The sequence below is a fragment of the Taudactylus pleione genome, unplaced genomic scaffold (assembly GCF_031769625.1).
Source record: "Taudactylus pleione unplaced genomic scaffold, aTauple2 ptg000375l, whole genome shotgun sequence".
NCBI classification, from domain to species: domain Eukaryota; kingdom Metazoa; phylum Chordata; class Amphibia; order Anura; family Myobatrachidae; genus Taudactylus; species Taudactylus pleione.
The window spans coordinates 1469051-1613229 of NW_028284776.1; the positions used below are offsets into that span (position 1 = coordinate 1469051).

A 144179-nucleotide genomic window follows, 5' to 3' on the forward strand; every position below is an offset into this window, starting at 1 on the left:
ACAGAGACGCCGCCAGGCCTCACCAGCGCAGAGTGACAACAGGGCCGCACAACAACGCGCGCAGCCAAAGCCCCCCGCCAGACACCAGTTCCGCCACCAGACAGCCCGCGCCACAACGACCTCACAGGTAACACCCGCCTAGCGCCATGCTGAAATACCCTGGCCGTGACAGTTACATATTCATGGTCATACACTGATTTATCAAGCACAGTCTGTTAGCAAACATAACTCATGCAAAGAATGTGGGCAATTTTGAGGATTGTTTATATTCCTAAAAAAAAAAAAGTTGTGGTAAAAACTTACCTTCGTTAGAAGAAAGAGAGGAGTCCACAGGGAGATACTGCGGTGTAGGTGGGACCTGGAGGACCAGACACCAACAGCAAAGCTTTTCAGTCCCAGGATACTCCGGTCCTTCCCCCCCTATACTCCGCCATGAGCCTGAGGGCAACTCAGTTTTGTTAACAAGCCCAAGGCAGGAACAGTACAGGAGAAGGAGAGAAGGAAGACTGGTACACTGAGGAATCACACTCTTACGCAGAGAAGGGAACAAGTGACCAAGAGGAGAAGCTAGGAGCGTCATGCTCCTGACGAACGTGTGCTATACACAGAAATATGTTGAGACACTGCACTACAGCTGATGGATCCAATATCCCGTTTCACTCCTAGGAGTCAGAGCTACCATATGTGCAGACCCATCCAGACATTTCACCTTCTAACAGCACCGATGCTTGAGTGCACTATACTATATACAGTGCATAGCACAGTTTTCAAATGAGGTCTGCTGAGCCCGCACAGGAGCATTCACTCCATCCACCGGCTGTCACCTTCACACAGATGGACACCCAGGATGAGCAGCGCCTGGAGCAAATACATTGTGCACAGTGTGCGAGCTCCGATGTCCAGCGCTATAGAGACCAACAGGCTCCAGTCCCCTTTACATGGATAGACAAAGCAGCAGCTCTCTGCACTTGGGAACTTTCACCCCGACATTCTCTTTCCACAAGCGTTCTATCATCGATCTGCATGCAGACCTTTATTTAATATCGACCAAACAAGGGGACATCTCACAGGTACTGTTCTACTATCATCAAGTGGGTGAGCCCGTTTCAAATGAACAATATCTTTTTCTTGCTGGCATGATACATAATCATATCAGCTGATATACATTCATTTTATTTTTCTCAATTATTACTAAAACACTGATCTGATCTCTGGATTTAAATTGATTTTTCATATAAACCATCAATCTGGAATGTGCAGGATCACCTTTAAATATTGAAACATAACTTTTTGACCAATTTTAGACTTTTTAATTCAATTTACTGTTTGTTTTAACTGTATTGCATATGTATTTACTAATATGTTTTATGGTACTAAATGTACTTAATATTGAACTCTAGAACAGACAGTGGTGTTGAATTAGCGCAGCCAATATTCTATTTACTTTTTGTGTCAGGGCAGGTGCTCTGTGGGCCCTATGGACTTCAGAGAAAGTTAACGAAGGTACTTTTTACCATAACTCTCCTTTTCTTCAGGGTCCATAGGGCTCCACAGGGAGACATTGGGGATGTCCCAAAGCAGTTGTTCAAGGGCAGGAACGCTCCTGAGCTGAGAATCCTATGCCCAAAGGAAGCATCCGGAGAGGCAAACGTATCAGAGGCATAAAACCTAAGAATGGTGTGGACAGAAGCCCAGGTGGCCGCCTTGCATAGCTGTTCAGCTGAGGCGCCACACCGGGCTTGCCCCCAGGGACCCACAGAGCAAGTAGAAGGAGCAGAGACTAGTTGGCCAGTCTGCGTCTAAACCTGTTAGATAGTCATGCGAATCCATCTGGCCAGAGTCTGTTAGTTGGCCATCCCTTCTTATGACAACCCTATAGGACAAAGAGGGAGTCAGATTTCCTGATGGAAGTAGTACGGTCTATATATATCTTCAGAGCATGGACCACATCCTAAGAAGCATCACCTGCTGAGAGGTCTGGTGAATTAAAGTCCGGAACCACAATTTGAATGGAGGTTTCTGAAGTGCTTTCACACCACTGACAAATCCCATGGAGCCACAGGAGGGACAAAGGGAGGTTGCATACGTAGAACATCTTGCAAATTCTGTGGTAAATCCTGGCTGAGTCCGGTTTACGTGCTCTGAGCATGGTCTGGACTACAGCCCTGGAGAAACTCTTAGCCGTTAGGAGGGATGTCTCGAGCCAAACCGTAAGACAGACGGGCTAGGTCCAGATGTAGACATGGACCCTAAGACAACAGGTCTACTCATAAAGGAAGCTGACGAGGAACGTCTACGGAGAGCCTGTGAAGATCGGAGTACCAATGACGTCTGGGCCTAGCTGAAGCTATTAACCTGACTGTTTGAACTTCTGAAGCACTTGAGGAAGCAGGGATATTGGAGGGAAGAGATATGTCAAATGGAAGTTCCATTTCACGGACAAGGCATCGATGAAGGCCGCGTCTGGGTCCTTTGTTCTGGCTCCATAATTGGAAGTTTGTTGTTGTCGTCGTCTTGAGGCCACGAGATCCACTTCTGGAAGACCCCATTTGTCCACTAGAGGCTGAAAGACTTCAGGATGTAGAGACCATTCTCCTGCGTGCATGTTGTGATGGCTGAGGAAATCTGCTTCCCAATTGAGAATCCCCAGGATGAACACTGCGGAGATGGCTGGGAGATTGTGTACGGCCCATGTGAGAAGGCGGAACACTTCTGTTATTGCTGACTGACTGAGTGCCCCCTTGGTGATTAAGGTAGGCCACAGCCGTGGCGTTGTCGACTGTACTTGTACTGGCCTGTTTTTCAGAATATGCTTAGCCAGAATGAGAGCTCTGTAGATGGTTCGAAGTTCCAAAATATTGATTGGCATCACTGCGTCCACTGGGGACCATCAGCCCTGGTAGGAGTGCTGGTGGGTTACTGCGCCCCACTCTCGGGGGCTTGCGTCCGTGGTGAGGAAAACCCAGTCCAGGACCCAAAAGGGATGACCGTTCAAATGGGAAGGCTGTAGCCACCAGGCTAGGGACAGGCAAACCTCTGGGGGAGGCTCATCGGAGATCTGAGCAGATGGGGTAGCCCGTTCCAGCTGGAGAGGATCAGGTGTTGTAGTGGCCTGGAGTGAAATTGGGCGAATTCCACCATGTCTAAGGTGGACACCATTGATCCCAAGGCGTACATTGCAGAGTGAATCGACACTCGGCGATTGTGAAGCAGTCTGCGTTGTGCTGAAATCTTGTCCGTCATAGGTAGATTCTCTGAACTCGAGAATCCTGGAGATCTCCCAAATGTACCATCCTCTTTGAAGGTGTCAGGGAGGACTTTTTCCAGTTGATCAGCCAATTGTGCTGTTGTAGAAAAGTAAAAGTTATCTGCAGATGGCGGTGAAGAGACTCTGGGGAGCTGGCCAACAGCAAGAGATCGTCCAGGTATGGGAGCAGTCTGACCCCTTGACGACTAAGAGGATGCCATTACTTCCATGATCTTGGTAAAGACTCCAGGGGTCGTTGAGAGGCCAAATGGCAGAGCCTGAAATTGGTAATGCTGCTGCAGTGTAGCAAACTGGAGATATTGTTGATGAGAAAGCGCCTTAGGTACATGTAGGTAAGCGTCCTGAATGTCTAGGATTACCATAAAATCTCCAGGCTCCATAGCTAGGCTAAAAGAACAGAGGGTTTCCATATGAAACCTGGGCACCCTGATAACCCATTGGGCTTCTGAACTAAGAAAAGGGTAGAATAATAATCCTTGCCCTGTTATGAAGAGGGGACTGAATTATCACCCCTGAATTCAGTAAGGACTGAATGGCTTTTTGGAGAAGCAAGGCCTTGGTCGAATCTAATGGAGGCCCTGTGCAAAAGAACAGTTGGAGGGGTCGCCTCAGGAAGGAGAGGGCGTTCTGTAGGAGACTGCCTCCCACCCTAGGAGCCCCCAGGGAGAGGTCCACCCCATCAGGCTTGTCTTCAGACTTGGCAGGTGGATGTCTAGTAGCCCAGGCTTGTTTCGCCCTAGGCTTGAAAGCCTTGGCTGATATCTGTTGCTGTGGAAAGGGCTGACCCTTGCCTTGTGGACTAAAGGATGACGTCCTAGGTTTAGCATTATATGTAGAGGGCAGGAATGCCGTCTTGGAAGCTGCCAAAGTAGTCACAATTTTATCTAATTCTGGACCAAAGATGTCTCCCGAATAAGATGGAGACTCCAGAGCAAACTTTGAGTCCAAATCTGCTTTCCAGGAACGGAGCCAATCAATACGGCGGGCCGCTACTGCAGTGGCGGATATCCTGGAGGCCAGGAGAGCCGTATCCATAGGAGAAGCAACTATGTAGGAGGCTGCATCCCTAATGTGAAATATGTAGGATAGTTGTTCCCTTGAAGCATCAGGGGAAATGGTCTCTTCTAGGGGCTCTGCCCAACTCTCAATGGTTTTCGCCACCCAGGCCGGAGCCTTAGCAGGATGAGTAATAGTTTCTGTAAGAAAGTAAGTAGATTTGACAAGCTTCTAGTCAGCTGTATGTAGTCTCCATTAAGGAGGTTGCAGTATGAATGGGTGATGTGGCATTTTTAACCAGACGTGTTACATGAAACTGGGGGAACTTCCCATTTAGTGCAATTAGCAGCTGGAAGCAGGTAAAAAGAACTGAATCGCTTTGGAATTTGAAACCTTTTACCAGGCATAGTCCATGCTTCAATCATGTGATCAGATAGCTGATTTGATTGAGAGAGTTCTGATAAGACCACCTTTTGTCTTTTAAAAAGCGCATTTTTTTCTTAGGAGCAGGTTCATCCACTTCTATTTGTAAAATAGATTTTTACCGCTCTCACAAAAGCAGGTATATTTAGTTTAGAGGGTCACTCCTCTTCTCCTGAGACGGAGTCAGAGTGAGAGAGGTCTGTATCTTCTGCTTCCCCAGATGATACGTATGAGCCAGATAACTGAGTGGACTGGAAAAATAGGGCACGTTTGCTAGTTTTAGTAGGTAAACACTTTTTCTTTTGCAGCATTTGCTGAAAAACCATAGATGTATTAGCAAAGCTCTCTACTGCAGTGGATAGTACGTCTACCCTTGGGGGAGGCACAGTATTTGCAGGGAGTACCTGCTCTTTCCATACCACAGGGGGAGCCACTACGGGGACTGCTATGTGGGCCGTAACTTTTGTCAGCATTTGTGAAAAAGCCGCGCAGGGTGAGGCCTGGAGCTGTGTAGCAATTCATACAGAGTCTTAGAGGACCTCATTCAGGATGGTAAACCTGCAGAACAGGACTTACATGACAACAGAGTAGGGGCAGTAGTCTCAGGCTGCTTGTTATTCTTTCCCCTGCAGCTATAATCAAAGCAATAATAGAATACACAGTAGTATACAGTGCAATGTACAACCTGCATTATATGTATTATGGCAGTGTAGTATGCAATAGTCCTCACACTTATATAGAAAAAGTGAGGTACAATGAACCCCCTATACCTTAGTATGTTAGGATATATCAAACAAAGGGACAGTTATAAACTGACAGTATAGATAATAGTGCTAGCACAAGTCCCATACAAATGCAGAAAAAAACATTAGGCACTAACAGTGGCTGGAAGGATATAGGGCTGTATGCCTGGCCCGTGGGAGAGGTATACAGGGAGACTGGACCCAGTGTTTCCCAGAGACCTGCTTGCAGAAAACGGCTGCCGTGCGTCTCTGAAGGGGCGGCGGGTGAGGGAGAAGCTCAGGGATCACCAAGACCGCAGTGGAAAGGCGCCCTGAGCTGGGGGAGGGGCTGCAGGGAGCCCGCTTTTTCCCCTAGCCATAACAACTGCCTCTACGCCAGTATATTGTGGCAGAGTGGAGTAGTGGGCGAGCCAGTGTCCATATCAGCGCCTCTGGTCTATCTCCTGAGAGAGGAGGCAAGACTACACTAAACCGGTCCCCGCAAATGGGGTTCCGCCTTACCTGTCTCCTGGATTCGGGGCTGCAGTCTGGATAGCCTGCTACCTAGTCCCCCTGGGAGCCCCGCCGGGAGTACCTAGCACAGGTTTGGTGCCACGGAGAGGTGATGGGAGGGCAGCACAGACATCTGGAGGACAGTCTGGTGCTGCTCGCCTGTTACTAAAAATAAATTGAATCATTAAACGAAAGCTTAGGCTGCTTAATGCAGCCCACCGTTATAATGGTGGTCTAGCTCCTTCTGGACACCAATGAAACTGATGTGGCCTCAGCCTGTGGGCGGGGTATAGGGGGAAGGACCGAAGCATCCTGGGATTGAAAAGCTTTGCTGTTGGTGTCTCTCTGTGGTGCCCTACGGACCCTGAAGAAGAAAATTAGTTCATTCATAAGACATTTATCCGTAATCTGAATTAAAATAAATGTAAAAACTAGAAGATATGGTGCTTAACATTGAAGATGCATTACCACCTCAATTGGTAAATATTTTCGTTCACCATTTTAAAAACTGCAAAGTACAGGAGAGAGAAGTCTGAGCAGAAGCCACAATGCTCCTCTCCCCCACAAACCCCTGCAGTTTCACACTCCCCCGTCTGTCAGCCAGGAAGACTGATGCCTGGGTGATCATGGAAAAGAGTTGTCCATTTAGCTTCCCCCAGATTTTATGCATTTATTTGTTTTCGGTTTTTCATAACTATTCCAATGAGGTGTGTTGTACATATAATGGACTCTTTGGTATACAGGGAATAATCACCCATGTCTCTCACCCAACAAACAAAACACATCCATATGTGCATTTAACACAAATTAGCTGTTAAGTGGCTGAGCATCGTGGTTGGTTGTTTTCCTGTAAAATCAAATAGGAACAATGTAGCAAATTTATCCAGTTTGTCTAGTGTAAAAAGACACCTACTGCTGGCATTGCAGGTCCAAAGATGCAGCATTTGATCTACATCACGACCATCTGTTGCAGCATCGTCATCTGAGTTAACCTAAGGGTACTCAAAATGGCCACTGCAAAAACTGAGGAGACACCTCCATCTTGGGAAACGTACCCTGGAGTCTCCCTGGAATACCTGGAGCCTGTCCAGCAGCAAGAAAAGAAAAGAAAAAGAAAAAAAAACCACCTCCACAATATTTCCGGATCACAATCACCATTTATAAAGATTACTTCCGATGAAGGAGAAATAACAAAGTTCTGGGTTATATAAATAGATCAAGTCCTTCTTAATATACATACATTCACATAGGGTGCAATTTATAAATGTTGGTACAGTATATAGCAGCAGGATGATAGATCAAAGCAACCTCTTGTATAAACTATCAGCACCACAAAAGCTGTTTATAAACCAGCTATGGAAAAACAATCAATCAATCACTCTTTACTAATGCTGGCCATACACGCTACCATTGTCGGGGCGATCCACCTGATATCGGCGGATCGCCCCGATAATTGTAGCGTGTGTGTGGGTGACCGAGGGTTAAATATTGCTCGGTTGGGCATGCAGGATTGTCCAGCATTCCCCTCCGATGCGATATTTACCCGGTAACTGTCGGTCGCATCGGGCAGTGTATGCCCAGCGGGGCCGACAGACAGACATTTCCTGTGTTCCTTCCTACGGAAGGAACAGGGAAATGTCTCCCCCGGGGGCGGAGCACGGATGTCGGGCTATACACTGTGAGATTTCTCTCACAGTGTATGCCGGCGACATCTGTGGCTGGCAGCCGGCCAGATAAAATGTCTGTCGGTCTGACATATTTAATATATACCGTAAATTATAATAAACAATTAAAATTCAGTGATAAAATTATATCATCAGTGCTCAGGACCCCAAACCGTTCACATTTTCCATGTCACCCAGCAGGTGCACAGGTGTATTCATTACTCATTAAAGCATTTTAAAAGATCCACAGGTGGTGCTAATGATTTTCACTTATGATTCTGTGAGGAGAGCTGGAAAACATGCACTGTTTGGGGTCCTGAGGACAGAGTTTGAGAACCTATACAGTTCACATTTTCCAGGTCTCTTGTCAGGTGTATTCATTACTCACTGACACATTTTAAAAGATCCACAGATGGAGCTAATTATTCCCCTTGTGATTCTGTAAAGAGACCTGGAAAACATGCACTGTTTGGGGTCCTGAGGACAGAGTTTGAGAACCTGTATATTAGAAGCAACTATCTGCCCTGGGTTTGAATGCATTAATGCACCATAAATAGAATCATCTAGAAAAAAAAAAGTTCAGAAATTTAGAACAAGCCCTTTAATTCAGTCTGAACAGCACTTTAATTTATTATTGTCACAGTCCAGGATCATTCTAAAGTCTTGTAAATTTACAGGAAACTTTAGAACTCTAAACTAGAATACATGTGATTAACAGTCCCTCCAGACAGAACAGTTCCAATGTCAAGGTAATGTACAGTCATCGCCAAAAGTTTTGAGAATTACACAAATATTGGTTTTCACAAAGTTTGCTGATTCGGGGGTCTATTTACTAAGCAGTGTTAGGAGACAGAGTGAAAAGTGATAAGGTACCAGCCAATCAGCTCCCAACTGTCATTTTTCAAACACAATCTGTGAGATGGCAGTTAGGAGCTGATTGGCTGGCACCTTATCACTTTCCATTCTGTCTCCTAACACTGCTTAGTAAATAGAACCCTCAGTGTTTTTATACCTTTTTGTCAGATGTTACTATGGTATACTGAAGTAAAATTACAAGCATTTCATAAGTGTGAGTGATCCCACTCCCTTGGCTGAGAAGCAACCCCACACATGAATGGTCTCAGGATGCTTTACTGTTGGCATGACACAGGACGAAGACTTTTGGAGGATGGCCTGATGTCAAGAAGGGCAGCAAAGGTGCCACTTTTTTCCATGAAAAATATCAGGGACAGACTGATAAATTGTTTTCTACCTGAAAAAGGTTTTTGATTGAAAAATTGATTGATTGTACCTGCAAAAGGTACAGGGGTTGGACTGCTGAGGACTGGGATAAAGTTATTTTGTCTGATAAATCCCCTTTCAGATTGTTTGGGGCATCTGGAAAAACGCTTGTCCGGAGAAGGAAAGGTGAGCGCTACCATCAGTCCTATGTCATGCCAACAGTAAAGCATCCTGCGACCATTCATGTGTGGGGTTGCTCACAATTTTGCCTAAGAACACAACCATGAATAAAGAATCGTACCAAAACATCCTCCAAGAGCAACTTCTCCCAATAATCCAAGAACAGTTTTGGTGAGGAACAATGTATTTTCCAGCATGATGGAGCACCTTGCCACATGCTGAACCTGACGAGATAGTCAGGTTGACTGCATGTACGGGCGATGTCGGAAGTGACCTGCGGGCACGCGCATCGGGGGTCGCTTCCGTCCAAAACATGCACGATGCAAGCGATTGCACGATATCGTTATCGTGCAGTCGCTTGTTTAAATCGCTAAATGGATACCCCCCATCAATCTTTTGGTATAATGTGTGGGCTATTGTCGATCAGCAGTATTTTCCCTCTCCTTACAGAAAGCACCAATCATTAAGAGATGAATCAGACACATAGCATCTGTTTAGCTAATTTAATGTACGTAAACAAGAATAACTTTATTTGCACTCACGTGACATGTTTGGGTTGGCCTCCTAAAACATTTGTGCTGAGTAATTCACAAATTAGACCACACCCTGAATACATCCAAACACTTTATGATCCACAAATGTCACACCCATTTCCCAGCAGCCCATGCTCGCAATGACCTCTGACCATCAATATTGGTTTGAAGATAAGCTGCAATTCCTATCTATGATAGGTGTTCGCTGAGCCTCCAATGAAGGCATTAATGTTCTTTCAAAGCACAAATATTGCAGTCACAACAGGTGCTGGATGACAGCCTGTGGCCAGGGAGAGGAATATCAACAGCTATAGAGCCAGCGCTCCATTCGCTTATCACCAGCAATAGAAACACAGACATCTAGTTCTTATTTTGTCCATGTTATTGAGGACTATAAAATTGGTAGCGTAAACTATTTTTTCTGTATTGTTTGGTAACATGGTATTTTTCTGTTTCTGCTTTTGTTGAGTCATGTAGCTCTATAGAATTGTATGTATATAATACACTAGAAAAGGTCTATATCCATCCTTTACACTACGCCTCCAACAACACTATCCAAACCAACGGCTGTCCATATGCTGCACTACTTGTACACAAAAATGATCCAGTTAGCTGTGTAGAGCCCTGTGATGAACAACTATTCCATCATTTCACATTTACTTGCATCAAATAATGAGACAATATGAGTTCGCTTAGAGGTCAGACAGTCCTACTTAATGGTAATGTGGGAGATGTATCAAGCCTTGGAGAAAGAAGCAGATTGGTTGGTACTTTCCATCTCATTTTTCTAGCACAGTCTGTAAAATGACAGTTACAAGCTGATTAGTTGGTACTTTCTCTCTCTCCAAGGCTTGATACATCTCCCCCAAAGTGAGCCAGGAGCCTATAAAACAGCACTAAAGTTTTAACTGGACAAGGCAAATATTTTATGAAAGTCTGTTTTGCACTACTAGACATAGGCCAGTATTCAATTTGAGGCAAAAAGTCCAGACTTCGCCTGTTGGACTTTTTGTCTCCTTCGCCTGTTTTCCTGGCGGAAAAGTATCGTATACGTACCCGATATTCCCTGTATTCAATTTCAAAGGACACGAAAACGGGACCCGGTGAAACTTGTAGTGGCGAAAAAAAAAAAGGGAATTTTCGGGAAATAATCCTTGGACCCCCCCCCAAAGATGTCCAGACATGGGGGATCACTATGGGTAGCCCCGTTTTGCATGCAGAAGGAAGTCAGGTTTTTAAATAGCCACGGCAGGTGCACAAATGCTGCTTTGAAGAAGAGTATTTAGCTATTTTTTGGGGGTAAAATAACTATGCCCATCAAATTTGGGATACTTGAAAATGGGTGCAAGCATATTTTTAAGTCCCTAAAATTATTTTTAAAAATTCTTTAAAAAAAAAAAAAAATGCTACTACCGGCAATGAAGAAAACACCTGCCGCATACTTTGGAACCCCTCTGTATTTATTTAAGCTATTTTATAAGTGGGTTCCTTATTTATTTTTTTTAACCCCAAAATTTTACTTTGTTTTGGGGTGTCCCGATTTATTTATTTTTTTTAAACTTTTTTTTGACATACATTTATTTTAGGTGGCATTCCCAAGGGTGCAGGCTATTTTTTTTTTTTTTAAGCCTGCACACCTAAACCCCAATTCTGCACTGGCTGGAGAAAACGTATCCCCGTTCTTTTACATTGACTTTTCGTACCGGGGAAAAAAAAATATTTGTAATTGAATACGGGGATAATGACAATAGGCGAAAATTACATCATCGGCGATAAATTATTGCCGATAATGGGTTTTCGCCTCAAATTTAATATGGCCCATAGTTGGAGACTGTTGGACTCCCCTCGGGGAACCCCTAGAGAAGGTCCCAGGGGTAATTGCAGGGGCTGTGAATCACATTGTAACAGCTCCACCCTTGCTACAAAGTGGCGCAATTGCAGTTCAGTGGGGGTTGAAAAGGTGCAATTTGCTAAAATGTGAGTCATGTCCCTAGCCCAAAGGTTCTCAAACTCAGTCCTCAGAACCCCACAGTGCATGTTTTCCAAGTTTTCTCATAGAATCACATGTGAGATATTAGCTCCACCTGTGGATCTTTTAAAATGTGTCAGTGAGTAATTAATACACCTGTGCTCCTGCTAGGTGACCTGCATAACGTGAACTGGGTGGGGTCCTGAGGACAGAGTTTGAGAACCACTGCCCTAGCCTATCCACTTCAGAAGTGGGCAGGATGCAGGAAGGTTGTCAACATTCTTTGTTGACTAGATTAATAAACCTATTTTCAGATCATTGATGATAAGAAACCAGACCCGCCATGCTTTTGACATTTGCCAGTTCTGCTGTGCGTTACAGTATCAATGGGCTGGTCTGGATTACCATTTCTTTGAAAAATGACAGTTGGGAGCGGATTGGCTTGAACATCATTTATCATATGCAACAAGGTTTATCACTCGTTGCATATGATAAAACTCATTGCCCATACATCAGCAATCACAAACAAATGATTCACAGATTCTGCAATTTTTTCCCAATTTAGAGATTCACCAATCCCATTACAGATTTTTTCAGTGATAGGCAGATGTCTTTCCTGAAAATGATCTGCACATCTTGAAAGGTTTATAATTTTTCCTTCATCCACTGGGGGACACTGGAGCATTACACTGGGGTATAGGTAGTGGTGGAGGAGCCTGGCACTTTAAAAATTAAACAAGTCTAAACTGGCTCCTCCCCCTCCATACCCCAGGTAACAGTCTGCAAATCTGCTGATTGCTAGTGTATTGTAACAATCTACAGCCCCAATTGGTCTGTGAAATCCAACGTGTTTGCCAATCTTATTCACCAACTCCAATCACTTTTTTGGTCAGAATCTACGATCTGTGAACCACATACATTGCAGATTTCTTTACACAATCATCTGCAAAATGCAGATTTGACACCAATTGATGGCTGATGCATGGGGGCTTTTGGTTTCAAGATGGCTGCTCCCAGACAGGTTTTTAATAAAACAGCCAGACTGTAGTCCTCTACTGGAATGTGCGAAAGCAGTAGTAATAAGAGACTATAGTGAGATGCATGTGCATGATGGCATTAGGTTGGACACACAGGTGTGGATGCTTGTGCTTTGTATCCTAAAGTAAAGAGGGGTCTACTGTTTGTGGTAGTTTTCAAATCCTTTATTTAATTTTTCAATTACTGAAAAAAAACAACTAGTTCAATGTGAATTTGTGAAATACTTTGTCCTTCCATGATTTGCAGAAAGCCATATAAACCCATCATCTACACACTGGAGGCATCCATTTATATTCTGAAGAATGTAGTTTATCAATTCAATAGAAGCTAGTACCTTATGTGTATTATGCCGGGTACACATTGAGCGATGTGTACCAGTACCATATGTCTGCCTGACAGGCAGACATATCGTTACCTCGAGTACACATTAGAACGATGTAATGAAGGTTCATTACATGCAACGGGACCGCATGCGCAATAGTCTGGTCGGCCGTGCAGCACAACCAACCGTACGATATCACATTCAGCCCCTATGCAGGTAGAGAGACTGCGCATTTTGGCTGTACACACTGAGCGATGCGGCCGATATGAAGTCTCAGTGTGTACCCAGCTTTAGGAAGTACGTCATGGATGCCACTGGTCCTTAGCTTCATAAGCAGCGTACTGGTCTAGTGCACAAAATGCCTGCATGCTCTGGATGTAGCTGAGCTCATCTCACAGAGTCAGTCTGAAACTTAATCACAGTTTTTAAAAACGTTGCATCTCTGCGACCTATCACAGTCAGTCGTGTTTGCAAAACTCAAGCTGCAACTCCCGCCCCTTGTCGTATCTGGCAGAGATGAGACTACATTGTGACTGGTGGCATGGCTTCAGACAGTACAGAAAATGCTAGAGATCGCAGCACACAGTGTAAGTATATTTATATTAATGGCCAGAATGTGCAGCTACTAAGTAGCCAAGTGGCTCAGAGCATCTGTAGTGCTCCATGAAGTAGAAACAAACATAACATTTTATTTTCATTTCAACATTTCTAAATAAATGTGCAGGGTTTCCCAATTGTGCATGAATCAGTCTTTATTTCTTAAAAATGAGGGTTGGATGCAGTATAAAGTGACTTACTAAAAACTCTTGCTGCTGTTATTATATGTTTGAATACAAAAAAAAAGTGAGTTTTTCCCATTTGCAACCAAGCGGATGCTGTCGTAATTAGCAGCTCCGCAGTCATCACTATCAACAGTACACTTTGAGGAGGCTGCGTTTCAGACTTCGCAGCAATAATGTTAGCCTCAATTTGCCAATACGTGCCCACACTTACGGACTGTAGTTACCACTGCACGCCCACTTCCCAGGATTCCACGCTCATTCCAACCTCTAACTGCATAGTGTCTCAAGTCAGACTTGAGACAAAGATCTAAAAATCACATTCCAAACAAACAATTATACATGTCAATGAAAATAATCACAATTTGAGATTGAAAACAAAAGTCTCAACTTGTGGTTAAGACACATTGCTCAGGGACTGCTAGCAGTGCATGTTTTCCAGGCCTCCTCCTAGAATCAAATGAAACCGAAGCACTTGTAGATCTTTTACACTATCAGTAATTAACCACTTACCTGGCACAGCTGTCTGTTATGGATGTCTGTGATCGCCAGCATCACTCCCGAAAAGCCTCCAGAATGCTGTGCAAACGGCTCTCTGGGGATCATGCACCATAAACTATAAGCGAGTAGTTGCCCCCGGAGCATAAATATGCTGCTCTCTGAATGTGGAGAGACCAGCTGTAGCAGGGGTACCATGATCAGTCCTCCCTGCTCCACAATAAAGTGAGGGGTATCGTTTTGGCACTGGGAGCAGGGAAAGGTGTCTGTTATGCCACACAAAGGATTTTTGGCCCAGGGAATACTTTGATTTCAATTACATATAGTTTTAAAAATACATTCTAACATTTCTGCCTGGTTTCTGGGAACAAAATTTGTCAGTTAAGTAGTTAATACACCTGTGCTAAAGATAGGAATTATGATAAACATGCACTGCCATTAGTCCCTGAGGAATGAATTTGAGAAATGTTAGCCCACTTTTAAAAGTACTACAGAAACTAGATTTCCTATAGGTGCGTACACACTGTACGATAAAAATGCCTGATATGAACAATAACCATATCGTTCATTTTTAAGTACCAACCAACTTACCAACGACCTTAGATGCACGTTCCCGCATGGACGATAATGATATCGTCCATCAGCCATGCATGCATGGCAAACCCCTTTACGATATTGTTCTCTCCCTATAGGGGTCCGCGATCGTCGATCGTGGGTCGCTTATGGCTTTTTGGTGTGTGGATGAATATAGCGTTCATCCAGCACACCAGGATTTTTAAGGGGACGATCGTTCAGCGATATCGTTATCGCTGACGATCGTCCCGTGTGTACGCACATTAACTCTTCAATGCAGCCTATGAATACACTATGAACATCACAGAGGCACTGGTTCCTAGGTAACACACAAGCTGAATTTACATGAATGTTTGTTCAGATTGTGTATAGGAGGCTACAATGTAATTTCCGGTCCTAAAAAGTTAGATACATTTAAATTTATTATTACTAATAATAAAAATTCATGTGGTTTAAAACCCAATACATTTAGTATCATCCTCTGCAGTTTTCCCTATTTGTTGTTTCACATATATGCTACTGATCCATGTCTCCGGCTGAAAACAATTAGCACTCTATGCTGATTCTGATCATTGCTCCTGACAACCTCTCCTTTTTAATAGCATTCAGCCCACAAATGCATGGTTGCAGAGCCCTGTTCTTAAACACTTTGACAACACTTACCACGTGCAAGCCAGCCCAGTTGGGAAAATAAACACTCTGTATAGGCAATTGATTACATTCCACACAAAGAACTGTTTAGCTTAACTTGGCATTGGCCAGAAGGTCAAATCTGCTCACTGAACCCTATACATCTAACTTACAGTAACCTCCACCAACATTTCACTGTATCAACATAAAGCAGTGTAGATCGAGACTGTACTTAAACATCTGCTCACAACCCCAGTGCCGATACATAAAGCCAACCTATACTGGAAATAAGAGGCCAGATTCAAAGAACAAGCTAGCAAAACGGGAACTGTGAACGTCACATTCCCGTTATCCAGTGCGGATCAATATCATGCCAAGTGTGTCAAAGGCAGCTGTTTTTCCTAAAGTTTATAACAAACCAAAAATTATAATTGAATTGAGCAAATGATAGTTACACTGCTTTTCTTAAATGTGTTTACCAAGAAGAAGTTTTATGTTAGTTTTGCAAAGACCCCATTATATAACGGAACATTGCATTTTAATTAAACATTATAACTTAATTACAAAACAAATAAGATTACTAAACAAAAAATGTAAACATTAAAAATTAAATAAACTGATTATAACTTTACATTAAATACATTTTCAAGCTGTGTCAAAAATTATTTTGTAGGTCAGTTCCTCTTAGAGAGAGTAACACAGTTTATCTTCAGAAAACAAATGCCAACATCCTGTAAATAAACATTCAGAGAACTATACATGTATGTCCATAGCATAGCCAGCAGAAAATGTCACTGAGCAGAACGGACTCCACGGACAATAGTCTCTTAATAATTAACCTGTTGCCAGGTAGAAATCACCTTAAAACTAATCAGGAACAAAACAAGATTACAAGGCACATATCTGGTCAGAAATTAAAAAGGCCAACAGCAAGCTTGGGCAACCTGTGGCTCTGCAAGCTATTGTAAAACTACAAGTCCCAGCATGCCCTGCCAGTTCTGCCATTCAGGAATGCTAAAACTGGCAAGGCATGCTGGGACTTAAAGTTTCACAACAGCTGGAGAGCCACAGGTTGGCCAGGTCTGGCCTCCAGTATATACAGCATTATTCATGGTTACAAATATTAATCCATGAAACTTAAACATCTAGTTACCAGGTTACTAAAATATCAGTTTGGAGGAACAACAGTGGAAGACTTAAAGTACCCATACACCCCACAGCAGATCTGGTCGGTGCTACCAGAGTACAGAGATACCAGCTCTGTCCAATTTTGCCACTCACAAAGCTGGCTTATTCTGACAGATCCTGTCTCTGATTAAATGGCTATCACTAGCTTGGCTACTATTTATTTTATTGCCCATTATTTGGCACAGCAATTAGGAGCCAACTTGGTTAAACATTATCAAAATTGATGATCCAAATCATTGTGTGTTAGGGCAAAGTGAAATTTCACTTGTAAATATATGAAGCAAGGCTATCCCTGGTAGTAAGATCATTCGTTCTCTGGTTCCATTTACAGAATATGAATGAAAAGGTTATTGAATGAGTGGTAGCAACTTCCTAAAGTCAGCAGCTGCTGTCTGCCGGTAGCTATGCTTCATAAACCATAATGGCAACACTTATGGAAGACCAGTGACATTATAACAAATATATTGACAGAATTTTTCCTAATTAAATAAGTTGAGTGCAGTTTGTTTTACACAACCTGTAAATAAAATGGTTATTTAACTCCAGTTCCTGCTGAAATCCTGTCAGTTCTTATCGGATTCATCTCTTGGACACCTTCTCCTCATCACTGTTGTCTCCTCTGTTCTCGGCCACCTCACACAGTTGACTTTCGTCCACGTGTTCAAGGGACTCTGCTCGCTGCAGTGAGAGCTCATTAAGGGATATACGAGGTAGCGTGTTCTGTTCTGGATTTAGCCATGGCTTAAACTCGGGCTTGTTCTTCTTTTTCCAGGCTGGGTATTGTAAGCACGCCTTGTGGAGTTTCCGCAGAATCTGCATTAGAAGGAATCAACAGAAGGTACTAAGGAGCGAAAATGAATAGATATGTAAAGGCTAAAACAGTACAATATAGTTGAAGTGTGAATGGTTAAGTGACATAAATTTGTCATCTGACCTACTGTGAAAGAACAGATAATATATACATTATTTATAGACTTTGTACCTTTGGTGCCAAATACTGTGAAGATTTATTCACCACCCATTTTGGTAAGGAACCTTAAAAAGAGAAAAATACATTTATATACGAGGTGTATAATACATCAACTCTAAATTTCAGACTCCAGTACCTTCTATTTTCTTGGGAAGTTATTTTTATCGTATTATAATCTAGATGTAATATTTTTTTGAAGAGGGCTACATTTAGAGGCCTATTCATTAACACCCAATGGTACCATGAAGTGCAGAGGCAGACACCAATGCACCAGATCAATTCATCATTCATTGCTCTGGTTCCGGTACAAGAAGCTGCACCAAAGCCCTTCCACTACTACTTTTGCCACTAACTAGTAGCAGCACAAGTTTACACTGCTGGGCAGTGTTCCTGTGCATGCGTATACTTCGTTCATGCATATGGACAGCTAGGGCTGGCGGAGGCGAATGGATCTCTAGTCCCACTCTGGGTGTCCTTCCAGTAGGAAGAGGAGCTCAACAGACTAATGCCATCTAAAGATGGGGTCAGTTCCTGTAGTCAATCTCCTAAAACTGAAAATTTGATGAATGGATGGTTTCCACATCGGGACTGCAATGGTGAATGGGTCCTTTCCAAAAGTGGACAACCCTGAACAGGACTGTTATACATGTGGAAGCTGTAAAATCTGTCCATATACCAAAAGGGTGGGAGTGTCTCTCTGGTATTATATGAAGCTGGGAAGTTCGTATCCTTCCTGTTACCTGAATCCAAGAACAGACTTGCATTGTGAGCGCACACTACATGAGACTGAAATATGTGAGGTCCCACTCACTGCTTCTTACACGTTTTCACGGTGTATTGTAAGATACTAATGTTCTGCAGCTTGTGATTGGTTCAGTAGAGGACTTCCAGTCCAGTGGTCAGGGAAACCATAAGAGCAGAGAAGTAAGAAATGGTGATCATGCAATGAAGCAAGTGTTTACACAGTTTCACTAGGAAGACGACATACGTGTGCTGATTGAAAAGTAATGAGACTGCCTCTGTTTTTCTGTCCCTGACATGGCAACGCTATGCTGGTTATTGTGAAGCTCATACATCGATGTGTCTGAACCTGTGGTTGGACTGCCATAGTCTCCTTTGTTTGGTTACAGTGAGTGGAAGATCCTCGTATGTTTCGTCATGGTGGATGAGGAAGACGTGTCTGGGATTACGTCAGAGATGTGCGATTGAACTTTGTGTTAAACTTTTTAAACAATTAGCCGTGCTGCAGTTTTTTGGCGGTGGAAGCACTTCAAAGAGGGTAATACGCGAGTGACTTACAAAGCGCGTTTTGGGAGACCATCCACAGCGGTTACAGATGTCAGCATTGCCAAAGCTATGGAAATGTTGCAAAATGACAGAAGGTTAATATGAGAACTTTCTGCACCACTTAGCATCTCATTCGAACAGGCTCAGCATATTGTGACAAAGAAACTAAAAATGCATCGACGACGAGTTGAATCGTGCAAGAACATCGTTCGAATATCAGAGAGGATACCCAATTTCCTGATATCGATTGTGATGTGTGACAAATCGTGGATTCGTCATTATGATCCTGAATCTAAACTACAGTCCAGTGTATGGAAACAATCTGTGTGATTTGGCGTGTAAAGTCATGCTTCTGCTGTCCTTGGATGCGTACGGTATGATCCTACAGCACTGGGCTCCCCGTGGACAGACTATGACTACTATGCAAACGTCCTGAAAACCCATTTGTGTGGAGCCATGAGGAAGAAAAAAAAAACAAAACAAAAAACAAAAACACATTTGCTGAAGAAACAGTGTTTTTGCTCCAAGACAATGCCCGACAACATGTTGCTGCTGTTGCATTGGTATCACTGACTGAAAATGAATGAGACAGCATTGGAACACCCTCCATATAGCCCGGACTTAGCGCCCTATGATTTCTCTGCATTCCCAACCCTGAAAAAAAACAACTTTGCGCGGAAAGAAGTTCTCAACAGATGATATAAATACTTTTTCTCTAAGTCTGCGCTATAGAATTGACAAATTAGAAAAAATAATGTCTGATAACCCATGAGCTAAAATAAAGGATTATTTATTTGTACCAAATAACATTCTAAATATTTCTGACTGCAGTCAACTAAAAACTAACAAGTGGTTACCATCCAATATCACAAATGTTTTTACAGTAAAAAAAAAAACTATTGGTAATAAATAAAAAAAAAAAAAAAAAAAAAAAAAAAAAGGAGATACTCCTTAGTTGATAAAATGAATACAGTACTTGATTGCTCTATGTCAGTATAGGTGTATATATCAGAGTGTGAATCAACACTCTATTACCTAGTAAGGTTAACTTTATAGCCAGTGTTGTGCAAAGGCTCATGTATGGTTACATGTCCCACCAGAATGATGTATATGCTGGTTGATGAATGCTATTATGTCTTGGGAGAGGATTCGTGAGTGTCCTATGGACTTTGGCTCTCACAATGTAAAGGGATTCATTGTTGAAACACCGCCACTGTATGCTCTCACTTGCCGGAGCCGCAAAGTCACGGAAAATGAGGGAGACCTGCTTCCAAGCGGTCCACACTCCCGATTGGTGGATGTCATGGCATATGGCATGCGTTTGTGGCTAATTATGTGAATGCCCGCTCGATGATTACCACCACCAGTGGTAATTATCAAGCGAGCATTCACATAATATCCATGTGAATGCAATAAAAAATAAATAAAATAAAATGCACGTGGGGTTTTCAGCTTGCGGTGCGAGAAAAAAAAAAAAAAATACTATGGTATGGTCGTCTCCACAGCTTCTGGTCATCTCCCCTCCAACTTTGCATTGGGGTGGGGGCTGCTGGGAGATGTAGTTCTCCCAGCTGCTGCCTCCAGGGGGAGGGCACACACACACCGCTGCAGAAGACCAAGTACCAACAGCCTGGAGGAAAAAGACTGCGCTTTGGAAGGTGATTAATTACTGACTAATTAAGGTAATTGGAAACTTCCAATTGCTTAATTAGTAATTAGGGGGGTGCCGCAGGGGTCCCAGAGCATTCCTCATGCCGCTCAAAAAATGAAAAACCAAGCACCTATTTGAATATTAAAAATCCCACACCTGCGGGAAAAACCTTGCAGGTGTGTGATTTTTGCTATTCTCGCACCTAATTGAAATACCCCCCAAAGACTCCAGCAATGTGCACCTACACAATAATCTGGCACCATATTTCAAAAAATAATGCCATAATAGTGGCAAGGGCAGCAGCCGGGCTGGCAGGAGGTAACTGACTGAAGTGGTTGCAGGTGTGCTGTGTGGTCCCTTCTGGAACAAGGGGCACCTATTATAGATAAATCACTGCTAGTCAGTCTACTTTAATAGCCTGGAGTTTGCATGTTACAATGCTTATCTAGATTAAAAATTACAATGGTTCTTCTAATTTATACATTATGATCTGATTTCTGACCTCCACTCACCTCTGGGATCTACCTGTGCCAGATATATGAGTGTACAACTTTTAGGGTCATTGATCTTGATAAAGTATCCTGCTAGGAGGGAGACAGCTCGCACCAGGTCTCTCCGGGGTGGATACATCTGCAAACCAGGAAAGAGATGCTCTTTAGGCAGGTTACATACAGTAGATATTTTCCTAGTACTTACCCATAATCTCTACCCAACAAAAACAACCTGCTTCATAAAAGACCTGCAATAATTAAATACAGTAGCAATACCTTTTGTCGAAGCCGGATAATTGGCTGAGACAGAATCTGTTGCAATTAAAATCTGCATGACGCCATTTTGCGAATGGCCGCCCAGCGCCATTTTAGCGAATCTCGCACAATCAGTACATAATATTATTTAGCATTGTGCGATTCCCACGTAATAGAACAATGTTAATTGTCCTCATTATATAAATACATACATTTACTAAAACATATAATATGAACAATCCTGCAAAACACGTACCACGGTGTACTCCACAAACACGTAGACGCACAACGCTAACTAACGTCTTTTCTTAATATCCTTACACATTGCACACTTACATATTACATAGGAAGGTTCTCTAGCATTAAGGTCAATATCCAAGGTTTTATTCATTATTATGTAATAAAGCGACTGTATTTAAGATCTCAGGTTTAGTTCATGATAAGCAGACCGTGTTTGGTGCCATTCTGAACAGTTTATTTGCAGATTTCCGGTTCCATCGGCAAGGAAATCGCAACATGCGTCTGCAAATTATGGATCATAGAGAGTTAGGCATTGAAATGTACTCTGTAATGTAGCCAGTTTAGACTTGTTGTTAGGCGGGAAAACGGACACAAAGAACTGTTGAACTGTAACAATACAAACTGACCTATGAACTGTATCGTAACAGAAGAACCACCAATTAACACGGTAACACACAGTTATCGATCTCTCAGCAAAGGGTGGAGGCGCCATACGCAGGAAAGAACGCATTGTGCCTTCGAAAACCTGCTTACACGTGATGCCGAGAGACCGTTATCAGTTATTGTGTGAATTCAAGGCGCGCTGATTAGAATCCAGGGACAAGGAAGGAAAAAGTTTGTTTACCTTCGTTGATAAAGGTTAGTGTTAAAAAGGGGAAGTCGCACAATAGCGTACGCATATTTCCTGTATTGCTGCCACGTGTTCAACGGTCATTGTATGTATAGCGTGATTGCTTGTTAAAACCTCTGAATTATACTGCTCTATTAAGGGAAAAAGGTTTTATTTTCTGTACAGAAAAGGAGTGTATAATTGAAACGTGTGATTGCAAGGTGGAGGCTACTGTCTATTAAGCCTAAGTGTAAGTGGAGGTTACGGTCTGTTAAACCTCGGTATAAACTCGGTAGGTGCCCGATGGGGCAGCACAAACTACTGGGCCAGTGTACAAAGCAGGTACATTGTGGTTTAGGTTATCGAGAAACTAAGGGGTTTCTTGGTCCGAACATCCATTAATTGCAAAGTCCATTGATCAGTTAGGTTCATTGGGCAATGTGATTGGACCGCATGATTATATATATATATATATATATATATATATATATATATATATATATATATTGTGATTGTGAAGTGGGTGTCGTGGGAGTGAAACTGCTGGCAAGGGTATGGGTTATTGGAACTTCTAGATGCTACCAGTGGGAGTAAACTCAAAGTAGGAAGCTAGTGGTGAAGCTTGGGTTAAATTTACCACAAGTAAAATAATTCACTAGGCGGTTACTTTACTCCTCGTGTATACACACGGATCACAATGTAGAGGTGAAATGGGGTATAGCGAGAATGAGCGAGCGGCTGAAGCTTGGTTTAATATGGCCGCAAGTAGAATAATTTACAATAGGTGGTTAGTCTGCTCCTCGTTGTGCAGGCCGACTCACGCCAGGCGGGTATTACGGGAGGGAGTCAGTGAACGTTACTCGCTGAAAATCGTTCACCAGTCGAAACCCTCTAGAAATTGCTAAGCGTTTTCCCAGATGGGTGCAAAGCCATCTCTAGTAATGGTCGATGATGTGCTGCAGATGGAAGGGCAGTTAGGATCGGCCAGGTATGTTATGTTTAAAACGTATGGTGCATACGCTACAGCGTATTGCGACATATGGGTCAAAATGACCAAGAAATGTAGAACACCTTTTCCTAAGATTGGTAGTTTTGATTTGGAGGTTCTGAACAATCTCAGAGACAGTATATGTTTAGTGAAGTCTCTGAAGAAAAGAGTAAAGTTTAATGATTGCTTGAAGTTGTGGCAGCACGAGGGGGATATGTGGCTTAGTGGTGTGCACGCGATGCAAACTAGCGCCTCGTGCACAACACAAGGGAACGCGCACGCAAATAGCATTGTGTGCGCAACACAAAGTAGCGCGCACGCACAGCAAGGTAGCATTGTGGAAGGTAATGTCAGTAGTGCACGTGCACCACCACCGCCCTATGCGGATGGGGGTGTAGGTACAGTCGATCTAAAAACTCAAAAATGTAACAAGTAATTTGTACCCTCTACTAAGTAACTATAAGGAACATGTTGATGATGTAGATAATGAACCTGTTGTGATGTCCGCTCTCTCCCACGTTGAACAAATGTTAAATGTACCACCACAGCAAGCACAGGTAGCTGCCCCGCTAGTACCAGAAATGGAGGTAGCCCCACCCATACAGGAAGTATTAACCCCAGCTTTAACAGTAGCGGAGATTACGAATACAATACGTAGTAGCAGTAGGCTGAACCCTCAACTAGGTAATCAGGCCAAGTGTAGCATTATGGCAGGCATCCATCCCGTCCGGACAATAACGGTTCCCAATGGGAATCCGGATGCGCATGGTGTAGTAGCCACAAGGGATGTAGCGATGCATTGTCCATGGACAAGAGCAGAACTACGTTCCATAATAACAGATTTCCCTGACCCTAGGAAAGAACTAGCAAAGTGCCAGAGATTAGTAAAGGATTTAGGTAATGCTCATGAGCCAACCAATAAAGATTGGCGAGTAGTATTACGGGCATGTCTTCCACACAATACAGACGTGAAAAAGTTTATCACGGCCTGTGTATTGGATGGAGATAGTCCCATAACTGATGCAGGTAATCAGGACAATATAACCCACATCGTTAACCAATTGGCTGTATTTTTCCGATTAATTGTTAACTGGAGTAAAATCTTCACGATTAAGCAGAAAGAGTGAGTCTGCAGTAGATTATTTTACCAGAGCGCTGCAGACTATTACCCAATATACAGGTATAGAGGACATAAAAGACAACACCCATCACAGGGAAATGACAATCACAGTGCTTATGGATACTTTAAAAGCCAGGGTTCAGACCTCACTTCCTGGGTGGAGGGGAGTCACAGTAGACACACTCAAGGAATCTACAATTGAACATGATAAAAACATCTTGAGGAAGAGATAAACTAATGGCTGTTAGTATCCAAGCTCTGGAAGGAATGCAAATAACACAGCAGCATTCTTATCACAAACCCTTATCCCTATACATAACCACAATCTTTCCTCATTCCCCCACCCACACAACAACCTTTCATAACACGTCAACTATGAAGGTGTTATATCTGTAACCAGGAGGGCCAAGTTCTGTAAGGCTAAGAAATGGGAACCACCAAACCACGGAACACAGACATACCTACTGAAGGGCCTCCCACAACAGACAGGACAATTCCAGCCATCACTTGCTCACATCGCAGCAGTGAATGCTTTGCTGGAAGAAGATAGTCAGCTCTAGGGGTCAGGTCACACCTGTAGTTTACAGTCAGTCAGGTTAACTGGGGATGTTAGAGAAGAACCTGTAATGTTAATGTAGCTGGTACTAAACATTCTTTTCTTGTAGACACAGGGGCGACCAGATCAGGGATAAAATCTCCATCTAAATTTACAGGTGACCAGCGAAACAGTACCAGCAATGGGTGTAACGGGTAAAGTGCAATATTATCCTTTAACCAAATCTGCAGAGGTTACCATCGGTCCACTGCATACCAGGCATTCCTTTCTCCTGGCAGCAGCGGCCCCTACTAACCTACTGGGAAGGTATTTGTTATGTATAATGGGATGTGTCATTTATTGTACCCCTGATGGTATATTTCTAGATATCCCAGAGAGAGTTGCGCACGAGGTGAGGGATATACTGGACACTCCCCAAAAGGTTAATGTTTCACTCTACTGTTTGATAAAAATCCATCTCAAGTAGAACAAATGTTATCTCAGATACCGGGGTCCCTCAGGACCAAAGATGGACAGGACACTGGATTGATGGCAAACGTAGCTCCTGTAATAGTAAATCTAAAAAAGCGGTAGGCAAGCTCCAAAAATTCCCCAGTACCAGTTAAAACAGGAGGTAGAGATAGGGGTTTATCCCATAATCGAGCGATTACTACAACAGGGAATTTTAGTCCGTACAGCGAGTGTAGCCAACAGTCCCATCTTTCCTGTGAAAGAGAGTGGTGGAAGGGGTTATAGGCTGGTACAAGACCTTAGAGGGGTTAATAAGGTAGTAGAAAGCAAATTCCCTGTAGTGCTGAATCCAGCTCTCATCCTCATGCAGATCCCACCAAATGCAACCCATTTTACTGTCATTGACCTATGTTCTGCTTTCTTCTCTGTCCCTCTTCATCCTGACTGTCTACCTATTTGCATTTACATACAGGGGGTTACAATACACATGGACACGATTGCCCCAGGGCTTCATAGACAGCCCCAGTATTTTCTCCCAGGCCTTACACGACTGTTTACAATCTTTTCAACCTGCCAATGGATCTGTTCTAATACAATATGTGGACGATTTATTGTTGTGTTCTGATTCATTTATGTCATGTTTAAATGATACTAAACTTTTATTGCTTCATCTCTCGCAAACAGGACATCTCTCTTGCTAAGGACAAACTACAGCCATTCCAGTCCAGGGTTAAATACTTGGGACATTGCCTAACCCAGGGGTTATGACATCTGACCACTGACAGAATCCAGGCCATACAGACCATGACACTGCCACGTAACCAACAGCAAATCCGTACCTTCTTGGGAATATGTGGATACTGCAGAATGTGGATCCCAGGTTTTTCTATTTTGGCCTTGCCATTACAGGACTTAGTCTCTTCCTCAAAGCCCGATCGTGTCGTACACCGAGAGTAAACAGAGCAGGTTTTCCTTAACCTTAAGAATAGTCTGCAAGAGCACCTGCATTGGGAATACCCGATTATGAAAAACCTTTTGATTTGTACTGTTCGGAAGCTAATCGTTGCGCAGCAGGTGTCCTCACACAAAAACATGGTGATGCCAGTAGGCCCGTAGCATACTACAGTGCACAATTGGACACTGTGACAAGATCACTCCCAACGTGTTTAAGAAGTGCAGCAGTAACTACTCTATTGGTCAGTAAGAGTGAGGATGTCGTATTAGGCCATGATATGATTGTTTATACACCCCATGCTGTATCTGCTTTACTGAATTCTGCCCAAACCAGACATGTTTCCTCAGCTAGGTTCACGAAATGGGAACTAGCCCTAATAGCACCTGCAAACATCACCATTAAGCGGTGCAGTACATTAAATCCAGCAACGTATTTACCATATGTGCCTCAGGATGCACAAAGGGTGGAGAGAGGTGAATCGCTGGCGGAAGGTGAGTTCTGCAGGTATGTTGATGCAAATGATTGTATGTAATATCTGAATCAGACCTTTACTGCAAGACCTGACATACGGGATACACCTTTAGAAAATGCAGATGTGACATTTTACACGGATGGGAGTTGTCATAGACAGACTGACACTGGAGAGTTATGTACAGGTTATGCTGTGGTAAATGACAAAGACATCATAGAAGCCGAACCTCTTGGTCCACCTCACTCGGCCCAAGTGGCGGAGCTGGTGGCACTAAGAAGAGCATGCGAATTAGCAAAAGACAAATCTGCTAATATCTACACTGACTCTAGGTACGCCTTTGGGGTAGTACATGATTTTGGTGCTCTATGGCGTCTGAGAAATTTTATGACAGCAGCAGGCACACCAGTCGCACATTCCAGACACATAAAAGGACTACTGTCAGCGAGGCCATACATAAGTGTAAAGCCCATACATGTGAGGACGATCCGGTGTCATTGGGCAACATGGCAGACGAAGCTGCCAAATGGGCAGCAGGTTTTGAAAATGAACATGCCAATTAACCAAATGATGTTTCAAACAACTGATACGCAGAAATTAATTGAGATGCAAAATTTGTGTTCCATTCAGGAAAGGGCAGTCTGGAGGTCCAGGGGATGTGGGCAACAGTCCTCTGGACTCTGGAGAGATGGACAAGGTAAGCCAATGGCTCCCAAGGCGTACTACCCAAGCCTGGCTGAGGCAGCACACGGTCTGACTCACTTGGGAAAGCAAGGTATGTGCAAGTTGGTGAGAGCACACTGGTGTGCACCGGGTTTTTCTTCCCAAGCGGAAACGAGAGCAATGTCCTGTTTGACCTGCTTGAGGAAAAACATTGGGAAAACCATCCCTACCGAGCCATCCCACATTCCTCCGACCGACGGACCTTTTCAGGCAATCCAAATTGATTTCATCCAATTACCACCCTGCAGGAATCTCCAGTATGTTTTAGTGTGCACTGATGTGTTTTCTAATTGGGTTGAGACATACCCAGCTGCCACTAATACTGCTGTGTTTACTGCTAAGAAAATTGTTCAGGAGTTTGTATGCAGATACGGTATCCCTAGAATTATTGAAAGTGATAGGGGTACTCATTTCACAGGTGATGTCTTCCAAAACATGTGTAAATTGATAGGTATTAATAGTAGACTTCACACCCCTTACCGACCGCAAACCAGCGCCAAGGTGGAGAGGATGAACGGGACTATTAAAAATAAATTAAGATCATGGCAGAAACTGAACTGGGGTGGCCAGAAGCACTACCATTTGTCCTTCATAGTATCAGGACAACTCCTAGACCCCCTCTCAATCTGTCCTCCTTTGAAATACTGTTTGGTAGACAACCTCATTTGATTATAAGTCCGCAGGAAGATTTGAAAAGTAACAACGAGGTTACTGTAAGGTATCTTATAACAATGAGTAAACAGTTGCAACAGCAGAAACTGAAATTGCTGCCACATGATATGCCTGAAACAAACTGTCATGATGTTGAACCTGGAGAATTTGTTATGATCAGAAAATATGAGATATGGTAAGAACTTACCCTTGTTATCTCTATTTCTACGAAGTCCATAGGGTTCCACAGGATACCTTGGGGTATAGGTGTGACGTCAGTCATCGGGCACCAAAGAGTTAAGCTTTCAGCCTCCCAGGATGCACTAGGTCCCCCTCCTATACCCCGCCCCCGAGCCAAGGCATCTCAGTTAGTTACCAAGCCATAGGCCGGCGGAGGAGAAGGAAGAGAGAGAACAAAGATCTGGACACATACAAGAATCACATTCTCACCAGAGGGAGACGGAAAACCAGTGACCAGAGCAAAGCCCATCTGCAGCACAGGCGCGACAGGGCGGGAGTCCTGTGGAACCCTATGGACTTCATAGAAATAGAGATAACAAGGGTAAGTTCTTACCATATCTCATATTTTCTACTTCAGGGTCCATAGGGTATCCACAGGATACCTTGGGGATGTCCCAAAGCAGTATCCTTTAATGGTGGGGACGCTCCTGTGCAGAAAGGAGAATCCGCCGCCCGAAGGAAGCATCCTGAGAGGCGAAGGTGTCAAACCTGTAATACCTCATGAAGGTATGGACAGAGGACCACGTAGCAGCCTTGCAGATCTGGACTGCAGAGGCACCACGTCGAGCTGCCAACGAAGGACCCACAGACCTAGTGGAATGAGCCTTCACAGAAGGAGGAACCGGCAGGCCTTCATGAAGATAAGCTTCAGAAATAGCCATACGGATCCAGGCTGCCAAAGTTTGCTTTGAAGCAGGCCAACCCTTTTTACGGAAGCCATAGAGGACAAACAAAGCGTCCGACTTCCTAAACGAAGAAGTGCGGTCAACATAAGTCCTTAAGGCCCGCACAACATCCAAAGAGGCCTCACCCACGGAAAGACCCGGTGAGTTAAAGGCCGGAACAACGATTTCCTCGTTAACATGAAACTGGGAAACAACTTTGGGAAGAAACTCGGGCCGAGTGCGGAGCACTGCCCTGTTCCCATGAAAAACCAAGAAAGGGGGTCTACAAGAAAGTGCCCCTAACTCAGAAACACGTCTGGCCGAAGCAATAGCCAGAAGGAAAACAGTCTTAGCTGTTAGCCATTTAAGATCCACTGAGCCCAGTGGTACAAACGGCTGTCCCTGGAGAGCCCTCAGGACCACAGCCAAATCCCAAGGCGCCACAGGTGGAACAAAGGGCGGCTGAATGCAGACAACACCTTGCATAAAGGTGCGCACATCCGGGATTGTAGCAATCCTACGGTGAAACCAGACAGACAGGGCCGAAACCTGTACCTTCAAAGAAGCAAGGCGAAGCCCATGATCTAGTCCCGCTTGTAGGAAGGCGAGAATCCGAGACAGACGAAACTCCCGCGGTGCATAACCTCTCGGTCGACACCACTGGAAGAACGTATGCCACACGCGATGGTATATCCTCGCGGAAGACGGTTTCCGAGCTCGCAACATGGTACGCACCACAGAGCTGGAAAACCCCCGGGACCTCAGCATGGCCGTCTCAACAGCCACGCCGTCAAAGACAGCTGAGTCAGGTCCGGGTGAAGACAAGGACCATGAGACAGAAGGTCCGGTCGTAGCAGCAACCGCAGAGGACTGACCACGGACAGACCCTGAAGGTCTGAGAACCAGTGCCGTCTGGGCCACGCGGGAGCTATCAACAGGAGCGTCCCTCCTTCCTGTTTGAATTTCCGGATTACCCGTGGAAGAAGGGAGACCGGAGGGAACAGGTATGCGAACCGGAATGTCCACCGGACGGACAGAGCATCCACCAGAGACGCCCCTTCGTCTCTTGTGCGAGACCCGTACACCGGTAACTTGTTGTTGAGCCGGGACGCCATGAGGTCGATCTCTGGAAGACCCCATCTGTCCACCAGTAGTTGAAAAACGTCCGGGTGCAGGGACCATTCCCCCGGATGAACATCCTGGCGACAGAAAGTCGGCCTCCCAATTTAGCACTCCCGGGATGAAGACCGCTGATATGGCCGGAAGATTGCGCTCCGCCCAAACCAGGATCCGAGAGACCTCTACGAGAGCCGCCCGACTGCGGGTTCCTCCTTGCTTGTTTATGTAGGCCACGGTGGTAGCGTTGTCCGACTGGACCTGTACCGGGTGACCCTGGAGAAACCGATGTGCCTGCTGGAGAGCATTGAAGACCGCACGGATTTCCAAGATATTTATGGGAAGCTCAGCTTCTGTCGGCGTCCACCTGCCCTGGAACAAGTGTGGACACAAAACCGCTCCCCAGCCCCGAAGACTGGCGTCCGTTGTCAACAGGACCCAATTTGGAACCCAGAACGGACGTCCCTTGTTGAGGTGGGTCGTCTGTAACCACCAAGCAAGGGACAGGCGAACCTCTGGGGTGAGCACAATCGTCTGGGACTTCAGAGACTGAGGCAGCCCGTTCCACTTGGACAGGATCAGGTGCTGCAGAGGTCTGGAGTGAAACTGGGCGTATTCCACCATGTTGAACACCGACACCATGGAGCCCAGTAACCTCATCGCCGAGTGTAGGGACACCCGGCGGCTGTGCAGACAACTGCGCACCCTTAACTGTAAAGCAGAGATCTTGTCCTCCGTCACGAAGATCCTTTGCTGTCCCGAGTCCAATAAGGCTCCAAGATGCAGAATCCTCCGAGACGGGATTAGAGCGGACTTCTGCCAGTTGATTAGCCAGCCGTGCCGTTGCAGCAGTGCAATGGTCAGGTCCAAGTGGCGTAACAGGAGCTCTGGAGATCCTGCCACCAATAACAGGTCGTCCAAATACGGCAACATGCGGACTCCCTGCAGCCGCAGAGAAGCCGCCATGACCGCCATCACCTTGGTGAAAACCCGTGGTGCTGTCGCCAGGCCAAAAGGTAACGCCCGAAACTGGAAGTGGTCGCTTCGGATTGCAAACCTGAGGAACTGTTGATGGCGCAAAAGAATAGGGACATGCAGGTAAGCGTCCTGTATGTCCAATGACACCATGTAGTCCCCAGGTTCCAGCGCCAGAATGATGGACCGTAGGGTTTCCATCCGAAACTTCGGTACCCGCAAAGACCTGTTGAGTGCTTTGAGGTTGAGAATCGGACGATACGACCCATTGGGTTTCTGTACCAAAAAAAGATTTGAATAGAAACCAGGGCCCCTCTGGGAGAATGGAACAGGCACTATAACTCCAGCCTGGATCATAGTGTGCAATACCTTCCGCAGCTCCGTAGCCTTGTTCCGGTCTGATGGTAGACCCGTGGTGAAGAATCGAGCCGGGGGTCTGTGCCGGAAGGAGAGGGCGTACCCGTGGGAGACCACCTCCAGAACCCAAGTGTCTGTCGTAGTGGTCGACCAACACTGGGCGAACTGCAGCAGGCAGCCTCCCACCCTGGGATCCCCCAAAGGGAGGCCCGGACCGTCAGGCCGCAGGCTTGTCATCTGGCTTGGGGGCCGGACGTCTGGTACTCCATGTCTGTTTCCGGGGCTTGACCGATTTCCTAGGGCCAGCCTGACGAGGAAACGACTGTGGTTTGGGCCTGCCCTGGGCCCTAGATGACCGAAAGGACGATGGTCCAGAACCAGAAGGAGCAGCGGCCGACGGGAGACAAGCCGATTTGGCTGCCGCCAGCGTGGCCACAATCTTATCCAGATCCGGACCGAAGAGAACTTCTCCGGAAAACGGCAACGCCTCCAGACCCTTTTTGGAATCTGCGTCCGCCTTCCAGGATCGCAGCCACAAGGTGCGACGAGCAGCTACCGCTGCTGAAGAAATCCTAGACACCAGAGTACTAATGTCTAGGGCCGCCTCGTTGATGTAGGTGGCCGAATCACGGAGATTGCCAATCAACTCTGCCTGTTCGGTCGGACAGTCGGAATCAAAAGAAGCCTCTAATGAATCCGCCCAGCGCTCCATCGCTCTGGCAACCCAGCAAATGGCCATAGCCGGCCGTGCTGCCCCCCCCCCCGCAAGGGAATAAGCGGACTTCAGGCAGATCTCCACCTTGCGGTCCGTAGCATCCTTAAGGGAGGACATGGATGGCATCGGCAATGTGGCACTACGGACAAGACGGGTCACGTGAGAATCCACCTGTGGAGGGGATTTCCACTTTGCAAAATAATTATCCGCGAACGGATAAGCCACCGCCAGGCGTCTCTGCGGCTGGTATCTTTTGCCAGGCTGTTTCCACGCCTCCTCTAAATGGTCCACCAAATGACCCGAAAGAGGAAAGACTGTGGCATCGCCCTTCACATCTTTGAAAAAGGCATACTTAGATTTAGCCGCTGGGGGAACTTCGTCCTCAATCACCAAGGCCGTGCGGACCGCCCGAATAAGTCCAGGAATATATACTTTGGACTTAGCATCAGCGTCCTTAGCATGGAGAGGTTCCTGATCGTAAGGATCCAGAATCTCCCCATCATCAGACGTCCCCTCGTCATCCTCATAAGGAGCCGACAGACGCCACCGGCCATTTATGCGGCCGCATCACAGACTCCCCTTGCAACACATCCGACAAGTGCTGTACAGAACTCGTCAGGGAGTTAACCCACGCTGGCTCCTGAGAAACCGGGAGCGGGGAAATAGGGAGACTGTGGGGTACCACCAATTGTCGTGGGAAACCCTGCATGGGTGACGACACCACTGACTGCTGGGACAAACCCATCGGTGTAAACACGGGCTGCGGAGCTAACTGGCCCACTAAGGCTGTAAGCGCTTGAGCGAAACAAGCCCAGGGCGGCTCCTGTACCGGTGCAGTAACCGTAAGAGGCCGCGCCATAGACAAACACTGCCGGCAGAGGCCCTCCGCGCTACCCTCCCCCTCCGCTAACGGTACTTTACACGTAGTACACTGTAGCCGGAGGGGAAAATCACTTTCAGACATGATGGCACCACATATGTGACCCCTCTCACCAATTATATATTTAAGAGGCGAGAGACCACCCTGCAGCACCGCACCGCAAGGGCTTAGCAGAAAAAACAGGGACAGTATAAAGCTGACAGTTTAGAAAAAAAGTTACAGGCAGCAGCGCTAGCACAGTCACATACAATGCAGAGAAATAACAATTCCTGCACTAACAGCGCTGATCACTCAACTACACAGACACAGGGCCTGGTAGGACACAGCGCTGCATACACAGACCTGACCACAGCGGAGGAGAGGTATGCGGGGGGACCCAGACCACGATGCTTCCAATGCAGGCTTCCAGCAGCGATCACCATGCTTCAGAAAAGATGGCCACCGAGGAGCAGAGTGAAGGCTGGCCTGGGGGAGGAGCGCTGACACAGGGCCAGTCAGCACAGTGCAGAGAGGGCTGTGTGCAGCGGGGGAGGCGCCGGCTGTGAGACAGGGAAGGCGCGCTCCCCTGGCATGCATTTAACCCCTGGGACGCCGCAGCGCTACCGCTCTGCTGCGGTCCGCTGTCCCAGGGAGTAGTGGAAGCGCAGGTTGGTCGCCTGGCTACACGCTGCAGCCAGTCCCCAGGGAGCCCCCTGACTGGGGACTTAGGACCATGTGATCAGCGGGGACCCCCCGCGGGACCCCGCTGCTTACCTCTGTCCCCCTTGAATCCGGCCATGGTCCGGAACATCTGGGGTCACCGCTGTGACCCCAGATGTCCACCAGCATCCCCAGATCAGTACCGGCGTTCTGGTACCGGCGGGGTGTAGGGAAGACAGCATGGACGTCAGGACTGACTGTCCATGCTGTTCATCCAGATGTGCAGCCACAGCTGCATGAAGAAAAAGCTTCAGGGGCTCTTCTAAGCCCCCCTCTAGCAGGTGCCTCTGACTACGGCCGGGCACCAAACGAAACTGAGATGCCTTGGCTCGGGGAGGGGTATAGGAGGGGGACCTAGTGCATCCTGGGAGGCTGAAAGCTTAACTCTTTGGTGCCCGATGACTGACGTCACACCTATACCCCAAGGTATCCTGTGGATACCCTATGGACCCTGAAGTAGAAATTTCTTGCGTTCAGGTTGTTTGACAGATCGGTGGGAAGGTCCGTATCAGGTGTTGCTGACAAGTACAACATCCTTGAAAGTGGCAGAGAGAGATACCTGGGTCCATTCCACTCACTGTAAGAAGGTCAACCAACCCGTGGAGAGACAATGCGAAATCGAGACAGATAACGTAGACCTGTCAATTGCGAGTCTGTTCCGGGAGGGTTAATGGTTACAGTGAGATACCGGAACTACAGAAATTTGTAAATCATTGTTTTCAGCAATGGAGTGGTCCTGCTGTGGTTATCTTTGTGTTTTCTCCCTGAGTTTTCATCATCCTGGGTTGTTTCGGGATCTCTGCTTTCTGTGACGGAGGACAGCTGATGGTGATATTGATGGAGCGGTGTTGGGAGAAGGAGCAATACAGTCACAAGGGCGGTATCTGACCAAACCCAGTACAGTAATTGTTAAGAGATCTGTTATTTTGGAAACTCAGAGACAGTGTGAAGGTCTATCGTCTGATATGTATTTGTGAGTTTTGTGGGTCCCAAATTGATGAGAATTGCATCCAACGGTGTCAACCTAAGTATAACCAGTATTGGGGTGGGTATCCTTTTGAGGATCATCATACCATGGTGGACAAAGTTTTAAACCAAACTGGCTGTTGGGTGTGCTCTCACGTGCCTCAAGGACAGCATAATGTAGGGTTAGTGCCATTTCCATTAAATGTCTCTGAGGTTTTAGAATTACAAAGAGGGAATGCACTGGATGGAAAATTTCTTAAGTCCAAACCACCTAATTTTAAACTCCACCAGTACCAAGTAGATAAATCACTTTTATGTTTAAACATCACCAACTCCAATAAACCAGGAAGTTGGGAGGTGACTGGGAATAACCAGACGATGACCTTCTCACTAACAGCTGATTATGAGCCTATAAATCTTGAACTTTTATGCACAATTAGACTAGGTGGAAGACACTTCCGGTATAAATATACACTAAGTTCCACCAAGGAAATGATTGGTAGTGTACCAGAAGAATATTGTGCCAGGATATTACAACCAGAAACTTGCATGAGTCAAATGGGAGAACCTGAAATAGGATCACTTGCTAGAGAAATGTGTTGGACGATAATAAGGTTTACTATCCATTATGTTCTCCCCGATGATGTATATTTTATATGTGGTAGAAAAGCGTATAAATGGCTCTCTCCGAGTTCCGAAGGTTTGTGTTATCTGGGAAGAGTACTACCAGAGGTTATGACCCTTACACATGGTGAAATGCTTGGTATTCATAAAAACACACCATCACCATATCTTCACACACAGTGTGAACATAGACAAAAGAAATAGGATACCTGGTGATGTACATAAAGCCACACAATTGATTAGTGAAACAACTGGCTTTCAAGTTTTAGTCGCATTGGATCCCACCAGGATCGCTCGGGGTACACTAAATTTCAGATATATTCAAGATCTTGCTAAATTAATAGATAACATCAAAGAGATGTACGAGGACACGTTTAGGTACACAGGTTTATAAGAAAGAACTTGTGCAACATAGGCTAGTGTTAAATTATTTAACAGCTGTCACTGGAGGGTATTGTGCAACTTTGGCCACCCAATTTGGTGTAAAGTGTTGCACATATATTACAAATAATACTAGTGACCCCAAGGAGGTGATAGTCCGGAAGATGGATGAAATTCTGCAGTTAAAATGGGAATTTCGGAAGAACCATAATGCTTCAGTGGCTGAAGTAGAGGAAAAGGTAGAAGAATGGGTTTCTTGGTTAAACCCAGTGAAATGGTTCTCCGCCCTAGAAGAGTGGATCCAGGAAATAGTTGCTAGCATAGGTAAACTCCTGATCCTCATATTGGTTGTCATCATAGTAATTGGCTTATGTGTCAAATGTGTTCCTACTGTGTTGAGGTGTGGAAAATGTAAAGATAAAGTGGTGGTCAGTAGTAACAATATGAATACTGAGGTAAATGAAGGACTGCGCTACAACCCTGAGCTAGAATGTACTATTAGATGATGTATAGATTTAGACATGCATGAAATGTATTATGAAATGTTATTTTAAACATCTTAAATAATCTAAGTCCCTATCCCCTTCAAGACTTCCTTTATAGGTTAGATGCATCACCAGATCTTTCCCATGATCTCCCAAGATCCGCGGTGTGCGTATAAGGGTAGTTTTATGTCCCTCCCAGAGACACATTATTGATGGTTTAAGAACCACCTAGTGTAAGCCTAAATGTATTTTTTTTAAATCAGAGTGTAATAGCATGTTGTTGGCTATCAAAGGGTGGACTGTCGAAGCCGGATAATTGGCTGAGACAATCTGTTAAAATTAAAATCTGCACAAAGCCATTTTGTGAATGGCAACAAGACGCCATTTTGCGAATGGCCGCCCAGCGCCATTTTAGCGAATTTCGCAAGATATCAGTACATACGGCGATATTATTTAGCGTTGTGCGATTCCCACGCAATAGAACAATGTTAAAAGTCCTCATTATATAAATACATACATTTACTAAAACATAATATGAACAATCCTGCAAAACACGTACCACGGTGTACTCCAGAAACACGTAGACGCACAACGCTAACTAGCGTCTTTTCTTAATAGCCTTACACTTAAACACTTACATAGGAAGGTTCTCTAGCATTAAGGTTAATATCCAAGGTTTTATTCATTATTAATTATGTACTAAATCAACTGTATTTAAAATCTCAGGTTTAGTACAAGATAAGCAGACTGTGTTTGGTGCCATTCTGAACCACTGTTTATTTGCAGATTTCCGGTTCCATCGGCGAGGAAATCGCAACATGCATCTGCAAATTATGGATCATAGAGAGTTAGGCAGTGAAATGTACTCTGTAATATAGCCAGTTTAGACTTGTTCTTAGGCGGGAAAACGGACACAAAGAACTGTTAGAGGCTGAACTGTAACAGTACAAACTGACCTATGAACTGTATCGTAACAGAAGAAGCAGGAAGAACAACCAATGGGATTATGCCATCTTGTTCTATTGTATTACCTATCTCTGCAAGGGTTTATATGCAAGCACCCTAAGATCTGTTAGTCATCTTTCTTTGCTGTTGACGGAGGTTTCATAGTTGATGCCGGGAATCTGGATTCAGAGCGCATGCATATGTATTCGACTGTACCTTGTGATTGTATACTTTATTTGCCCTAAATTGTATTTAGATCACAGTGTGTAACTATCTGCTTTTTGGTGAATAATATCTGTTTGTGCTTTGGAACCACAATCCAAGTCTGGAAAGCAATTATTTCTTGTGCGACTTATAAAGCTAAATACCTGCTGATCTCTACACCCTAAATGTCGCTATTCATAGTTGGTGGCTCGTAGAGTGAAATCACGCTGCCAATTAACACAGCAGGTATTCATACTTTCATAGCACAAAACATAAAAATTTCAATCAGGTACATAGGAAAATAAAATTAAGCTTTGCATGTATAAAGCAGGGGTGTCCAGACTTACATTATGCTTCACAGAGAAATTGATGATCATATAACAATCCGGCATCACAAGCCATGAGCGCAGAGTGACCACATCACGATTCTTCAGAGGTTTAGGGCACTTCCCTGGAAACAATAAATAACTAAGCATGAGTAAGAAAGAGTGAGTTACACACATGACAATGAAGCATATGTACTGTGTCACTTTTGTCCTCACATGAAACTCCTAAGATAATCATCTTGGTATGCTAACCTTTGAACACAGTACTTAATATATGCCTATCACTTACAGGAATAATACCCGACATCTGCGTTCACAGAGAGCTGAGCAATGTCCTTAGTCTCTATCATGTTTACGTCCCACTTCCTGCGATACTCTGTGTCATGCAGAACATCGTACACAGTGTCGGCTGCCACATCTGGTAATGTCATGTGACCCTGAGGAGGAAAGGTAAAGAATAGACTATCCTTTCTGAGAAAAACACTTACAGATCGATTGCAGCCACAATATATCAATGGAGCTTTTATGAGAAACACAGTATGAACTGATAAAGTGGATTGCAATATAAGGGAAGCAACGGTGCTGTTAAAAGTTTTGGGATGCTGTGTACATATAAAGCATGGGACCAATAGGTATAGGAATATGTATATTTGAACTGGGCAAACAATGTATTCTGCCAGGGCCGTAACTAGGGTGGTGCGACATTTGCAATGCCACAGGGCAGGGGATGCTGTTCAGGCCTGTCAATTTTTTGTGTATAATCACTCTCACTTGTAGCTTCCTCTTCTTTTATCCCCAGCATCTCCTGGCCGCCTCCATCTCCTCCCTGGCTGATTTCCCCTCCCATGTGGCCACCTCCCCAAGCTCCTTCAATCACGATGCCTGGTATCCATTTTTCCTAATTGGTGCACAGGTGTATTCATTACTGGCTGACACATTTGAAAAGCTCCACAGGTGGAGCTAATTATATCACTTGTGGTAGTGGCGTAACCAGAGGTATGAAGGCCCCATACAAAAATGTACTCAGGGCCCCCATAGGTCTACTTATACAGTGCCCCTGTAGTTGTGCTCATTATGAAATACCCCCTGTAGTTGTGCCCATTATACAATGCCCCCTGTAGCTGTGCCCATTATGCAGTACTCCCTGTAGTTGTGCCCATTACGCAATGCCCTCTGTATTAAAGTCCCTTATGCAGTGCCCCCAGTAGTGCCCTCAGTAATACCCCTTATGCTGTGGCGCCCCCTCCCCAGTGCAGTACTTACCTCTCTTCAAGCTCCAGTCCACGCCGTCAGCTCCCCACATAGATGCTGCCGCTGACTAGATCTGACCAGATCCAGCAGCAGGTGCAGGCTCCTCTCATCGTCACCCGTGCACTGCATCACTGTGAACGCTGGCCTCTGAAGAGACTTAAAGACACCTCTAATCGCTTCAGAGGCCAGTGTTCCCAGTTGCACCAGCAACTTGGCCGGCAGGGCTACAGAGGGTGCAGGGGGGACGCTTGCTGGGCTGGCGGGCCCCATAGCAACCGCACCCCCTGCACCATCTATAGCTACGCCATTGACTTGCGGAAAACATGCACTGCTAGTACTCCCTGAGGAATGAGTTTGGAAAACACTGCTGTATGTTGATCAAAAAAAGATCTAATAAACAAAAAAGGTTCCACTTTAGTTAAGAGTCAAAAGGCCGCAAGTGTTGAGTAACTTTCCCTGCTCTGCCCCTAAAAGTACCCAGAGGGGAGAGAGGAGAGGTATACATCATTTTACATATACTCAGTGTGGAGCAAATAATGAAAACGCACTGGTCTATACATTATACACACACACACACACACATTTGTTTTCAGATTCATTGTAAAACAGAACATTACTAATTATGGGCCTTATTTATCAACAAGTTTTATCATTCACAACGAGTGATAAAACTCATTGAGGGCTCCATTTATTAATGAGTTTTGTGTGTTTAAACTCGTTGTGTATGTAAAATTGAAGCTCCTGGTATTTATTATTGATGTGAGCATGGTGTTGTCTGCCATGAAATAGCAGCACTATTTCCCTTCATAGAACCATTGAAAATGACTGCTGTGTATATTTATCAACAAGCGGAATTTTGAATTTACCGCTCGTTGGTATAATTGAAACTCTCCAGGGTGCAGTAGCTGACTGCACCCTGAAGTAGCAGACCCCCCTTCTTTCTCCCCCCCCCTACAGTGCACAGAAGCCACTTCTACCCGTCTGCATCGGCCGGTAGTCTCTCTCTCCCTCCCTTCCTCCCACAGCAGCATATGGCGGCCAGCCCGAAACAGCCGGCAATCTCCTCTCCCTTTCCCCCTCCCGTTGCAGCAGCAGCTGGCGACAGCCCCTCACACATCTGCTGGCAGTCTCTCTTCCCCTTTCCTCCTACCGCTGCAGCAGCTGGCGCGCCCCCCTTCCTCACGCATAAGCTGGCAGTCTCCCCCCTTTACTCCACACACTGCAGTAGTCGGTGCGCCCCCCTTCCTCATGCATCAGCTGGCAATCTCTCCAGATGCTGTAGCAGGCACTCCCCCATTTCTCCCGCATTTGCTGGCAGTCCCCCCTACCTCCCAGCCATTCCTTCTCTGTGAGGCTGCGGAAGCAGCCTCCCTCCGCAGCCCTTCACACGCTACCAGGCAGGGATCCTAGAGGGGAGCTAGCGGGCAGCAAGGAAGATACACAGCGCATGCGCAGATTTCAGAAAAAAAAAAAAAAATTCATTCGCCGTCGCTGCTTGTAAGTAAAACAGCGCTGCAGAGTTTATTTACACTAGAACTCGCAGGTGACAGCATAACTCTCAGTTAAACAATAAAAAAAAAAAACTGCAGCGAGCAGAAACGTAATATCACTACATTTAAAACTCGTTAATAAATGGAGCCCTGAGTATGATAAATGGTGCTCAGGAGGGCTGGAGCACCATTTATCATACGCAATGAGTTTTATCACTTGTGAGTGATAAAACTCATTGATAAATAAGGCCCAGAGTATTTCTACCAGGCAGCAGTATGCACCACAAACCTCATGGCACAATATTCACAGGCCACAATTCTGCCAGAATATTGGTTTAGCAACCAGTATTCATCTTTATCTAAAGACAATTCCCTAATCAGCCATCTGCTTTAGTGAAAGGATGGAGCCATTTATGTGATGCCCATTGGTGTTTAAAACATTAAGGGTTCTTTATAATGATTAGACTAGACCAGACGTTCCCAAACTCGGTCCTCAAGACACACTAAAGCCAACCATACACCAGACCAACTTTCCTCCAACCATCCAACTAATTGGCTGGTTGGAATGAAAATCCGGTAACGCATGGGAGCGCACGACAATCAGTCATTTACTTCCACACACCGGAAAATGGACAAAAGCTGTTGTTCAGAGAAGTTTTATATATCAAACAGATTTACCCAACTTACCTGAACAACTTTTTTCGTGTTTTCTGGTGTTTGGGCGCAAATTGCTGATTGTCATTTTCTCCCATGCATTACCAGATTTTCATTCCAACCAACTAGTTGGATGGTTGGAGTAAAGTTGGTTTGGTGTATGGCCAGCTTAAAGGGGGGTATCCACTAGACGATAAAGTTGAACGATAATGATAAAATCGTTCGACAATCGTTCAAACATCGTGCAGTAATTGTTTCTAACGATGTGCGCTCCCGTTTGATCGTCTCCTCCGTCGACTGAACATGCAGGTCAATTTCACTTGATTGCTTACAAATCGATTACACATCGTTCACGCTGAACGATCAAACGATGAACCACTGTCTGCCCACTATAGCTGAAAGCTCTCAATCACAGATTAAAACATAGTTTATTGTTAGATCTTTTGCAAATTGTTCAGAGTGGAAGATCATATTTCAAGGGAAACTTCAAGGGAAAATCGTTAAGAGGTTGGACAGGGATAAAATCGTCTAGTGGGTGCCCCCCATTACAGTCCAAGTTTTAAAGGATATCTGTGCTTGACCACAGGTGACTAATTAGTACCTCAGTCAAATAAATGAAACCACCTGTGCTCAACCATGGATATCTCAAAAACCTGAGCTATTGGGGTGCCTTGAGGACCGCGTTTTGAACCTCTGGACTAGACCCAAGCAGGAGGTGCACTGTCACCTCAGCATTGACAACAGCCTGCATCCGTGGTGATCCACATATGATCCTCACAGACAGCGGAGCCAGGGAATCATAGAAAATTAAAGTGGAAACTTCCTAGTAAGAAATGCTTATATATACTTCTCATACTATCCATTTTAACCGGGACACTCATGAATCACACAGGTTCTGTGGCTGACTGATTTCAAGCCTGCATCATTTCACCTGGTTTTAATCAGCCACAGAACCTGTGTAATTCAGGAGTGTCCCAGATAGATATCTATCTCCCCCTTGGCTCAGTTCCACCATCATACTTATTGCGTAGTCTGCAGTGTGTCCCTCCTCAGAGACCTGTATTATGAAAAAAGAGCCCGTTTAATACGTTTCAGGTCTAACACACACACACAAATATACTTGTTCCTAATCAGTTGCCAATCAGAGGAAACACACTGTTCTCTAAACCAGCACTGTTCATTGCCTGTTTGTGTTGAGTTGTACAATTGATCTCACTTTCCTACTTCTACTACGGTTTCTGAGTACCAGTTTAGCTTGTTTACCTATGATCCGCTGCATCCTGCACTGACCTTACCTTGTTTCGAACTCCTTAAGCAGGGTACACACTGGAGCGATGTCAGCGCGATGTGTAGTTTCCGACTGAACCAGAACATCATATCAGCCACACCGCTCAGTGTGTACAACCAATATACGTGCTCCTGTGGATGCTTGAGACATTGTCCAGTCGGCCGTGCTGCACGATATCGCAAGCGCCCCTGTTGCATGTAATAAAGGGCGGAACGAGGCATCGTTCCATCATTCATTACCTCGTTCTAATGTGTACCCTTGATCCGATATGTCGGCCCGACATATAGTCTGGGTACACATCGCTCAGTGTGTACCCAGCTTTGCACTTCTTACACAAGGCACAAAATAAGCTTTATAGAAAAGAGACTAAGTATTTGGTTTGTATTTATTTAGGAACTAAAAGGGACATTATGGAAATGCTTAAGTAATCAGGTAAGTCTGGAGTCCTTTTTGAAGGATTCTAGAGTGGAAGCCTCTTGAACTGTGCGAGGAAGCGCGGTCAGAGCCACAAAGCTAAAAGCTTGTGGGTGACACCTGATATTTAAGTGTCAAGTCACAAATCAGGACAACACAAAGATCCCGCACATTTGGTGTTTTGTAATTCTGAACCCCCAAGTGCAAGTCCACTTGGCTGACTAAGCTGCAGTCTTGTCCTTTGATTGTGAGCTCCTATCATGAAGGACCCATTTTATCAGGATGTTGCAGCATTCGGGCATTCATCCACTCCTGGAGTTCATCTAGATAGCCATTTAGGGTTGTTATTGCGTTTTCATTCCCTAGAGCAAGGGACAGGTACAGTTGTGTATCATCTACATAGCAGTGTAGACCTGGTCAGGATGTCTGATTTCACCTAGTTGTAACATAGGATAGAACCTTGAGGAGTGTACTGCAGAGGAAACTCTCTGAATAACCAGCGAGAAATTATTTGAACCAGCTAAGCCATCCAGTTCACAGAAGTTTTTCAGGCTCAATTAGAATCCCATGGTATCAAATGCTGCCAAGAGATCCCGAATTGATTAATGAGTCTATTTATCAAGCAATGAAAAGTGTGGAGAAGTGAACCAACGGAGAAGTTGCCCATAGCAACCAATCAGCTCCTACCTATTTTAAAGACTGTACTTTATAAATGATACTTGTAAGATGATTGGTTGCTATGGGCAACTTCTCCACTGGTTCACTGCTTGATAAAAGCTGGGTACACACAAAGATGTTCTGTCCATCTAACTAGTTGATTGGTTGGAATTAAAATCTGGTAAGGTATGAAAGCAAATGACAATCAGCAATTTGCTCCCAAACGCCTGAAAATGGCCAAAAACTTGTTTGTTAAATGTTTGCTCTAAACAATTTGTTCAAACTTGTCTGAACGACCATTTTCATCTCTTCTCTGGCATTTAGGAGCAAATTGCTGATCATCATTTACTTCCATACGTTACCAGAATTTCATTCCAACCAATCAACTAGTTGGATGGTTGGACAGAAAATCTTTAGGTGTGTACCCAGCTTAAGTTTGAACAGTCACTTCTGTCTCTTTCCATCAGAAGATCATTAAGCACACATACAACGGCTGATCCAGTGCTAGGTCTTCTCCTGAATATTAACTGGAATGGATCATAAATATCATGGTTTGACAGATGGGTTGAGTTGCATCCACATTCCCAATAACACTTACTAGAAAAGGAAGGTTTCTCATTGGTCTGTAGATGGTTATGCTGTCTGGATCTATATTAGTTTAAGAAAAGAGGTCTAAGAATTGCTTTCTTTAATAGTTCTGGAAAAATGTCTGGCTGCAATTATGCTCATACACCCTATTGTCAGGGCGTATCTATAATGGGTGCAGGGTGTGCATGCGGTGTCCATGGGGGGCCCACAGCGCAGACCCTGCAACCATATTATCTAAAACTTATCTCTCCGAGGTCCCGCGTCGGGTGTCTCAGATGCACACGCGCAGTGAAGAAATTGCCGGGAAAATAGAGTCTGCGCCATTTTCCCATCGATCTGCACATGTGCAGCAGACTCTGGCCACTCTCTAGTGCCCAGAGTCTACGGATGTTGCGGTGACGGGCCAGTCGCATCAGTCGGCTGCCGGGAAGAGAGTAAGGGGCCCTGCACGGAGAATGCACACGGGCCCCCTCCTCTCTTAAGACGCCCCTGCCTATTGTTGTGTTACAACCAGATGCAACTAACACTTAGGAGACAGGGTGAAAATTATAAGGTGCCAGCCATCAGCTCCCAAGTGTCATTTTTCAAACACAGCCTGTGAGATGGCAGTTAGGAGCCGATTGGCTGGCACCTTATCACTTTTCACCCTGTCTCCTAACACTGCTTAAGCAAATAGACCCCTTAGTTCTTTCATTAAAGCATAAAACAATTTAACATCCTACAATAATAATCAAAAGCTTTTTATTTTAAATGGAAAAATAAAACATACAAGGCCAGAGTTGGGAGTAAAGCCAAAAAGAGCAAGTAAGTTTGCACCCTGGCTACACCATGTTGCACTGCAGGTGGGGCAGATTTAAGACGTGCAGAGAGATTTATATTTTTGAGGGGTGTGTCCAAACTCAAATCTAAATTGCCACATGGTTTGTCCAGGTGCACAGATACTTGTCTTTTTTGCTTTGCTCCCAACTCAGAATCAGGCCCACAGTAATTACACATTTTATATGAAATAGCCTAGACTTCCCAGTGAAGTCCCATATTAGAATGTGGTGCCCATTAGCTTAAATAGTTGTTTTTCATTAACTGTTAAGCCTCATTTTACCTGCATGGTTCACGATGTTATGGAGGTACTATCCGTATGTAATACAAAATTATCACAGTTCAGTTAACATGGTTTTTGCTTTCTGGGACATCATTGTTTTTTTCTGTTATAGTCTACTATTTTCTAGCATATTGTCATGCATGCTCCATTATTATCGGTTATAATTTGCATTTACATTAATTATGTCTGACTGTCTAGGAGTTTAGTAACTCATTTTTAGACATTTGCATTTCATCTTCTTGAAGTCTATGCATGCATGATAATTTTGTATTACATACGGATAGTACCTCCATAACATCGTTATGTATTAGCTCTATGCTGCTTTCTAATATAATCGTATTGTGATTCAGTCACATGATCTGTCTATAGTAGAACGTTCCCTTTTATTATTGTTTTTAACAGTCACTATGGTGATGGCACACGTCACAATAGCCACACCCCCTAGAGACGCCGGCACCACACGTGACGTCATCGGGTCTCCGCCGGGATTTGCGGCAGCAGGAAGATACGACACGAGGTGAGCACTATTAAAGGTATGACTTTTTCATTGTACATCTGTCTTGATAAAAGGGTTTGCACCCTGAAACGTTGACCTACACTCCAGCCTATATATATATATATATATATATATATATATATATGTGTGTGATACAAGCACTGGGTAAGTCTGGGATAGCATATATGTGTGTCCCAGATTCCTATACGTGTTTTAAAAACCCCAGGAACAGTCTGTTATGGCAAACAGACCAAAAGTGTTGGCTTTCGGTAAAAGCCGGATAATGGGTCCTAGGGGTGTGGTTACACCTGGAAGTGGCTCAGATAAACTGTGTTAGGTTTTGTTTCAGTGTCTCACACACCCTGGGGAGAAACAGACACTGAGGTTTGTTCAGATACATTGATATTTGAAAGTGCTGCGTTTGTGGTAAGGCAGTAGGCCCTGCCACTTGTAGAGAGGGAATAACCTGTCTAGTTAGTGCCCAGACGGGCTAGGATTTATTGTTTTGTTTATTTTGTTGTGTGTATTGCACAATAAAACTGGTTCCGGCCAGCTTGCACGAAAACCCTGGACTGGTGTGCTGTTTCCTGGCTGCTGTGTGTAAGGAGGTGTCCATCTACCCCAGAATATATATATTTTAATTATAGGAAATAAAAATAAAACCTATATGTCTATACACATTTCCATTCATTATGATTGCTATACCTGGAGGCAGAAACAAGCAGGCAGTTCTGAGATACCCCCTTTCCAGGAAGGGAAATGCTGCGGACTTGCTGTGGTCATTGTTTACAGATAGGCAGCAGGTGTTGAACCATTGTTATAAACTTAAACAGACAGCCAATAATGGGAATCTAAGCCTAAAGGACGTATAAAAACAAGAGATCTGGTAAGAACTTACCTTTGTGATCTCTGTTTCTACGAAGTCCATAGGGTCCACAGGGTGACCTTGGGGTATAGCTGGATCCTGGATCCTCGGGCACCACGGAGTTAAAGCTTTTAGCTGCTCCCAGGATGCACTTGGGTCCATCCTCCCCTATACCCCGCCCCCGAGCCACAGGCACCTCAGTTGGTAAGCAGCCCAGGCCGGAGGAGGAGACGAAACAGAGAGAAGACTGTAACACACAAGAACCATACTCACAGAAATGGGAGACGGAAAACCGGTGACCAGTCACAGAGCCCATATGAAGCCAGGTGCGTCAGGGCGGGTGCCCTGTGGACCCTATGGACTTCGTAGAAACAGAGATAAAGGTAAGTTCTTACCATATCTCTTGTTTTCTACTTCAGGGTCCATAGGGGTCCACAGGGTGACCTTGGGGATATCACAAAGCAGTCCAACTAAGGGCGGGGACGCTCCTGTGCTGATAGGAGAACCCGGCATCCTGAGAGGCAAAGGTGTCAAACGCATAGAACCTCAAAAAGGTCTGAATGGAAGACCAGGTGACCGCCTTACATAGCTGAACAGCAGAGGCGCCACGGCTAGCAGCCCAAGAAGGGCCCACAGACCGAGTGGAATGAGCCTTAACAGAGGCTGGAACAGGTAAATCCTCCTGCATATAAGCCTCAATAATAACAGAACGAAGCCAACGGGCTAGAGTCTGTTTGTTGGCAGGCCAACCCCTCTTGTGAAAACCAAAGAGGATAAACAAAGAATCAGACTTCATCACAGAACTAGTCCGGCCCACATAAACCTGGAGTGCACGGACAACGTCTAAGGAAGTCTCCCCAGCCGAAAGATCAGGCGACTGAAAGGCTGGTACAACAATTTCCTGATTAATGTGGAACCTGGAAACCACCTTAGGCAGGAAATCAGGACGAGTGCGAAGCACCGCTCTGTCCTGATGAAAAATCAGAAAAGGGGGACGACAAGAAAGCGCCCCCAAATCTGAAACCCTCCTGGCAGAAGCAATCGCCAAGAGGAAAACAGTCTTAAAAGTTAGCCACTTGAGCTCCACTGACTCCAAGGGCTCAAAAGGCGGACCCTGTAAGGCCCGAAGAACCACCGCCAAATCCCACGGGGCCACAGGTGGCACAAAGGGAGGCTGGATTCTTAAAACACCCTGGAAAAAGGTGTGTACATCCGGCATAGCAGCAATCCTGCGCTGGAACCACACCGACAGAGCAGACACGTGCACCTTCAGTGAGGAAAGACGTAATCCTAAGTCCAAACCTGACTGAAGGAAAGCCAGAATACGCGAAACCCGGAACACCTGGGGATCATATTTTCTGGCCTCGCACCACTGAAAGTAAGTGTGCCACAGTCTGTGATAGATCCTCGCGGAAGCAGGCTTGCGCGCCCTCGGCATGGTGGTAATAACGGAGCTAGAAAAGCCCAGAGACCTCAGGACGGCTGTCTCAAGAGCCACGCCGTCAAAGATAGAAGACAGGGCCCCTGAGACAACAGGTCCCACCGTTGAGGTAGGAGGTACGGAGCGTCGATGGACAGGCTCCGCAGATTGGAGTACCACGGCCTTCTGGGCCACGCTGGGGCCACCAGGATCAGTGTGCCTCCGTCCTGCTTGAACTTGCGCAGGACCCGAGGCAGCAGAGATATCGGAGGGAATAAGTACGCCAGTTGAAACAGCCATCTCACCGACAGTGCGTCTATCAGACTTGCGCCTGCGTCCCTTGTCCTTGACCCGTACACGGGCAGCTTGTGATTGTGACGGGCCGCCATCAGGTCCAGCTCTGGCAGCCCCCACTTGTCCACGAGTAGTTGGAATACCTCTGGATGAAGCGACCATTCCCCGGGATGCACGTCGTAACGGCTGAGGAAGTCTGCCTCCCAATTGAGGACTCCCGGGATGAAGACTGCCGAGAGAGCTGGAAGATAGCGCTCCGCCCAAGCCAGGACGCGGGACACCTCCGCATCGCAGCTCGACTGAGAGTCCCTCCCTGGTGATTGATGTACGCCACCGTGGTGGCGTTGTCTGACTGCACCTGAACGCTTCCTCCGCCGACCAACGACCCTGAAGTGACAAGGAGCCTGTCACCGCCCCCTAACCCCGGAGACTGGCATCTTTCATGAGCAGAACCCATTCCGGGATCCAAAAGGGGCGCCCCTCGAGGAGATGAGCCGTCTGCAGCCACCAGGCTAGGGACAGACGCACCTCCGAGGACAATACCAGCATCTGAGAGTGGATCCTGTGTGGCAATCCGTTCCATTCTGAAAGAATCAGCCCCTGCAGGGGCCTGGAATGGAACTGGGCAAACTCCACCATGTCGAATGCCGACACCATGGACCCCAAAACTCTCATCGCTTAGTGCACCGACACTCTGCCACTGCTCAGACAACTGTGAATCCGCAGCTGTAAGGAGGAGACCTTCTCTGGAGTCAGAAAAATCCGTTGCTGACGAGAGTCCAGCAGGGCCCCCAAATGAACCATCCGCTGTGATGGGATGAGGGAGGACTTCTTCCAGTTGATCAACCAGCCGTGCGCCTGTAGACAAGCGACCGTCAGGTGGAGATGCTGGATCAGTACCTCCGGGGAGCTCGCCAGCAAGAGGAGGTCATCTAGATACGGTAGCAACCGTATCCCCTGGCTCCGAAGGTGAGCCGCCATGACCGCCATCACCTTGGTAAATACCCTTGGTGCCGTGGAGAGGCCAAAGGGTAGAGCCCTGAATTGGTAGTGGTTGTGGAGAAAAGCAAACCGCAGAAACCGTTGGTGCGATGTTGCTATAGGCACATGGAGGTAGGCGTCCTGGATATCCAGGGAGACCATATAATCCCCCGGTTCCATCGCCAGAATGATGGAACGCAAAGTTTCCATCCTGAATTTGGGAACCCTGAGAAACCTGTTCAGGGACTTCAAATTGAGGATGGGGTGATGAGAGCCATTGGGTTTCTGCACCAGAAACAGCGTAGAGTAATACCCCATCCCACGTTGAGACTGTGGTACGGGTATAATGACCCCCGCCGTCAGCAAGGCCTCTACGGCTTCCTGAACCTGCAAGGCCTTGGTTTTGTCCTGAGAAGGACTTGTGCAAAAAAACTGGCGAGGAGGCCTGTGCGACCACTTCTCGCACCCAGGCATCCGTGGTGGTATTGTGCCAGCACTGGGCGAATTGAAGAAGTCGGCCTCCCACTCTGGGGTCCCCCAGAGGGAGGCCCGTCCCATCACGCAGAAGGCTTATCTTCTTGCTTGGAAGAAGGGCGCCTAGCACTCCAGGCTTGCTTCTTTGGCTTTGAGGCGGTCTTGGGTGCGGACTGCCTCGGGAAGGACTGACTCTTTGCCTTGCCCTGAACCCGAAAGGAACGAAAGGCCGAGCTCCGGACCTTAGCAGGTGTAGCAGCTGAAGGGAGGAAGGCTGACTTGGATTTTGCCAGGGTATCTACTATTTTGTCCAGGTCCGGACCAAATAGTAACTCTCCATTAAAAGGTAAGGCCTCCAAGCCTTTCTTTGGATCCGCGTCTGCTCTCCAAGACCTCAACCACAAGGATCTGCGAGCAGACACTGCTGCCGCCGAAACCCTAGAGGTCAGCAGGCTAGCATCCAAAGATGCTTTTCCAATGTAGGAGGCGGCATCTCTCATCTGTCCTAACAACGCCCTCTGGACATCCGGAGCTTCATCCGTAAACGTTTCCTCCAAGGCGTTGGCCCACCCCTCAATGGCCTTGGCCACCCAGGAGATGGCCATGGACGGCCGGGCTACAGCCCCTGAGAGAGAATAAATAGACTTTAGACAAGTCTCCACCTTCCTGTCCGTAGGATCCTTCAGCGAGGATATAGATGGCAATGGCAAAGTAGCACTCCTGATGAGGCGTGTTACATGGGAATCGACCGCAGGCGGCGTTTCCCATTTCTTACAATGCGCTTCCGTAAATGGATAATTGGACGCCAAGCGTTTCTGTGGCAGGAATCGCTTACTGGGCGTCTGCCAGGCCACCGCCATGTGATCAGTCAACTGATCAGACAAGGGGAACGCTGCAGAAGGAACCTTAGCTTTTTTAAAACTAGGATACCTCGACTTGGGAGCGGGTGCCTCATCCTCAATCAGAAGAATGGCCCGCACTGCCCTAACCAGAGCCCGCACATTGATGGAAGACTTAGTGTCTACCTCCTGGACTGAGGCATCTGAGGCTGAGTCATCCTGCACCTCACCATCATCCGAGGACCCCTCAGAGTCCGAAAAGTGCGCAGCCTGCGCCATAACTGTGCGTTTAGACGCCCTGGAAGGCACGTCACTGCGCAACATCGACTGAAAAGCCGAAGATGCTGCCGCCAAATCTTGGACAGTGTGGGAAAGCGCATCCACCCAGGGTGGAGGAGCTGCCCCAGGAGCCTGAAACGGCACCACAGCCTGCTGCGCCACAGGGGTGGACTGTATATACATTGGCAACCCCGCATAGGGACCAACAGGCTGAGACCCCGGGGGAGTCTGCAATAATTGTGGGACACCCGGGGAATGGGGGATGGCAGGCTGGGGCAACGCCCTAGTAGGGGCAGCAGTCGGGACCGACAGACGGGACCTACAGACGGCCCGCGATGGACACCAGCACCTGGGAAAACATCGCCCATGGTGGCTCCTGCGACATAGTAGGTTTAGACATACCAGGGAGCACCTGGCACCGTCCGCACAGGCCGTCCTGTGACAAATCCTCCCTATCCACTCCTGCAGAACAGCGCCTGCAGGAGAACAATACCGGAGCCCCGGAGTGCTCAATCTCCTCCTCAGACATGACTTAGGAAGAAAACGTGCGCACTCACCCGTGTGCTGGACAACAGCCCACAATATGGCACTGTGTAGCACACAACTGTACGTGATGGACCTCACAAATACGTGATCTATATAAGTGAGGTCAGTAGAAACACCCTTCCCCCGCACACTTGTAGGGCTTATAGGAGAAGGAAAGGGATAGGTATAGGCTGACAGTAAGTAGAAAAAAGACACAGACAGGCAGCACTAGCAAAAGTCATACCATGCAGGAAGATATACTCACTGCACCTTTCCACTACAATCAACCTCCCAGATTCAGTGTCTGGGAGGGCTATAGTGCTGTGTACACTGTCCTTTTGCAGGGGAGAGGTACACAGGGGGACCGGTCCGCGTGCTCCCTGAGAGTATCTGCGCTGCCACTTGGAGAAAATGGCTGCTGGAGACCTCAGAGGAGGAGTGGCCGAGTATCTGCAGCTCAGCGACGCCAGACTACGTGCTGAAAGGCGCGCTGAGCTGAGGGGAGGAGCCGCTATACAGGGAAGGCTTCCTCCCCTGGCTAGCAAATTTAACCCCCGGGTTGCCGGCATCCCGCTTGCCGTTTATTTACCCTGGTGGTCTAGTGGGGTATTCCTCCAATGGAGGGGGAGCCCGCCGCCACCGCTAGCGCCCCCGGTCTGTCCCCTATTCCGGGGGAATGGGGCTGCATTTAAAAGGAAAAGGAATTAGCGGCGGTGCGCGGCCTACCTTGATCTCCCTGGCATCTCCAGCAGCAGTCCAGAGTCCGGCTTCCCCCACCGCGATCCCCAGTTCAGTGCTGGCGTCGCGGCGCCAGCAGGGAAAAGGAGCGGCAGCGTGGGCGTCTGTACAGACAGCCCATCGCTGCCGCTCTGGAGAAAAAAACTGAAGTAAAAATAAAATAAATTTAACTTAGTTAAAAAAAAAATAAAAAGCTTTAAGGGGCTGCTCCTGCAGACCCCCCCGCAGGGTGACCCGACTCCGGCCGGGCACCATCTTAAACTGAGGTGCCTGTGGCTCGGGGGCGGGGTATAGGGGAGGATGGACCCAAGTGCATCCTGGGAGCAGCTAAAAGCTTTAACTCCGTGGTGCCCGAGGATCCAGCTATACCCCAAGGTCACCCTGTGGACCCCTATGGACCCTGAAGTAGAAATTATTGTTATAGGATGTTAACATTTAAGACCATGCTAATTATACAGCTTGCAGAGCTCATCATTCAGGAGAGGTGCCATTAGTTTGCTTCTCTTCACAATAATCCCTTTATCTTCTCCCAGAACTCTAATGTCAGTCTTACCAAGGCGTGATAAACTTCCGAAAAAAAAAAAACTATAGTTTGGCGCAGCAGCACGGGATGTGTGTAACATACTAAGGAACAGAGTAGGATATCGTTTGGGGCATGGTAATGTACAGAAAAGATGGAAAATACGAAACTGGGAGGCAGAGAGGTGTCAGATATATCCCTATGATAATATGCATTGCCTGCACAATGGCAAAAAAGCTAGATGTAGTATATACACGTTACACAGTGCTATTCACAATTAGATTTTTTTTCTTTAACCCAAATACTCCCCCATTCCAAATGCAGATACATTACACAGTTCAAAAGTTCCAGTCACTCAGGAATTAATCTGCATTTTAAAGTGGAAAACACACTGACCGTGTAAAGCATAAAAGTGACTTTGGGTCATTATGGTCACCATACCACCTCTGTTCAAACATTAGTGCATGACAAAGGTCACCCCACTGGAAATGCTTCACAAAAGTCCACCCTAAATGTGCACTACAGTGTGAAAAGGTGAGGTATACTGCCCAAGTTAACAATAGTCTGTAGGCCACCATACACTTTACAAGTGGTAGACACATAGGGGCTTAGGCATAGCTGAAAGCATGTCAGCCATAATGGTGCCCTCATTGCGGTCACTGAACAAAATGTGGATATTCGCCTGTATGCACAGTCGAAAACATTTCTGTGGTTGGACCACTCCTATCTGTGCAATTGGGTTCATGGCCGACATAATCAGTGCACACTTACGCCAGCACTCATCTGCACAACTTGCCTATGTGCACGCCATGTTACACCCCTTCACCCACAAGTGGTGATGCAACTGAGAAGGTAAGACTGTACAATGTCTCAGTTCTGTCCGCTTCCATCTAGCAATATATATATATATATATATATATATATATATATATACACACATACACACACACACGCACATATATATATATATATATACACACACACATACATGTAGAGGGGCACTCGCATTATCTGATTCAAATGCCGGGGTGCCATCCATAAAATTCAAGTATACAAGTAAAGACCCCTGTATCCCAGGGACCAGGCGGCACTCGGCGGACTTCAAAAAAATATCAAATAAGTTTTAATCCATAAATCGACGTTTCAAGACCTGTGCGGTCTTTTCATCAGGATATACATACACATATATATATGTATATATATATATATATGTATGTATGTATGTAGACAATATTCCGGAGGGGGGGGGGAGGAGCATGGTGTGTTTAAGGGGCTACACCTGTTGGAGGTATAGAGATGAAATTTGGCACAGCCGGGTAGAAGTGTCGCTCGGTGCTGCATGCCAAATGTCAGGGCATAAAATATAAAAAATAAATAAAAATGGAGGACTGGGGCGTAATCTAAAGCTCCAACTGTCACTTTTTGTGACATTCTCAATTAGGACCACTTTTCTGCTGTTCTCTATGGGAGATTTTTGGGCATAGGGGGAGAGTTTAGACTTGGGGTTTGTTTTATTAGGTAGTTATTGTTCCAGGGTACGTGCTTTTGGGGTTCAGGTAAATTAGAAAGTTACAGTTTTTAAACTATTACCTCAAGAACGCGCCATTGTAGAGATAGGACTTTTCAACTTGTTGCGCAGCCGCAGTAGGAGCCTCCAGCAAGTATTCTCACTGTGGCTTCACCGTGGTGTACAAAGATGGCTGCCTTTTGCAGGCTTTAGCGGTGGTCCAACCCGGCAATGGAAATCGGTCGTAAGCGGGGACACGGCGGCGGCCAAGCAGGTGGTGGCGGTGGAACGGGCAACGAAGGCATCTGTGCGGACTACAGCGGCGGCGGTGATGGTGCATCCTGCGGGACCTGGCAGCAGCGGATGGCGGGACCTGGCAGTGTCATTGGCGGGTGTCAGCAGCGGCCGAGTACGGCAGAGGCGCCCATTTAAAAAAGGTCGCCTTATAGATGGCTGCCGCGAGCCAATTACGGCTCGCAGTGTCATCGGGACCCGGCAGTGAAAGCACCGGGACTCGGCACCAGTAGCGCCGTGTCCTGGCATCTGTGCAGGCGTCGGGCCTGGATCTGAGAGGATGCAGTCCCTGCCAGCCATTCTGCCGAGTACGGCAGCAGTGCCTCAACGTCATTTTTGAAATTCAAGGATGGCTCGCGGCGGCCATGTTTGAAAAATGGCGCTGAGTCGTCGCCTCGGCTAGCTTATACAAGCCAGCGCAAGGAGGCAGCATGGCAGTCCGACGGCCGGGAGGGAGCAGAGAAGAGCTTGTGAAGGAAGACGACGCCGGAAGTCCTAGTGGACGGCGGCCATGCAAAAAAGCTGACAGGCTGCCGCCCACTAAGTGAACAGGACAACAGAAAGCCTGGGGAGGTGGCAGCCGTGCAAAAAAGCTAATTGGCTGCCACCCTCCAGGCGAAGACGTCAGATGCCCTGGAGGGTTGGCGCCTGCCAGATGAAGACGCCGAAAGTCCTAGTGGGTGGCAGCCATGAAAAAGAGCCGACACAAGCTGCCGCCCACTAGGTGAAGATGCAGAAGCCCTGGCGAAAACGCAAAAGCCCTTGCGGGTTGGTGCCCGCCAGGCGAAGACGCCAAAGTCCTGTGGTGACGGCCACCGTGAAAAAGAGCTTAAAGCCACCGCCCCCCCCGCCCCCCCAGGTGAAGGTGCAGATAAAATAAATTTTTATTTAAAAAAAACAGTGTCTGTTCAATTTTAATTTTTCTTTTACAGGTGTACTACGGGTACCAGTGGGCCCAAAATTCCCCAGTTGCTGGTACTTGTGGTTTTCCAAGTACCAGCATGCGTGGGAGGCTTGCTGGAACCTATAGTTCACCTGCAAAAGAAAATACACAGTCTTTAAAATGCAACGCACATTACACAATCAACCTGGCACCCACCGCCCAGGGGGTGCTGGGGATAGCCCCGGGCTATCAGCCCGGGGGCTATCAGCCCGGGGTGCCCTGGAGAGGGGGACCCCTTTATTGGAGGGGGGGACCCCAACTCCCCAGGAATCCCTGGCCTGGGCTGACTAGTGGTCAGGTTTAAATGCTGCGGCTGAGGGGCATGGTGAAAGGGCTCCCCTGGCTGTGGCAATAGCCCCCCGCTAGAAAAAGTCCGATGCTGGTTCTGGAAAATACAGGGGAACCCTACTCGTCTTTTCCCCCTGTATTTCCAAAACCAGGATTGTATCAGAGCCCAGTGCTGGTTGCACAAAGTACAGGGGACCGCTACATCGTTTGTCCCCCGTATTTTGGCAACCAGGCCTGGTTCTCACTAGCCCAGTGCTGGTTGTGCTCAAGTACAGGGGACCCCCTACATCGTTTGTCCCCTGTATTTATGCACAACCAGGGCTGGCAGTTATAAGCCCAGGGCTGGTTGTGGTTTTTTTTTGGGGGGGGGGGGCACTTTTTTATTTTTATTTTACACATTCAATTTTTAACATGCATAGACAGGCCCGCTGGGGAGGGGGGTGCTCTGGGCCCCCTCAGCCCTGCCAAAGCCAGGGGGGCGCATTCAGTGTGATCGCTTCCCCCACAGGCATAGGAGACTGCTGTGGTTGCTGCTCAGCAGCCACGAGCAGTCTACACTGCAGCTCAGCACACGCAGGGAGGGGGAGCGGCGCTGGACCGTATGTATTTTAACCCCTTAACACTTAGTAATTACTTGCACACTTCTATACTTTACACTGCACTGTCACTCTTTTTCCATTTTTCGTGTGATGCCCTGCGGGGGTCCTGGGCTGGACTTAATTTGGGGTGCTCTGCGCCCTGGACGTGAACCGTTTAGTGTAGGGACTGCTAATGACAGAGAAGCCTTGACGAGGCCTAGCAGCATCCCATGTATTTGCAAATGCATGCAACTAATATCTCTGAAATTCTATTACCATATAGTGTTCATATATTGTTGTTGGTATGGTTCAGTGTGCTGAGGAACAATAGGGGGTTAAACCCCCCTCTCTTTTCTACTTGGTATGACCCCTCCCTTTCATGCACCTGAAAAAAGTACTACCAGATTGATTGAGCAGCTGCCATTTTTTTGTTTGTGGTTTCACATGTCCCATTAAGGCTTCTTAGACATGATCTGAAATTTCACCAAACCGTCTGATTTTGTGCCAAACTAAAAAAAAGCAATGAAATTACGATCATTAAGGCTGATGCCTTAATGGACATGTTCCTTGCGCAATGCAGATATGGTATGCCATCACACCCTGTGGTTAAATGCAGATTCAGCACTCTCAGAGTGAGATTGCTATCACTCACAAAATGGTGGAGCTGCTAATTCACAGAATTGTGTGCTCATTGGAATACACACATGCAGTCTATGCAACTGAGGTCCGAGCAGAAGATAGAGCTGCACAGATGGGATAAGAGTGGAGTGGATGGGGACAAGAGATCGGTGTGCATGGGGACATAAGCGTGGAGGGGGAGGAGCTTAAGCAGCACTGATGGGAAGGAGCCAAAGTGATGCAGATGGGTGGAAAACAGTGGTGCGGATGGGGGGGGCAAAGTGATGCAGATGTGTGGAAAACACAGTGGTGCAAATGCAGGGGAGAGGCACAGTTTGGGAGAACAGAGACATGTATAGGGGTACACAGTGGAATGGATGGGGGGGGCGGGGAAGACAGCAGTGCAGATGGATAAAGACAGATTGGTACGGATGACTGCAGACTACCACAATGGGAAAACATACATCAGTAGAGATTGGGAAAGACAGATTGGTGCAGATAAGGGGGGGGGGGGGGGGTGCAGATGGAGGAAGAAAGAGCGGCACAGATGAGGGGGAAAACAAAGTGGTGTGACTAGGGGGAAGGTGGTGATGTAGATGGAGACAGTAGAACGGATGCAGGAAGACAGGGCGGCGCGGATGGGGAAAGATAGGTTAGTGCGGATGACAGAATAAAGAACTAGCACAGTTAGGAGACAACACAGCTGTAGATATTGGGGAAGTTATACCAGCATAGAGGTGAAAATAGTGTACATGCATAGACAGAGTATGATAGTTTTAGAAATAAAGTAGCTGAATGTGTATTCTAAATGAGATGCATGTGGGATTGTTGTGGTAAACGAATGGGAAGATTGTGGGCACTGAATGGGATGTGTGTGCCACATAACTGCTCAGACCTCAGTTGCATAGACTGCATGTGTGTATTCCAAAACAGAAGTTGATTGGTTGCTATGGACAACTTCTCCATTTTCTCTCTCTCAAAAGTTGTATACATTTCCCCTTGAGCCTTCCCAGCACACTGCTTCTAATCTAAGATTTGATGTACTTCCCCCAACAATTCATTTAAAAATAATGAAGTTTCAATTCTGACTGAATTAATGTTTTGTGACCAACCACGAGGGGGAAAACTTTATGCAGTTTGGTCAGTTTACCATAAATTGTACTATATATATGCAACGAACATTCCCTAGATTAAATAGTGCATATTAATGCAGTTATACTAGGCATCCATATATACCAAATTGGCTGCTGATATAAATTAGGTCACCGGGTAGGCATGCACATTGGACAAAGAGCGCATTGCAAAAATTTTAAATAAAAGCCAAACCATGAGTGACTGTGCTATTACCGAGCTCCAGAACTTTGCCGGAGAATCTTCCAACAACTGATGTATCCCCCACGCAAAAGTGCCTGACTGAACACTAGCCTGTTTAAGAATTGGAAATGGCGGCCTATACTTCCAATATTGTCAGCAGAACATGCTACTGCAGCTCTGATCCATAGTCCCGACTAGGCCTTACAACCTACAACTTCCAGCCCAATCCCCCATACAAAGCTTAGCCCTGACGCTCTTTGCTACCAAAATTACATTGTTGTGGGTCCTGGACAGCTAGATGCAACATAGCAGACACCAGCCCCTCAAAGCTCTCATGACCACTGCTCCCCTGGCACGAGACCTATTAAGCTACAGGTGTTCTCCACAGTCCTGTAGTATTTTACTCCTGGAGAGGACCCCACTCCGCCCATACAGTCAGCAGGTCTCCACTGTCAGCTGCTCCCATATCAAAGCATTCATCAAAAACCAAGAAAGGGAGGTCTCCTCTCCCCAGGCGAACTGGGGATCCTGTCCAACTCTCCCCGCTCTCTATATCTTTATTTGGTCTTCTATTACCATGCCTTTCACTATTGCTTCCATGAATGTTCGAGGTCTTAATACCCCCAGAAACTGTTGCATCTGTTCCGTACCATTCGTAGTCTAAAGGCTGACATTATCCTACTGCAAGAGACCCACTTTTGTACCCCTGACCATCCATCCCTGCTTTCTAAACATTTCTCCAATGTATTTTACTCCTCCAACACAACCAAGCACAATGGGGTTGCGATCCTAATTAACAATAAATTGCCCTTCATCCAAAACTCTTTCCATACTGACTTGGACGGTCGTTACATTATTTTAACTGGCAGACTGGGTCATTTAAACGTCACAATTGCTAATATTTACACCCCTGTCGTCTTTTTTTGGCACACTGCATAAGCAACGTGTTGGCTGTTTCTTGGCGGCGATTTTAATTGTGTTCTGGACCCGGTTCTGGATAAATCCTCCCCCCAGGCCCGTCCCTGCTCTAAGTCTCTCACTAAACATGTAACAGAAGCTGGTATTTCAGATACATGCCGCTCTCTCAATCCCTCTTTCAGAGACTACACCATTTTTTCTGCTCCTCACTGCTCATACTCGAGAATCAATCTCATCGTCTGCAGTCACCTAGTCACTAAGAACCTCATTGACTCTGCGATTGTCTCTAATCCTTGGTCCGATCTCTCTATTGTCACTTCTTTTGACTTTCTGGACACCCCTGTCGCTCAGCCCTCTTGGAGACTTAATGAGATGCTTTTGAAAATCCCTCAATTTTGGAATAACATCACAGATGTTTTGAAGGACTATTTTTCCCTTAATGTCTCTGACTATGGATGCTCCCCACTTCTTTGGGAGGCTCATAAATGCATCCTCCAGGGCCATATCATCAGTTACGCCTCACACAGGAATAGGGAACAAACAACTCCTCAGGTTCCTTACAGATCAGATCCATCAGTTGGAGTCTCTTCATCCCTACTGATGCCTTATATAGGCAATTGGTTGTAGCGAAATCTGCTCTTAATACTCTCGGAGAAGATAGAGAAATCTCTTAGATGGCTAAATCAGTGCTTCTACGAAAAAAATCTACCAAACAGACACTCTTCTAGCCAATCACCTGAATGCCCATAAGTCTCTTAGCAATACCGGCACTTAAGGATCTCACTGGCTCTCTCCAATACAACCTCCTTAAAATTAACTATTTTTAGGGACCATTATACTCACGGCTACAACCTCAAGAATCACAACTCCCCAGCCCCCCCTATCCCCACTTCTGAATATCCTTCTTCCTGTGCCTTACCTCCGACTGATTCCATTACTGCTGCAGATCTTAGTCTTCCCATAACCAAAGAAGAGGTAATTAATGTTATTAAAGCCCAGAAACCCTCAAAAGCACCAGGCCCTCACGGACACCCCTTTTCTTACTACAAGACTTTTAAAAGGTTCTCTCATTTTTCACCTTACGACCTCCGTCAACCATATCCTTGATGGCAGCTTTTTTTCCTCCAGACACCACTAGGGCCAAGATTACGGTCATCCCGAAGCCAAGTAAGGACCCCCAACTTGTAACCAATTATCGCCAAATTTCTCTCTTAAAATACCGATCTTAAACTATTCGCTAAAATTTTAGCAAATAGATTAAACCCCATTCTCCCTTCTCTTATTCACCCTGATCTCTCCTTCTTGCCGAAAAGGCCTTCGATAGGGTATAGTGGCCTTTTACGACCAACACTCTACTTGGCTTTGGGGGAAAATTTCTCCAGGACATTAGGGCTCTCTATTTCAATCCTTCCACCTCTGTCTTAGCAGGGGGCCTTCTCTCAGACGGCACTAGACAGGGGTGCCCACTCACCCCACTTAATTTTGGCTTTATTATCGAGCCCTTAGTCTGCAGAATTCAAGCCAACACAGACATCTCTGGCATCTCAATTGGCAACTCTTCGTACAAACTCTCTCTTTTCGCCAATGACGTTCTCCTCACCCTCACCAACCCTCTGATCTCCCTTCCAAACCTTTTTCAGGAACTGTCTCTGTATGGCCGCCTCTCTGGTTACAAGGTTAATCACAATAAATCTGAAGCTTTGCCCCTCCACATCCCAAGTTCATCCCTGAACCTCCTTCGTCTCAATTTTACCTTTGCCTGGAGGACAGACTCCATTAAATATCTTGGAATTCATCTCACAAAATGTTATCATAGTCTGTACAAAGCAAGCTATCCTCCCCTATTTCGTGTCATCGAAAAAGATATTTCTCGCTGGCGTATGCTTTACATTTCTTGGATAGGTCGCATAAACGCAGTAAAAATTAATGTCCTTCCCAAATGATTGTATCTTTTCAGACCCTTCCTGTGGCTGTACCTCCCCGTGTCCCCTCTTCTCTTCAATCGCTCTACTGTAACTATCTGGAATAACAGGAGATCTAGTCTTCGTAGGAAGGTCCTTTTCAAGAGTTCAGTAACATCACTATCTAAATACCATCAAGCCTCCAGACTGAGCCAATTGGCAGCTTGGCACTCCTCTAAAGGCACCAAACGATGGGTTGACTTGGAATCTGAACTCTGTAAAGTCACATCTGTCTCAGATCTCCCTTGGTTCCTACTCAAACATAGACCTCTTTCAGCCCTTTCACTTTATCTGTTTGGGATTCTCTCTCTCTATTCACCTCAATATATCAAAATGTTCTATTAGTGTTTCCATTCAAGAAAATTCATACAGTGTATAGCAGATGTTTTTTTTTGTCCCAGAACGTCTTGACCAAATATATCCAGATACTTCCAATATGTGCTGGCGGAATTGTGGTCAAGTGGGATCTTTTTTCCATACATGATGAACGTGCCCCAATATAGTTCCTTATTGGTCGCTTGTCCAATCGCTTATGTCCTCTGTAGTCCCACTGTGCCCTCCCCTCTCCCCGGCCTTGTTGTTCCTATGTGCCCCGGTATGCCAGCTATCCAAGTCTGACAAACTGATTATGCATATCTCTTGTGCGGCTCAAAACCAGATTGCCAGGGCCTGGAAACACCCTTCCCCTCCGACTCAGCAGGAGCTCCTTAATCATGTTTGGTTTGTGTCCAAACTGGAATATATCATTAACCTTCAAAACACAGTGGACAAGTTTCACAATATTTGGTCTCCATGGTATAGGATCCACAATGTGACTAATTTTCAACCGTGTTGTTAGCCTAATAATTTTTCTTACTGCTGCCACCCCCCCATTTTCTCTTATTTCCATTTTTTCTCTTCCCGGCTCGCTCCCACTTGTGACCCAACTCCGTCCCCCACCCCGCTCTTCTGAATTTTCTTTTCCCCTCTTTATTCCGCTACAATGTTTCTCACCGTGTATGATGTTTACTGTATATTTATGCTCTGTCCACTGTGACCACTAATTTTTGTTCGTTATTTCTCTGACAGCTTTTGTAGCTCTAGATTTTTTTAATAAGTTTATATGATTCAAAATAATAATTTGATGCAACTCTTACTATATCTGGAGTTTTTGGTTCCCCTATTTCCACAACCAATATCCTGGTATTTTTTGGTACCATTGGCTGCTTCTACTGCAGGAACTGAGCGCTTTGCACCTCACCCATTTTCATATGCTCTGTTTATTGCTATTTTGTTTATGCGATTGTCTGTTTTTTTTTCTTTCCTCTCTATCTTTTTTATCCCCCTCCCCTGTCCTCAACTTTTCTCTTCATGTTGCATCACTGTGGTTTACTCTAGAAAACGCGACTGCAAAAAGTTAAAATATAACAAAACAAAAAGTGGTTTGAAAAAATGTCTATGTACAGTACTGTTACTTTGTAATCTGTAACAATTGACTTTTTATATTTTTGTTAATTCATGCTGTGTACGCTTGTTTTTGTTTTATACTTTTGTCTTGCACTTTTCTAAATAAAAAGATCTAAAAAAAATAAATAAACAAACCAAGAGGGAGGGATAACAGCAAGACACAAAGGAGGCAGGAGAGCTAGAGGGGAAAAAGAGCAAGATAGGAGGGGTGAAGAGAGAGGCGGCAAGAGTAGTGGGAGAGAAAGGAAGAGTAATAGAAAAAAAAAATAAATAAAAAATAAAAAATGGTGAGCGAGGGAAAAAGAAAATTAGACATTATAGAGAAGAAAGATGAAGAGGATTAGTGCAAAGAGGGGAAAAAGGGGGTGAAGTGCTGATAAGAGGGGATGACAGGAGTAGAGAGAAAAGTTATAGTTGAAAACCCTAGTTTGCATGCACTAGCCAAGGACAATATATGCCTGTTTAAGCCCATATAGTAACTAAAACCCAACCTGAGCTGTGCTACTAACCGACCGTGCTCCATATTGCTTCCAGTTGGGTTACAATAACTAATATAGCAGCCACTTCATATAATTTGGTTAAAGAATCCCTTTAATAGACCAAATCATGCAAACAGATGGGGATGGAACTCTGTACATATTTAGTAAAGTACAGTATGACAATATGATAATTCACTGCACAAATATACCAGGACAAGAAAGTTAATGTGTTTTTGACCTTCAAAAAAAAAGAAAAAAATTAAATAAATGCTGCGCTTCTGTATTGGGAAATTACTGAAATAGTTACTCCACATTTATAGAAGTACAAGTTTTAAAGTAAATATTTAATCCTTTTCTACAGGGTATTCGTATCCAGTATGCACTTATTCAGCTTGGATCCTCTCCTTCTACTCAATATTAAAAAGAGGTAACCCAATAGAATAGGTATATTCGCTTATCTGAAAATAGTTCTGGAGCAAGGTCCCGGACAACTTCCTGCTCATCTCAATTGTTTCTCATCCAAATAAGATAGCGAGAAATCCTCCCACCACCACTGCGTTTCAAAACATCTGAGGAAGACAGGTGTGTTGAAAAGCGTTGATGGGGGGAGGATTTCTAGCTACCTTATTTGGATCAATAAACCTTATTTTAGATTGGAAACAATTGTGTAATTCATGTGGCCCAAATTAAAGGGATGATATGGCAAGCCCAAGTATGCATATCAGTTAATTGAGGTACACTACTAAATAATACACATATTGCTGTTTTACATTAACATCCAATGAATGGCTTTCAGGTTTTAATGGTCCTTTTTAAAAGTTGGGGATGACCTAGCAGCAATCAGGGACAATATAGTGACATGACAGATTCTTCATTTTTAGATAAAATGGTGATAGTGTTTCCCGATTAGAAGACCTACCCCGAAAATAAGCCCTACCCTTACTTTTGGAAAATGGTCCAAAATAAGCCCTACCCGAATATAAGACCTAACAAAATCCCCATTTTGTCCGGTCCCTGCCTGCGCTACACTAAAATTCCCCCAGTTCCGCCCCCGCATGAAATGGATGCCGCTGTTAAAGATTTAACAGTGGCATCCAATCACAGCTGCAGCGTCTCACTCTCTCACAGTGAGCGCGCGGCAGAGTCATTTACAGCAGCGCCACGGAGGAGAGGAGAGGAAAAAAAAATAAAGGTAAGTAAATTGTATTGAATTATTGAAATTGCTGTCAATGTTAATTAAAATAAGCCCTACCCTGAAAACAAGCCCTATGGAGTTTTCTTGACCAAAAAAATAAAAATAAAAAAATAAGACAGTGTCTTATTATCGGGGAAACACGATATAGAAATTTAAGGAGCCCATACACCTGAGCCGCAGGTTCCCCGTTCTGCCGACACTGAGCCAGTATCTATATATGAAAAGAAGTAAGCATTAGCTTTGTTAGTGGTATCCAGAGTAATCACTTTGAAACACAGGGCCTGATTCAGAGATGGACAGAATTTCACAGCCGCACAAGCGGCTGTGCGATTCCATCCATTTCAAATGCAACACACCTCCTTGCTGGATTTGCCTGATCCCAGGCTGCGACCGAGGTCGCCGCCTGGGGTCACCATCGGAACAATCACGACCATTAAAGCTTCCCGCAGCCTGGTCCTGGCAGCTTGCGAGGCCAGTAAGTCTGCGTGCACCTACGCCCTCCCGGAAAACAGGAGCGTGTCGCCCCCCGTTTCCGGGAACTCTGCCAGGGAACGCTCCAGCTCCGCCTCCCAAACGCTGCAGCCTGTCAATCAGGCTGCGGCTGTGAGACACTAGGGGCGGACTCGCAGATGGAGGACTGCACATGCGCAGTACACCTCCTGCACAGTCCTCCCACCATCAGAGATGTGCGCTAACCATCAGGTTAGCGTGCATCTCTGAATAAAGCCCACAGTGAAGAGTAAAGGGGGCCCATACATCTGTGACCACCGCAATTCACCCATCCCCTGGCGCCCTGGGATGGGGCATCGGGGAAATCCAGCATGTTGGATTTTCCGATCCAGACAAAGAAAAGGGGAAGGATCAGGATCAACGGGTCGGGAATTTTAACATGCAGAATTTCCCCGATTCGCCAACGGATCGCAAAGCAGCGGTTTTGGTCTCCGATCCACGGACAGTGATGATCGCTGACGGATCAGGGAAATTCTACATGGTAAAAATTCCCAGGTCGGAATCAGCAAAACTGGGAGATCCAACATGTCGCAGGGGCCCATAAATCAGCACCGCAATTTCCAGATCCCTCACGGCCCATACCACTAACAAAGCTGAAATTCGCTTCCTTTTATATATAGATACAAACACCAAGCACAAAAAAATTAGTTTGTGCCTTTCTTGTTTTAAATCTGTCAAATCATGATTTAGTTCCTCAATTCATGAACAGTTTCCTGTGTGTAAGAGAGAACTATAAAGGCTTGTAGAAGCATGAATCATTTATAATGTAACTTGCTTTAGTGCAGAGTACTAACTTCCCCTTTAAAGAAAGATACTCAGTACAGAGCAACCCCAATTTCAGGGCAGCCCTGCAGGATGCTTCATGCAGGGTTAATCTATTCTCACCTTTGGGACATTTATAAAGTGACACTCACACAAGTCAACATGTTCAAACATACTTTAAAAAAATGTGCACTAAAGATGGTAACAATACGCCCTGTGGAGCCATTCCATCACTGGACCCCTGCTATTAATTTTAGGTTGGGGGTTTAATTTTGGGACCAGACAGTGTTCTTGACCCCACCATTTTTACAAACACTAAACCTAGATGCTATGTACTTCTAACGTAGACTACACAGCACTAATTAGGAAGTTAAAACCTGTTTTATCGGTAGAGCTTATTTCCCCTTCGTGCTAGGGACCTGAAAATGTTGTGATGAGCTGTCTGCTCGCAACAAGATTATATTCCCCCTCTATGCCCACATGGATGGTAGGGAATGACGTTGGATAGTAGCTGATGACGTCAGGTCCTCTCTGCGAAGGGAATCTAGACACTACCCTGTTTTATCAGGACATATCCTCAGCGTAAGACAGACAACGAATACTCCCTTCATGCCTAGTTAAAGTTTTAGTTCTCTTTAAACATTAAAAAAATAATAATAATTGTGAATACATGGCTTCGTTTACAAATATGTCAAATACTTTTAAAGTATAGATATTTGGCACTCTAACCTTCAAAGTTAAATAACATCTGAAGTAGATTTATGAGTTTCCCAATATAACCCTAAAGAGTCGAAGTATGACCCTTAGGGTCTCTAAACTTTGCATACATGTTCCTCTCCTGAGATTGATTATATATATAAATAAATGTATTCCAAATAAACTCCAAAACTACATACATCAGTCTTTATGAAGCAGACAGATTTGAAGAGAGAATGGGTCTGGTCGGTGAGGTAGAACAGGCAGCAAGGTAACCAGTGTCCGTGTACAGTATTTGCTGAAGGTACAATAGAGCGGAAAGGTACAAAGGACAAACAGAACGTGTTCCTGTACTGAGCCCTTCATCATCCACTCTCCCCATGTGTTCTCCCTTCATCATCCACTCTCCCCATGTGTTCTCCCTTCATCATCCACTCTCCCCATGTGTTCTCCCTTCATCATCCACTCTCCCCATGTGTTCTCCCTTCATCATCCACTCTCCCCATGTGTTCTCCCTTCATCATCCACTCTCCCCATGTGTTCTCCCTTCATCATCCACTCTCCCCATGTGTTCTCCCTTTATCATCCACTCTCCCCATGTGTTCTCCCTTTATCATCCACTCTCCCCATGTGTTCTCCCTTTATCATCCACTCTCCCCATGTGTTCTCCCTTTATAATACACTTTCCCCAATGCATCCAGCTGACCTTGACCGTGTGCACAAGACAGGTCTTTCCAATCGGGGGCTTCATCCACACCCCAATGCCCGGCTTGCTGTAGGAACACGTCCAGCCCTCATTAGACTCGCACTGCCTTTGGAATGACAGGAAGACAGAATCATCAGGAATATCCAGCACCTCCCGGGCCATGGGCGAGAGCAGCAGCTCTAATGATGGATGGTCCCTGGGGGCAAAATGACAGACGGGTGTTCTACACGGAGGGAAACTTTATGGTACACTTGTGCTGTCAGCAGCGCGCCCAATGTGTCCCTTTAAAAAGAATAAATGATTAGTAGATCAGCAAATGCAGTCGCTAAGAAGTCAGAGACACTCCGATGTATCTACAATGACTGCGTTATTCGGCGTTAATGAATTAGTTGCCGTTGACATGCAATAAATGTAATATCCTAGGAGTGTACATACAGCACTATGCACAGGTAGCCGCACACGTCTATTCCATATCTCACAGTCGCAGGTGCAGGTAACAGGCGTCTGGCCGTGATCCAGCCCCACAGCTTCTAACACACGCCCAGCAAAAGTGATCTTTCACCTGATTTGTTTGTTGCCCGCTGGTTTCCTTGTCAGTCAGGAGTGGTGGCCCTGATCTTAAAGCACAGCAGCAGAAATAGCCATCTTTCATGTGGGCAGAAAGGAGGATTCCACCCCCATGATCGACACAATCAAGCATTATATAGAGAAATCTAGAACATATCTGGCTGGTGCATCAGAGCAATGTATGACGTAGCGTCTCCTGCTGGCCTGTATAGGTGCAGAGGGTGTATAACAACCAGCAGGTGTCAGGGATCGATAATATCCGTGTCGTGACATGCTGGAGGCGTGTCTTTACATGACTGTTAGAAGGATATAGCTTATTTTAATACTGAACCTTTTTGTATGTTCAGTTGTGTGTGATATATAATTTGTGAAGATACTGCCAATGTTTATGTGAGTACAAACACAAAATCTGTAAGGAGAGTATGTATTCATCCTAAATGGGAAGGTGAGAGTTGACTATGGCTGTGATATTATAATACAAACATAGAAAACCCTTTTAAGAATTATTACACATTTAGAACAAAATGTAGAATAGTAATTTTCCACTCCTTAAATGATGGGCATACCTCACCCAAAACCCTTTTTTTGACCCGTTGCAGTTAAAACTGCTTTTCAAGTTAAGTGCATCAAAGAATGGGTGTATGTGCAGTCCATTAGGTTGGGGTGGGGGAGGGGTTGGCCGATCGCCCCCCTCTTTGTAACACTTCCCTCTTGCCCACTATAGCTGGCCTATATATAGCAGAGCGCCGGTATCACGGTCACTGGGGATTTGCAGGTTCTGATTGTGACACCTGGAGTCAGCTTGAGTAGCAGGAGAATGCTGGAATCCTTAATTATGCTGCTTGTCATAGAGTCTAAAGTCACGGTATGGATGGCTGAGACCGGACAGGTACTGATATAATACCATGAGCAGGGAATAGACTTATATACAGTCTGTAGTACCTGTGATTGCCTGCAGAGGGCTCAGAACTGGTAAAGATGCAAAGTGCAGAACAGCCCAGATAGAGAAAGGCTGGAATAGATGCAGACTGTGACAGATGCAAAATGTGTAGTAACACAGGCACTTGGCAATGCAGGTAACCAGAGTCTGGCACAGCAGCTGAATGCACAAGGCAATGCTGGTAACCGGAGACTGGAACAATAGCTGAATGCACAAGGCAATGCAAGTAACAGAAGTCTGAAACAGAAGCCACTGTAGCCAGGATACTGATCTCTAGGGAGAGAAGAGTGTTGTCCTGGCAATGAGCAGTCAGCAGTTCCTGGCTTAGTTAGGGCATACTGTGCACTGATGGGCTGATTGTGTTATATGACTGGAGTTGCTGGAGACTGGTTTGTGCGGGTCATGTGATATAGTCCAAGATTTTCACGCCCATGAATCAGAACTGTGTGTTTGTAGATGAGTGACACAGGTCTCAGGGATGCACAGGTGGCCAACGAGGACACCGCCAGACCCGGTAATGGGGGTTAAGACCCAGATGTGTGACAGTGCTACGGTACCTCCCTTTGCTGGGAAATTCAGATTACAATTTCAGATCGGACCTGGAGCGTGTACATCTGAAGCCTTGATACAGGCTCTCTCTTCTTGGCCATATCCCTTCCTATCGATGATATATTTGAGGTTGCCATGTCTGAAACTGTCTAAGATGGTTTTGACTTCGTATTCCTCAGTGTGCTAACTCTGGATTTTTTGAGAACCTTGGTTATGAGACTAAAACTGAATCAGTATAAGAGGTTTCAGCAGAGATATGTGAAATTAACTTGGTACCCGTAGATATTGCGGTTACTGCAACTTGTAGGATATCGGGTTTATCATTTGAGTGACGCCGAATGCCTCGATGAAGCAGTGAGTACATTTTTGGATGGTACTCTAAATTATAAATTACAGGTACAGGTAGACACCCAGATTTGTCTTCAGGGTGCAGGTTGTCTGCTTGACTCTTATAGCGTTGGGATGCTTTGAGAAGAGAGGCTCGTACTTTTTTCCAGTTCTTGGTAACGTCTTAAAGGGCTATCTCGCAAACTGGAACAGAAGTTGCCGGTAGTGGAGTGAATGCTGGTATGCTAGAATGCAGACCATACATGGTGAGGAAAGGAGTGGAAGACAATGACTCATGGAAGTGATTGTTGTGGACAAACTTTGCCCATTGAAGCAGGTCTGAACAATCATCATGCAAGAATGAGATGTATATCTATAAGAAAGTTGAACTTGTTCTGGAGAGCCTTGCATAAAGATCACCAGAATTTAGCTATGAACTGGACGCCAAAATCTGATATGGTCTCTCCTTGGCACCCATGGTGTCAGAATATCTCTTTGACAAATAATCAGTACTGGAGCTGAAGGGAGACAACGAGGAGGAACAAAGTGGACTGTTTTAGAGAACCAATCTACTATGACCCCTATAGTGGTAATTTAATTGGAAGCAGGTAGATCGGTCACAAAATCCATAGATATGAGTCCAGGGAAGCGGCAGAGGCAGAAGTTGACCTGCAGGAGCTTGCCTGCAGTTTTTGTGTTGATCACATTTTGAGCAGGCCGTCCCAATATATTTCACATCATGTGAAAGAGTTGGCCACCAGAATCTCCGGAGAATAAATTATTTTGTTTTACAAACTCCCACATGCCAGGAAATCTTGAGCAATGTGTTTATTGTAGCAGTTTTTTACACAGAGTCTCATGGATAAAAGTTTTCCCCTGAGGAAGGGTGATGCCAGATTGATGATGGTGTGTCTCTTGGTGGTAACAGAAATTTCACCCTCTATCATGGAATGTAATTGCTGCAACTCTCGGGTGGATAATGGATGCAACCCGTATTTGAGATTGACGAGACCTACTACTGAGGCACGGAGTGTAACGTGCCGGAGGTGTTACCAGGGACCCCCGCAAGGAGGTATAGACTAAACTGCGTCTGACACGCAGGTCGCAGCCCTCAGATTAGGTTCCCCTATACAGGTGCTGGTGAGGAGAAGGACGAACATACACTTCTCAAGTTTGCAGTATAACTGGTTGCCTCTGAACCGTCCAAGAATCTCTTTAACATATTGAGGTGTGTTTGGATGTCAGTAGCAAAGTGTCACGATCACCGTGGAGAAATCCCCTTTGGAGGGAGTGAAAGCTGAGGTCCCCGGTTGAGGGAGGAATCGGAGGCGTGGCACCTGAATATATGATCTCCTAATCCACGGACATCAGATGTTGAAGAGACCAGTCCAAAGGCGTGGAGTCTAACCAGCTGGGAGGTTTCTGCAGTGACCCCACCAATTGGGATAAGGGTTTAAGCTGCACCCAACTGGCAGGTCACAGCCCTTTGGACTGGTGTCTGATACCATGGGAATAGAGACAGATATAAGTGGCCCAGGAGATATACTTCTAAAAGAAGCACCTGTACTGGAGATGGATACTTGTACTAGAATGCTGGTATCACTAGGTGTCCCGTGATGACAGGGAGAGCACTTGAGAGTTGTACACTAGAGAGGAACCTTCACGCAATACTGCGTCAATAGATGCAATAACTTGTACACCAGTAGGGGGTCCTTGACGCAATGCTGCATCGAGCTAGGCACAGATAACTGGTACACCAGAAGGGGTCCTTGATGCAACCCTGCGTCGGAATCTGGTATTTGTAGCACACACAAGCAAGATGATAGAGCACTGTTGCACGGGGAGTTGGTATAGCTGGCACACAGGCTAGATGTTCAGGATGCACTGTTGCACAGGGAGTTGGTATAGCTTGCACACAGGCTAGATGTTCTGGATGCACTGTTATACAGGGACTTGATATAGTTAGAACACAGGCTAGATGTTCTGAATGCATTGTTGCTCAAAGATCTGATACTGGAATCACAGAGGAACCTGGAATGAGGTAACAGCAAGAATACACTCAGTAGCGACAACGTTGCACAGGCAACTTCCTGCTGTCTGGAGGCCGGCTTTATACCCTGCAGTAGCAGATCATTGGCGGACAGTGTCAGCTGACCACCACCATGCTACCATTGGGTACAGGTTAGTCAGGTGATGCAAACTGTCATGGCTGTGTTTATGACGGCAACTGCAGTAACCCTGCACAGCTCACGGCAGTCTACATGGCTCTAAGAATAATCAGCACGTCTTTCTCCACTGCACCTGGCGTCTGACCACACGGTGACCAGGGGAGCCGGCGCTGGGGTGAGTAACGGATGAACCTGACAGTACCTCCCCCTTTCAGGGCGGACTCTGGACACCCACAAGGCTTCTCAGGAAATCTTCTGTAAAAAGCTTGCACAAGTTGAGGAGCATGGACTTCAGTTCACGTCCGTTCTTCAGGTCCACGTCCACACGTCTGTTCACGTCAGTTCTTCAGGTCCACGTTGATCCACGTCCGTTCTTCAGGTCCATTGCCTTTCCAGTCAATAAGGTACTGAAGACCACTGAAACGATGACAAGAATCCAGGATCTTCTCTACCTCAAACTCAACCCCCCGATGAGTCTGAACTTGAGGAGTTTTAGGAGGAGACTGTTGAAACTAAGTACCAATGGGCGTAATAAGGACATATGGAAAGTGTTGGAAATCCTTAACTGAGGAGGAAGCTCCAACCTGCATACCACAGGGTTTATTACCTTAAGGATGCGGTACAGTCCGATGAAACAAGGTGCTAGTTTCATACTAAGAACTCTCAGGCGGATGTTTTTAGAAGACAGCCATACCCTGTTCCCAACTCTCAGGAGTGGAATGACAAGACGTTTCCTGTCTGCAAATTTCTTGTAGTTACAGAAGGTTTGTCTCAAGGAACAGTGAACCTCCATCCAGAGATCAGAAAATTAGCTCCCCAATTTGGGAACGGCAGGAACTTCCATAGGTGGTAGGTCTTGGAAATTTGGCACTCGAGGGTGCCTACCATACACTGTAAAGAATGGGGTAGAATTCGAAGAGGAGTGATACCTGAAATTATGGGCAAACTCTGCCCAAGGTAACAAGTCGACTCAATCATACTGAGAGGAGGGCATGAAGATTCTAATAAATGTTTCTAGCTCTTGGTTTACCCTCTCCATCTGGCCGTTAGTCTGAGGATGATAGGCCGAAGAGAACTTCAATCTTATCCTGCCAGAAGTACAGAGCACCCTCCAGAATCTTGCCACAAATTGTACTCCCAGGTCAGACATGATCTCTCTCAGTAAGCCATGGAGCCTGAAGATCTCTCGGATGAACACTTTAGCCAACTGTGGAGCCGAAGGAAGGCCAGTTAAAGGAATGAAGTGGGCCATTTTAGAGAAGCGACCACGACCCAAATAGTATTATGGCCCTTGGAAGATGGTAGTTTGGAAATAAAATCCATAGAAACATGGGTCCAAGGAGTATTCGGCACAGGCAATGGTCATAGAGGGCCTACAACTTTACTTTGACTGGATTTATGCTGGGCATATTTAGCACAGGAAACAATGAAATTACGGACGTCCTATCGCATGGAAGGCCACCAGTAGGACCGTTGCAATAATTTTAATGTTTTGTGGATGCCAGAGTGACCGGCAAAGAGAGAAGCATGGGCCCAAGTCAGTAATTTTTTCCGAATTTGAAACTCTACGAAAATTTTGCCCAGAGCAGTCAGAATTTGTGACGAGCCAGGACAAGAGGATTTCAGTATAGTTTCAGTCTGTGGCAGATCTTCCTCCAGAGGAGACAAAAACGATCGAGATAGCACATCCGCTTTTTTATTTAGGACCCCAGGACGGAATTGTAGTTTAAAGTCGAAGCGTGCGAAGAAGAGTGACCAACGAGCTTGTCTGGCATTTAGGCGATGAGCCATCTGGAGGTAACAAGATTCTTGTGATCAGTGATGATGGTGAATGGAAACTTTGCCAAGTCCAACAGATGTCTCCATTCCTCCAATGCCAAACGCATGGCCAACAATTCTTGGTCTCCAATCATATAATTCTTTTCTGCTGGAGAGAATTTCCTGGAGAAATAACTGCAAGGATGATTCTTCTCATCGTCTCCCAGTTTCTGAGAGCACCGCTACTACACCTACAGAAGAAGCATCCACCTCGAGGATAAAGGGCTTTTCAAGATGTTGCTGATGTAGAATTGGAGCTGTGGAAAAGGCAGACTTTAACTTTTGAAAAGCGGCAATGGCTGTGGGCGACCAGTGGGAAGGATTAGAGCCCTTCTTAGTGAGGGCCGTGATAGGCGCTACTACTGTGAGAAATCCAAGATGAACAGTCTTTAGTAATTTGAGAAGCCTAAGAAGTGTTGTATGGACATCAGAGAAGTTGGCTGAGGCCACTCTTGAATAGCTCTCAAATTATCCGGATCCATCTTTAACGAGCTGCCAGAGATGATGTGCCCCAGAAATGTCACGGAGGACTGCTCAAAGAGACACTTGGATATCTTCCCATACAGACTGTGTTCTTGAAGGCGAGAGAGGACTTCCTTGACATGACATCAGTGGGTCTGTAAACTCTCAGAGAAGATCAATATATTGTTGAGGTATACCACCACGTATTTGTAAAGAACATCCCTGAAGACCTTGTTGATATACCCCTGAAAAATTGCTGGAGCATTACATAAGCCAAATGGCATTCCCAAATATTTGAAGTGTCAGTCAGGTGTATTGAACACAGTCTTCCATTCATCGCCAGATTTAATGCGAATCAAATTGTATGCTCCCCGAAGATCCAATTTAGTAAAGAAGCAAGCACCCTGCACCTTGTCGAAAAGTTCCAAAATGAGGGGCAAAGCACACCGTTTTTTGACCGTGATTGCGTTGATGCCCCTGTAATCAATACATGGCCTGAGCCTCCCATCTTTTTTCTCCACAAAGAAGAACCCTGCTCCCGCAGGAGAAGAAGGTCTTATAAATCCCTTAGAGAGATTCTACTTTATATATTCCGTTATTGCCGTAGTTTCTGGCACAGAGAGAGGGTAAACTCGACACCTAGGGGGCACTTTCCCCGGTATCAGATCGATGTTATAATCCCAAAGGCAATAAGGCGGTAACTTCTCTGCCGACTACTCATTGAAGACATCAGCAAATTCCTTGTATGCACTTGGCCAGCGTGGATCAGGAAGACCTTCCTTTTGCTTGGACACTAGGGAGGACTGCATAGAGAGGGAGTGAGTACATTCGGGGACAACTCAAGACAGACACCGGTGGAAACCATTTGGACTCCAGGCAAGGACTTGCATCGTAGACCAATTCAACATGGGGTTGTGTTTTCTGAGCCAGGGTAGTCCCAAAACTATTTCATAGAAAGATCTGGAGAGCATGAGAAGCTCCAAAGTTTCCTGATGAAGGCAGCCCACCTGAAGAGATACTGAGTGGGTAATGAAGGAAATCGGATTACCCAAGATTATGCTGCCAGCTACCCCGGTAAGATCCAACTTAGTTGATGGGATTGATGTGTATACCCAAGGAAATAAAATTTCCTGCTGCCCCTGAATCTAGTAAAGCCTTCAATTCCTTTGGTTTCTCCGTATAGGAAAGCATGACAGGTAAAAAACTATCCATGACGTGGGTAGGCTTAATCAGTACCCCTAACTGGATGCTCCCAAAACCAGTTAGGGTCTTGCGTTTCCCACAAGGAGAGGACAATTCTTTAACACATGATCTGGAGCAGCACAGTAAAGGCAGAGTTTATTTTGAAACCGGCGGGTTCTTTCCGCGAACAACAGATGAGATCGGTTAACCTGCATTGGTTCTTTTCCGCTAGAACTGGAGGAAAGGAAGGAACAACCAGTTTGAGACTGCAGATACTGTAGGCGATCCCATCGGCCTCTACTAGCAGTACGCTCCGGATGGTGTAAAAGAGATACTACTTCGACTCAGGAAGATCACCGGAAGCCAGCTCATCCTTCATCTTCTCTGAAAATCCATGGAGGAAGGCTGCCTTTAGAGCCTCCACGTTCCACTTTAATTCTGAAGAAATAGTTTGGAACTTAACCACGTACTGTCCAACAGTACGGGTCCCTTGACGAACTTGTAACAGGCCAGAAGATGCAGAAGCCGTGTGAACGGGCTCATCGAAGATTCGCTTGAAAGAAGAAATGAACAGGTCATAGTTAGAGACTATCGAGTCAGCCCGTTCCCACAAAGGAGAAGCCCAGTCTAAAGCTGTCCCGGACAGTAGAGAGATAACATATGCCACTTTAGATCTCAGGGTGGGAAAATTTTGCAGCAAACATTCGAATTGTATCTCACACTGGTTGCTAAACCCACAACACCGTGGAGGATTCCCATCAAAACGTTCCGATGATGCTAGTTGAAGGTGGGTTTTAGGATTTCTGGAGCCTGAAGGCGGAACTGGAGGAGTAGATGGGGATACCGCTGCAGAGGAAGGAACAGTGTAGCCAAAGAGGCCTGCATCATCATTAGTTGTACAGAAAGCTCTTGCAGATACTGGCCCACCTGGTGTTGAGCCGCCTCCTGATTTTTCATGCGAGTGGCAAGGTCCTGTAATGCGCTCGCCACCGAGGAACAAGTAGCTTCCATTTGGCCTGTGCAAACTGTCATGATTCCCTTGGAGAAATCCCTTTGGAGGGAGTGACAGCTGAGGTCCCTGGTTGAGGGAGGAATCGGAGGCGTGGCGCCTGTATATATGATCTCATCCACGGATGTCAGACATTGAGACATCAAGACCAGTCCAAAGGCGTGGAGTCTAACTAGCTGGGAGGTGTTCTCCAGTGACCCCACCAATCGGGATATGGGTTTAAGCTGCACCCAACTGGCAGGTCGCGGCCCTTTGGACTGGTGTCTGATACCGTGGGAATAGGGACAGATATAAGTGGCCCAGGAGATATACTTCTAAAAGAAGCACCTGTACTGGAGATGGATACTTGTACTAGAATGCTGGAAGCACTAGGTGTCCTGTGATGACAAGGAGAGCACTTGAGAGTTGTACACTAGAGAGGAACCTTGACGCAATACTGCGTCAACAGACGCAAAAACTTGTGCACCAGTAGGGGGTCCTTGACGCAATGCTGCATCAAGCTAGGCACAGATAACAGGTACACTAGAAGGGGTCCTTGATGCAACCCTGCGTCGGAATCCGGTATTTGTAGCACACACAGGCAAGATGATAAAGCACTGTTGCACGGGGAGTTGGTATAGCTGGCACACAGGCTAGATGTTCAGGATGCACTGTTGCACGGGTAGTTGGTATAGCTGGCACACAGGCTAGATGTTCTGGATGCACTGTTGCACAGGCAGTTGTTATAGTTGGCACACAGGCTAGATGTTCTGGACGCAATGTTGCTCAAAGATCTGCAACTGGAATCACAGAGGAACCTTGAACGAGGTAACAGCGAGAATACACTCAGTAGCGACAACTTTGCACAGCAACTTCCTGCTGTCTGGAGGCCGGCTGTATACCCTGCAGTAGCAGATCATTAGTGGACAGCGTCAGCTCTAAGAATAATACTCACCGTGTCACTCTCTGCCGCACCTGGTGTCTGACCACACGGGTGACCAGGGGAAGCCGGAGCTGGTGTGTTTAATGGCCGATCCTGACACAAAGATTAGGATGTAATCTGTTAACGTAGTGTAGGTCCCGGAAGATTTCATTGACACAGTTCTAGAGTATGCCTGGGGCATTGCACAGACCAAATTACATAACCAATTATAATGCCCATCTTAAGTATTGAAGGCTGTTTTCTCTTCTCACCATCGCATATTATGATTATGATGTTTAGACTATTTACATTAGAACAATCCCGCACCAGTATTTAGATGACCTGTAATATTTATTATCCAATAACTATTGGTTCTATGGGCCTGATTCAGAGCCGGACGCTAATCTGTGTTCACCCGCAGTGCGTGCGAGCATAAATATGGTAAATGCCCTCGCACGTGTGCTCGCTTGTAACTAGGCAGCCGCCCCATATTCTCCCTACTCCTCTAAATAGCGAGCGACAGAATTAGCGAGCGGGCCACTCGTTTTTCTCTTTGTTTTATTGTGGTTGCGCTCGCAGAGTATTTTCCTGCAGTAACCCTGTCATGTTTTGATTGGCTTCTGATTTCATTCCCAAAGCATCCATCAATCGATTGATGTCAATCATTTAATTAATTTGCTGAAGTGATGTCCAAATGTTGGTTCTCTTACTTTTTTTTTCAATTGTCAATAAACTTTATTTTTTTCTTGTTTGTTTCTTTTTTCAATGTTGCAAAGGTTTAACCCTACGTGTTTTTTTTTGTCCTGGATATTGTTTTGTTTATGTCCAAAGATTGTTTTCTTGTTACTAATGCTGTCCATCGACTAGGCGATTATACCTAGCGATGGAGCGATAACGACGGTTGTTATCGCTCCATCGCTTGGTAATCGCCCGCAAATCGGGCAGTAAAAGGTTAAAAACGACCAGCGATGCGCGTGCCCGCTGGTTGTTTTTAACATCAATCATTGCCCGAACATAACGGTCAACCTGACGACCGCCGTCAGGTTGCCATGTTCGGGGATGATTGATCTGCATACACTGTATGTGTGTATGCAGTTCACCCCGCGGGAGACGACGGCGTCGTAATCGTGCCGTCGTCCCCCGCATCGTTAAATAGATGGGCAGCATAAGTGAACTTTGCAAATAACTGTATTTGAATGTATGGGTATTTGTTTGCCCTTAACTTTGCTTACGCACCTAAACGCATGAAGCCAATCATAACTCGCAATATTATGAATTATTATTGTCACATGACTCATGCATTAACCAATCGAAGTTAGCATTGGTGTTTGATGAAAGTTAATTAGCCAATCATATTTGTTTTTAACCTGTACTAATTGTGGTTTATGAAAAAATCTTCATTGCCATCATGAGAGCGGCTGCCTTTACACGGCATGAGCTGGCCATTTTGACTGAAACAATGGACCGCTGCTTGGGCACTCTAGCCCCCCCATACCAAACAGCATCAAACGGCATGCGTACGCGGAGGTGCGTCGACGCCTACGTGTGTTGAGGTTCCGCCCACCATTGGGCAACTCGAAAGGCGGTGGTCCGACTTACGCCGTCGTTCACTTGCCCTGCTGGCATCTCTGCGGCTGCGTAAGTTTATTTCTATTAATAGTTTAATGTGTCTTCTAAATGTAACTTCATATTGGACTTTCTAAATCTAAATATGCCTTAATGTGTGTGCATTTAGTCTACAGTATGGGCCTACTGTACTTTGCTCTTTTTTTAAAATTCATTGTCCTTTTTTTTTTTGTTATTGTTTTTAAAAGCACAATTTAATTAAAATCCGTATATTCTAATATATTTTAGTTAATCAAATATGATATGGATATGTTTTTGCTGCTAAAAGTACAAAATATTTTTAAAAGCTAAATCTAATTATAAATATGCTTCATTTAGGTCAACAGCGGATACAGAGAGCGAGGAGAAGGGCTGGAGATCCACAGCCAGAGGCACCCATTCCTCAAAGCCCCTCCCTGCCCACTCCCAAATTATCCCTGACCAACCCTTCCAATTTTCCGCTCCCTCCCCTGCCCACTCCTCCCAAATTACCCCTCCCACCTCTGCCCAACCCTCCCAAATTACCCCTCCCTCCCCTGCCCACTCAATCCAAATTACTCCGCCCTCCCCTGGCCAACAGTCCCAATTGTCCCCTCTCTCCCCTTTGTACTCCTCCCAAATTACCCCTTCCTCCCTCCATCAATCACCAATTTTTGGCCGACACCTCCATTTGATGAGGATTTGGGGCGGATTGCCCCTTTGGCAGATTTTGGAGGTATGTTTGTTTTTTTTTGTTACTAATATATATATATTTTTTTTTTGATTTGTTTTTTCCATTGGACTGTATGCCTACACTCTTTGAAACTGTAAACAAATGGAATCCAAACATAGAAGTACCCCTTTTTTTGTGGTGCTATGCCCATACTTGATTTGTTTGCATTTTTTATTTTAAAGTAAATATGTTTCAAATTGGTAACATGGAGCTACTCTCACTAATTTTAACATTATTTTGTGTTGCCTAAACCCAAGTCATTTGTCTATTCTTCATAATGCTTCCAATATCAGCATCCTCATTATTTGGTCCACATTTATTTTACATTTCAAAATGACTTGGAAATTATATTTTGCGTAACACATTATCAGGGAAAATGACAAATATCAAATTTATGTTGGAGGTGTGAGTTTACATTTCCAATATTTTTTTTATGTGGACGTATTTGGTTTTTTTTTCTGCCCTTTACAAAATTGGCCCTTAAACATTTTTGTACGGACATACTATATTACTTCCGTGTCCAAAATAGACTACTTTGAGTTGGCCCATGCCACACGCCAACACATGGCTTGTGTGTTTGAGCCTGTTTGTGTCATTTTCCCATATTGACACTTGAATTACTCTTCATTCATAACCTTGAGTGGCCTACCCACTCTTACATGGTCCTTTGTCATGAGGACATGCCTTTTTAGTTAGGCTAATGGCTTAATATCATGTAATATAATGTTTGAAAGGGATTCACCAAATGCAGAATAGTAGCCTCACTTGCAAAATTATTACACGATTGCCTAAATACTGTATGTTAACATCTATGTACTGTTTTTTTCAGTGATGTTTTTAGCCACAAAACTATTTGCAAAACTACATGTTTGATATTTCATTTTGTTTTTTAATCTACTGTTAATCTAAGTATATTATATTGATTGTCAACATGTTTTTTGCTTTTCACTCTATCAACAGATTCCTGGATGTTACCTGCCCAGATTGTGCAGGAGCTACAATCTGGCCGGGCCCATTTAAGCCACATGGACGCCTGTTTGGTGAATATTGTAGCATTATTGCAGCCAAAATAGTTTTTTTTTATTTTGAATATTTAATCATTTGTGACATTTTGCTAATAAACATTTTTGGTTTACAATTGACTCCTTCTTCACATATTACTACATTACATTGTGTTGCATGGGTTTAGGATACTTTTGAAAATGTTATGTGTTCAAATAGGCAAAAGTGTCATTTCGATGGGTATCATGGCCAACACATTTCTACTGGCGTAAGAATAAAGCAAGATCTTTTAGTTTAAGCAGGTTTTTTTTAGGGATGTGCAGGCTCGGTTCTACTCGGTTCCGTTCGTTTTTTTTTACCGAATCTTATTGGCTATCCAAAACTCGTGACAGCTGAAACCCAATAAGATTCGGCAAAAAAAAACGAACGGAACCGAGTAGAACCGAGCCTGCACATCCCTAGTTTTTTTATTGACAAATAGCGACATCTTTACACTACATATCAGTTTAGTTTAAAAAAACATAATCAACAGGTTAGCCCTTCTACCCCTATGTAGTATATGTACATAACGCATTTGTCAAACATTGTGTGTTTTAGAACATGCTTAAAATGGGGCAACCAGATTACCTTCAAAAAACACACACACACACACACACACACACACACACACGTCTGTTTGTTTTTTTTCAAAGTTTTAGGTGAAAATAACCAGGAATGTTCCTTGGCTTTAGCTTGCAAACAAAAACAAACACAATGTAGAATAATACAATTTATTGGGCACGCCAAAAAACACATTTTCAAATATAAAAAAAAAAAAAATAAGAAACTGGTAGAAGATGGAGCATGACAACATGTTGGGGAAATCCATTCCAAGATTTTTTCCATGTCCAAAACACAAAGTTTGAGATAATGTGTGTTTGTTTGTGATTTTTGGGTTGAAGACAAGTTGTTGATATGTAATAAAATCTAAAAAAATGGTAAACATCACCGCAAAAAAACAATTAAACAAGGGATAGCTACTCAACATAAATGGACTAAAACTGACAAACAAATTTAAACATATACTGCAGACCAATACGAAATTACCTGAAATAACACACAAGCACAGCATTCGGCAAGGCATCCTTTTTCTGCATTTGGACTCAACTCCTTATGGCGATGTTATGAAAGATCCCACACAGGACCACTATTTTAGAAACCATGGCCGGCGAATACATTAGTTCGCCAGCAGTGTGGTGTAGGCATCATACAGTGCTCCACCACCTGCCTGGTGGCAGTAAATGCGGCATTATATTGATTTGTGGCACTGGTGTGGGGGCCAAATAAGGAGTCAGCAGCCAGGGCATGTAAGAATAACCATTGTCTCCTACCAAAAAAAAAGGAAAATAAAAATGAATAAACCAAACATTGTAACAAAGACGGACTGAGCTACACCAAAATTTAAAAAACTTAACTAAAAGCCACACATCACAAGCTTGAAGATTGTCGAATTTTGGCCAAGGCCCTGATTGCCAAATGACAAAGGCATCATGTGCACTCCCCGGAAACTTGGCATTCAGGGACAGGATCTGGAGGGAGGCATCACATACCAGCATTACATTCAAAGAATGAAAGTTTACGGTTACTAAAAATAGCCTCCTGCACTGCAGGAGGCTGCAGTGGTATGTGAGAACCATCCACAACCCCTATGATGTTTGGAAAGCCTGCAATTTAAAAAAAAACTGCTGCTTTACCACAGCAAGGGAACCCATATCCAATGGCATTGTCACGGCCAGGGTATTTCAGCATGGCGCTAGGCGAGTGCTACCTGTGAGGTCATTGTGGCGCGGGCTGTCTGGTGGCGGAGCTGGTGTCTGGCGGGGGGCTTTGGCTGCGCGCGTTGTGCGGGCCTGTTGTCACTGCGCTGGTAAGGCCTGGCAGCGTCTCCATTCCGTTTGGCATGGGCGCCACCATCTTGCCTTCTGGCCATGTGATGCGGCTGGCCAATCCTGGTAAGTCACATGTTCCCTCCGGCCAGTAACAGCACGGCATGGGGTATTTAGGAAGGGTCAGTGCCTTCCTTCTTTGCCAGTGCAACGTGTATCTCAGCCTAGCTGAGAGGGAGTTCTCTGTGCTTTCCTGTTCCTGTGAATTCGCTGTCTGCCAATCTGCCTATCAGCTGCTAGCTCCCACTGGACTACCCCACTTCCTCCAACACCCTTGCCCATACCTGAGTGCCTGAGCCTGCTGACATCCTGCGCTTCAGTTCACTACCTGCATACCTGGTTTGATTATTTTCAGTTTCACTACCTGCACACCTGGACAGCTCTAATTGTTTCTACTTGGACATTAATCCTTTTACTCCCACCACAGAACTCTTGTGCACATTTATATATTCCTGGACTTTTATTTACTGCCACATTTTATGTCTACTCAAGCACTTATTAAAAATCCTAGTATTATTTTCAAATCTGCTTCTGTGATCGCTCCTGCTACCACCCCGCGTCCACAAACAACCCAGAACATAACAGTTTGCACTGGCCTCATGGAGCAGGCCACGGATCAGGAGTCAGGAGTGGATTTGTTCCGATGCATTTCTGGTCATTTAGAAAATCTGGAAAACATGCAGCATCAGATGGCTCAATTTCTACAAGAGATGTCCAAGCGACAGGATAGTTTGCAAACTTCCTTTTCTACCCCTGAAGTATGACATACATTTTACCCTGCAGCCTGACAGCTTTCTAACTGCAAGAACTAAAGTGGCTTATATAGTCTCTCTGTTATCCGGCCAGGCCTTGGAATGGGCTTCCCCACTCTGGGAGCGCTCAGATCCGCTGCTGGATAATTATGCAGGCTTTGTGTCATCCTTCAGGAGGATTTTCGATGAACCTGGGCGTACTGTATCAGCATCATCAAACATCATGACACTGAGACAAGGGGTCCGTCCTGTCAGTCAATATATGCCATGCAATTTCAAATTTTAGCATCAGAGCTCAAATGGAATGAGGAAGCCCTCACCTCGACCTTCTGGCATGGGTTGTCAGACCGACTAAAGGATGATCTAGTCACTCGAGAGCTTCCTACTAATCTGAATGACATGATTTCATTGTGTATCAAAGTTGACCTACGCTTCAGGGAACGTCAGGCTGAAAAAAACAGAACTGACCGGCAAAGGTCATTTACCCCCTCCATTTCTACCCGTCCCATTCCTTCTCCTACTGAAGAGGAGCCTATGCAGGTGAATCATACACACCTCTCCAAAGAAGAACGTCAGAGAACAATGCAAAAGAACCTCTGTCTGTACTGCGGAGAGTCTGGTCACCTGCTGATCTCCTGCCCCCGTAAACCGGGAAATGCCAAATCCTAACTGACCCTGGAGACATCAAGTTAGGAGTTATGAACCCGTCTCCAAAAATTAAAGATTTCACGATTACCCTAGCCTTGGATCTTAAACCCAAACCTGTCTTTGCTACTGCTCTACTTGACTCTGGAGCAGCCGGAAATTTCATAACGTCTAGTTTCATAGATAAATTTCAGATTCCTTGTTTGTCTCTCAACCATGCCATCTCTCTGACCTCTATAGACGGACGCCCTCTAATTAACGGGATAGTCACCAAAGAGACTCAACCAGTATTGGTCCGAATTGGGGCACTTCATTCTGAGTCCTTAAAATTCCTGGTGATATCAGAGGCCTCTCAAGAAATTGTTCTTAGTCTACCCTGGTTACGTCAACATAATCCCAGGATTGATTGGAGTTCTATGCAGATTCTGTCATGGGTATGGACTGTCAGAAATCCTGTCTTCCAAAAATTCGACCTGTGAGAAAGACAGTTCCATTAGTTTCTTCTGCCATTCCCAAGGAATATCAGATGTTCGCCGACGTTTTCTCTGAACAACAAGCAAATATCTTACCCCCTCATAGGGAATGGGACTGTCAAATTGAATTGATACCTGATAAGATACCACCTCGTGGTCGTACCTATCCGCTGTCCTTGCCTGAGACTCAAGCCATGACCGAGTACATCCGGGACAACCTGGCAAAGGGGTTCATTCACCCCTCTACTTCACCTGCCGGAGCTGGGTTTTTCTTTGTTGGCAAGAAGGACGGTGGTCTAAGACCATGTATCGATTATCGAGGCCTTAATGACATTACTGTAAAGAATCGATACCCTCTTCCCCTGATTACTGAGTTGTTTGATAGGGTCAAGAGCTCTGTCATTTTTTCTAAATTAAATCTGAGAGGGGCTTACAACCTAATTTGTATCCGAGCTGGCGATGAATGGAAGACCGCTTTTAATACCAGACATGGACATTTCGAGTATTTAGTAATGCCTTTTGGATTGTGTAATGCCCCTGCTGTCTTTCAAAGTTTTGTTAATGAGATTTTCATGGATCTGTTATATGTTTCGGTTGTTGTCTATCTGGATGACATACTGATTTTTTCACCCTCTGTGGCTAAACATCAAGAACATGTTAAAGAAGTTCTCACCCGTTTGAGAGAAAACCACCTTTACTGCAAACTGGAGAAGTGCGTCTTTGGAGTGCCCAGTGTACCTTTTCTCGGCTATGTAATATCTGGCTCCAGTTTAGAAATGGACCCCAAGAAGGTACAAGCAATTCTGGATTGGACCCGACCTCAGACACTGAAGGCCATCCAGAGATTGTTGGGCTTCGCCAATTATTATAGACGCTTCATTAAGGGATTTTCTACACTGCTGGCTCCCATTACAGCCTTGACCCGCAAAGGTGCTAATCCTGCCCAATGGTCACCTGAGGCAGAGTCTGCCTTTCATCTTCTAAAACAGGCCTTTATCTCAGCACCAGTTCTTCGACAACCAGATCTGGACAGGCCTTTTTTTGTTGGAAGTAGACGCATCATCTGAAGCTGTGGGAGCAGTCTTGTCTCAACATTATGAGGACAACCGAGTCCATCCGTGTGGGTTCTTTTCTAAAAAATTCTCACATGCCGAAAGGAACTACGCCATAGGTGAGCAAGAACTACTGGCTGTAAAGTTGGCGTTGAAGGAATGGAGATATTTGCTAGAAGGCGCCAAGTTTCCATTTACTGTATTTACGGACCATAGAAATCTCCTATTTCTCAAAAACCTCCAATGTGTGAGTCCTCGTTTGGCCCGCTGGGCAATGGGCCTGATTCACAGCCGGACGCAATTAGCGCTCGCTCGTCCAGAAAGTAGGGGTGGATATTCAAATGAACCATTTGCTGTTTGCGGTCTGTTCACGCCTCTAGGTCTGAACGAGCGTACAAAACTTGCGGTCGTTTTTTGGGAAACTGCACCCCCTGGCCGCTCGCATCCTACGTCATGTCCGCTATTTATTAGATTAATCGAGTACATCGACTAGGGTATGAACTGCTCGCTATTCTTGTGGTCGGTTTTTGCTGCCACAATTTTGCGAGCAGTTCTGGCTATAAAATAACCCAGTGACGTGGTCAATGACGCTGCTGTTTTAATTATGCACACCCATAAAACACCCGTTTTAACCTTTAAGCACGCCTGCGTTCTGATTTCCACACCCCGTTTTCAAGCACCTTCCCCTGTTACCACCCACATACGCCTCATTATGTCACTCAAATTATCAGGCATTCGCTATTTTGCGAGCACATGAATTTCGACTGCACTGACTGGTTCGCGCATGCGTATAACGATCCGTACGCATGCGCAGTTGGGCAAACATCGCTCGGAGCAAACGAGCTGCCGCTTATGAGTGGCTCTGAATCAGGCCCTATATTCTTTGCAAGGTTTCAGTTCACCCTGACCTTCCGGTCTGGAGCACTTAATTAGAAGGCTGATGCCCTATTGAGATCTCTCCTCTGTGATGATCAATCTGAAAATCAAAGCAATACCCCTGTCTTGGAATCAAGAGTTTTCGCCGCATTACAACTTCAGCCTCCTACGGGAAAATCATTTGTGACCCCGGAATTAAGGAAGCAGCTTCTCACTTGGGCACATTCCTCTCGCTTCGCAGGGCACTCAGGCACTTGGAAGACCTTGGAGTTCCTGAAAAGACACTATTGGTGGCCTTCTATGAAGGCAGATATAATGGAGTTCATCTCTTCCTGCTCCTCCTGTGCCCAGCATAAATCATCACGACAAGCTCCAGCTGGGTAATTGCTTCCATTACCTACTCCATCACGTCCATGGACGCATCTCTCCATGGATTTCGTCACAGACCTGCCAGTCTCTCAAGGTTTCAACACTATCTGGGTTGTAATAGACCGATTTTCTAAGATGGTCCACTATATACCGTTGAAGAAGTTACCTTCTGCCCCTGACCTGGCACAGTTGTTTGTCCAACACATATTTCATCTACATGTCCTTCCTGCTAAAATTGTCTCTGACCGTGGTGTGCAGTTTACTGCAAAATTCTGGAGGGCTTTGTGTTCTGTTCTTCAAGTGAAGTTAAACTTTTCCACGGCCTACCATCCGCAAAGCAACGGTTCCACCGAGAGAGTTAATCAAGATCTGGAGACTTTCTTAAGAATTTTTATGTCATCTTCCCAGGACAATTGGGCTGCCTTGCTGCCGTGGGCTGAGTTTGCACATAATGCTTCCTACCACTCGTCAACTAACCAAACGCCATTCCAGGTTGTATATGGCCTTCATACTCCAGTTCCCGAATTCCGAAGCCTGCCTGTTTTCGATGTTCCGGCCGTGGAGGACACGGTGCAGAATTTTGCTGCCATCTGGACTCAAGTACGGTCTGATTTGTTGAAGGCATCCTCTCGCTATAAGACCCAGGCTGATAGAAAACGTAGAATAGTTCCAGGCATGCAAGTTGGAAGCCAGGACTGGTTATCCACCCGGAATCTTTGTCTGAGGGTTCCTTCTATGAAATTTGCACCACGCTTCATTGGTCCCTTCTCCATAACAGAAGTCATTAATCCAGTGGCCTATCATCTACAGTTACCCCCATACCTAAAAATCCCTAATTTCTTCCATATTTCCTTATTGAAGCCCCTGGTCCTGAATAAATTCCATAGTGCTCTACCAGCTTCTCCTCGAGTCCAGACGGAGAGAGGAGTTGAGTTTGAGGTCGCCCAGATCTTGGACTCTCGTCTACGCAGAGGTCATCTACTGTATTTGCTGGACTGGAAAGGTTACGGTCCAGAGGAACGTTGCTGGACCGATGCTCGTGATGTCCACGCTCCCACGCTCATCAGGAGATTCCATTCTGCCCATCCGGAGAAGCCTGGTGAGTGTCCTGAGGCCACCCCAAGGGGGGGTACTGTCACGGCCAGGGTATTTCAGCATGGCGTTAGGCAAGTGTTACCTGTGAGGTCATTGGGGTGCGGGCTGTCTGGTGGTGGAGCTGGTGTCTGGCAGGGGGCTTTGGCTGCGCGCGTTGTGTGGGCCTGTTGTCACTCTGCGCTGGTAAGGCCTGGCAGCGTCTCCATTCCGTTTGGCATGGGCGCCGCCATCTTGCCTTCTGGCCATGTGATGCGGCTGGCCAATCCTGGTGAGTCACATGTTCCCTCCGGCCAGTAACAGCACGGCATGGGGTATTTAGGAAGGGTCAGTGCCTTCCTTCTTTGCCAGTGCATCGTGTATCTCAGCCTAGCTGAGAGGGAGTTCTCTGTGCTTTCCTGTTCCTGTGAATTCGCTGTCTGCCAATCTGCCTGCCAGCTCCTAGCTTCCACTGGACTACCCCGCTTCCTCCATCACCCTTGCCCATACCTGAGTGCCAGAGCCTGCTGACATCCTGCGCTTCAGTTCACTACCTGCATACCTGGCTTGATTATTTTCAGTTCACTACCTGCATACCTGGTTTGATTATTTGCAGTTTCACTACCTGCACACCTGGACAGTTCTAATTGTTTCTACTTGGACATTAATCCTTTTACTCCCACCACAGAACTCTTGTGCACATTTATATATTCCTGGACTTTTATTTACTGCCACATTATATGTCTACTCAAGCACTTATTAAAAATCCTAGTTTTATTTTCAAATCTGCTTCTGTGATCACTCCTGCTACCATCCCGGGTCCACAAACAACCCAGAACATAACAGGCATGCTGATAAAATTATGGATTTGCTTAAAAACACCCATCACTTGCCTCAGGATCCGGGAAAAGGAGGCCTGGAAAATTCCAGCCACAACACCCACTGTGGTCTGGAAGGACCCTGAGGCGCAGAAATGTAACACCGAAAAAACTGCGTGAGTGGTGAAATTGCTGTAGGAATGTTTATTTGACTTTCAAGATCACTCTATTAATGAGAGAGTGTCTATGATAATGTTGGGTGGTAGGCAGTACCGCCTTAACACCACATCATCAGGCATTCCAAAAAGAGTGACACATATTCTATATATCTGGGGCCTTGCACGCGTCCAATGCCTATGCCTAGGAGGATGTACAGGTAGGTCGGAGTGTGAGAGCATCGACACTATGAGCTCACCAACATCTCTCTGAAATGTAAGCAAACAGTTGTAATGATGTCGATAAAGTGAATTTGAAACTAATAAAGTTCACTTTCGCATAATGAGGATTTATCTTACAGGGTTAGGAAGGGACATCTTGTGCAAATCCTACATGTTTGGAGGCAAAAACAAAATATTAAATCAACAAACCAAACAAAAAAAAACCCAGAACACAACAATTTGTAAAACAATTTTTAACTTTAAAACATGTCATTTGAAATCTGGCCACATTTAACATACTTTAGGTAACTACACATGGGCTGCAACCCATACAGATTGGTCAACATTAAAAAAATGTATACACAAGGCAGGCTAAAGCCACTTCAACACAACAACAGCATGCACTACACAGATGTACTTACATGGGTAATCAAAAAGTAAAGGAGCTAAAGGGGAAGGGCTGGAAAATGAAGGTAGAACCCCAAACCACTACAAGAATGTGAAAATTAAAAACGGGGTCAACCACACTGATCACCCATGTTTGGTAATCTTTAGGGGTGGGCCTAGGAACCTTACCAAAATACACACATTACTTTAGGTACAAACAAGATTAAACATGTCCCCTTTACACAGAGCCGGCCCTAGCCAATTTGGTGTCCTAGGCAAAATTTTGACTGGTGCCCCCTAGCAGATAATCCCACCACCAATCATATATATATTATGGAATGGGTTTGAAATGCCGCCGGTTCAAATCCCAGCAGCAGATGGCCGACAGAGGAGATCCCGACAGGGGTAGGTATGTTCCCTATTCCTAACCCTCCCTTGGGGGTGCCTGACCCTAACCTCCCCACTAGTGCCTAACCTCCCCCTAGGGGTGCCTAAACCTAACACCCCCTCCCTGCACAATAAACCTAACCCTCCCAGGGGGTGCCTAACCCTCCCCAGTTCCTAATCCCCCCTTCCGCATGCCTAACCTTCCCCGGGGGGGTGCCTAACCATAGTACCCCTTATACGCATAATGCCACACAATATTAATGCACCTTATAACACATTATGGCATGCAGTAGTAGCACTCTTTATAACACATTATGCCCCACAGTAATGCCCCTTATACATATTATGCCACACAAAGTAATGCCCTTTACAAGTGATGCCTCACAGTAATATCCTCTACAAAATTCACAGTACAAATAATTTCACCCAATATTAATGCCCCTTACTCATTATGCCACATAGTAATGCCCATTATAACATTATGACCCACAGTAAAGCCACCCCTGCAGCCTTTTACCTCCCCATTGTGTCTCTTTAGCAGCCTCAGTTACATGATAAGAGATGACATGATGAGAGTAGATTCATCTCCTGTGTATTTGGTGCCCTGCCTGGCAGACATCCATGCAGAGACAGCGACACCGTGCAGCAATTTCAAATCTGACGCTGTCCGTGAACCAATCAGGAGCTGCTGCATCACTATCAAATCCCTCCACTACTCCCAGCATCACTGAAACCCCCTCACTACTCCCAGCATCACTAACCAACCCCGCCACTACTCCCAGCATCACTAACCAAACCCCCACTACTCCCAGCATCACTAACCAACCCCCCAACTACTCCCAGCATCACTAACCAGCCCCTCCACTACTCCCAGCATCACTATCCAGCCCCCCACTACTCCCAACATCACTAACCAACCCCCCCTCTACTCCCAGCATCACTAACCAGCCCCTAACTACTCCCAGCATCACTAACCAGCCCCCACTACTCCCAGCATCACTAACCAACCACCCCACTACTCCCAATATCACTAACCAACCCCCCACTACTCCCAGCATCACTAACATACCTCCCTCCATTACTCTCTGCACCACTAACAACCCCCCAATCCCTGTATCACTTACGAAATCCCCCCAAAAAATATTTCTAGCTTTAAGTAAACAGCCTCCGCTGTTTCTTTGGGCAGGAGGCAGGAGCCGCTGATGACAGGGAACGGAAGGGGATCTATCTCATTCCATGAGGGACAGAGAAACAAGGGAGGGAAGAAGCCCCCAGGCTCCTCTTCGCACCTGCCGTCAGAGCGTGATGTGACATTATGAAGTCACCTTCATGCTCCTAACATGACTGACCATCTGCTGCGCTGATCGAGGCAGCGCACTTGGAGAGAGGGTAGCAGTGCCGCGCCAGGGTTGACAGCGTGTTAGGTGGGGGCACCAACTGACAGGGGGAAGCAGCCACAGAGCCCTGGAATGCCCCTAGGGCATTCCAGTCACCTCTAGGCATTTGCTTATAATGCCTATGCCTAGGACCGGCTCTGTCTTAACGCACATATAATTTTGATTACGGGAAAAATCAGCAACGTACGCAATACCCATAACTGAAAGTGCCGTTATGGGCCTATGGCCCTCATTCAGAGCCGCTCGTTAGCGGCAGTACGCTCGTTCCGAGCGATGTTTGCACATCTGCGCATGCGTACGGTTTTTAGTACGCATGCGCGAACCAGTCAGTGCGGGCGAAAATCGTTTGTACGCTATATAGCGAGTGCCTGCTATTTTGAGTGACAGAATGAGGCGTATGTGGGTGGTAACAGGGGAAGGTGCTTGAAAATGGGGAGTGGAGATCCGAACGCAGGCGTGCTTAAAGGTCAAAACGGGCGTTTTATGGGTGTGTATATTTAAAACAGCAGCGTCATTGACCACGTCACTGGGTTATTTTAGAGCCAGAACTGCTCGCAAATTTGTGGTAGCAAACACCAACCACAAGAATAGCAAGCAGTTCATACGCTGGTCGATGTACTCGATTAATCTAATAAATAGCGGACATGACGTATGGTGCGAGCGGCCAGGGGGCGTTTTTAACAAATAAACGAGCGTATGTTTTGCTCGCTCGTTCAGACTTAGAGGTGTGAACAGACTGCAATGTGCGTACGGATCATTTGAATAGCCACCCCTTGTTTTTAAACGAACGACCGCAAATAGCGAACGGCTCTGAATGAGGGCCTATATTCAGTTTGACATAGAATAGTCAGTGCAGGACTTTTCGCAACACATGGTATTCCCGTATACAAATTAAAACGGTGGAAAACAAGACAAGACCCGCCGAAACTGAACGCACAAAAATGTATGCAAAATTAAATAAGGACCCATGGTGTCAAAAACAACCATATGTGTAAAGCCTGTACATTACAATACCATGACAAATTGTCCGTAAGGAATTTTAAACACAATGACATGCATGAGACATATGTACTTACTGCGGCAAAATGAAAATCAAAAGACCAAAGGGAAAGACCCGACAAAGGTTTTAGAAATGCAAAAACCACAACTAGAATGTAAAAAACATACAAAAAAAAATTACAAAACATGGCCTGCTAATAAAGAAAAATTTTCATTTTTACCCAAACTAAACAAGGCAGCCTAAGGCCACTTCTACACACGAACAGCATGCACTACACAGATAAACTTACCTTCCAAAATTATGAACAATATATTCTTCTAACATGAACTCCAAAACTCTGCAACCAATCAACAACAATAACACACAACTAATGGGTGAAACACCAGAACCTTAAATAGGGTTGTTTGTTACCAACTAAATCAGGAGTAAAAAAAAACACCCCCGCACGGCGCACAGCGCAGGATGCGGACGGAACTATAATTGCGGGATGACCCGCACTATTAGTCATGCTTCGAGGAGTACTGACTCTGAGGAGCAGCCAAACGAAAACCCACCACCAACAAGTTAAGACGACAATGTTTGCACTGTATGCCTACAAAAAATGATACTCTGAATTTTGCTGTACTAAAATTAAATAACACCTTTCAAAAATCTATGTGCAGCCCCTCAACCTGAACCTGAAACTGTGAAGGAGGCTGGGCCAAGCCAGCAAAGGCAACACAGGAGGCAGCCACAATTCATAAGGAGATGGAGTTTATGGTCCACATGTGTATGGACCAAATTGTACCCGCACCCAGAAATATGGGGGCAGCACAGAGGGATAAGATTTGGGACACAATAGCCAGTGCTGTAAACATCGAGGGGACCACCTACCGAACTAGAAATTATATTAAACGATGGTATGTTACTGAACTAAAAAATTTATTTTCTTTCTGAAAAAAAATAACAAACATTAATGATTTTTAAAAATTGAACAGGGGGAGCGACTACAAGTAACGGCTGAAGAGGAAGCTGGCAGACAGGGATAGGCATGCCAGGGGGACAGGTGCTGGGCCCACCCCATTGTCCCTGGAGTTTACGGATTTAGAAGAACTGGCTCAGGAGTGTGTGCAGGAAGAGGAGGTGTTTGTCATGTCTAATATGGACACAGACATGCCAGACTTTGCGGCTCCACATGCTGAAGAAGGCAAAAAAAAATTATTTTAAAACTGTAGAAAAAAAAAAAAAACATTACCCACACAATATAATTGTCATTTTGTTCTTTACAGACGCAGAGGAGGAAGAGCCTGCTCCTGAGGTGAGGTCTGGCCACAGCACATCTGGAGGCTCTTCAGGGGAGGAACCAATGGATCCAGCTGGGGACCCTGTGGAGCCCACTCCTGGGGCACCTCCCTAGCAGGCCGTGGCCCTACCCACTGAGTTGATCACACAAACTCAGCAGAACAATAATGTCCTGCTAAGGATGGAGGCCACTCTGCTGCGGGTGGCGGAGGCCCTGGAGTAATCAGCTGCGGCCCATACCAGGATGGCTGCTGCCCAGGAGCAGGCCAACCGCCTGGCAATGTTGGAGCCACCCGCCCTTCCTGTCACTCCATCTAGGCCTACCACCTCTGGCAGGCCATCAGCCAGCCCCCAAATTATGCCTATGCCTAGGCCAGAGCCAATTCCATCTGGCTCTGGCCAGGCCAGTCGTCGTGTAACACGACAGTCGACTGGTGCCAAGCTTGCTCATAAGCCAAAGCATCCCCAAAGAAAAAAATAGCACTCTCTAACTCATCCCTAATCCATTGCTGTGCTGGCCCCATATTTCTGGCTACCCAAACCAACATCTCCTTCCTCCTGATTTTATTATTTGGAATGTTTGTACTTTGTAATTTTCTTTGGCTTTTGGAAAAAAAAAACAACCCATGATGTGAAATTGATTTACTTTTATTTTCTAAATAAAGAAAAATTAAATAATAATACAAACGTGTTGGTATACATTTCATTTACAACTGTATACATGTTCATCCCAAAAAAAAAACGACTTATTAATCTGTGGGTAATGGCAAATTTATTTAAAAACAGAAGCCATAATAATTAATTAAAACAAGGTTGAAAAATGCAAAATATTAACACAAACCAGCACATTCACACATAAAAACGCACCAGAGCAATTGAACAGCCAATTAACCATGTTATTAGCAACAAGCTTGCCGATTATTAGGCGATTGTAGAAATGAACCATCACTAGTAACATCGACTCCCTTAGGTAGCTACGAAACCACTATCGCCCTTGCGGGAGTCCATACCCTACCACAAGCTGAACGAGCAGGCCGAGTTGAAACCTGCTCACATAGTGACGTATCACTAATTCCGCTCTTCAATGTCGCTCGCAGCAGATAATTGATGTACGCCCCAAAAACGCCATGGCACGCCTGCGTTTTTACATCTCCACGCCCGTCACCACCCACAAATGGACCATCCTGTCCACCAAGTTTCAGAGGTCACTTCCTGCTCGCTGTCCGTATGAGCGAACGAAAAGTGAACGCAAATATACAGCAGCACATGCACATAACGGACCACACGCATGCACGGTAGGAAAACATCGACAGAGTACGAGCGAATGGACGCTTGCGTCTGGGTCTGAATCAGGCCCTTTATCCTTATATCATATATCACATATTTTTAGACTTTTTGTCATTATAGTGCAGATATGGATATATGGTGCTACCCTGATGCTTTGAGTCCTAGGGGTAAAATTACTAAGAATCGAGTCTGGTCGAGTTTAGGTTTTTTTAATCTCGATTTGCATCGCCGAATCTCAGGTAATTTTCCTGTTTTTCATGTCGCAAATTTACTAAGAAGTGAGTTTAGCTGAAAGTGAGTTGGCCGATGATTTGTGTATGTTTCAGCCAAACTCGCAGGTCTGGAGGTGAGTGTTTAAAACTTCAATTTGGCAGAGAGTTTACAGGCATCTCACCCAAGATTATCATCTCGATTCTTGGTAAATTTGTGAGCTGTGGACCTGATTCAGACCTGCTCGCTAGCAAGCGATTGCTCGTTGCAGGCGATGTTTGCAAATGTGCACATGCGTATAGTTTGCAGTGCGCGTGCGCAAACTAGTACGAGCGATCGGGATATGCTCGCTCACCCTGCAAAGACAGCCCAGATGAATGAGTGACAGGAAAGGCCGTTTGTGGGTGGTAACAGGGCAGTAGTAACGGGGGAGTGGAGTTGCGGACGCAGACGTGCCTAAATTTTTAAACGCCGTTTCAGAGGCGTGCATAATTAGCAGCCAGCGTCATAGGACATGTCACTTGCTAGAAATATACACTGAAGTGCTCGCAGTGCTTGCGGCAGGGTATAGTCAACCTCAAGCGCTGCAACCGCAACCGATGGTGCTCGATGTACCAATGGTTTCATGCACTTCCAGGAGATGATGTACTCAAGTGGGCATCTTTAGACAGACTGGTGGGCGTCTACAAACAAAAATTGAATGCTCGCCAAAACAAAGTGGGAGTTCTTATGACTAGCCCTGCGAGTGGCTGCCTTGACGTCAGGTTGCCGAATTTGCATAGGCTCGGAGCGAGTGATTGCATCTAGCGAGTGGGTCTGAATGGGCTCCAGTATCTTTTAGGTGAAAAGTACTTCCAAGTTTGCCCGATGGTGATAAGATTCGAGTTTGCAATCTCACCCGAGTTTTACGAGTGAGAAGAGAGAAATCTCTCTCAAACCCACCCGACTTTGCCTTTAGTCAATTTACGAGTTGATATCATGCCTAAGCTCTCCTAAGATTGGCATCTCGACCATTCTCGACTCTTAGTAAATTTACCCCTTAGACCAAATGATTTCAAAGAAGAAAAAAGAAAGCATCTAATAGATTGCAATCTGAACCAACAAATATTAAAACTTATACCTGTATTGTTATCTACTTAAAATCTTATATACTTTCAAAATATTGGTGATATATTAAAATATATAGATGTGTAAAGATCAGAAAACAGTGTATTAAAATAATTATTAAGCTATAACGGCTGCTGTCTTAATTATATGATCCTGAAAACCTCATTACATGTAAATGCTATATTGCTAATTTTGTCCACATGAGGTTGTGCTGATTATAATTATTTCATAGCCAATTGCAGCAGAGTATGTGTAGTGTCTCAAACTTAACCATATATAATATGGGATATCCCAGTGGCAAACGCAGGATTTCGATGGGTGGTTTCCAAATAATTGGTTACAGACCCAATGACAAAAACGTCTAACCAGAATAAGCCTGTAACATACACTTTATTGTGTACTTCAAGTGTTTTAATAGGAGGACACTATTTATTGATTATGCCAGCTGTCTGCTATTCCCAGGGGGTGGGGGGATGGGAGGATAATATTTATTAGATTATGCAGACCTGTCTGCTGTATGTTATTCCAGTGGTGTGTGGGGATGGGAGGATTCCTCTCATTCCCCCACCCCCAGGGAATAACATACAGCAGACAGCTCTGCATAATCTAATAAATATTATCCTCCCCCCTCCATCCCCCCACCACAAATACATGGAGCAGTCGAATGGAATTATATTAATACATATTATCCCCTCCTGGCTGCCCCCCCCCATACACAAAGCAGTAGAAAATGGCCATCATTCAAAAAATATTACTCCCAGCCCCCCCCCCATCGCCGCCGCCCGCAAGACCCCCGGCGCTCCCCAGACATACAACAGTATTCAGTCAGTCTGAGTCATCAGCTGATTAAACAATAAATATTATCCTCCCCGGGCGGGGGGGCACCTGGCGGCGGCCTCCCACGTCTTGCGGCTGACAGCTCCGGAACTCCACAGCCGCTGGCAGTGACAGTGTGTCCAGGGCAGCATGAGGCGCTGAGTCATCCGGATCTTGGTGCTCGACCTGGGGACTGACCGGGAGGAGCTTGCGTGCTGCAGCTCCCCCTACAGCCAGCCCAGGCAGTGTCAATCTTTAAAAAAAATAAATAAATATTTTGTTCAGCGGAGCTGCTCGCAGGGTCGAGCAGGGGGGTTTCTAGATACTCGGAACCCCCCCCTGCGTGCACGGGTGTATCCTGTCCCTAAAGTTTTAAATTCCAGCTGTAGGCATATGAAGCCTTACATTTACTGTTTGTGTGCCATGTGTCCATACATTGGGCCTGATTCAGAGCCGGACGCAATTAGCGCTCGCTCGCCCAGAAAATACGGGTGGCTATTCAAATCAACCATTCGCTCTTTGCGGTCTGTTCACGCCTCGAGGTCTGAACGAGCGAACAAAACTTGCGGTCGTTTTTTGAAAAAATACGCCCCCTGGCAGCTCGCATCTTACGTCATGTCCGCTATTTATTAGATTAATCGAGTACATCGAACAGCGAATGAACTGCTCGCTATTCTTGGGGTTGGTTTTTGCTACCACAATTTTGCGAGCAGTTCTGGCTATAAAATAACCCAGTGACGTGGTCAATGACGCTGCTGTATTAATTATGCACACCCATAAAATGCCCGTTTTGACCTTTAAGCACGCCTGCGTTCTAATCTCCACTACCCGTTTTCAAGCACCTTCCCCCGTTACCACCCACATACGCCTACTCCTGTCACTCAGATTATCAGGCATTCGCTATTTTGCGAGCACATGAATTTCGACCGCACTGACTGGTTCGCGCATGCGTATAACGATCCGTACGCATGCGCAGTTGTGCAAACATCGCGCGGAGCTTACGAGCGGCTCTGAATCAGGCCCATAGTTCTGTTTATTAATGATCTCACAAGCCAAATATATTCTAAACAGATTATTATGTCCACAATAGGATTTTTATGTGGATCAGAGAACCTAGTCTATGTGCACACGCCATATAGTTGGCTGGCACGGTGATCAGGAGATCTTAATTTGTCTCTTCACTCTGTCAGTATGTTTGTCACTCACTACAATCAGGTTACAGACAATAGCCGGCCATACACGGAGCGTTTAATAAATGTCACGATGTGTTGTATGATTTCCCTTGAAATTCTCCATACGATATGGTAAAATGGAGTACGATTGATCGTTACAATCATACGATTCGATGCGTCCTACACGATTGCAAATCGGAAATGATAGATCGTTTACTGCACATAACCTCACAATGAATCTGCTGGAATCTGAATAGGGGAGGGCTTATCTAGGGGGTATAAAAGGCAGCATCCATTTTAGATCTGTGCACACTCTGGGCCTGATTCAGAGCCAGACGCTCTGAAAGAGCGCTCGCTCTGAAGCAGGGCATTTTTTTTTCTTTTTGGTGCGGCCTCCAGGCTGCTCGCATAGCTGTGGGTTACCATCGCGACCATCGGGGCTTGCGACGAGACCATTGCGGTAGGGTCTCGTTCCCGCAAGCCCCAGCGAGCTTCTGGCTCTTAATAGAGCCGGAAGCTCACCACTGACATCACTCATGATGTCAGTGGGGCCGCCCCCAAATGGCAGGCGTTCCATCGGGAACGCCTCTGTTTGGCCAGCTACCCCCCCCCTCCAAAATGGTGCAAGCTGTCGATTTTGATCGCCCCCTTTTGGTGTGAGGCCTGGAGCGACGGAGCGCCCGTCGCTAGCTGGGTCTCGCGCATGCGCATGTCAGAGCCGGCCAAACATCGACTCGCGAGCGAGCGCATAGCGCTTGCGAGCGGGTCTGAATCAGGCCCTCTGCTCAGTGACTAGTGAGGCTTGGTTTTATACCCTGTAGAACGTTGTACTTTGCTAGTGTGTTTTGCTTTGTGTTAAGGCTTGCCTTTACAAAGTGTGATCATTCTGCTTTCTGATGGATTCCTATCGCCATAAGCTTCTGCTAGCCTATGGCTATCTGAGGTTGAAAGGTGTAGGACCTGAGGAGAGGAGGAGGATGCGTTCCTGCTGGTCCAAGGAGTGGCTGACGAGGAGGGATAGTCGCTCCCATATGCCCCTGCTGATGGAGATTAGTGAGAACAACACGGACGATTATCGCAACTACCTGCGGATGGATGATGCCACATTCCAGGAGTTACTGCATCTGGTGACCCTTATATCCACAGGCAGGACACCAGCATGAGGAGGGCCATTCCGGGTGAGGAGAGGCTCATTGCGACACTGAGATACCTGGCTACAGGACAGTCTTTTGAAGACCTGAAGTTTGGGACCCTCATTTCTACCCAGGCGTTGGGGCGCATCATCTCGGACACCTGTGATGCCATTGTAAGAGTGCTGAAGTTTGGTTGAAAATATTTTTTTTTTCACATTTGTTAAATGCAACAACCAACATGGCTGTAAATAATGTGGTAAATATAGAAACTTAAGCATAACCAACATGGTTTGAATATATAAATAACTGCTAATATCAACCATTTTTTGGTCCCCCAATAGATAGCCAGCTGCATGGTATGCATTATGTCAAATGACGGATAGAACAGGTTCAAGAAGCACATGGTGCAAGTGCAGATTGAGGCCACTGGCAAACCTCAATCTGTCCTTGCGCCATGCGTTTAGTGACCCTGTCCAATACGCATCATCCACAACGCATGCCATGCAGCAGGTATTGGGAGTCAAAAAACTGGCTGATACATTATTACAGTAATTTTTAGAAATGAACATATTGTGGAGTCTCATCCGCCTCCACCAACATGGCATTATACAAAACCACAGAAGAGGTGGATGTGGAGAAGTAGGTGGTTTTGGATCTAGTGGGAGGGGGTGTGGGGTGGGATGGGGTTGGCCTCATTCTTTCTGTGGACAGGTAGGTTGGTAGTGGGTATGTATAGGATTCTATATACCCATGGTACAAAGGAGCTGCGGACGGCAGTAGAGGCGCATGGGTCATCTTTGATGTGCCTGTTAGATTATTTAATTTTCCCTGCATAATTACTTGGTAAATTATGCGTCCTGCATGTAGTTGTTGTTCCTGCTTCATGACCCTCATACTACTTGCTACATGGGGTCCCAGGCTGTGAAATTGGTCGGGCAGTTTGGAGAGGGCTGTTTCACCTGCTGCAGGAGTGGATCAGGGGTGGGCTGGCTCCTGCGTTGCGCTCTCCGGGTTCACCTTGGAGCATCAGGCACTTCTATACCATTTTCTGAAGCCTGTGTTAAGTGCTGCCTTGGACTCATCTCCAACTGAGGGGTAAAAGACTGTAGGAGGAGATAGAGAAAGATTAATGTTAATATACAGTAAAGTATAATTTTTTTTTCTTTATTCTAGTTTCCAGCAACGGTGGAGGACTGGCAGACTGTTGCTGACTAATTTGATCGCCAGTGGAATTTCCCAAATTGTGGAGGAGCCATCGATGGCAAACACATTCGCATTACCCCACCTCCCCATGTTATGTTCTGGGTTGTTTGTGGACCCGGGGTGGTAGCAGGAGCGATCACAGAAGCAGATTTGAAAATAAAACTAGGATTTTTAATAAGTGCTTGAGTAGACATATAATGTGGCAGTAAATAAAAGTCCAGGAATATATAAATGTGCACTAGAGTTCTGTGGTGGGAGCAAAAGGGTTAATGTCCAAGTAGAAACAATTAGAGCTGTCCAGGTGTGCAGGTAGTGAAACTGAAAATAATCAAGCCAGGTTTGCAGGTAGTGAACTGAAGCGCAGGATGTCAGCAGGCTCAGGCACTCAGGTATGGGCAAGGGTGATGGAGGAAGCGGGGTAGTCCAGTGGGAGCTAGGAGCTGACAGGCAGACTGGCAGACAGCGAATTCACAGGAACAGGGTAAGCACAGAGAACTCCCTCTCAGCTAGGCTGAGATACACGTTGCACTGGCAAAGAAGGAAGGCACTGACCCTTCCTAAATACCCCATGCCGTGCTGTTACTGGCCGGAGGGAACATGTGACTCACCAGGATTGGCCAGCCGCATCACATGGCCAGAAGGCAAGATGGCGGCGCCCATGCCAAACGGAACGGAGACGCCGCCAGGCCTCACCAGCGCAGAGTGACAACAGGCCGCACAACAACGCGCGCAGCCAAAGCCCCCCGCCAGACACCAGCTCCGCCACCAGACAGCCCGCGCCACAACGACCTCACAGGTAACACCCGCCTAGTGCCATGCTGAAATACCCTGGCCGTGACACCCCACAGCGGCTCATTTATTTCACCTACAAGGTCTTTCACAGTATCGTGCTGATGGCAGTGGTAAAGGCGAACTACGAATTTATTTATGTTGATGTGGGAAAAAATGGGTATGCTTCAGATGGTGGATCCTTCAAACATATGGAATTTTATGCCAGACTCTCCACCAACCGTCTGAATTTGCCATCATCAGCGGCTACAAAGCACGGCCTGAAATATGTGTTTGTGGCTGACGAGGCATTTGCTCTACATGAGCATTATTGAAGCCGTATGGACAAAGCGGTCTGACCATAGAGAAGCGCATTTTCAATTATCGCCTTTCTAGGGCCCGGTGCATAATTGAGAATGTGTTTTGGATAATGTGCAACCGGTTTCGGATATTCCATATGGCTATAAACCTTTGTGTGGACAAAGTAGATTCTGTTATCATGGCCTGTTGTGTCCTTCACAATTTTTTAAGGAAAAAATCTGTACAACAGCGGACAATGGGGATGGCCATCGATGACAGAGAGCAACCACACGAGGGTGTCCAAATGCCTTCTGTCACCACACCCACAGTGAGGGAGACACTAGCGAGTTCGCAGGCAAAACAGGTCAGGGAGCAATACCTGGCCTACTTTAATGGAGTGGGGGCAGTACCATGGCAGGAGGACAGTATCTGATAATACTTACAACTTCCAAACTGGACAATGGCTCACTCTCAGGCCTTTCCAATGCCTCATCTTCGGGGACCGTATCCACTAACAGGCTTTGAGATGTTCTCTGGGGCTCTGCTTCATTGAGGAATTTCAACAGATGATGATACCAAAGGGTAATATTGTACAGCTCATCTGACCCCGCTCCTGATGCCCGTGACTCACTCTCCTTCTTTCTGTCTTTGACATAGACGGTCCTGAGGTTTTGCATCCAGTTTTTAACCAATTTTGAGCATTTCTCATCATGAAACTTCAAGCTGAAGGTGACCATGTCATCTATCGCAGAAGCCCTCTTGTGCTTGTTTTTATAATCTCTGGATTTGACTCTCCAAAGACACTCTTGAGAGCGATAAAGCACCAAGAATCCAGTTATAAATTGATGTTACCTTATGCTTGTCATATCTGTGGAAATACAAAACATAAACTGCATACATTTGTATCTTTAATGTTGGAATGTTTGCAAATTTTAAGGTTTATCACTGTTTATTTTATAATGTTGCTAGAGTTGAGTTTATACTATATTGTCGAAGATTTTAATAAATTTACCAAAAAAGTTTAGACATATTAATTTGTGGACCAATCGATCTGATCTGAACAGTGGTATGGTATATGCATTGGTGGCACAGTGGTATAAACATTGCAGGGCCAGGGGGGGATATGCATTGGTGGCACAGTAGTAAAACATTGCAGGGCCAGGGGGGATATGCATTGGTGGCACAGTGGTATAAACATTGCAGGGCCAGGGGGGGATATGCATTGGTGGCACAGTAGCATAAACATTGCAGGGCCAGGGGAGGATACGCATTGGTGGCACAGTGGTATAAACATTGCAGGGCCAGGGGGGATACGTATTGGTGGCACAGTGGTATAAACATTGCAGGGCCAGGGGGGATACGCATTGGTGGCACAGTGGTATAAACATTGCAGGGCCAGGGCGGATACGCATTGGTGGCACAGTAGTATAAATATTGCAGGGCCAGGGGGGATAGGCATTGCTGGCACAGTGGTATAAACATTGCAGGACCAGGGGGGATATGCATTGGTGGCACAGTGGTATAAACATTGCAAGGCCAGGGGGGATATGCATTGCTGGCACAGTGGTATAAACATTGCAGGGCCAGGGGAGGAGACACATTGGTGGCACAGTGGTATAAACATTGCAGGGCCAGGGGGGATACACATTGGTGGCAGAGTGGTATAAACATTGCAGGGCCAGGGGGGGATACGCATTGGTGGCACAGTGGTATAAACATTACAGGGCCAGGGGGGATACACATTGGTGGCACAGTAGTATAAACATTGCAGGGCCAGGGGAGATACACATTGGTGGCACAGTGGTATAAACATTGCAGGGCCAGGGGGGATATGCATTGGTGGCACAGTGGTATAAACATTGCAGGGCCAGGGGGGATATGCATTGGTGTCACAGTGGTATAAACATTGCAGGGCCAGGGGGGATATGCATTGGTGGCACAGTGGTATAAACATTGCAGGGCCAGGGGGGATATGCATTGGTGGCACAGTGGTATAAACGCACAGCCTTTTCTTCCCTGAAAATGCCGTCTCTCAAAATGGAGGAGGGGAGTAGCTAGGGATTTTATAATACCTTGTACATCTTCCATCAGATCGCAGAACCACCAAAATACCATACGATGTATGTCACATCCTACATGATAGATCGCAATCTTACGGTTTTGCGGTAAGATCTTCGATACAGCACTACGACGGCGGGGATGTGCATAAACAACACACGATGTGCACGATTGATCGTTATTATCGATCGAAATCAAACACATCGTGCAAAAAAACGTACCGTGTATGGGCACCTAATAACATGGTATTGCTCTATGTTCTCAAGTATGGTAACAGAATAGTGTATAGGGCACAATGTAGCAATATATTCTAAGCACAGACAGGACTCATAATTATAGCAGCAGCCGTGCACAAGCCGACACCATTAGCTTTTTGAAGGCATGAAAAACACTATGGGGGTCATTCAGACCCACTCGCGAGCGGCAGTGCGCTCGCAAGTGGGTCGATGTTCCCCACTGCGCATGCGCACGACGGAGGGAGCTCCGTCATGCGCATGCGCGAGACCCGGCAAGCGACGGGCTTCCCATCGCTCCGGGTCTCGCACCAAAGGGGGCGTGCTGTCGATGTTGATTGACAGCAAGCCCCCTTTGGTGGGCATGCCGGGGGCGTGCCTGCCAGACAGAGGCGTTCCCATGGAAACGCCTACCGTCTGAAGCCGGCCCCACTGACATCACTAGTGATGTCAGTGGGAGTGATTTTGGCTCTATAGAGCCAAAATCACTCCAGGGCTTGTGGCTGGGAAACCCAACCACAGGGTTTCCCTCGCAAGTCCGATGGTCGCGATGGTCAAGACCATCGCGACCATCTTCTTGGACGCTCGTATATGCGGTGGGTAGTGACCCACAGCTATACGAGCGTCTGGGAGGACGCTCCATTTTAATGGAGGAGAGCCCTGATTCAGAGCGAGCGCTCTGGTCAGAGCGTCCTGCTCTGAATCAGGCCCTATATTTGTTACCATACTTGAGAACATAGGGCCTGATTCAGAGCTGAACGCTCTGACCAGAGAGCTCGCTCTGAATCAGGGCCCTCCTACCTGTTTTAGGAGCGTCCTCATGGACGCTCGCATAGCTGTGGGTTACAACCCACAGCTTATGCGAGCGTCCATGATGATGGTCGCGATGGTCAAGACCATCGCGACCATCGGGCTTGCGACGGAGACCCTGCGGTAGGGTCTTGCTGCCGCAAGCCCTGGAGTGATTTTGGCTCTATCAGAGCCAAAATCACTCCCACTGACATCACTAGTGATGTCAGTGGGGCCAGCTTCAGACGGTAGGCGTTCCCAACGCCTCCGTCTGGCCGCCACGCCCCCACCACGCCCACCATAGGGGACGTGCTGTCAATCAACATCGACAGCACGCCCCCTTTGGTGCGAGATCCGGAGCGACAGCTTGGCTGTCGCAGTCCGGGTCTCGCACATGCGCACGACGGAGCTCCCTTCATCGTGCGCATGCGCAGTGGGGCAACATCGACCCGTTTGCGAACGTCCTTTGCTCGCAAACGGGTCTGAATGACCCCCAAAGAGCAATACAATGTTATTGTCTGTAACCTGATTACAATGAGTGACAAACATACTGACAAAGTAAGGAGACAGATTAAGATCTCCTGATCACCGTGCCAGCCAGCTATACGGCGTGTGCACATAGACTAGGGCCCTCATTCAGAGCCGTACGCTCTGGGCAGAGCGCACGCTCTGAATGAGGGCCGGCCTCCATGAAAATGGAGCGTCCTCCTGGACGCTCGTATAGCTGTGGGTCACCACCCACAGGCTATACGAGCGTGCATTTTGATGGCCGCAATGGTCGTGACCATCGCGACCATCGAAACTGCGAGCCGGAGCCTGCGGTTGAGGTTTTCAACCGCAAGCTCCGGAGTGATTTTGGCTCTATCAGAGCCAAAATCACTCCCACTGACATCACTAGTGATGTCAGTGGGCCGGCTTCTGACGGTAGGCGTTCCCGTGGGAACGCCCCCGTCAGGGAGGCACGCCCCCGGCACGCCTACCAAAGGGGGCGTGCTGTCAATCAACATCGACAGCACGCCCCCTTTGATCAGACACAACGAGCTAAGGACTTTCCTTCGCTCATCGCGTCTGGCGCATGCGCACGACGGAGCTCCCTCCGTCGTGCGCATGCTCAGTCCAGAACATCGACCCACTTGCGAGCGGACAGCCGCTCGCGAGTGGGTCTGAATCAGGCCCTAGGTTCTCTGATCCACATAAAAATCCTATTGTGGACATAATAATCTGCCTATAATATATTTGGTTTGTGAGATCATCAATAAAGAGAACTATGTATGAACACATGGCACACAAACAGCAAATTTAAGGCTTCATATGCCTACAGCTGGAGTTTAAAACTGAATCAGGGCCCTCCTACCTTTTTTTGGAGCGTCCTCATGGACGCTCGCATAGCTGTGCTATAGCGAGCCTCCATGATGATGGTCGCGATGGTCTTGACCATCGCGACCATCGGGCTTGCGACGGAGACCCTGCGGTAGGGTCTCACTGCCGCAAGCCCTGGAGTGATTTTGGCTCTATCAGAACCAAAATCACTCCCACTGACATCACTAGTGATGTCAGTGGGGCCGGCTTCAGATGGTAGGCGTTCCCATGGGAACGCCTCCATCTGGCAGGCATGCCCCCAGCACGCCCACCAAAGGGGGCGTGCTGTCAATCAACATCGACAGCACGCCCCCTTTGGTGCGAGACCCGGAGTGATGGAGAGCCCGTCGCTCTCTGGGTCTCGCGCATGCGCACGACGGAGCTCCCTCCGTTGTGCACATGCGCAGTGGGGGACATCGACCCGTCGGTCGTAGCGGGTCTCACGCATGCGCACGAAGGAGCCGGCTCACTAGTCGCCGGCGCACTTGACAAACATCGAGGCGGCCGTGCGGTCGTAGACCGTACGGCCGCCTCTGAATAAAGCCCAGAATATCCCGTATTATATATGGTTAAGTTTGACACTTTTCATACTCTGCTGCAAATGGCTATGAAATAATTATTATCAGCACGACCTCATGTGAACAAAGGCCCTGATTCAGACCCGGAGGCAGCTCGCAGGTCTGAAGGGCATTTTTTTTTTCTTTGACTGGCCTTCTGGCCGCTCGCTAAGCTGTGGGTGACGAGCGGCCAGTTGATGGTCACGATCCATCGGGCTTGCGACGAGACGCTTGTGGTAGGGTCTCATCTGCCGCAAGCCCCAGTGAGCTTCCGGCTCTAATAGAGCCGGAAGCTCACTACTGACATCAATTGTGATGTCAGTAGGGCCGCCCCAAATGGCAGGCATTCCTTCGGGAACACCTCTGTTTGGCAAGCCACCCCTCTGACCTGCCTACAAAACGGGGCGAGCTGTCGATCAACATCGACAGCCACCCCGTTTGTAGCGAGCCCCGGAGCGAGTGAATTTCTCACTCGCTCCGGGGCACACGCAGTGCGCACTGCCCGGCCATCGACCCGCTTGCGAGCGGGTCTGAGTCAGGCCCAAAATTAGCAATATAGCATTTACATGAGGTGAACAGGATCATATAATTAAGACAGCAGCCATTATAGCTTAATAATTATTTTAATACCCTGTTTTCTGATCTTTACACATCTATATATTTTAATATTTAACCAATATTTTGAAAGTATATAAGATTTTAAATAGATAACAATAAAGGTATAAGTTCTAATATTTGTTGGTTCAGAGTGCACTCTATTAGATGCTTTCTTTTTTTCTTCTCCTTTGATATGATTATGATGTTGTAGGCCCCTGTGAGATCTAACTTTGTGAAAATTGCGGCTCCCTTAACTTTGTCAACCAACTCGGAAATCAGGGGCAGAGAGTACCTATTTTTGACCAGGATATTATTAAGTCCTTGGTACTCAATGCCTGTCGAGACTTGATGGTTAATCTCGGACAGCTAGCTCATCCTTGATGCGGTATGAGAGGCCTTGTCAGAAAACAGTGACATACACCAATCTGCTCACAAGGAACAGAAGCAGCACACCCGGAGCACCACACAACTAGGAACTAGGGATGGACATATGAAGCTGGTGATTGGCAACCATTTGTTCCCAGCTCAATGGAAATGTTTTTTTCGTTAGATGCCAGATAGCGATGGTTGCTACTATTCAATTGACATCTTGGCCTCCCTTATTCAGGAAAGTTTTCTGTTTGGAAAAAAGCTGGATTTTGGAGTACAAAAATCTAGCAGTGGAAGAGCAATCCGTTTGCCTCAGGGGCAAAAAATATATATTATCAGCCATTTTCCTCATTACAAAAGTTTAACAATGTGAGAACTTACAGGTCTGACAAGCAGTATAATAGACAAAACTATCTTTCTTCTTCCAGGCTGTCCTTTAGTGCCTTTATTGTCAAGAATGATAGTTATTGTGGTGTACTCTGAATTTCTTTTCAAGAGAAAATCTGCTGGTGCAATTGAGAACTAAAACATATTAATCAGAATTGAACACTTTGCAATACAGTCTTCAAAATTTGATCAGAATAGAGGCTACTACCAAAATGCATTTGGATTAAAATGGCAAGAAATTCTATTCCAGACTATACTTTGGATGACCCAATGTATTTTTACACCTTCAGCTTTATGCTTTCACTCCACCCACCATGAGCAGCAGTTCCACTTACATTCTTAAATCCCTTGGCATTTTCAAAAAAACTCAAAGGGGCAGTCGTGGGAAGCAAGGCCAAAAATCTCTTATCTGCTGTAACCACCTAAGTTCCTTGCCTCCAGGCTCACCAGTTTCATATAGGAGACAAATAGAAGTGGTACCTAAAAATTGCCCTGTGCTTGAAAGAACAGATATGTAAATACTCGATATGTGACTGACATCCCCAGAGCCCCCACACTCAATATAAAGAAAACTACAGGCCCTCTGTTATGCCCAATCAGGTCTGTCCTTGTAATGCCAGATATATAAGAAACAAGACTGCTACAATTGCTGATCTTTTTGAATCTTCAGATCTTGCCTGTATTACAGAGACTTGGCTAGTCAAAAATGCACCACCTATCTTGGAAACTGCAGTTCCAACAAATTACTCTGTCATTCATAACACAAGACTTAACCACAGGGGAAGTGGAGTGGCCATCTGCTTTAAAAAAGCTCTTAAACTTAGAGTCCACCTAAAGGAAATTACTAATTTGATTGCATCGCTGCTCAGAGTTCTACAGAATTAGGATTCCGACTACTTCATATTTACTGCCCCCCTGGAGATGGAAAGATAGTTCTACAAGAATTTGCCGATATTGTTGCTGGACTAGTTCTGGTTCATCAAAGATGGACGATCCTTGGGGATTTCAATGCGTGGGTTGATGATGAGCTCTCACACCTTGGCCAAGACCTCCTGTGCACAATGAATGCTCTGGGCCTCACACAAGTCATTCCTTCTGCTAAACATATAAGTGGTCACACTCTTGATCTTGGAAAACACAAGAAAAAATCTTTAACCCGGCGCCTGTATCAGCAGCTCTAGAACTTTAAATGGGTATACCCTAATCCCAAAAGAGACAACTTGATCTTGTCTTCCAGATTGGTTTAGAAGTCTCTGACCTAAATATAAACCCAGTCACATTGTCAGACTACCACTCAATTCACTTCCCAGATGCTACCCCTCGAAATAGAACATTACCCATGGAGTTGACAAGGTATTGTTCAAGGAGGGTTATGACTCCCCAGGCTCTTGTAGCAAATCTGGATCTCTCTGCAGTAATGGGGGCCTGTGAAGTTAATGTTTCCCTAGTCCATTACTATAACAGGGATGTGACAGCTGCAATGGATATTATCGCCCCTGTGTGTATACGACCCCGCATACCACACCGTCAAGCCCCTTGGTTTGACAATAGTGTTAGTGAACTCAAGAAAAGGGGTTGTAGACTTGAAAGATGGAGGAAGATGAACCTGGTAGAGGTTAAGTTAACACTAATCAAACATATTGGAGAATATCAATGAACAATAACCTGTAAGAAAACAAATGAGATCAAGGCAGCAAACAATAAGCCAGTTCAGCTTTTCCGTACAGTGGAGATGCTTTGAGAACCAGCATGCCTGCAGCTTGATGAAGCCCTCTCCCAGTCAAGTTGCAATGAGTTTGCAAAATTATTTGTAGATAAAGTATCCTCCATTCAGACTCGAATCCCCTCAGTGCCATCAAAGGAGTGCCAAACTACCAAGCCTGCCAAGGTAAGCCACCTGTCTTTATGGAACAGCTTTGACATAATCAATGTAAAAGACATTGCTAAAATGATCAGAATGTTGCTACCCAGCATCTGTGAACTGGACCTTGCCTCAACCAAGCTTCTCATAGGGTGTATGGACATGATTGGCCCTGTAATTGCAAAAATAGTTCAATGCTCTTTGCAGACAGGCATTTTTCCAGAACCACAAAAGCAGGGGTGGAACACCAGTCAGTGGCAAAGAGCCCAAAAATATCTGTAGGTATGTCAAAGAGCCAAGATTATGCGCATGCTGAAAGCGCACATGCAAAAAGAGGCATGGCCAGCTAGACCGCGCCCCTGGTATGATGTTTGTAGGAGCATGTAAAAGCACATGCACACTATCACTGTGGAGGTAACTATTAAAGGGAAGAAAAAGCTAAAACAATATAAAAAACTATGATTCACATAATACAATCTGACCCCCCCTGGTGTCACTCCAGCCCCCCCATGTGTCCCTTTAGCCCCACATTTGTCACTCCAGCAACTTCCCCATGTGTTACTCCAGCAACCCCCCATGTGTCACTTCAGCAGCCCCTCATGTGTCACTCCAGCACCCCATATGTCACTCTAGCAGACCCTCATGTGTCACAAGAGCAAACACTCATGTGCCACTCCAGCTCTCTCCCCAGGCCACTCCAGTCCAGCCACCTTCCCCCACATTCACTCCTACTCCATGGGCCACTCCAGCCCCCCGTTACAAATAAAATTAAAAAACAAACAAAAAAACCCACAGCTCTTAACCTGTTGCCACTGTCTGTGTCACATAGGTAGGCTCTGGCGTCTGCAACCTCATTCTCCTCGTGGCTGCAGGTTCAGTCACAAGTTGAGCTCTGCCTCCTGTTTGCAATGTGATGTCACCACATTGTCCATACATGCCTCCAGCATGGAGCAGACTGCTGCAACAAAGGACGAGCCTCCTCTGAACAGCTGTGCACCTATTAGAGGAGGCAGTCAGTGTTAGTCAGGGGAGCCGCTTCAGAACAATGGAAGAGCCGCAGGTGGCTCAAAATCCACAGGTTGGCCACCGCTGCACTAAAGGAAGCATTGTTAGGCCACTTTTTAAAAAACCTAATTTAGACCCCGATTGCATGACCAACTACAGACCGATTTCAAACCTTCCTTGTCTAGGAAAGGTCATTGAGAAAGTGGTGGCAATGAAACTGGAAACCTGTCTGTTTACCAATGATATTTATGATCCATTCCACTTAGGATTCAGGGGAAGACCTAGCACTGAAACAGCCCTGGTATGTGTGCTTAATAATCTTTTGATGGCAAGAGACATAGGTGCTTGTTCAATCTTAATCCTTCTGTATCTCTCTGCAGCATTTGATACCGTGAACCACAGGATTCTAATTGAGCATCTGAAAAATGTCTGTGGACTGGATGGCACAGTCCTTAGATTTTTCTTCTGGAATAAACTTCATCACCAGTGCCACTTCCATGCGGTGTCCCACAGGGTTCTATACTATCCCCCATGCTTCTTGCAGTATACATGCTACCATTGGGTGAAATAATCAGATGTCATGGCCTTGTCTACCACTGCTATGCAGATGATGCACAACTGTACCTGTCCTTTGCTCCAGGTACTAAGAACCCCATAACAACCCTAAACGGCTCCCTAGCTGAGCTCCAGGAGTGGATGAGTGCCAGTTGGCTGCAACTAAACCCTGATAAAACAGAGGTCCTTATGATAGGTCACAGGACAAGTCTACAGCATAGCCAGACGTATGCTTGGGGATTCAGAACTAAAAAAACACTGAATATCTATTTCTCAATTCACGTGGCATCCTACGCAGATTAAATACTTGGGGGTTGTCTTACATAGAGATTTCTCCCAGATCATCTCCTCCAACTTTCCTCCACTATTTAATAAGATCAAACCTGGCGCTCTAAGAGGATCTCATGGACGAGGAGGATTGGAGTAATCAAAATGAATGTGCTACCTTCGGTCCTGTATCTTCTGTAAACTCTTCCTATCTCAATGTCACTCTCTTGGTTCACAACATTGCACAGTGTTATCAGAGATTATGTGTGGGCAGGTCGTAGGCCATGTTTTAAGCATGAGGTGACAAAAACACCTGGGGGGCTTACAACTGCCACATTTTCTCTCCTATTACCATGCTGTGTTGCTTACAAGGGTTATGGAATGGTGTAGAACTGATAATAGAAAACAATGGATGGTGATAGAAGCTGCCTCTCCCTACTCTGACTCCTGGGTTGCTCTGGCTACATACACTACCTAGACTACGTGATCCCCTGCTGGGCCCTACTATTTCTTGCTGACAGCGTTTCCGGTCTCAACCACTTCTCTCACCCGGTCCATCCCCTTTAACCCCACTATTTGAAAATCCAGCTTTTTCCCCAGGGCTTGCGCCCAACTCATTTCATGTATGGTGCTTACGAGGGATTTTGACAGTAGGCTAATTGCTTGACTCCTCTGGTGTTATGAGTTTCCCTTCAGTTCAGACCAAATGGGACCTGCCTAACAGGGAGATATGGAATTATCTCCAGGTTAAGCAGTTTTTTCTAGGCCTGGGACCCACTAGTACTTATGGCCATGGGCTCACTCCATTTGAAAATATGTGCACGTCACACTCTTATCCCTCTCACCTTTTGTCCTTTATTTATAAAATACTGATTCATCACCTCTTTTCCACTATGCCTAAATTCACGAGGGATTGGGAGGTTGATTTGCAGGGTATAGTGGGGGAGGATGTTTGGCCAGACATTTTTCGTAACACATTCTCCAGCTCACTTAATGTGTTGGTGATAGAAACGCACTACAAAGTTTTATCTCGCTGGTACCGTTGTCTTAGTTTATTGGCCAAAATGTATCCTGGGGTGCCTAATTCGTGCTGGAGATGTAGTGAGGCATTTATACTCCTTTACATATCTGGTGGGATTGCTCAAAACTGCATCCATTTTGGGATAAGTTAATAGAGACTACAGGTATTACAGGAGGACCTGCCATCCTGTACTAGTTTCTGGCTTTAGAACCTCTTAAGAATACCACAGATGCTTTTTAAGAAAACTCTATTGTGACATATACTCACTGTCTTAAAAGTGGTCATCCCAGTATGGGTGTGGATTAACAGATATACAGTAAAAAGGTCAATAGTGTCTAGATAGACACTAGATGTTAGACAGTCAATAGATCGACATGTAAGAAGGTAAACAGGTTCAAATGGTCGACACATGATTTTTTTTGTTTTTTTAGCCCTAATCTTCACCCTAACCTCCCCTTGGTGCCTAACCCTAACCGTCCCTTCTAGTGCCTAACCCTCTGGTAAGTGCCTAACCACCCTCCCTCCTGGTGCCTAACTGTCAGGGTAAGTGCCTAACCCTAACCAACAAAAAAAAATCATGTGTCGACCATTTTTGTGGCGACCATGTGTGGTGACTCGTTGATCCTGACGACCATTTGTACCTGTCAACCTTCTTACATGTCGACCTTTAGTGTGTCGTCCTTTTGTCCCTGTCAACCTTTTGTTCCAATCAACCTATTGATTGTCTAACATCTGGTGTCTATCTAGACATTGTCAACCTTTTTACTGTCTATCTATAGTCTGTAACTATCCCAATAAAGGAGGTCTACTACTGTCTGTTCCATGAAAGAATGGTGTGCTTGGCTTGACCATTACATATCTATTAATGATGATATACTTGCTTTGCAGCATGGTCATCAAGACTTCACAGTGATCTGGTACCCCTGGCCCCTTTATAAAGCATCTGATTATTACAAATCGCTTTGTAGGGGCCCGGGGTGGTGAAGTGCAGAGAGGTTGATATCCTTCCTTTAGGTTACTGTGCCCTGTTTTGACAGGTTTCTTTCTTATTTATATTGTGTTGATGTATATCTTTTTTTGTTCCTTGCAGCGAGGATCCTTCCTTTTGTTTTTCTTTCCTCCCCCACCCCCTTTCTCTTATCTTTTTCTTTTCTTTTATTTAGTTATTTTCTCTCCTTATTATGGTTGTCTCTTCTATTTGTTTTTGTATACTTATTATTTGTTTTTTATTTTGTAAAATGTGATCCAGCACTTAATGATGTCTCTAACATTATTTAAAATGTACTACGGATTTGTTTTGCTGTTTCTGTACCACCTATGACATGTTCTTTATTTTTGTGTTGGTTTTCAATAAACATAAATTGCAAAAATCCCTTGATAGGGATTTGACACTTAAACATCAGGTATCAGCCACAATCAAATTCTCATTATTTCATCTGAGGAACATAGCCAGAATCAAGCACTTAATTCCCTCAGAAGATCTGAGTCATACATGCATTTATATCATCACGCCTAGACTACTGCAACGCCCTCTTCCTTGGTCTCCCAGTAAAAGAATTGCACCGCTTGCAGATGGTACAAAATGCAGCTGCCAGGCTATTAACAAACCTGCCCCGTTCCAGCCACATAACACCCATTCTCTAATCCCTTCAGTGGCTGCCTGTCAGATGGTGAATTGTTTTCAAGATTGGCTTACTAATACCTCTTTTCCACCCCCAAAAATCAATAGTAATACATAATTATGCCACATCAGTGCCCGCAATACATAATTATTCCATACATCAATGCCCACGATACATAATTATGCCATACATCAGTGCCCGCAATACATATTTATTCCATACATCAATACCCACAATACATAATTATGCCACACATCAGTGGCCACAATACATAATTATGCCACACATCAGTGCCCACAATACATCATTTTGCTACACATCAGTGCCCAAAATACATAATTATGCCTAGTGTTCACTCTAGCTCCGGCAGTAGGCAGGCCGTCGGAGCTAGAGAGGGCACCTTGGTGCATGCACCGAAGGCGTGCTCGCTCTCAAAAAGGGGGCCTTTTCGTCACTCTTGGGGGCGTGCCCGGCACTTACAGACACACCGGGCAGCCCCCAAGCGCTGCCGACAGGGAGAATAGATGCTGGGCACATGCACCCGGCGTCTATTCTCAGGTGGTGACCGGGTCAACGCACATTTCCCCACCCGTGGGACACTGCGACCCACAGGTGAAGACGGCACCCACAGGCTGTGAGGGCAGGGCGCTTTTTTCCCTCCTTCTGGAGGGCAGGGTGCTTTTGCCCTCCAGAAGGAGGGCAGGGCACCGCGCCCCGCTAAAACAGCCTAGCGGGAACGCTAATGCCTCACATCAGTGCCAGCAATAAATAATTAGTCTGTACATCAATGCCCACAATACATAATTATGCTACACATCAGTGCCCAAAATACATAATTATGCCACACATCAGTGCCCGCAATACATAATTTTGCTACACATCACTGCCTGCAATATATAATTATAATTAGGCCACACAATGTCACAATACATAATTATGCCGCACATCAGTGCCCGCAATACATAAATATTCCACACATCAGTGACCGCATTACATAATTATTCCACACATCAGTGCCCAAAATACATAATTATTACTCACCCTAGTGCCCACAATATATAATTATGCCAAACATCAGTGCCCAAAATACATAATTATGCCACACATCAGTGACCCTAATATATAATTATGCTACACATCAGTGACCCTAATATATAATTATGCTACACATCAGTGCCCGCAATACATAATTATGCTACACATCAGTGCCTGTAATACATAATTATGCAGCACAATATCATAATACATAATTGTGCCGCAGATCAGTGCCCGCAATACATAATTATTCCACACATCAGTGCCCAAAATATGTAATTATTACTCACACTAATGCCCACAATACATAATTATTACTCACACTAGTGCCCACAATACATAATTATGCCATACGTCAGTGCCCAAAATACATAATTAGTGACCACAATATATTATTATGCCACACATCAGTGCCCGCAATACATAATTATGCCACACAATGTCATAATAAATAATTATTCTGCTCATCAGTGCACGCAATACATATCAGTGCCAGCAATACATAATTATTCCACACATCAGTGACCGCATTTCATAATTATTCCACACATCAGTGCCCAAAACACAATAATTCCACACATCAGTGCCACCAATACATAATTATGCCACACATCAGTGGCCACACTACATAATTGTGCCACACATCAGTGCCCACAATACATAATTATGCTGCACATCAGTGCCCGTAATACATAATTATGCCATGCAATGTCATAATACATAATTATTCCGCACATCAGTGCACGCAATACATAATTATGCCACACATCAGTGCCTGCAATTCATAATTATGCCACACTTCAGTGCCCACAATAATTATGCCACACAGCCTAACCCTCCCCCCTGTAGCCTAAACCTACCCTTAGTGCCTAACACTAACCATACCCCTAGTGCCTAACCCTCCCCCTAACCCCAATACTTATAGTTGGGATGCTGGTGCCACGATTCTGATTAGTGTCAGGATTCCAGCGCTGGCATTCTGATCGCCGGCATCACGACTGCCAGTATATAAACTACATCCCGGATGTGGAGCCAAAATGGCAATGGAGGCAGAAATCTTCATGAACAGTTCTGGCATCCAAGCCGAACCCAGAGTCAGTGGCATCGCTGGTTTGGTGTGCTGTGGATTCCTTGAGCGTGCGCTTGTGAAAGGGGCATGGTCTCTTGCCAATGAAGCCATGCCCCCCATTGAATGACATTTGGGGGCATGACTGCGTGTCAGGCCCCCAACCTCGTCACATTAGCCAGGAGCAGCTCCCAGCCTCTCCGGACATGGTGTGGATGATGTGTGCATGCGTGGTGACACCATCTGAGGGGGTGACACCAAAATAGCAGAGCAGCTGTTATTTTGGTGTCATACGCTTGGATGTTGTCACCTGGTGAGGCCCACCCCCGGGAGCAGAGGACCCGAGGAGAGAGAAAGGGTAAGGATGGACATCAGAAGCCGATGGTTAGCAACCATCAATGTTTCTGATTCAATGGAAGTACTTTTTCCATTAAATACCGGAAATTCGATGGTTGCCAGCCATCAGATGCAGCTTTCTGATGCCTATCCGATGGCTGGCTTTGGAGGGGGAGCACACATCCCTGCTAGGCATAGCAGAGCTTTGGGTGTGCAGCAGAAGAATAGATGCCAGACACATGCGCACAGCATCTATTCCCTGTATAGAGGAAGCCTAGGGGCAGATCAGCTTCTCTGAGAGTGCCGGCACACCTCCACAGTGATGTGGGCAGGGGGTGCCCCTTTCCCACAGGCCCTGTCCCCTTTTTGTCCGGTACTATAACCATTGCAATGGTTATAGTATCAAATTGTTGTAATGCAATGGCTAGCTACCATCACATCGCATGATTTGTTGTCGGAAGCCCGGCAACTATTTGATGCTGGGCTTCCGATCTCAATCCGTAGGAAGGGGTGGTCACCAAACTGCCTGCAAGCTCCATGACACTGAATGCAGATACCTGACAAGTAATAAATAAGTCTCCTTACCTCCCCTCGCACTGCACTCTTTGCAGTTAGTGACATGAAACACGCTGTGAAACGTGTGGTAGCCATCCCTTCCCTGTCAAGTCCTCTCCTCCTGCAGTGCTTGGAGTCCCAGCCTGTTACGAGCTGGCACCCTCCTCAGTGTGGCATCTTACTTAGCCACATACCCTGCATAATGGGAAGACCGGCGCTGACAATAGGAAAACTTGGGCGAGATGGCATATACACAATCTTCAGTTGTAAAACCTGAGGCTGTGGGATCAGATACTGACTTCTCTTGATCAAAAAATCTGATATTTCAGTAATATCAGGAAATCTCAGAAATCAGCCATAAAGCGCACACATATTACGCAGCACTGTACAGAGAATATTTGCCCATTCACATCAGTCCCTGCCCCTGTAGAGCTTACAATCTATGTTCCCTACAACATGCTCACACACATACACACTAGGCTTAATTATTATTTTTCGATAGGAGCTAATTAATCTACCAGCATATTTTTGGAGTGTGGGAGGAAACCGGAGCACCCGGAGGAAACCCAAGCACAGGGAGAATATACAAACTCCACACAGTTAGGGCCGTAGTTGGAGTCAAACCAATGACCTCAGTGCTGTGAGATAGTAATGCTAACCATTACACCATCTGTGCTGCCCCTATTAGATCTAGAATAGATTTCAGAGATAGCACAAGGAACCGTATTCGGCATCCCAGCATTCAGAATACCGGCGATGGGATCCCGATGGGTCAGAATTGTGACGACTTGTAACTTTAAGTATGAGGGTTAGGGCTAGGGTAAGGTTACGGGAGGGGGTTTATGGTTAGGCTATGGGAGGAGAGGGTTAGGGCGGGTACACACTGAGTGGGTAGGGAAGTGGACGCTGGCGCTCGGGATCCCGGCTGTCAAAAACCTGCCACCAGCATCCTGACAGGGTTAGGATACTGACACCTGTCGGTAGGTATATTTGGATATGTGGATGCCATACATAAGTCATCGTCATCTCTGCACATTTATTTCTTATCTGCAACATGTCAGAACAAACTAGCGAGTGCATGGAGGCCATATTAGGATTCACTATAAAGACTTTTACTTGTTATTAGAAATATAACTTTTCTACATCAATATTAGTTATTACAAATGGTACTTTCTGCATCAATATTCTGCAATATATAAACATTTTATAACTAGAAATGTTATTACTTTAGAACAGAATTGTCTCCATCATAATATTTATTCTAATCCAAGGTTAGTGAAAGTTTATAATGAATATATAACATATTCATTATTCTAATGAAAAGATCTGTATTCTTATCTCTCATTATTTTGCGGTCACATTCTAAATCATAAACATAATTATGTGCTGTTAGTTGAATACTTGCAATTTATTCTTGTATGTTTAATAACAAATTGGCTGCAGACGCATCTGTAAAGGGTCATTCCACACCAAATCAACACAGGGTTTCAACCTGACCATTTCAGATTGTAATGAAATTTGGTATATTAATTGATTCCTTTGGTGTGAAGATAAATTCAAAATCTTAGGCTGATAAGTACACTGGTTTTGATGTTATATGCCTTTAACCACTTGCCTGGCATGGTCGCATCAGATACAACCACTCGACTGTGGTCTGTGGTGGTATATATACAGCCGGTAAAATAAGTATTGAACACATTAACATTTTTCTCAGTAAATATATTTGTAATAGGGCTATTGTAATGTAATTTTCACCAAATTTCAGCAACAAACCATGCAATCCACACATGCAAAGAAATCACACTATAGATGTCCAGAAATTAAGTTACAGTCAGGTCCATAAATATTGGGACATTGAATTTTCATATTTTGGCCTCTATTCACCACCACAATGGCTTTGAAATGAAAAAAACAAGATGTGCTTTAACTGCAGACTTTCAGATTTATTTTGAGGGTATTTACATCTAAATCAGGTGAATGGTGTAGGAATTACAACGGTTTCTATATGTGGCCCCTTAAAAGGTGGGAGGCACATATAGAAACCATTGTAATTCCTACACTGTTCACCTGATTTGGATGTAATTACCCTCAAATTAAATCTGAAAGTCTGCAGTTAAAGCACATCTTGTTTGTTTCATTTTCAAAGCCATTGTGGTGGTGAATAAAGGCCAAAATATGAAAATTCTGTCAATGTCCCAATATTTATGGACCTGACTGTATGTGTAATAATGTGAAATAAGACAGTGAAAATGTAATGAACACGCTTACTGAAATGTATTTAATACTTTGTACAAAAGCCTTTGTTGGTAATGATAGCTCCTTTATGGAGAAACTAGTCACATGCATTGCCCAGGTGTGATTTTGGCCATTCTTCCACACAAAGAGTCTTCAAATCTTGAAGGTTCTGTGGGCCTCTTCTATGAACTCTGATCTTTAGTTCTGTCCATAGAATTTCAATTGGATTCAAGTCAGGTGATTGGCTGGGCCATTCTAGCAGCTTTATTTTCTTTCTCTGAAACCAATTGAGAGTGTCTTTGGCTGTGTGTTTGGAATCATTGTCTTGCTGAAATGTCCACCCTCGTTTCATCTTCAGCATCCAGGTAGATGGCAGCAGATTTTTATAAAGAATGTCTCGGTACATTTTTCCATTCATCCTTCCTTCAATCATATAAAGTATGCCAGTACCGAATGCTGAAAAACAGCCCCACACCATTATGTTCCCATATGGGAACCTCCAAACTTCACTGTTGGTATGGTGTTTTTGTGTTTTTGGGGTGGTGTGCAGTGCCATTTCTCCTCCAAACATGGTGTGTATTATGGCATCCAAAGAGTTCAATTTTGGTCTCATCTGACCATACTATATTCTCCCAGTATTTCACAGGCTTGTCCAAATGTTGTGTAGCAAACTTTAAACAAGCTTCAACATGCTTTTTCTTCAACAGTTGAGTCGTGGTGAGTGTACATACAGGCCATGGCGGTTTAGAGCATTACGTCTTGTTTTCTTTGAAACAATTGTGTATATATTAGAGGACTGCATTGAGAGATAATTGGGACCCCTATGTGTTCTAATCTCTATAGTATAAAAATTGGCTGTTACCCTTTATGGATTTCTGACCTTATACAATAGTGGATTAATCATGTGGAAGAAATCTGCGTGGACCTGTGTATTAATCAGTTCTTATTCTCTATGGAACGGATAGATATGGGTCAAAAGCTATGATAGGTAAATTAAATGTCTTTACTTGGTATAGAAGTAAACAAACATGTATGTGATAAACTGTTAATATAATTCAAAATAAAAAAATATTAATAATAAAGGAAAAAGCAGCAATAATGCAGGAAATGGTATTGTGGATAAGATCCACTCTATTAGGATAATCCCCACCTTGTCCTTTGCACACAAATGGTGGAGCAATCAAAAGTCAATGATCACTCACTAGGTACTAAAGACTGCAGTGTCCCGTCAGTCTTGTAATGAGATAATGATGGGGGGTAAATATTTACCCAAGTCCTAATACTTTTGTGTTGCCAGGGATGTCTTCTTGGGGTCCGGGGATGGCTTGCTTAAGCGTGCGTCGGGGATCTTTCTGGACTGTGGTACCCTGCTACAAACACGAGTGGCGAGCAATGCTCCTGCACCCAGGAACACGCCTGCGCCGGCGTACGAGAGTGCAACTATAGTCGCGGGAGGGGGCACCAGCGTTTGGGGCTCTTGGGAACCGAGGCCGCAGTCACCCCTCCACTACAGAGGATACTTACCCGGGAGCTCAGCTGCCGTTCTCCGTTGTCCCATAGCCGGCTGTAGTGTAGTCGTGCTAGTGCTATAACTTCCGGTTCCAGGGCTCAGAGTGCATAGCTGGATACGGGTGCAGTCTTCGGTATACGGGTGGTGGTGGACAAGGTATTGTTGGGCAAAGGTGTGCTGGTTCATGGAGTAAATGTTCTCCAACGCATAGCAACCTAGGTGGTCTTTCTCTGGGAGCATGAAGTGTTGATACACGTCGGTGCTGAATCCTTTAAATGGTCTTGCCCTCTTTGATTGGTTAGGCAGTGATGTCATGGTCTTTCCTGATAGGTCCCTGGTTGTTAAAGTGAAGATCACCATGGAGATAGTATATCATGCAGGTCCCATCTAGCAATTCATGATAGAAGCCTATACTGTGGCCTTGTGTATGTTACATACATTTATTAATCAATAAAAAGATAGGGAAATAGATGCTGGCTCTTTGGTTTTTATCTGTCCTCAATTCCTGCATATAATAACGGTTGGGATCATGTTGTTAGGATCCGTGCATCAATGTATCTGGTAGGTGGAAATAAGAGATCAGTCAAATTATGAACATGAGGGTATATGGACCTTTTGTGTTCTATATTTGTGATGTATATTATCTATATATATGCTACTGTCCTCAGGGGTGGATCTAGACTTTTTTTTAGGGTGGGGGTGATAGGCACCGGACACGAGCCAAAAAAGCTTGCGGAACGGCAGCCAATCAGCAGCAGCTGCTGGTCCATGAGCTCCCATTGTCCTGCGACTAGATCTAGATTAGAATGAGAGCAGTCATTCTCAAGGGCTGCTGCGGACGGTTGGGCGGCAACAAATTCAAAGCTCCTGCCATCTGGGCCCCCCTCCATTAAATTGGCCAGACTGGCCCATCTGGCATTTGACAGGAGGGGGTGTACAGAGATAAGGCCTATTGTACCGCTGCAAAGGATGTGACCAGTGCCATGGTGGTGTGAAAAGTGATGTAGAGTGTGGTCATTGTTGCAGTGGTGTGACTAGCACCTACCTTCAAAAACCTCAATCTTCCTATGCTTACCAATTAAATCAATAGTGTGAGAATCTACAAATGAACAAAGGGAAACATGACCGTAATATGGTAATTAAAGAAAAATGGCCCTTAATGATAACATAATTGTGAATTCCCACTGCTAAAGAGGATACATGTCACTTAGTGATGTCATGAATGTAAAATCTTTCCAAATATAAAAAGGATCTCACTGTACTTTATTAATAATAGCTACTGTATACTGAGAGAATATTACATCAGAGGTGGTGGGGCAGAGCAGCAAAAGGGGAAGAAAGAGTGGTGGGTAGTGAACAAAGTGGGGAGATAGAAAAGGGCAGAATGGGGTGGGATGACTGAGGTGACCTGGCATATACTAGTATGTATGTATAATATATATATATATATATATACACATATAGATATACATATTTAAATACATCCTATATAAAAAATATATGTATATTTACATATAGACATACATGTACCACTAACTAAACAATACATATAATTATTAAAATAGTCACTCAGTGGCAATGCACCCACAGTAGGAGCATACCTTCTTCAGAGGAACTGCACTGAGACTCAGGCTGCAGGGCACGGACACCCCATCCTTGATTAGCAGCAGCAGCAGCAGCAGTCAGCAGGTCATCCCCGACTTCAAGACAGCAGCAGGACAGCCCTGTCACAATATCCTGTCCTGCCTTCACATAACTGAGGCTTAGTTCGGCTGCTGTTGGCCGTGGTGGTTGTGGCAGCGGTGTGTGATGTTACACGGCATGACGGTACATTGCTCAGCAACAGAGGAGTCCACCGGGGCCAAGCGTGGGTCTTGCTGTCCCTGTACTACACTGCTGGTCCCGGGCTGCTTTCCTGCCTCACCCTGTCCCCGCTACAGTCGGGCATTTAACCCGCCTAATGAAATGGGAGTGGAGCGCATACAGCCAGTGGTGTGTGTATGTCACACTGTTGCTGGGACAGGGAGTAGACAGGAGGGCAGCCCAGCAGTGTGTGTAGTACAGTGACACACATCGGCGGTGCAACTAGATAAGGGGCCATGAAGGCACACGGTGTTCAGTGCAGGACGGACTGTGCTAGGGGTGGCAATCGCTCCAGTCGCTCCCCCCCGGATCTGCCACTGACTGTCCTGAAGAGCGACATGGTCAGAGTATATATATGGCGAAAATTACAGACAGGCTGGATCAGCTAATGCTAGAGGAGTTTGTTAGTGCACTTATATATCTCACACTGTCTAAGATGTGGTTGGATTTCTGGGATCTTGTTGTGATACCAGCATCATCTATTAGCGGGAGTGTGGTTTAATCACATCATTTTTTTTTTTTTTTTTTTTATACAGATTGTGGATTTAATCTCATTGTCTCGGTTCAGACCCTTAGGGTGCAATGTTTGTAATTTATACATCCATTGAAGTTCCAACTTATTTATGCAGTGGTCAAAATCCCCCCTCCAGTTAGGTTTTACAGTTTGTATTGCCATAAAACTGAGATATTTGGGATTGCTATTATGATAGTCAGAGCAATGTTTGGATAGGTTGTGGCTATCCAATTTCTTTTTAATGTTTCTGATATGTTCTGCAATCCTTATCTTCAAAGGTCTCATGGTTATGCCTACATATTTTTTCGGGCAGGTGCATTGTAGGACATAGATGACATTGTTGTGATTACATGTGAGTGTTTCTTTGATATTATGTGTCTTCCCTGTACTGCATGCTGTAAATGTGTTGTTGGGCTTAGTGCTTAAAGCACCAGTGCTTGCGCTTCCAGAACATGAATTGCAATGGTAAAAACCATTGGACAGTGTACTTAACTTGGTCTGTTGTAATCTTTTTGGGGGGGGGATGTGGTTCTTAACCAGTTTGGACCTGATGTAGAGTGTCTTCCTGTAGATCATTCTGGGTTTGTTAGGTAGGGTTTCTGCTAAGGTATCATCTTCTTGGAGTATCTGCCAGTGTCTCTTCAGTATTTTCTCCAGTTGTTTGCTCTGTTTGGAGTATTGTGTAATGAATAGGACTTTGTCATTCTGATTTTTGTTTGGTCTAATACCTTTGTATCTCAGTAGGTCCTCTCTGTTGTGATTTTGCACTACTTCAAGTGATTGTTTGACTAAGGTATGTTAGTAATTCTTCTCCATAAACTGTAAGGATAGTTCTTCACTTTGTTTGAGAAAATTGGTTTGCCTGGAACAATTCCTTTTCAGTCTTAGGAAGTGTCCTTTGGGTATGGCATTCAGCCAGTTTGGGTGGTGCCAGCTGGTTGAGAGGATGAAGCTATTCACATCCACCATTTACTTATGGGTGTTAGTGTGTATCTGTCCATTATGTATAAAGATGTTTAGGTCTAGAAAGACAACATTGGTTTTACTGTAATTGGCTGTAAAAATCAAATTTTGGAATTAATGTTAATGTTACTGATAAAACTTTTGAGGCTGTTTTCATCACCTTTCCATATAAGAAATATGTCTATGTATCTTTTCCAGAGCACGAGATTTTCCCCAAGCTCCTGAGTGTGCCCGATGTTATGCTCCTCCCACCAACTCATAAAGAGATTGGTATAGCTTGGGGCAAATCTCGTGCCCATCGCTGTGCCAGTGGTCTGCAGGAAGAATTCATTGTTGTACCAAACATAATTATGCTTTAGGATAAATTCTATACTTTGTAGAATAAACTCAAGCTGTTGTTGTGGTAAATCAGGCTCCTTGTCTAGATGAAAACGGATGCTATTGATACCTTGTTCATGGTCTATGATAGAATATAATGAAGTCACGTCTGTAGTGACTAACTAGTAGTCATCGTCCCATTGTATTTTTTTGCAGTAGATTGAGGATCTGCGTGGTATTCTTAAGGTAAGCTTTTTGTTTTTGGACATATGGTTGAAGCATGGTATCTAAGTACTCTGATAGGTTAGAGGTTAAGGATCCTATCCCGGAAATAATAGGTCTTCCTGGAGGGTTGACTGGGTCTTTATAAATTTTGTAGAAGTAGTAGAATACTGGAATGATTGGGTGGTTGGTTTCTATGAATTTGTATTCTGATTTTGTGAGAATTCCCGTTGTAAGGCCTTTATGTATGTGTTTTTCTCAATTTTTTTTTTATATTTCTGTGGGGTCGTGATCCAGTTTTCTGTATGTGGTGATGTCCCATAATAATCTGGTGGCTTCAGTATGGTAATCCTATTTGTTTAGGATGACCCCCCTCCCCTTGTCGGCTGGTTTGATGATGACGGAATGAGTATTCTGTAGGTCTTGTAGTGTGTCACGCTCTTATTTAGTGCGATTTTTTGGTTCTGTTTTTATTAATATTCATTCTCTCAATGTCTCTCTCTATCAAATGTGTAAATGCTTCTATTTGTGTTCCCTTCAGATGGCTTGGGTAGAAGGTGGATTGTGGTTGAGGTTAGTATATCTAAATGGATCTGTTTTTGGTTTGGCTGTATTCCTGGTTTCTGCTGGGGTAGTGGACATAAAATATTTCTTCAATGTGAGTTTGCGTGTGAATTTATGTACAGTAAGTCTAAATAGTGAACAGGTTGTGCACAACATTTATTTCTCATTTTACTATTTATCGGATGAAGTCAGACATTCCTAAATGGAGTAGCACCCAATAAGAAGTCCTTGCCATTTACACAAGGTACGCAGGTCCACTGTTAAACCATTGTATCCCATACTGACTAAAGTCTGGCAGTAGACAGTGTTAAATGGGACTTTTATACATTATCCTATTATGTGTGCCCTATCCTCATAGGGAGGATAGGGCACACACAGCCTTTGCATCACTATCAAATACAATTAATGCAAAGCACACTACAAATAATATTTGTGACATCTTCATCAAATTAGAGAAGCTAATCACTAAAGAAACATGCCTATGGTGGGATACACATACCCTCAAATGGTACACTGACAACAAAGTGATACCAACAGGTCTACACATCAAAAAGACACAACTCATAATCAAGAAGACAATAATTTTATGACTAAGTGGAACAGCATCCTTAAAGAGTGCTCATTTAAATTAATACAACTCCTGATAGATCACCATACTGAGGAGTTAGATCAATTAAACCTAGAAATCAAGGAACTAGACCAACAACTGGACCTAGAATTCATTACCCTTTCAGACCTCACAGTCAAGAGAATCCAAAAAGGGGAACACAATCTAATAGAAGCCAAAAAAGGAAAAATCCTCAGAGACAAGTTTGGAATTAGTAGAATACATAATAAAAATAAAAACAGAACATCCAACAACATCAAGAAACCACCATATATCAAACAAAGCCCAATATATAAGAAACTTAACCTACCAACAATACATGACCAGACTACACAATAAAACACTGGAGGAAGAGGAATTAGAGACTAAACCTGACCAATCATTTGCAATATCCACATACAGTGCAGAGGAAGAATCCAATTATTCTTTCTCAATTTACAAAATAGACGATGATCCCAAATATGATGCAATAGCCAGACAATCACTGGACATAGGTTGAACTACCAGCAGAGCCAGATTTAGACCTATTGGGGCCCTAGGCAAGATACCAGTTTGGGGCCCCCCTTCCCTCATATAATTCATAGCACTAGATGTGAGTTCCTGATTCATGTCCCTTATATATATTTTTTTTCCTCCTTATAGTCAACTTTTTAAAGTCTTTTAATGAAAATATCCCCGCTATGCACAAAGAGGAACATGCAGGGACGGTAGTTGTGGTAACTGCTGTCCCTGCAAGTTATATCCCCGGATAGTGAAAGACTTCTCCCGGGGAAGCTGACACTCTGCTTGCGCACAGTGGTAGCTTCTGGAACCGGCTGGGGAATGTGGGGGAGAGATCTAAAGATCTCCCTCCTGCCCCTGGAGCCTCCATAGGCTTACAGTAGTTTACACCATCTGAAGATGGTGTAAACTACCGGGGCTAAACTCCAAAAAAGCTTTGCTTTTTGGAGTTTAGTGCATAGGGGTCAGATCGTGATTCCCATTGATAATAATGTGGACTGCAATTGGCAGCGCTAATTAGCACTTTGCCAGATATTTCTGTGAAATGTCCTGTATTGTGCTTTTATTACATAGGAACTAAACATAAAATTATGCAGAAACTGCCATGTCTGGATAACAGATTGATACATAAGCCCCCCATGTTACAAAGTAAATAACAGTGAAAACAAATCTAATTTTTGTGAATTGTATTTTGTAATTACTATGCCATTCTGACGATAATGTGAATAAATTAAATAATTTGTGATGTCCAAAAAGGCAGGCCTCATATCTCTTCTGTGCTTAAGTTAGGTTTGTTTGCTATACCTTTTATTTAAAATGTCTGCTGGTATGACTTTGGTATAGTTATGAGGGGGGGGGGGGTTGTGCTGTGTGTGTTAAAAAAGTCTAGTGACATGTAAAAACTGCAGATATCAATGTCACTAGATGAGAAAATAAAATATATATATTTATGCCCGTTGAGATAGATACACATTTTCATATCATATCACTAATATTATAAGGGCACAGTCGTGCCCTTATATTAAGGCTGCATCTAAAAAAACGGATTTCTCCATAGAGAATTCTGAAGGGGGGGCAAGGTGTTCAAGGGGCTACACCTCAAAAGCTATAGTAGGTACGGATCTGAAATTTGGCAGGACTGTCACTGGGTGCTGCATGCTAAATTTCAGGGCATAAACATAAAAAAATGAGGACATGGGAGAAATTTAAAGCTTCAACTGTCACTTTTTTCTGACATTCTCAATAAGGACAACTTTTCTGCTATAATCTATGGGTTTTTTTTGGGAAGGCAAAACTCAGGGTAGGGGTGGAATTTAGACTTGGGGTTTGCTTTATTAGGTAGATATTGTGCCAGGGTACGTGCTTTTGGGGTTCAGGTAAATTAGAAAGTGACAGTTTTTAAACTATTACCTCAAGAATGCGCCATTATAAAGATAGGACTTTTCAACTTGTTGCGCAGCCACTGTAGGAGCTTCCAGAGGGTGTATTCATAGTGGCTTCACTTGGGTACAGCAAGATGGCCGTCGTTTGCAGGCGGTAGCGGGCAAAGCAGCAGCGGGGACACGGAAGCGGCGGTGGGAAAGTCAGCGGCGGCGACGGGCAGCGGGTCGCGGTTGTTGGCGGAGGACGCATGTGTTGGCAGGGGCATGGGTGTTGGCGGCGGAAGGTCCGGCGGTGGTGGCGGAGGGTCCAGCGGCGGCGAAGGGTCCAGTGGCGGTGGAGGGTCCAGCAGCTGTGAGGGCATTGGCGGCGGGCCTGGACCGGAGAGGATTCAGACCCCGCCAGCCATTATGCCGAATATGGCAGCAGAGCCCATTTAAAAAATGGCACCTCAGCGCTATTTTTGAAATTCAAAGATGGCCGCCGCTAGCCAATCACGGCTCGTGGCGGCCATCTTGAATTTTAAAATGGGCACCACTGCCGTACTCGGCAGAATGGCTGGCGGGGACTAGATCCTCTCAGATCCAGGCCCGCCGCCGACACCCAAACAGGCGCCCGCCCCGCAGCTGCCACCACCGATGACGTCGCGAGCCACCGTCTGTGGCCATCTTTCGCCCACCAGGCGAATACGCCGAAGCCCTGGCGGGTTGGCATCTGCCAGACGAAGACGCCGATGCCCTGGCTTGTTGGCGCCCGCCAGGCGAAGATACCTAAGTCCTGGGGTGCTAGCGGCCATGCAAAAGAGCTTAGAGGGCGCCGTCCCCCAGGTGAAGACCTGTAAAATAAAATATTACAATATTAAAGTGTATTGTGTTTGTTGAAGCCGGATAATTGGCTGAGACAGAATCGGTTTCTAATTAGATCTGCACGACGCCATTTTGCGAATGGCAAGACGACGCCATTTTGCGACTGGCAAGAAGACGCCATTTTAGAGAATCTTGCCCATTATAAGTACATACAGCGATGCTATTATTTAGTGTTGTGCAATTCCCATGCAATAGAAAGATGTTAAAAGTCCTCATCATATACAGTCAGGTGCATAAATATTGGGACATTGACAGAATTTTTATTTTTTTGCCTCTATTCACCACCACAATGGCTTTGAAATGAAACAAACAAGATGTGCTTTAACTGCAGACTTTCAGATTTAATTTGAGGGTAATTACATCCAAATCAAATGAATGGTGTAGAAATTACAACGGTTTCTATATGTGCCTCCCACTTTTTAAGGGGCCAAAAGTAATGGGACTATCAACTCAAAAGCTATTTCATGGACAGGTGTGGGCTATTCCCTCGTTATTTCATTATCAATTAAGCAGGTAAAAGGTCTGGAGTTGTTTCTAGGTGTGACATTTACATTTGGAATCAGTTGCTGTCGACTCTCAATATGAGAACCAAAGAGCTGTCACTATCAGTGAAGCAAGCCATCATTAGGCTGAAAAATCAAAACAAACCCATCAGAGAGATAGCAAAAACATTAGGTGTGGCCAAATCAACTGTTTGGAACATTCTTAAAAAGAAAGAACGCACCGGAGAGAGCTCAGCAACACCAAAAGACTCAGAAGACCACGGAAAACAACTGTGGTGGATGACAGAAGAATTATTTCTGTGGTGAAGTAAAACCCCTTCACGACAGTTGGCCAAATCAAGAACACTCTCCATGAGGTAGGTGTATATGTGTCAAAGTCAACAATCAAGAGAAGACTTCACAAGAGTGAATATAGAGGGTTCACCACAAAATGTAAACCATTGGTAAGCCTCAAAAACAGGAAGACCAGATTAGAGTTTGCCAAACAACATCTAAAAAAGCCATTACAGTTCTGGAACAACATCCTATGGACAGATGAGACAAATTTCAACTTGTACCAGAGTGTTGGGAAGAGAAGAGTATGGAGAAGGAAAGGAAATGCTCATGATCCAAAACATACCACCTCATCAGTGAAGCATGGTGGTGGTAGTGTCATGGTGTGGGAATGTATGGCTGCCAATAGAACTGGTTCCCTTGTATTTATTGATGATGTGACTGCTGACAAAAGCAGCAGAATGAATTCTGAAGTGTTTCGGGCAATATTATATGCTCATAGTCAGTCAAATGCTTCAGTACTCATTGGACGGCGCTTCACAGTGCAGATGGACAATGACCCGAAGCATACTGCAAAAGCAACCAAAGAGTTTTTTAAGGCTAAAAAGGGGAATGTTATGCAATGGCCAAGTCAATCCCCTGACCTGAATCCGATTGAGCATGCATTTCACTTGATGAAGACAAAACTGAACGGTAAATGCCCCAAGAACAAGCAGGAACTGAAGACATTTGCAATAGAGGCCTGGCAGAGCATCACCAGGGATGAAACCCAGCATCTGGTGCTGTCTATGCATTCCAGACTTTAGGCTGTAATTGCCTGCAAAGGATTTGCAACAAAGTATTAAAAAGTGAAAGTTAGATTTAGGATTGTTTAGTTTGTCCCATTACTTTTGGCCCCTTAAAAAGTGGGAGGCACATATAGAAACCGTTGTAATTCCTACACCGGTCACCTGATTTGGATGTACTTACCCTCAAATTAAATCTGAAAGTCTGCAGTTAAAGCACATCTTGTTTTTTTCATTTCAAAGCCATTGTGGTGGTGAATAGAGGCCAAAATATGAAAATTCTGTTAATGTCCCAATATTTATGCACCTGACTGTAAATACAGTCACTAAAACATATAAAATGATCAACCCTGCAAAACACGTACCATGGTGTACTCCACAAATACGTAGTTGCACAACACTAACTAGCATCTTTTCCCAATACCCCAATACTTACATACTGCACACTTGCATAAAAAGGTTCCCTAGCATTAAAGTGTAATATTCAAGGTTTATTAAGTATTAGTAATGTTGTGAAATAAATGTTATTTGATATCTAAGGTTTAGTACATGGTAAGCAGACCGTGTTTGGTGTTGTTCTTATCCACTGTGTCTTTGCAGATTTCTGGTATCATCGGTGAGAAGATCGCAACATGTGTCTGCAAACTATGGACCATAAAGATTTAAACATTAAAATGTACTCTGTAATGTAGCCTATGCAGTGGGAAAATGGACACAAAGGGCTGTTGGAGGCTGGATTGTGTCCATACGAACTGACCTATGAACTATACTGTAACAGAAGAACCAGGAAGAAGAACCAATGGAATCATGCCAAACTGTTCTTTTGTATTGCCTATCTCTGTAAGAGTATATATGTGGGCTCTCTGAAATTAGATGCCAGTCTTCTTGCTTTGCTGTTGACGGAGGTTTCAACATTGATGCCGGGATCTGGGTTCAGAGCATGTGCATATGTAATGACTGTACCTTGGGTCTGTATGATTTATTTGCGCTAATTGTATTTAGATCACAGTGCGTAACTATCTGTTTTTACTTTGAATAATAACTTTTTGTGCTTTGGAACCACAATCAAAGTCTGAAAGCAATTATTTCTTGTGCGACTCATAACGCTAAACAGCGACAATTATTTTAGAGTGTATAGGTAGGTAGGAATCGATAGTTGGAGGCTCGCAGTGTGAATCACGCTACCAGTCATACGGTAACACTCGGTCAGCTATCTCTCAGCAAATGGGTGCAGGCGCCATAGCAGGAGAACGCATTATGCCTTAGAAAATCTGCTACCACTTTGTTGCTGAGAGTCCGCTACCCGTTATTAGGTGGCTCAAGGAGTGCTGATTAGAATCCAGGGACAAGGGAGGAAAAAGTTTGTTTTCCAGAGTTGATAGAATTTTATGTTAAAAAAAAGGGAAGTCGCACAATAGCGTAAGGGTAATAATACGTTTGGTGTAGTAGTCGCATTATTGTGTATGTGACTAGTCGCACAATAGCGTATACGTATTTTCTGTATTGCTGCCACGTGTTTCAAACAAAGCTGTTGAGATTGCATTGCGATATTGATAGATAGCATTGTTGTGAATATCTTGATCAGTGTTGCCATAATCTGGGAAAACGTGTATTTTTCTGCTCAGGGAAAGGGTGTGTAACAGTGAATATTTGTTGGTAAGGGTAACATGTTCCCTAGTTAAGGGTATCGTAGGACCCTTAAGGCTAGGCGCCTGGTGTCGGCCTAGTGGCTCGGTAGTAGATACCGCAGTCTATACACATAAGCAGGTGTAGTTGTTGTCTTTGTTGTCGTTTTGGCTCTCAGTGTGATTGCAGTATTCAGTGATCAGTTAGGGTTATTTGAGCATTGTAATTGAACCACACAGTTGTGGCAAATTGTGATTGTGAACTGAGTAGAGGGTAGACGAAATCACTGAAAAGGGTAGGTGTTATTGGAATGCCTACATGCTAGCAGTTGAAAGGTAGTCAAAAAGGGATTAGGTGCGTGGAAGCAGCCTGGTTATTCTTCCATAGGTGTGTGGGCGCATCCTGTTAATATCGTCTACAGGTAAGTGGAAGTAGCCTTGACAATCTTCCACCAGTCTAAATCTCTATTGAAAAGCTTAGGGTTCTCCCAGGATGGGAGCCAAGCAAACGGTAGAGATGTTAGATGATGTGCTGCTGTTGGAAGTGCTGCTTGGGTCGGCACGGCATATTATGCATACTAGGTACGGTGCTTATGCAACTAGGTACTGTGATGTATGGTTTAAAATGACGAGTGTTTAAAGTTGTGGCAGCATGAGGGGGATGTGTGGCTTAAAGGTGTGCACGCAATGTAAACTAGTGTCACGAGCACAATGCAGGAGAATGCACACGTGGCGCTAAACTGCACGGCAAGGTAGCATTGCAGAAGGTATTGCCAGTGGTTCACGCGCACCACCACCGCTCTACGCAGATGGAGGTGTAGGTACAGTCGATGTAAAAACCCATAAAAATGTAACAAGTAACTTGTACCCTCTCTTGAGTAATTACCAAGAAAATGTTTATGATGCGGATGATGAACCTGTTGTTATGTCTGCCATTTCCCATGCTGTACACATGTTAGATGCTCCATCACAACAAGCACAAGTGGTGGCCCCCATCTTCATCAGTGAAAGTACAGGAAGTGTTAACATCCACTGCACCCGTAGAGGAAGTTGTTAACCACATACGTAGCAGTAGTAGACTAAATCCCCAGCCAGGTAACAAGGTCAAAAGTAGCAGTGCGGCCGGTCTGCATCCCATCCAAACAATAACTTTTCCAAATGGGAATGCGGATGCTAACGGTGTAGTGCCCACAAGGGAGGTAGCAAGGCATTGTCCTTGGACAAGAGCTGAGATAAATTCCATAATAAATGATTTCCCTGACCCTAAAAAGGAATTAGCGAAATGCCAAAGATTTTTGAAAAATTTGGGTAATGCTCACGAGCCAACTAATAAGGATTGGCGAGTGGTGTTAAGGGCTGGTCTTCCACATAATACCGACGTGAAAAAGTTTATCACGGATTGCGTATTGGATGGAGATGGTCCCTTAACAGACGAGGGTAACCAAGGTAACATTAGCCGCATAATAACGCAGTTGGGTGTATATTTTCCAGTAGTAGTTAACTGGAGTAAAATTTTCACCATAAAACAAAAAGAGAGTGAATCTGCAGAGGATTACTGTAACCGAGCTCTGCAGGCACTGGGATAGAGGATATTAAAGATAGCACCCATCACAGGGGAATGATCATCACTGTACTTATGGATGGTCTAGAAGATAATCTAAAGACCCGAGTCTTTAGATTTAGACCTCACTACCTGGCAAGAGAGGAGTTATTGTAGACACACTCATGGAATCCGCTATTGAACATGATAAAAACATCCTCAAAAAGAGAGAGACCCAGAGCGAGAAGCTAATGGCTGTTAGTATTCAAGCTCTAGAAGCAATGACTGTAACATCACAGCCACCAGACACACATGCACCTGCACAGCTACACGTTCTCACCAATCCTGCACCTCCACAAACACAGCCCTACCCCACTTATCACACACAGCCACAAAGCCCATACTATCCACAACCACCATATTACCCTCAAAATCCTTCCTTATCCACACCCACAATCTTACTCTACCACTCAACCCACACAGCAACCCTTTCACCCACCCCACTCACGTAGGTGCTTTAACTGCAACCAAGTGGGACATGTAAGTAGGAACTGTAAGGTGAAGAATGTAGGACCTCCTAACCAGGGAGTACCTGGATATCCTCATAAGGGATATACACAGAGTACAGGAAATTTCCAACAGTCACCAGCTCCAATTGTGGCCTTAAATGCTGTATTGCAGAGTGAAAGTCAACGCTGGGGGTCACATCATACCTGTAGTCTACAGATGGTCAGGTTAACGGGAAGTACTAGGGAAGAACCAGTGATGACGGTTGATGCAGCTGGTACTAAATATGCTTTTCTTGTAGACACAGGGGCTACCAGGTCAGTGATAAAATCTCCTGCTAATTTACAGGTGACCAGTGAGACAGTACCAGCAATGGGTGTAACGGGTAAAGTGCAACATTATCCTGTAAGTAAATCCACAGAGGTTACTATCGGTCCTTTGCAAACCAGGCATTCTTTTCTCCTGGCAACAGCGGCTCCTACTAACCTACTGGGAAGGGATTTGTTATGTAAGATGGGATGTGTCATATATTGTACCCCTGATGGTATATTTCTAGATATCCCAGAGAGAGGGTGAGGGATATGTTGGACACTCCCCAAAGGATAATGTATCACTCTACCGGTTCAGGTAAAAACCCATCCCAGGTAGATCAAATGTTATCCCAAATTCCAGATTCACTTTGGACCAACGATGGACAGGACACTGGATTAATGGCAAATGTAGCTCCCGTAATGGTAAATCTAAAAAGCGGTAGCACCCATTAAAACAGGAGGTAGAGTTAGGGGTTTATCCCATAATTGAGCGGTTATTACAGCAGGGAATTTTAGTCCGTACAGCAAGTGTAGCCAACAGTACCATCTTTCCTGTGAAAAAGAGTGGTGGGAGGGGTTATAGGCTGGTACAAGACCTTAGAGGGGTTAATAAGGTAGTAGAGAGCCAATTTCCCGTAGTGCCAAATCCAGCTGTCATTCTTATGCCCCACCAAATGCAACCCATTTCACTGTCATTGACCTCTGTTCTGCTTTCTTCTCTGTAACTCTTCATCCTGACTGTCAGTACCTATCTGCTTTTACATACAGGGGTGTACAATACACATGGACATGATTGCCCCAAAGTTTCATAGACAGCCCCTGTATCTTCTCCCAGGCCTTACACAACTGTTTACAATCTTTTCAACCTGCCAATGGATCTGTTCTAATACAATATGTGGATGATTTATTGTTATGTTCTGATTCATTTATGTCATGTTTAAATGATACTAAACTTTTATTGCTTCATCTCTCGCAAACAGGACACACGGTTGTTAAGGACAAACTACAGCCATGCCAGTCCTGGGTTAAATACTTGGGACATTGCCTAACCCGAGGGTTATGACATCTAACAAATGACAGAATCCAAGCCATACAGACAATGACATTGCCACAGAATCAACAGCAAATTCGTACCTTCTTCGGAATGTGTGGATACTGCAGAATGTGGATCCCAGGTTTTTCTATTTTGGCCTTGCCATTACAGGACTTAGTCTCTTCCTCAAAGCCCAATTGTGTCATACACACAGAGGAATCAGAGCAGGCTTTCCTTAATCTTCAGGATAGTCTGACAAGAGCACCTGCATTGGGAATACCTGATTATGAAAAACCTTTTGATTTGTATTGTATGGAAGCAGATGGTTGTGCAGCAGGTGTCCTCACAAAAAAACATGGTGATGCCAGTACGCCCATAGCATACTACAGTGCACAATTGGACACTGTGGCAAGATCACTCCCAATGTGTTTAAGAAGTATAGCAGCAACTGCTCTATTGGTCAGTAAGAGTGAGGATGTGGTTTTAGGCCATGATATGATTGTCTATACTCCCCATGCTGTATCTGCTTTGCTAAACTCTGCCCAACCCAGACATGTCTCCTCAGCTAGGTTCACAAAATGGGAACTGGCCCTAATAGCACCAACAAACATCACCATCAAAAGGTGCGGTACGTTAAACCCAGCTACGTATTTACCATATATGCCTCAGGATGCACAAAGGGTGGAGAGAGGTGAGTCGCTGGCGAAAGGTGAGTTCTGCAGGTATATTGATGCACATGATTGTATGGAGTATATGAATCAAACCTTTACTGCAAGAACTGACATACGGGATACACCTCTAGAAAATGTAGATGTGACATTTTACATGGATCGGAGTTGTCATAAACAAACTGACACTGGAGAGTTATGTACAGGTTATGGTGTGGTAAATGACGAGGACGTTATAGAAGCCAAACCTTTAGGCCCACCACACTCGGTCCAAGTGCCGGAACTGGTGGCATAAAGGAGAGCATGTGAATTAGCAAAAGGTAAATCTGCTAATATCTACACTGACTCTAGGTACGCCTTCGGGGTGGTACATGATTTTGGCGCTCTATGACATCTGAGAAAATATATGATAGCAGCAGGCACACCAATTGCACATTCCAGACATATAAAAGGACTACTGACAGCAATCCAATTGCCTAAAGCAGTAGCGAAAATTAAGTGTAAAGCCCATACATGTGAGGATGATCCGGTGTCACTGGGCAACAAAAGGGCAGACGAAGCTGAAAAATGGGCAGCAGGGTTAAAAATGAATGTACCCACTGAACAAATGATGACTTTTCAAATGATTGATATGCTGAAATTGAGATGCAAAATTTGTGTTCCATTCAGTAAAAGGCAGTCTGGAAGTCCAAGGGATGTGGGCAAGAGTTCTCTGGACTCTGGAGAGATGGACAAGGTAAGCCAGTGGCTCCCAAGGCGTACTACCCAAGCCTGGCTGAGGCAGCGCACGGTCTGCCTCACCTGGGAAAGCAAGGTATGTACAAATTGGTGAAAGCATACTGGTGTGCACCGGGTTTCTCTTCTCAAGCAGAAAAGAGCAATGTCCTGTTTGACCTGCTTGAGAAAAAACATTGGGAAAACGATCTCTACCGAACCATCCTACATTCCTCCGACCGACGGACCTTTTCAGGTAATACAAATTGATTTAATCCAATTATCACCCTGCAGGAATCTTAAGTATGTATTAGTGTGCACTGATGTGTTTTCTAATTGGGTTGAGGCATACCCAGCTGCCACTAATACTGCTGCATTTACTGCCAAGTGAGAGTGATAGGGTTAGTCATTTCACAGGTGATGTTTTCCAAAATATGTGTAAACTGATGGGTATTAATAGTAGACTTCATATCCCCTACTGACCGCAAGCCAGTGCCAAGGTGGAGAGGATGAACGGGACTATTAAAAACAAATTAAGTAAAATCATGTCGGAAACTGGACTGGGTTGGCCAGAAGCACTACCACAACTCCTAGACCCCCCATCAATCTGTCCCCCTTTGAAATACTGTTTAGTAGACAACCTCATTTGGTTATAAGTCCGCAGGAAGATTTGAAAAGTAACAACGAGGTAACTGTAAGGTATCTTATAACAATGAGTAAACGTTAAAACAGCAACAGCAGAAATTGAATTTGTCACATGATATGCCTGAAACAAACTGTCATGATGCTGAACCTGGAGAATATGTTATGGTCAGAAATTTCTTGCGTTCAGGTTGTTTGACCGATCGGTGGGAAGGTCCCTATCACGTGTTACTGACGAGTACAACTTCATTGAAGGTGGCGGAGAGAGATACCTGGGTCCATTCCACTCACTGTAAGAAGGTCAACCAAACGGTGAAGAAACACGGAATCGAGGCAGATAACGTAGACCTGCCAATTGCAAGACTGTTTCGGGAAGGTTAAAGGTTACAGTGAGATTCCTGAGCTAAAGATATTTGTAGATCCTTGTTTTCAACAATGGATTGGTCTGCTGTGGTTATCTTTGTGTTTTCTCCCAGAGTCCTCATTTTCTTGGGTTGTTTCAGGATCTCTGGTTTCTGTGATGGAGGACAGAGGATGGAGAAGGGAGCTGATTGTGATATCAATGGAATAGAGTCGGGAGAAGGAGTGCTAAACCAACCGGGAGAGTATCTGACCAATCCCAGTACAGTAATTGTTAAGAGATCTGCTATTCTGGATACTCAGAGACAGTGTGAAGGTCTATCTTCTGAGGATTATTGCATGTGTGAGCTCTGTGGGTCCGTAGTCAACGAGAGATGCATCCAACAGTGCCAGCCTAAGTATAACCAGTATTGGGGTGGGTATCCTTTAGAGGATTATCATACCATGGTGGGCAAAATTTTTAACCAAACTGACTGTTGGGTGTGCTCTCACGTGCCCCAAGGACAGCATAATGTAGGATTAGTGCCATTCCCATTAAATGTCTCTGAAATTTTAGAATTACAAAAAGGGAAGACACTGGATGGAAAATTTCTTAACACTAAATGACCCCATTTTAAACCCCACCAGTACCAGGTAGATAAAACACTTTTATGTTTAAATATCACCAACTCCAATGAACCAGGAAGTTGGGAGGTGACTGGGAATAACCAGACGATGACCTTCTCACAAAGAGCTGATCGTGAGCCTATGAATTATGAACTGTTACGCATTATTAGGTCAGGTGGAAGACACTTCTGGTATAAATATACACTAAGTAACACAAAAGAAATGGTTGGCAGAATACCAGAAGGGTACTGTGCTAGGATTATACAACCAGAAACATGTATTAGCCAGATGGGAGAACCTGAGATAGGATCATTTGTGAGGGAAATGTGTTGGATGATCATGATGCATTCTATTCCTTATGTTCTCCCCGATGATATATATTTTATATGTGGAAGAAAAGCGTATAAGTGGCTCTCTCCGAGTTCCGAAGGTTTGTGTTATTTGGGAAGAGTACTTCCAGAGGTTATGACCCTTACACATGGTGAAATGCTTAATATTCATAAAAACACACCATCACCATATCTTCACACACAGTATGAACACAGAAACAAAAAAAATATGATACCTGGTGACGTGCATAAAGCCACACAGTTAATTAGTGAGACAACTGGCTTTCAAGTTTTGGTAGCATTGGATCCCACCAGGATCGCTCGGGGTACACTAAATTTTAGATATATCCAAGATCTTGCTAAATTAATAGATAATATCACAGAGATGTATGATGACACATTCAGGTACACAGGTAAGGAGTTGCAAGCTTACAAGAAAGAACTTGTGCAACATAGACTAGTGTTAAATTACTTAACAGATGTCACTGGAGGGTATTGCGTAACTTTGGCCACCCAATTTGGTGTAAAATGTTGCACTTACATTACAAACAATACCAGCGATCCCAAGGAGGTAATAGACTGGAAGATGGATGAAATTCTGAAGTTAAAATGGGAATTTCGAAAGAACCATAATGCTTCAGTGGCTGAAGTAGAGGAGAAGGTAGAGGAATGGGTTTCTTGGTTGAACCCAGTGAAATGGTTCTCAGGTCTAGGAGAGTGGGTCCAGGAAATGATTGCAAGTATAGGTAAACTCCTGATCCTCATACTGGTTGTCATCATAGTAATTGGCTTATGTGTCAGGTGTGTTCCTACTGTGTTGAAATGTGGAAAATGTACAGATAAGGTAAACCGGAAAAATGAAATTATGATGGTGGTCAGTAGTAACAATGTGAATACTGAGGTAAATGTAGGACTGCATTACAACCCTGAACTAGAAGGTACCATCATATGATGTATAAGATTTAGACATGCATGAAATGTGTTATTAAAATGTTATTTTAAAACATCTTAAATAATGTAAGTCCCTATTCCCCCTCAAGACTTCCTTTATAGGATTGGTGCATCCCCACATCTTTCCCATGATTTCCCAAGATCCGCGGTGTGCGTATAAGGGTAGTTTTATGTCCCCTCCTAGAAACACATTATCGATGGTTTAAAAAACACCTTGTGCCATCCCATAATAAAACATTAAATGATATGTCATAATGTAAGCTTAAATTAATTTTAAAATCAAAGGGTGGACTGTCAAAGCTGGATAATTGGCTGACAGAATCAGTTTAAAATTAAATCTGCACGACGCCATTTTGGTCATTGGAATACACACAATTCTGTGAATTAGCAGCTCCACCATTTTTGGAGTGACAGTAATCTCTTTCTGTGAGAGTGCTGAATCTGCCGTTAACCACAGGGTGTGATGGCATACCATATCTGTATTGCGCAAGGAACACGACCATTAAGGCGTCAGCCTTCATGATCATAATTTCATTGCTTTTTGAAGTTTGAGTGGCAGAAAATCAATAGCTTTTTTTAATTTTCAGATCATGTCTAAGCAGCCTTAATGGGACATATGAAACCGTAAGGTTTTTTGTCTATGGAATATATATATGTATATATATATATATATATATTTACAATCACAATTTGGGTTGTAAGTCCAGGAGCAGAGCAATTTGTACCGGGTGGAATGAGACATGTTGTAGCCACTGTAGGGAATCTAGAGATACATAATATATAGAGGAGAGGGAGTGAGAGATCTGCTAGTACAGTGATAAATCACTAGCAGATGCACTAGCAGATCTCTCACTCCCTCTCCTCTGCATCTTGTATGAGACTGAGCAGAAGAGCCTATGTGTAACCTGGTTATTCCCACTTATCTATACTTTTCTCTAAATCCTAATTATCATCACATGACGATTTTGAACATCGATTACCTTTGTGAGGATTTTAGAATATCATCACTGATATGTATACCTAATGTATAATAATCTTCTTTTATGGTGATCTCATACTGTATTTCACAGTGATTTAGGTACTTGTACCAGCATCCTTTATTTACATTCCCAGTGGTTTTTCATACCAACCTATTGATTTTCTCATTTGTTGTCCAATGCAATTTAGCAAGACAACCGATAGTAGAAGTTAGGGTTGATGACGTTGACTGCTACTTCCAGGAGTTACAGCACTAGCAGATCTCTCACTCCCTCTCCTCCACTCCTTTGTGTGATAGGGAGCAGCAGAGCCTAGCTGCAGTATCTTACACCCCCTTACTACTCTCTTCATTATTCACGGTCTTAACCTTATCTTGCTGGGTGTTGATACTCCAGGTTGTCACTCCACGTATCTATTGAATATACTCAGCAACATTCTGACCTGGTGTTTTTATGATTATCATACATGTTTAATGTTGTAGTGCTTATTGTTATATTTTCATATCTCACCTTTCCCTCATCTGGGTAACCACTACCGAGATAACGATCTGTGTAAGTCCATTATAATCTTTTTTCCTTGCAAAAATTAATAAAGTTTATGTTTTAAGATATTTTGATTGACATTTAGCTATGAGATTGCACTCCTATAGAGTCTTTGGGTTGAAGTTTTCCCAGAACTGATATACCCTCCCCTTTTTTGTCTACTTGCATTTACTCTGAGTAGCACCACCACCACCACCAGCCACAGTGGTATTTCATTACCACACAATACAGTTTAGGTGGATATAGCTTATTATATATACCTCTTATACATTCCAACAGACATATGTGGATCTCTGCGGTGGTTCTCAGATCCCTCTTCCCCCATCCCACATCTTAGATAACTCTGTAAAAGTGCCTACACACTTAACGATATTTTACACGATTTGCCCAATTCCGACGCATCGTGCCGACAAATCGTGTAAAATATGTCCTAATCATGAGTGTCTACTAATGATCACGATGCCGATGTGCGTACCCGCTGGTCTTCCGTACTGTAGGGCAGATTTTCTGATCTCAGTCACAATGCACTGGAATAGTTAGGAGGCACGATAAATCGTTTGTCACATTGGACGGTTTTTAACACCAAATTGTGCCCACGACTGCCAGGGAGCTACTGGGGTGAGTTCAAGGGGAAATCGGACATGATGTCTGATCATGAGCACATCACCAAGTGTGTAGGCACCTTAAGTGCTGGGCATTCCCCAAAGTGCAATAAATTGGGGTGTTCTGCAAGTACACGCCCCCTCTCTGATCTCTCGCGCCCCTTTCTGGAAGCGTGTGCACCGAAGGCGCGCGCAGGGGAACGCCGTCTGTAAAAACTTTTTTTTGGGGGGGGGAGGGCGCAACTGGGAACTATCACCCTGAGCTTCACAATGTCTAGAACCGGCCCTGCATGTGTTGTTTGTTTACCACCCTGTTTTTCCCACTGTCCACAGCTGCAGAGCACTAATCAAAATAGTTTAAATAGTATTAGAACAAATAATGAACAACATTTAAATTATAGCTTATAGGCAGGAAAATGTATATTTATTATTTTGCTTCTCAATTATTTCATTATTGTTCTTTGCCTTTGTCCATAAAGTGAACTTTCATTTTTTGTTTTATAATGATATAGTTATCGCTGCTCTCCTCTTTTTCCTCCAGATGGTTCCCCTACTCCTCATCCACATCACTTTCTTCATACTCCATTTTTTCATTAACTATTAAAATAGAAAATAGAAACAGTAATGGATAATAAGCAGCCCAGAATAAGTTATTTAGGGGTCTATTTATCAATCTAGCCAGAAAAGAAATATCAGAATGTACAGTATTTGTCTATGTGTTGCAGTATTAGGATAACGGGAACCCACTTCTATTTGTAAATAGTAATCAGTATTAATATGTACTGGTAAAATGAGACCTTGGGCGGGATGCATTACACATCGCATCCCACCACCCTTCCCATGCATGCCGGCATTAGCACTGCCAATATGTATAACAACCACCGCAAATGACCACTCTCTTGGTAAGAGCGGCCCTTTGTGATGGAGGGATTTCCAGGTCTATAAATCAGAAGCCCCTCTGGTGTCCAGCTGCCCATGTGCAGAAGGATGCACGTGCCGCGGGGGGTGCTGGGAGGGATCTGATTGGTGCCCTCTCACAGTACTCTCCTGATAGAATTCTATAAGGTAGCACCAATCAGGAGATGACATTACCCACTGCAACCAAGAGTGCATTGCATTCTGGGGCTTGGTGCATATGAGAAATGCGGTCAAACCCGCATTTTCAGGGTTTGACCACATTTCTACCTTTGCTGCATCCTGCCCCAAATTATAATTCCAAACACCAATAACAAACATTTGTGTCTATATCATTGGTGGCATGGGCGTGTTATGGGAGCATGCTGTGGGTACATGTATTCGGAATGCGGCTGCGTTTTCTTTTGCAGCTCCGCAGCCATATTGTGATACAGTGACAAGGGAGGCGGTGCTGAGGCAGGGGCTGCTCGTTGCTGCAGCTGATGGTGAGACGATGGTGGAGAGATTGGACCCATCAGAGCAGATGAACATTGCTCACATATACAAAGTGGGCATTGCAGGGATAGCTCAGTCCATCACACAGAAGTACACAAGAGGAACGCTCAAGCTGACATTTGCATAATTTCGCACTTGTGAATCTGTGAGAAATGGCAGCTGTACATGAACTGTGTGCCCTCTGTATCAGGCCCTGAGATTGGGGCAGATTTTGTCTGCCCTGTGGTCCTTAAGGCCCCCATACATCAGAGATTGATTGCAGCAACCGTGCAATTTGCAATCGATTGTGTATAAAAATCTTTCCCTTTTCAATCGATTGTGGTAAATCTGCAATCGATTGAAAAAGGGAAAGATTTTTATACACAATCGATTGCAAATTGCACGATTGCTGCAATCAATCTCTGATGTATGGGGCCTTTACTTTATACTTAATTAATCTAGTTATTGTTACCTGGTGTCATGTCAGAGCCGGACTCTATGTCCCTGTATGGCATTCTCTCCAGTCTGCTTTGCATACAACTGCAAAATAATGAGAAGTGCTCAGTGGCAGAACACAGAAAGGAACCATGGGGTCTCCCTATCTTATATGATTTCAAAACCAATATATAGGGTAACATTATATAATAGGGCAGCCTATTGTATTACAGTATAGTACAGCCACACAGGGCAGCAAATTATATCACAGTACATAGCAAAGCAGGTTTGACTGTGTTGTATTTTTACTTTACATTCCCTACAAACGAGGGTTTAGGATAAAATGGATACAAGTTATTTTTACTCTTTTGGCGTTATTAATATATCACATCTCTGTCTATTAGTGTATCAATAAAATAATAATTATATTGGGAAATAATATAGTAATAATATATGTTTTATCTAGATAAATCAATTGTTACATTATCTGTACATGATAGTAACTTACCTGAAGTAAACGGATAAAGCCAATAAAGCCACAACAAATGTTATGAGGACAGTGATGTAAACAGCTGCTATTCCCTCCATTGGAGATTATGGGCAACTATGCAAGAAACAAACTGGTTAGGTGAATAAACTCCATTTGTAGCCTGTCACACATATCAATCCCTTTTATATATAACAATTATAAGAGCAAAAGAGCTGCTTCCTTAACATGAGAAGTGTTGTTGATATATGTAATAAGTAAAATAAGACATCATGGTACACCCTGTATAATCGCTGAGCTGAAACTCTGGGCCTGCTAGCTATATATGGGATCCAGCAGGGGTGGTTAAAGAGAGGAGGGGGCCGTGTGAGGTCATTTATGTATTATATTATCATATAACTAACCCCTAGACACAAGTGAGCCATCATCCCCAAAACAAACACCACCCTAATTCTTTTCTCACACAGTATATTTAATATTATATCACTTAGTGTATTACTGTAAACATGTGTAAGCTTTTGTTATATTGTATAGTAAGTTATCTACAATGTACTTTGCATCCTGATATCTGCAGATGTATACATGTGTCTGTGGCTCTATTTTTGCAAACATAATGATTTATTTCTGCTTAGTAAATAATTACAATGACCACTTACCCACAGTTGTCTGAATTGCTGTTCCTTTGCTAATTTCAAATTGTTAAAAAATGTCGCTAAAAAGAACAACCTGAATATACGTCTCACTCCACTGAATACTACCTTTCAAAAGAGTGAAACTGATGACGTCTGTGACATCACCCTGGGCCACAGCTCCATTATGACATAAATATAAATTTGTGAAAAAATAGCTCCATCTAGAGAATCATATTATAAATATAACCCAAACATGTGTACACCACCATAAATCTGTCCAATTGGAAGTGTACCGGAATTATCATAGGTTATCAACAGGTTCCTTTTTCCTTAACTAGCATTAAAAACTCTTCTTTAAACCGTCATTTACTCTCTGGGGTATCCAGAAATAAAAACAATACAATAT

General features: G+C 45.0%; 1 protein-coding gene and 2 long non-coding RNA genes across 7 annotated transcripts; 1 reads left to right on the top strand and 2 right to left on the bottom strand.

Annotated features, from left to right (window-relative positions):
* Window positions 1-12489: 12489 nt before the first annotated feature.
* On the bottom strand, window positions 12490-67798 carry LOC148508156 (START domain-containing protein 10-like). 5 transcript variants are annotated; one of them, XM_088445001.1, is made up of 7 exons: window positions 67732-67798; window positions 66599-66880; window positions 37801-37948; window positions 37533-37636; window positions 20938-21055; window positions 17500-17552; window positions 12490-17330 (listed from the first exon to the last, which is right to left on the bottom strand). In XM_088445001.1, the coding sequence occupies exons 2-7, from the start codon at window positions 66758-66760 to the stop codon at window positions 17097-17099; spliced, it is 819 nt and encodes a 272-aa protein (XP_088301127.1). In that variant the 5' UTR covers window positions 66761-66880; window positions 67732-67798; the 3' UTR covers window positions 12490-17096. The 5 variants fall into 5 exon arrangements, with proteins under 5 accessions (XP_088301127.1, XP_088301129.1, XP_088301126.1 ...); XM_088445003.1 differs by lacking the exon at window positions 67732-67798 and adding an exon at window positions 67161-67346 and having other exon boundaries at window positions 66599-66794; XM_088445000.1 differs by lacking the exon at window positions 67732-67798 and adding an exon at window positions 67161-67346.
* Window positions 45361-79897, top strand: LOC148508157 (uncharacterized). Its single transcript, XR_015869618.1, has 3 exons — window positions 45361-45469; window positions 78466-78841; window positions 79799-79897. It is a non-coding gene; the product is annotated as an uncharacterized LOC148508157 (long non-coding RNA).
* A 61328-nt stretch (window positions 79898-141225) lies between these two features.
* On the bottom strand, window positions 141226-143235 carry LOC148508158 (uncharacterized). The gene is made up of 3 exons (XR_015869617.1): window positions 143163-143235; window positions 142692-142759; window positions 141226-141427 (listed from the first exon to the last, which is right to left on the bottom strand). It is a non-coding gene; the product is annotated as an uncharacterized LOC148508158 (long non-coding RNA).
* Window positions 143236-144179: the final 944 nt, after the last annotated feature.

Coding starts and splice junctions, on each gene's coding strand:
- LOC148508156 (XM_088445001.1), bottom strand. CDS start 66,760: ATGGCCCGGGAGGTGCTGGATATTCCTGATGATTCTGTCTTCCTGTCA. Junction 37,637..37,800: donor AGATGTCGGGTATTATTCCT/GTAAGTGATAGG, acceptor TATTGTTTCCAG/GGAAGTGCCCTAAACCTCTG. Junction 17,331..17,499: donor CACAGTATTTGGCACCAAAG/GTACAAAGTCTA, acceptor CTTCTAATGCAG/ATTCTGCGGAAACTCCACAA.